At 38.2% G+C, this 121,896-nt stretch overlaps 6 protein-coding genes across 6 annotated transcripts; 2 read left to right on the top strand and 4 right to left on the bottom strand.

The window, feature by feature from the left end:
• Positions 1–1,259: 1,259 nt before the first annotated feature.
• On the top strand, positions 1,260–17,620 carry b4galt6 (UDP-Gal:betaGlcNAc beta 1,4- galactosyltransferase, polypeptide 6). The gene is made up of 9 exons (XM_058379409.1): positions 1,260–2,018; positions 10,235–10,351; positions 10,488–10,601; positions 11,006–11,127; positions 11,890–12,006; positions 12,906–13,093; positions 13,453–13,575; positions 13,668–13,769; positions 14,118–17,620. Exons 1-9 carry the CDS (start codon positions 1,904–1,906, stop codon positions 14,263–14,265), a joined length of 1,146 nt encoding a protein of 381 aa, XP_058235392.1. The 5' UTR covers positions 1,260–1,903; the 3' UTR covers positions 14,266–17,620.
• On the bottom strand, positions 17,504–20,498 carry ttr (transthyretin (prealbumin, amyloidosis type I)). The gene is made up of 4 exons (XM_058379410.1): positions 20,339–20,498; positions 19,820–19,959; positions 19,430–19,565; positions 17,504–18,333 (listed from the first exon to the last, which is right to left on the bottom strand). The coding sequence occupies exons 1-4, from the start codon at positions 20,432–20,434 to the stop codon at positions 18,226–18,228; spliced, it is 480 nt and encodes a 159-aa protein (XP_058235393.1). The 5' UTR covers positions 20,435–20,498; the 3' UTR covers positions 17,504–18,225.
• A 2,456-nt stretch (positions 20,499–22,954) lies between these two features.
• si:ch73-74h11.1 (desmoglein-2.1) lies at positions 22,955–38,075 on the bottom strand. The gene is made up of 14 exons (XM_058378461.1): positions 37,797–38,075; positions 36,209–36,316; positions 35,047–35,205; positions 34,780–34,918; positions 34,074–34,243; positions 33,826–33,960; positions 33,128–33,313; positions 32,384–32,982; positions 32,119–32,261; positions 30,028–30,249; positions 29,689–29,928; positions 29,422–29,540; positions 27,885–28,199; positions 22,955–26,096 (listed from the first exon to the last, which is right to left on the bottom strand). Exons 1-14 carry the CDS (start codon positions 37,851–37,853, stop codon positions 25,308–25,310), a joined length of 3,381 nt encoding a protein of 1,126 aa, XP_058234444.1. The 5' UTR covers positions 37,854–38,075; the 3' UTR covers positions 22,955–25,307.
• A 13,030-nt stretch (positions 38,076–51,105) lies between these two features.
• On the bottom strand, positions 51,106–61,350 carry dsg2.1 (desmoglein 2, tandem duplicate 1). Its single transcript, XM_058378713.1, has 14 exons — positions 61,170–61,350; positions 58,609–58,737; positions 58,348–58,509; positions 58,123–58,264; positions 57,868–58,031; positions 57,572–57,706; positions 57,225–57,410; positions 56,685–57,079; positions 56,338–56,480; positions 55,165–55,386; positions 54,397–54,621; positions 53,862–53,989; positions 53,279–53,545; positions 51,106–52,803 (listed from the first exon to the last, which is right to left on the bottom strand). Exons 1-14 carry the CDS (start codon positions 61,221–61,223, stop codon positions 51,631–51,633), a joined length of 3,525 nt encoding a protein of 1,174 aa, XP_058234696.1. The 5' UTR covers positions 61,224–61,350; the 3' UTR covers positions 51,106–51,630.
• A 10,341-nt stretch (positions 61,351–71,691) lies between these two features.
• Positions 71,692–85,301, top strand: dsc2l (desmocollin 2 like). Its single transcript, XM_058378711.1, has 16 exons — positions 71,692–71,849; positions 74,677–74,767; positions 74,916–75,112; positions 75,233–75,337; positions 75,562–75,717; positions 75,888–76,032; positions 76,270–76,424; positions 76,708–76,842; positions 77,415–77,600; positions 78,597–78,844; positions 79,445–79,587; positions 80,713–80,934; positions 81,133–81,357; positions 82,543–82,658; positions 83,352–83,618; positions 83,974–85,301. The coding sequence occupies exons 1-16, from the start codon at positions 71,808–71,810 to the stop codon at positions 84,187–84,189; spliced, it is 2,649 nt and encodes an 882-aa protein (XP_058234694.1). The 5' UTR covers positions 71,692–71,807; the 3' UTR covers positions 84,190–85,301.
• Positions 85,302–88,849: 3,548 nt separating this feature from the next.
• On the bottom strand, positions 88,850–90,499 carry si:dkey-5n18.1 (uncharacterized protein LOC570444 homolog). Its single transcript, XM_058378712.1, has 2 exons — positions 89,956–90,499; positions 88,850–89,170 (listed from the first exon to the last, which is right to left on the bottom strand). Exons 1-2 carry the CDS (start codon positions 90,421–90,423, stop codon positions 88,991–88,993), a joined length of 648 nt encoding a protein of 215 aa, XP_058234695.1. The 5' UTR covers positions 90,424–90,499; the 3' UTR covers positions 88,850–88,990.
• Between the last annotated feature and the right edge of the window lie 31,397 nt (positions 90,500–121,896).

Here is a 121,896-nt window from a genome sequence, read left to right as displayed (position 1 = left end):
AAAGGCCATCCCCCCTGCCTCAGCTATTAGCTAGTTTGTCAAGGTCACCTGCTCTGCCTCTAACAGAAGCTGTTCTGGGGATGCCACTTCCTTGGTCTCTGGTATGAGCCCTGCTTTCACCCTGCTGCGTGTCTTCAACCATCTAGTCTTGGTCGATACACACGTTCTAGCCCCTACTCAAGCACCCCTAAAATTTATTTTGATGGAGCCCTGCCTGGAGTTGGTCTAAGATCATCTTGAGCTGGTCTAGGATCATCTTGAGTGGGTTAATTTCTGCTATTAATTCTCCTGGATTTGCTTTTTGGCTGTTCAGTTGGTTGAAAGACAAGTTACAACCCTACATTACGCAGATCAGCCATAACATTATGACCACCTACCTAATATTGACTTGGTCCCCCTTTTGCTGCCATAACAGCCCTGACCTGTCAGTACAGGTGCTGTGGTATCTGGTACCAAGACCAGCAGCAGATCCTTTAAGACCTGTAAGTTGCGATGTGGGGACTGTATGGGCTCTGTATGGGCTCCACCTTGCAACTTATGGGACTTAAAGGATACTTACAGGACTTAAAGGATACTTTTGATAGATACTGACCACTGCAGGCCGGGAACACCCCACAAGAGCTGCAGTTTTGGAGATGCTCTGATCCAGTGGTCTAGCCATCACAATTTGGCCCTTGTCCAACTCGCTCAAATGCTTACACTTGCCCATTTTTCCTGCTTCTAACACATCAGACAAAATGTTCACTTGCTGCCTAAAATATCTCACCCACTAACAGGTGCCATGATGAGGAGATCATCAGCTGTACCAGTGGTTATAATGTTATGGCTGATCGGTGTATGTGGCTATAAAAGGATGTGAGGGTGCGTTGGGGGCGTGTCTATCGAATGACGGACCAATGAAAACAATAAACACACATTCTAGACCGATGTAGGAACATTTAAATGTATTTATTTATTTATTTGCTTGTTTGTTTAACTACTTAAAACACGTATTGATACAATGGCTTAATCTATTATTTGTTATCATTGCTATACACCTGATAGTACGAGTATGAAATGAAAAATATTGACTATTGCAACAGTTTTGCTATATATATTTACATTTTAAACTAATTAACTAATTTGTTTATTAATTTTCGGTAACAGAAAAACATAACAGGCAAAATCCTGCCTATAGTGCTGTAGTATTTAAGCAGTGAGATTTGCCTGCGGACTGGTGGTCACTGGTCACACCTTCCGGATATACTGCAGCGCCAGCAGAAACAACGCCTCCTTGTTTCATTCTTGATTTCAACCCCTTTTCACCACTGATATTTCATCAGTTTTAGCCACGGGAACATCTTCACAGACAGTATTTTCGGTTTGTGTGTTTGACTGGGTTCAGTGGGAGCGTGTTTGAGAGGGAGGAGGAGGAGGAGGAGAAGAAGAAGAAGTTCTCACCCACACCTACATCGTCATCTCATTTCCTCCTCCTTTTACCCACTTCATACGAAAACATGGTGCATAGGCAGGTGCGGATTTGACTTGACTTTATTCGCTGGTTTTCTGCTTCGCAGCTTCATCATGAGCCAAATACAGTCTGTGGACTGATTCAACATCTGGTTTATTTATTTTTTTATTATTTTTATATATTTTTTTTTATTTTGGTCAATCTGGAAATTCCTTGGTTTCAGCACTCCTCTTCCTTTGGCGCTTTAGCTTAGCTTTATCGCTGCATCCCAGTTCTAACCGGCCCCCCTCCCCTAAAAAAACCAGGCCACAACGATGCGGACTTTACTACAGCCTTGATTTCTCGGGAGAAGAAATAAACAACGTTTTCGCTTTGGTGAAGGAAAGGAGCTTTACATATTTTTTTTTATGGACCTGACGGATAGCTAGTAGCCGCTACTCAGAGCAAAGAAAAATGCTGAATACGAGGCGGCTGTTGCGGCTTTCCAACCGCTCCTTCTTGGCCTTCATTTTTTTCTTCTCCATGTCTACGACCTGCCTCTACTTCATCTATGTGGCCCCTGGAATAGGTGAGTGTTTTATTTATTTTAATGTAATATATTCTAGATCTGAAGGAACGTCGTACATAGCTAGCTACTTTAGGGTGTAATCTGGGCTATACCAATTAGCAGGCTAGCTGCTGGTACAGTTTGGTTAGCTAGCTAGCGACATAGCTCGATAGCTAGCTAATCGAATCGTATTAATTCCGATAGCTGGTGAAGCACTGCGTTCTGTGTAGCGCTCATACTGTGTGGCCATGCTATATATATGATTAAAATGATTATATTTTTTTTGAATCGTGATTATACATTTCCAGTTTTCTGTATAGAATAAACTAGACGTTAAATAATTTGCTCCGTGTATGTTTCGCATGATTAATCAGCTTTGGAAGCTAGTAAGAAGTCCGCTAGCACCCTTTAAACGAAGACTTTCTAATCCAGTGTTAAACCCTTACTAATAATTAGCTGCTTGGCTAGTTATGCTAAGCGGTTTAGCTAGTTAGGTGGATGCTTAGCAACCGGTCGACTCAGGGCAAGCTGGTACTGAAACGAGTGCAATTTCACTTGTCAGTATTTTTGTCTTCAATCGTCTAGTACAGCTTTCATTTCAAGTCTTGTACTCCTTCCTTGGTCCTGATACACAGATTAAGAGTGGACATGGAAGGGAAGCATACAAGGAGACAGTTCAGTTTAGTGTTTTGAGCCTCAGATAGTTTATTGTTTTTAATCGTGAGGTGTATTGTAGCACAGGTATTGAGTACACTTCTCCAAATGATCTCACACCTATTCATTCATTCATTCATTCATTCTTCAGTAATCACTTCTTCCTGGTCAGGAAGGAGGGATGGTCTGGGAAAACCCCCTGGATGGGTTGCCAGTCCATGGCAGGACATCATATATATATATATACACACACACACACACACACACACACACTTGCACTTCGGGACAATTTATTGTATCCAATACATCTACACACTTTTCTTTAAAATTTGGAGGAAACCTAAAAACGGTTAAAGTTTAGGATGTTGCAGTTCTTCGATACCTCACTGACCAAAAGTTTTGATAATATTTACCTCATACCAAGCACCTTTGCAATCTGTAGGCCTATCAGGATCGGGATATTTTATCCGTGGGATGTCTAATAATTTTCTTTTCCCCACGTCTCCTCGGCAATCATAAATCCTGCATCTGGAGAGCAATATAATGATGACGGTAGGAGCGAGTGTATTTTTAATTTTTTTTCTGTGAATTTTTGCTTCACATGGTGACTAACGGTCAAAAAAAAAGCAGTGGAGCACAGATGAGATGCTGGGGTCTTATTTCAGTCTGGGGATCCTGCAACAGTCTAAGGATCCTGCAACACTTGTGTCCAATACAATAAAACAGTAATCACACATCTCCCCCAAAAAAATCTTGGGCATCTGAACCGGAGTACAATGATCAGTCGACTGTGGAGTTTGGCAAAAAAAATAAAACGGTAGGTAATTCCGACCTGTAATTTTCGGTGAAAAACACCGCCGTGACCGATCTGGATGGAAATAAAATCACAAAGGAGCACTTCCTTTTAGCAATTCGCAAGTAAACAACACATATCGGTATGATCGCTTCATCCGTTCTACAAATTGGTTCATTCAACATATGCGAATGATCCGAAGGCCTTTCTGCTGTTAGGCTTTACTTAAAGAAAGCTCTTGGTTCCAGTGTTTCTTGAAACGCATGGCAAACATTCACATTATTGATTCTTAATGAACTAAGCCATTGTTTTATACTTAAATCAGCCTTTGCAGAGGAAACAAGGCAGCAGGTTTAGCGATGACTTCATACGAATCACAAACTACGAATGAGTCTGTTTGATTGGCTTTCTTGAACGTAACCCCAACAATCTTTGTCTCTATAAAAGTGCAAGTCAGCAAACCCAAAATGACACCAGGATCCACTCACCAGGGTGTTGACACTTTTTTAAAAGCCTTTTCACACAAATCTGGTGAATTTATTACACAGCACTGTGTGTTAAAACCTTTGTACACTGATATACAGGGTTTTTAGTGTGTGTTTTAACTCCCAAAAATGTCTGTTGCCCTGTCAGAGAAGCATCAAGATAATGTAGCGACCAGAGAGATTTGTACAGTAAAAAATGCGCTTCACTGATTACTAGCTCATGGTGGCGGAACACTACGTAATGTGTGACACACAACATGTGCCAGTTTCTACAGGTCACAAATAAATATGTACAAGCTGAGCCACCCGCAGTCTTCCCAGAATCATTTGTATTCCACACAATGACGATAATGTTAACGTTAACACCAAAATGAAGGTAACCTTTAACAATAAGTGGTTGAGTGAGGCTGAGGAAGTGGTTAAGTCACACCCACAGCATTATGGCTGTGCAGAAACTATAGATACAAGAACAAAGTTAGAAACAAAGTTAGCTACCTTGGCAAATCACCATATCAAGTGTAAAAATATTATCTGTATTGGCATAGAATGTTACAGTCTCAAAAATCCACAAAGTAATTCCTCTAAAATGGGCCATGGGGGGAAATATATATATATATAATATATATATATATATATATATATATATATATATATATATATATATATAATATATATAAATGTATGTTGTGTACATCTGACCATTTCACCCAGAGATATTCGTCTAGATATTTCTGATCAGCTACAAGAGTTGGATCAGACAGTGATGTAAGAGTGAGGAGGTCTGTGGTGCAGACGGTGTTCAGTGGGGTTGAGTCAGGAAGTTGACTTGATCATGGAGTTTGTATTATGCACAGCTGCATTGTTATGCAGGTTAATTCCAGTGACAGGAAATTGTAATGCTAGAGCATACAGAGACAATTGTGTAAATTAGACTTTCTGGCAACAGTTTAAGGAAGACTCCTATTTTTGGCTGTGTAGTGTATAGGTTCATTACCATTGATTCCGTTCATTTGTGTTAGGCAAGGACAATGTTGTTTGCGTTTACAGTCCTAGTGTTATGCTCTGACCTTAATGCGTGTGCGTAGTATTAGTGTCACTGTTTCGGGGGTTGGCGCACACACACCCATATCCGGAAATCGTCATGCATGACAACAGAGATATAATTTGTCGATCAGTTTTAGTACTTCCCTGAGTAATGTTTGGAGTATTTTAACGGTACTTTATTTAAAGGATAAAATTTCACAGCTCCAGAGTCACCTGTTCACTTTCTGGGCCTGGCCTAGTTTTTATTTTTGTCTAAATTTGAAACTCATTTGCTTAGTAATCAGTGACTATGTTTGTCATGTCATATGATCATTTACAACACATTGTGAATCTCATTTTTACATTGCGAAATTTCCTGTGTCCAGCAGTGACAACTTTTTCTCATTTTATATAACTGAGCAACTGAGGGTTTAAGGGTCTTGCTCAGGGGCCCAGCAGTGGACCTGGGATGCGATCTCGCAATCCTCCAATCAGTAATCCAACACTTTAACCACTAAGCTACAACATCCCCCAGTTTTCATGCCTGCATGTTTTCTCACCCAGAGTAAATGTGTGACTTCTCTAGCGAGCTGATGTTTAGTTTAAGCAGTTGATTTGTGAAAATCTATTCCATTTCTCATAGAGAATTAGTTTTTTGGAAATTTGTCATTCAACTTTCTTAACAGTAATTCCAAACCACTCATTCACGTATTCACTGCAAGAGTATACTGTAATGTATTGATGGTCGTTTCATAGCTTTTAGAATGGAAAATAATAACAAAAAATACATACATGTAATTTCTGAATAACTGGATCTTTTTTTTTTTTATTTGACCCTAAGTGAAAGCAATTTTGCAAGACCATTTTCTAGGGAAAAAAAGATGCAAGATGATGACGACAACATCCGCTCATCCAGGAAACGGGACGTATTTTAGATTAGATCCAACTTTCTTGTCAATGTGCAGAGTACAGGTACTGAGCTAATAGAATACAGTTTGGATGTTCAAGAGATTCAAGAAGCTTCGTCATTTCAACCACATATAGCTGACGCAGTACATAGTGAAATGAAACAACGTTTCTCCAGGACCTGGTGCTACATAAACATACAACAACAAAGTTCAACATAAAAACAACACCACAGAGCTAGGACAGAAGATTGTCTTAGCCACGTAAAGTGCACAGTGTGCAGCAAGGTGCAAACAGAGCATAGACAAGACAGTGCGAAAGACAACACAAAAGAACACAGAAGTGTAAAAAAAAAAAAAAGGCAGAATATAATGGAGTGTTATGTTGAAAGAGGCAAATGAGGTAAGAGTGCAGTACAGCAAATGGAAATGATGGAGTACAAATGTCATGCATGACGTATATTTCACTTTCATTTGTGTCGCCCAACACGAGTATCAGGCTTTGTGAATGTAGGTTTAGCTCTCATTAACTGGGGAGTGGTGTGAGATTTATGGCTATAAATCAGAAACGGCAAGGATTTGTAAAATCCCCTTTGTGCTAACACGGTTTAGGCTCAAGTTTTTTTTTTTTATTATTTCTTCCTTCCTTCCTTCCTTCCTTCCTGTCCAGTATCACTGTGTCCACTGTGCTTCAGTTTTCTGTTGTTATCTGACAGGAGTGGAGTGGAGTTGTAGCTCATCTGCTATTAGATTTGCAGTGTTTTGCATTCTGAGATGCTTTTCTGCTCACCGTGGTTTTAAAGAGTGCTTATTGGCAGTAGTGATAATAAGCACCACTGACCCCAACTTACTTAGCTGGGATTTTTTTTGAAGAAAACAATTCCTTTGTGCTGTAATATGTGTGGCAATAATAGTCGTCTTCTTCTTCTGCTTCTTCTTATTGGAGTTACTCAAGATTCAAGAAGCTTTATTGTCATTTCAACCACATATAGCTGACACAATACATAGTGAAATTGAACAACGTTTCTCCAGGACCTGGTGCTACATAAACATACAACAACGAAGAGTTCAACACAAAACAACACCACAGAGCTAGGACAGAAGTTTGTCTTAGCCACGTGAAGTGCACAGTGTGCAGCTAGGTGCAAACGGAGCATAGACAAGACAGTGCAAAAGACAATAAATAGAAGAAAGGCAACACAAAAGAACACAGGCCGAAAAAGAAAGAAAAGAACGTGTAATGGAATGCAAGTGAAATAAAATATGATAAAATGAAATGATGTAAAAAAGTATTGTGCGTATACATGAATACCACAGTCTTTGGCATCCATGCACTTTTTAATTTCGCGCTAAAACAAAAAGTAAGCACCATTTTGGTTCCGGAGTGGCTGCTGCGTGCTACTGCCGCGCCGCCATCTTGAAACTTACTGTAGCTTTCCTGTCACAAGCTAGTCTTGCCATTCTATACTGACCTCAATCCTCAACAAGGTGTTTCTGCCCTCAGAACTTCTCGCTACTTCTTTTCAGTTTTTTTTGCAACATTCTTTATTACTTAAAAGATTGCTGTCTGTGAAAATCCCAGAAGATCAGCAGTTTCTGAAATACTCATACCAGCATGGCTGACACCAACTATCATGCCGCAGTCCGTGTCATGGGGATTTTTTTCTTCCATTCTCATGTTTGATGTGAATATCAACTGAAGCTCTTGACCCTTTTTTTGGTCTCAGATCTTATTATTACTTTAATCCAGATTGTTGCAATAATCCAGAAGCTAGTGGAAAAATCCTGTTTTTTTTAAAATTTATTTATTTTTTGGTTAAGGGAACCATGGTGATCCTAACTTCTGGGTAGGGCTACAAAAATACCTCCTCCCTGCAGCGCTCTATAGGACTCACTTCAGCAAATGGAGAACATACTAAGCAGCAGGTCTAAAATGGTGATGTGGTGTGTTTGACTATATTTTTGGATTATGAAATCTAACGAGCACTTGAAAGCTTGCTTTTTGCATTAGAAGACAACTGGATCTCACAAGAGGACTTTTGCAATACTTTTGTAATGCTAATGTATGCAGGAGATCACATGGCTTTGTGGAAATTGGTTAAATTAGCCTTGCTCTCGATTCATTAAAAGGTCAGTGCTGCTTTCTAGTAGAAGTGAATTTTAACGAAACACAGTAACCTATATGAAAGTGCTGTTGTTTTCAGGAAACAGCAAGTCATACTTCCCTATTTAGAAAAGATCACACACACACCACACCTCTCTGGTTGATTGCCATCACCGTCTTTACAGCTGTCCGAGCCGAACATATAGCTGTTTGGCATTAGCCTGCTGCTTTTAGGCTTCATGTCATGTTCGTGCAAAATTAAAAACATTTAATGTTCACGTAAGGTAGCCTTGAGTCAAAACCTCACACTTGCATCTCCCATGGCCTTTTTGCATAACTAATTTGCAATATTCATGAGTGTTCAGTAGTGCAGCCCGCATAAATACATGTCTTAACTTCCCATTTGCTTCGTCCTCTCACTCACTATTATGTAATGGGATTCCAGGAAATTTTCCAAGGAAGTGTTCTGTGAGGTTTGAACTGATTGACAGTGATTATGATCTTGCTAAGCACTTGGAAGCTCAGTGTTGTACTTAGTTTCCATGTTGGGTTAATATTTAATTAAAGAAAGAGGAAAGGTTACATTATTCGTTTTCATCTTTTTATGTGGGGCTGAGCTTCAAGTACAGGCATCACCTACAGAATGCAGCACTATGGCTGTGCACCAGTAGAGCTTGAGCTTAGTAAAGATCTTGCCATACACAATGTGGCCAGAATAAATGGGGTTATTAGATCAACAATATACACTGTTACCAAAGGTTTTGGGACACCCTTCCAAAGCATTGAATTTGGGGGTTTGGCTTGGCCTCATAGATCCAGTGAAAGGAACATTTAATACTTAAGACATTTGGGACAATTCCATGCTCCCAACTTTGTGGGAACAGTTTGGTTGTGACCCCTTTCTGTTCTAACATGACTGCATTCTAATTCTGCTCTTAAATCATCCCAAAGGTGTTCTGTCAGGTTGAGGTCAGGGCTCTGTGCAGGCGACTCTCTCATCCATGTGTTTATGGACCTTGCTTTGTGTACTGGTGTGCAGTCATGCTGGAACAGGAAGGGGACATCCCCAAATGTTTCCCACAAAGTTGGGAGGATGGGATTGTCCAAAATGCCTTGGTATGCAGAAGCATTAAGAGTTCCTTTCACTGGAACTAAGGGCCTAACGCCTGAAAAACATCTGAATTCAATAATTTGGAGGGATGTATAATGTAGGTGTGATGGTCTGGAGTTCACATACTTTTATTTTTTTTCTATATATACCTCTTATCCACCATAATGGTAGTGCAATACATAAAAACATGCAGCTTCGGGTAACGTTCAGCAATAAGTTCAGCAATAAACAAATGATGTGAGTGCCTTATTACATGAGAGAGGTCAAGTGAGAATGGCCACAATGGTTCAAGCTAGCCAAAAGGCTAAACTAACTCAAATAACCACGCTGTACTATTGTAGTGAGCAGAAAAGCATCTCAAAATGCACAATACATCAAACTTTAAAGCACATGGGCAAATGAAGCGAGTGAGTGTTGAACATATGCATCAGTTAAGATTCATCTTCACGTGGATGCCCATGTCTGAATGAAAGTCTGGAAAGTGCTGCATTGCAGGAAGGTTTTATTCCCTTTTTAATGGGAGGAAAATGAAGACTTAAGCAGGTCACAAACTTTTCTTTACTGGAATTTCTTAGTTTCTTACGCTTGCCATGACTAGTGCTGTGCTGTTAGTAAATTAGTAACTTGTTCAAAGGCTAATTATTAATGGTTTATATGTGCTAGTGCTCTACATAGATCAACACATTCAGCTAGGAAACTAGTTTTGTGTTTCCATTACATAATCACTTGAATTCAACAAGTCACTAACTCACTGCCCACAGCTAATTCTCAGTATGAATATAGATGCTTGTACTAGAGACATACACTTGGTCACTAAGCCAAGATTGGGTATCTAATGAGCACTCAAATAGCCTTCGTAAAATATATTCTATGCTTTCTGTACGAGACTAATAAACCTTACTGCTGCCCTAAATATTTAGAATAAAAATGTATTTATTGTGACCTCTGCACAGGTAGCTTGATCAGGTTAGTGCTGGTTTCCAGAAACAATCCCTTCATAAGGAACCCATTGTGTGGAGGCAATTACTTCTACTAATTTTTTTACCAGGGTTATTTCTTTGCCAGCAGAAAGCTGTTTAACATTCTTTGTCTAACCTCATCAATCTTGAGCAAAATTTGATTATGATGCTTTTGTTCTTCTCTCCCTCCCCCCCTCCCCCAGCCAACACATACTTCTTCATGGTGCAGGCTCAGGGTATAATGATACGTGATAACGTGCGGACAATTGGCCAGATAATCAGATCATACACCAATAAGAACAGCACTCTGAATGGCACAGGTGAGAGAAAATGCGCACACACCCAGACTCGTACATGAACCATGCTGGTGTTTTTAATTCAGTTCTGGCATTAAGTGTTCTCATTTACAAGATATGTTTGTTAAAGTGATCACCTCATGCGTGACTGTCCTTTCAGATTATCCAGATGGGAACAACTCCAGCGAATATTTTGCTCAACCGACTACATACCTCCCTGAGAATTTCACCTATGCCCAGAATTTGCCCTGCCCGGAACGCTTACCTTCTATGAGTGAGTTTTTAAAATCCCAGCGCCTAATGTGTGAGAGTGATTTTGCGTCCTTGTTTGTAAAGGAAGTACAGCTTTGTTTTTGAGCATTGCGTATTAAAGACCATGCATTACAGACTATGGGAAAATTCACCATATAAATTCACTATAAAAGTTGTGTTTGTGATGATATAAGTATTAGGTTGTGGGGATTTATCAAAACTTTTTTGTTTTTTTTTAACTGTACCCAAGTCAAACCTAATCTAACCCTAATTATACTTTGTAGATTGTAAATCTTATAATTAATGTAGGATTTTCTTTTTCAGCTGCACTGAAACTACTTATGGTCGTTACTTATGTACTTATGTGTGATTAGTTGATGTGTTGGAGCTGAAACTGACATGTGCTGATGTGTTGTGCCTCTGCAGAGGGCCCTATAGAAGTAAATATGACTGAGGTTCCTATAGAGGAGATTGAATTGCAGCTTAGAAAGCTTGGCATTCAGTATGGGGGACACTGGAAGCCCAAGGACTGCAGACCACGCTGGAAGGTACCATTTTACTACTGTTTAGATGACCACAGGCCAAATAATGAAGTGCGTCTTACACAGCTTTCCGTCACTCGCATTGCGATACTAGACACAATAATTAATGAGCCAAATTAATTTATTAAAGTGTGCGCTCTGGCAATGTACTGGTAATTAATAGCAGGTAGCTATGAAATGTTGACAAGTAGCTCTGTAGAACATGTGATTTTCATTGTGCAGTACAGCACAGTGGGACTACGACTTCAATAAGCTGCTATTGGAGATGGCTTGCATTTATTTATTTTATTTGTTTCGCAGACTACTGTTAGGAGTGCCAGATAAAACATTTTTTGTATGTGTTGTTTCCTGCAGCAGAATCTCTTGATGGTTAAGTTAATCTTTTCACACATGCATCATGTTCGTATTAAGCAGGCCACTGGGCTTTTTAAGGAAGTGGTGTCTGTCGTATATACTGATGTGTGAATTCCTTTATGCAAATATGCTTGCTGCACGAGCAGAGTAGTTTAAAATGTGTGGGATATGTCAGCGTTCATTGCGTACAGCATATGTATGTGTGATGAATACATATTTTCAGGTACATACCGGCTGTTCTTATGCACCTAGATATATCATAGTATAGGATATATGTAATATGGATGACCTCGATACCTTACCCTTCTTTACATTTACACTGGGTTAATTATACAGGTTACAGGTTACATGACGAGGTGGTGATAAATTATAATAATAGTAGTACTGTACTAACTATCTCTCTCTGTCTCTCAGGTGGCTGTTCTGATCCCCTTTAGGAATCGTCATGAACATCTACCCATTCTGTTTCAGCACCTTGCTCCTATGCTTCAAAGACAGCGCTTACAGTTTGCATTTTATGTAATCGAGCAGGTATGTAAACAGATACTGTGGTGTTATTGTATGGAAGAAGTTAAGTGTTAAAAAAAAAAAAAAAAAAAAAAACCACACAGAGCTGTGTGAACATAAAGCTTGGTGTTTTCATGTCTTTGCTGTAAGGGTGTGGCACTAGAACTACGTACAAAAACCCTCCCACAGACTTTGTCTTGTGTGTGACAACAAAACATCACAGATATGCACTTTGCCATAATGCGATAAGCCAAAGGGGGGTTGGTTGTGCTGTAAAACTTGTATTTGAGCAATTAACACTGAGTACAAAATCGTTCGCCACAATACTTCCTGGTCTGCTAAAATTACTCTGGGGGTAGAACTGAAGAGGATATAGGAATTGCAACCCATTGTAGTGTGAATACACCGCTACTGTGTTTGAGAATCGTTAATAAATAATTCTCATTTGATCGTGCTGCCCTCAGCTGGTGTATTTGGGTATTACCCCTCAGTTGTCCTTTTAGGTTTCCACCTTTCCCTTACTAGGGAAGTAATGGGGTTTCCTCATTTTATGTGAATTTTACAGTTTACCTCATAAGTGCTTGTTGGTAAAGTAACAGAAATTGTGTTCATTTCATATGATGTACAATGTGTCTCAGTTTCAGTTGAAATCTAATGAGCTGTGGAAGATGTCTGATGTGCCTTGTGTTATTATTTTTGAATTATGTTCTGTTGACCCTTTGGACAAAATGTCCTATTGCATGGAGGTAGAATTGTCCCTTACAGTAGTCTTATTTTTTTGTTGCACAATTAAAGATTTTTTTTTTTTTTGCATTCAGACTTGATATCCATCTTGCATCAGGTTTATTTAATTTTACAGTAAATTGTTAGTGTGCACATTTCCCCGTTACTCCTTCAGTGGTTTGTTTTGTGTTTGTTTCCAGGCAGGTACTCAGCCTTTTAACCGAGCCATGCTGTTTAATGTGGGCTTCAAGGAGGCAATGAAGGATCTGGAGTGGGACTGTGTGGTTTTTCATGATGTCGATCATATCCCTGAAAATGACCGGAATTATTACGGCTGTGGGCAGATGCCTCGTCACTTTGCTACAAAACTTGATAAGTACATGTACATGTAAGTGATTTCCAGGATGTGAACATGAAAAACAAAAATTGCCATGCCATCTCACAAACTGCCTGATAGTCTGTAGTAAGTCTAGTACCACGATCAACGTATCACACTGTTACTAGAATTGGAATTGTATTTAGCAAGCACAATCTAGTGGAGTAATACAAAACTGTGCTGTTCTATTAAATAACAGTGCTTGTCCAATCAAATTAGTGGACCAGAAGTAATTGTTGTGTAAGTGGTGGTCAGTTTGTTTGTTTGTTGCACAGAAAAAAAACCCTCTTTTCTATTACCGAATTCCTCAGAAAATGTTGTCATTCCCAGATTTTGTGAAATATACCAAGAATTGTCATGTGTGTGTTCAGTCTACCCTACAGTGAGTTCTTTGGAGGAGTGAGTGGACTTACAGTAGAGCAGTTTCGCAAGATTAATGGTTTTCCCAATGCTTTCTGGGGCTGGGGAGGGGAGGATGATGACCTCTGGAACAGGTGGGTAGATGTGTGCATATGTAATTTAAACAATGCTCCAGTACTCAAACAGTGCACACGTTTTCAATGTCCATCCATGTGTGATGTCCCAGGGTGCACTTTGCTGGCTTTAATGTGACCCGGCCTGAAGGAGATATTGGCAAATACAAATCAATTCCTCATCACCACCGAGGAGAAGTGCAGTTCCTGGGAAGGTCAGTTTACTCTTTCTTATTTGCGTTTGCTCTTAAGACGCTTAACATGCATGAACAAAAAATAAACTTGAATCGGATTTTCAGTGAATAAGGTGGAACTATTTTTGGTTGTGGGTGCTTGGAAAAGGGAAAAGTAGTGGACAAGGAGTTCAGCAAAGATGTATTTGCTTTACGCATGCTTGCATCAAGTAGAGGTTAAACTAACAATGTGAATCTTCCCAAGTAACCTCCAGTGCAGTGACCCATTTCTGACGCACCTCATTTGCAGTAGTGCAAATCTCTTTACATTCAACTTATCCTGCGATTTGCTGAAAATGTGATTTTTCTCTCTCTCTCTCTCTCTCTCAGGTACAAGCTGCTAAGGTATTCTAAAGAAAGGCAATATTTGGATGGCCTAAACAATCTCCAGTATTCTCCAGAAATCTCTTTAAATAGTCTGTATAAGAACATCACTGTTAACCTGAGCCCTGAGCTTGCCCCCATAGTGGAGTACTGACACCCGTCTCTTCATCCACTCCACCTGGCTATCAGTACCTGAAGACGACCGACCCAGCATCATGGAGAAGAGCGCGGCCAGAACATCGCATCCGGCCACCAAGAAACCTTGAAACCAATAGACAAAAGGTTAAAGGCCTGAATACTACAATGATTGTGTGTGTGAAGTGTGTATGTGATGTCATACCTATGTTTCTGTGAGTGTGCGCGTCCCAATGCATGTCTCTATGTTTATGCGGCTTTAGCTACTCAAATCACACCATGCTACGGAGAGAGAAAAAGAAAAAAAAATTGGGGCGTGTCGGTGTCAACAATTCAAATGTTTACTGCGAAGCCTTAACTGATTTTCATAGGCTGTTATCACTCTGAGTGTCAGTTCTCATCCATGCCAACAATGTAGACCGCTCAGTTTTACAACTCGACAGCAAACTAAATGCCAATAGATATTTTATGGCACGTTTTGTATCATATAGTAGAATTTTAAGGCATATGACAATTTATGTATGTACTGTAAACGGTCTTTTATGGCCTTCCTTATTTATTATGATTTTTTTTTCTTTTTTCTTTTTCTTGAGATGTACTTTCGAGCACTCCAGTGGCGTGTGTAATGTGAGCGTCACATTTTTTTCTGTTCTTTTGCGGGCTGTGAGTGCACGAAGGATCACGACTGCTCACTCGATCCTGTAATGTCATGCGTCATTCCAGTGCACATATTCTTACTTTGGCAGCTAACTGGCTTTTCTTTAAACCCCCCCCCCATCCCCCCCGACCCTTACCTTTCCTTACACAAACGGACGCTTCAGTTTTAAGGACTAAAGAGAAATGGAATTGGGATGTGCGGTTTATTGAGCAAAACACCAATATCAATCAGCATGCCTTACTACTTTTGCCAGATATTTTTTTTTTTTGTATATCATTTAATGTTTTTGTTTGTTTTTTTTTCATTATGTGCACTGCAACAATGGAAGTGAAGAAAATATATCTTCTTTTTTTTTATATATATATATATATATATATATATATATATATATATATATATATATATATATATATGTATATATATATATATATATATATATATATATATATATATATATATATATATATATATATATATATATATATATAACGAGGGGAGAAAAATGTTGCTGGTCATTCACTCGAAGAATTGCTGAGCAGTCAGGTACACAGCTGCTAAATGCTAAAATACTATAATAATGGGGTGACTGAGAGTGTGTGTGAGACAGTGAGTGAGAATGTGTGTGAATAATCCTCCAGCTGTGTAAATGAAGTACCTTGCACTCGTCATAAAAATAAGTTGGGCCTGGATGAGAGAGTGATGCTAGTGTTACTCTTGAATGGCATAAGAATAGAGTTTTAGGGCAATGAAGACTTTATGCTGTTAAAGTTTTGAGCTGTTTGGTTGGTTGTGCTTTTCTTTGTACATGTTGATTGCCTTTGTATATATACAGCCTCATGTTGAAGATGATGTATCATAATTTTGTTTATTTTGTGGTGTTTGTTGTTTGTCTTCATTTCTTTTTTTTTTTTTTTGCTAGTGATTCTTTTTTTTTTTTTTTTTTTTTAAAATTTATATCTGTCTTAAATAGAAAACTTTGTGTTGGTATTTTTACACACCGTGTGTGTGTGTGTTTCCGTTTCCACTAAAGTCATATCAGCCGTGCTGTTTATGGCACTAGCTTTTCTTTCCCCTCCTAGCGCCGATCCTGAGGTGTTACTCTAATCCTGCAGCTCACTGACGCATGGGGTATCTCCCTGTTTCACAGCTTGCACAGGGTCATGTAGTGCACTCGGACCTTTCCAAGGTGTTCTTGTCGTGTGTTCAAGCAAAGGCCTTTTGTGCGTTTCTCCTCTCGGACCAGGCTGAGCCATTTGCTCTGAAAATATTAGCGTGCTGAACCATGCATGTGTACTCTGTAGACCTAAATTCTTCTTGTTTACAGATTTCTTCTCTTAAACTTTCAAGCTGAAGTCTGTGTTTGATCAGGCCTAGTTGCTATGGTTAGAGGTTAAATGAATACAGTGGGGTAAGGAATCTGAAGGTATAGTTTTTAGCAGCCTTCATGAAGTGAAGGTTAATGCTACAGTGAAGGAGATTAGAGGTGCCAAATATCCCATTGTACCCTTGTGTTGAAACTTTTCCTTCACTTCCTTTCCTTCACTCTTATTGCTTAAAGCTTCATATTTTCACCAGTGTTGTGGTCTTAGAATTGAGGTTGATCGAAACTTTAGGGATTTCTGTCTGAGAGTGATATTAGCTTCTTAACATAAATAAATAAATAAAAAGATTAGTTTTGCCCAAGTAAAAAATAAACATTACAACTTACTAAACATGAATCACTGAACCTAAACGCATCAAATTCAACCCATATTCATTGTAATGGATAAACTCTCACCCCCTTAAGCAGTTGAGGTGGAGAACTCAGTTTCATACAGGAAGAAATGAACATTTCATTCTAAGAACATTCTAAGGAAAATATTATGACATGTTCTATGTGATTGTCTGATTTTGAGACAGTATTGTGAGGTGGACGCTGGTCAGACAGTAAGCAACAGTATTTCAGATAAATCCAGGATATCCTGCATTCTCACGTTGCAACACAATGTGCGCAGCACTTCCATGAAAATGTTCATTTTCTCTCTTCATTTTCAGTCCTTTCATGCATAAATGTAGTAAACGTTTCACCTAGAGCACCAAAACTCAGTGTTAAAAGTAGGCACCTTTTATCAAGGTGCTGGCAATGTGCAGTGTGGAAATCTTTTTATTAAGTTACTAAGAATCTTTATAAAATTCATTACAGATGATTTATGGAATTCTTCATGTATTTAAAAAAAAAAAACAAACAATCTAAAAAAGATAAGGTTTCCCAACTCAGGAGGTGTTTAATGCCTTCTGTCTCAGCCTTGTGTCTCCTGATCTGGTTTTTGCTCGCAGTGTGTCGTGTCCAAAATTGTATTACTTGGAGTCTCTTCAGGGGCGAATCTTTGAACCTGTGATCCACTTTGAGTTATTTCACCAATAAAGTCGCACCCCATGCCTTGCTTATGTGTCTGAAACGATATTGATTTTGGAAATATGTATTCCATCATCACCAGTCGTTTCACAGAGTGTTACATTTTATTTTGCAGTATTCATATTTGTGCCTTTCCTTTTTACACATTCACATTCATGATTGAGAGTTGCAGTGAGGTGGCTGTTTTTAGAAATGAAAACGATGTAGAGTGCCCATTTTCTTTTTATTTTTCACAAGTTTTTCATTTTAATCTGGATTTTAAATGTACGGTCTTCTAAAACATCGTTAAAAAAAAAAATGAATAAATCGGAGCAGAAAGCCGGGGGCGACCCTTTCCTTCGTGTCTCGTACTGTTTTTCAGGGTCCATATTTTCTGCAGCTCTCTTTTTGGAAACTGGATGAGAAATATTGACGGCTTTCACTGATGTGTACAATCCTGATTATGTTTATTTCTTTTCTTTTCGTTTCTCCGGTTTCTTCACTGTGTTACCGGTTTGCTCACTGCGTTACACTCTGTAATGACCATTAAAAGAGTTTATAGTTGAAAACCTATTCAGAGAATAATGTCTTTCTTGTCTTGAATGTCTTTGTCGTGGTGACCTGTAGTGCTACCCTGCTGAAAAATGGAGCAAAACACAATAGAAATAATCTTGGAAATTCCAGTTCAAATACCATTAAACACTATTGGTCCAGTGATGTCGTATTGGTCCTGGTTGGTGCCCAGTGATCTGCAAGTTGCCGAAGGTGGTCCTTACTCTAGATATAACATGCCGTCCAGAGACCTACAGGGTTTCCATTAAAACCACTATGATTCCCATTCTAACCATTACAAATTCTATGAGGATTTCTATTAGTTTTCTTCAGCAGGGTGATTGTACTGGTGTGGGAAATGTGACTGGTGTGGGTCCTCGGCATGCTGTGCGTATTTAATCATGTCCTTTCCCCACTACAGCTGTTGTAGTGTAGGAGAAGGGGCTCAGTAACAGAGCCAGAGTGTAATGACGATGTCCTTCAGCATGAGCCTCAAACACCACCTGCAATCATACAGTAACACATCACACACGTTATCTGCTCTTATCCATAGTCATATAGTCCTTACATGCTTACAGCTGTATTCTATAACAAACAGATTGTCCTTCAATACTCTTATTAAGGGTTTGTTTTGTAAAACTGAAGCACTTGGTTGAAGTCCACGAGTGGATTCAGTTTGTCTTTCGACTCGAGTATTTACTGAATGTCAGAGTCCAGTTTACTTACACACTCGTGTGGAAATTCAGTCACTGGGGAAGGAGAAAATCTATTTTTCTTGTAAAATGCTGACAAATATTTTTTGGTTGCTGATTTTATTTTCTGTTAAGCTAACCTTTCCGAATCAGGAGCTGTTTTAAAGACTGATGGACAAAAGAAAAGAAAAAAAACCCCTCTCAAATAAGGAATGTTAATAGAGCCCAGTCTGAGCTTTACAGTTTATTTTTTTACTTTTTATTTTTTTGTTAAATGGCATAAATAGTAAAAATTATTATTATTATTATTATTGTTGTTGTTGTTGTTGTTATTATTATATTAATTTTTTTATTTATATTTAAATGAACACTTTAATGAAGAATGTTAATAGAGCCCAGTCTTTTTGTTTGTTTGTTTTTCGTCTTTAAATATATATATATATATATCAGGTATCAGTTTTAGTATTTTCAACTTAATCAAAAAATTCTAGATATTCACTAATTTTATTATTATTATTATTATTATTATTATTATTATTATTATTATTATTATTATTAATTACTTATTTATTTATTTAGTTATTTATTTATTTATTTTTTTAAAACTTTTTTTAGATTTTCAAGTGCTGTTTTAAAGACTGATGGGCAAAAAAACAAACAAAAAAAGGAAATATATATATATATATATATATATATATATATATAAATTTTAATATTAATATTAAAAAATAACCGCACACAAAAAAAATCTAAAAAGTCTGGGGAATATGTTGTTTTCTACTCCAAATCTACATTTTCAGATGAAAATCAGAATAAGTCATCTCTAGTTTCCTGGCTAATCCAAGAGAACTGTTGCTTGTAAATGAGCGCTCCTGGTAAATTCATTTTAGAGAGAATGTTTACTCACTTCAGCAGCTTCATGGAATGATGCACGACCTTCTCCTTTCCAGTAGGTTTTGGTGTCAAACACGACACGATACACACCAGGTTTGAAGTCCTGATCGGAGAGAAGTTCATGAACCTCACCAGCTATGTTTGTATTCCTGAAAAGAGGCGATAGTAAAGTTAGACACAATTCACATTCCCAGATTCAGAGTTTCAACTACTACAGTTAAAAATAATTTCAGATTTTTAAAAAAAATAATTTTAGATACTTTTACCTTCTGAAAAACCAAAAATTCAGAAACATTGTTTTTCTCTGCTTTATATTCCGTACATAAATTAAATTATCCACAACAATATCTAGCATAGTGCTAGATGTTACAAGATGGTATCTTCTTACTGGATGTCATCTTACCCACTGGTGATTTTTTCCCATGTTTGATCATCACCTTGGCGGAAGACAGTAAGTGCCACATTTCCAGCAGGTGCACCTTTTAATGCGTCCAGGATCTTTACATTTAGAGGACAATGGACATCTGAGCTGCCAGGACGATCCTAAAAAAAAAAAAAAGAAAAGAAAAATTAAAAAAATAAACAAACCATTACTAAAAATGTGTGCTTTGTTATTTTAGTTATTCTTAAACCTACAGAATTAATTTTAATGTTTTATTTTTTATTTTTTTTAATTTCTACTTCTAATTTATTATCTATTATAATTTATAACTCAAGAAAGCCAAAGTATAATTATAATAATAATTCTATACAACATTTTCATTCCCAGTACATCAGCTATTTGTCAGATTATATTTTACTCTATACAAAGTGATTAAAAGAGATTGAGACACATGTTTAAGTTAAAGGAATTTATCTTGATAGAGAATTTTTCTGAATTTTTAAGATGAACTCAAGTTTAAGATGGACCGCAGTAACTTACCACAGGAGCAGCCTGGCAGCAGAAAAGTGTTGAGGCAAGAAGGACAAAAGCGATAGCTCTGGCCATGGTGGAAGACGAAATGCAGACACTGAACATGTGCCTTAAATACTAGAGTCAGCTCCTTTTCTGTGTGCTCTGGTGACTCCAGGGGAAAGCTGGGGCGTTGCCTTAGCATAGTAAATAAGTAGATAATGTGTAACCTCAGACAAACCTAGCTCAGTGGCTATTTTATTTCATTCATTTGTTCCACAGAAATATTTTTTTGTTGCACTAGCCTTGAGTTTCATCCTGAAACAAAATACCTGGAAACATTTGCTTTTTGTGGTTTTTCAGATTATTTTTTTTTAAAAGCTGCATGTCACATTCACTTTGTTTATAAATGTCTGTCTTGTCAAAGAACCAGGACTTACTCTTACATCAGCGTATTGGGCAAGAGTCAGTAAACACAATCATTTTGTAAACTGATTATTTTGAGGAGCTTGTAAATTGTATCATCTTATGTGAACTTCTCAGACACAATGCTACGGACAAACAATCACCGTCCATTTTATTAGGAACACCTGTCTGTTACCAAATCAGCCAGTTATTTGGCAGCAGTGCAATAGATAAATAAATAAATAATAGATAAATAAATAAATAATAGATAAATGAATAAATGAATAAATAAATAAATAAATAAATAAATAAAAATAAATAAATAAATAAAAATAAATAAATAATAGACAAATAAAGAAAGAAAGAAAGAAAGAAAGAAAGAAAGAAAGAAAGAAAGAAAGAAAGAAAGATACAGGTCAAGTGCGTCAGTTAATATTTACACCAAATTTTTTCAAGACACATTTTTATTATGCATCTTTTATTTTCTGTGGCATAAGTGACTGAAACACATCTTCACACAAAACAGCAAGATTCTCTTCACACAGTGTGTCACCTAGACTGTAGACTCGTCCAAGGCAACAGAAAAGCAGCCACCTGGCACTGACCCCTAATTTGTGTCTCCTCTAACTGGTATTGATGGAAGGATCATGACGTGTTCTTGCTGACACTGGGATATCTTGTATTTCTGATTATTATTTTTTTTGTTTGTAAAGCACCCCTGCAAAGTTCCTTCATCCTTTTTCTCACTGCTGAATATCTCTCCGGATGGATATCTCAAGGCAAATTGCAGCATGGTGAATTTTGAAGACTCTCTTCACAGTTGATTATTTGTTAAACGACGCAATTACCTCGTTGCAAATGAGACAAACCGTAGGTGCAGCTCGCACCAATGCAAATTCGCCTTTTCTTTCGGACTGGAAAAATGATACCCGTCGTCGTTTTTTCTTTTAAAAGCCTTTTTTCTTTGTTAAATCACGAAAACAGATCTGGATATGTAGTTTGCAACTTATTTATAATTTGGAAATTTCCACTTTGCTTCACATTGTATAATAGTATAATAAGTAACAAGTATAATACATGATAATAGTATAATCAGGGGCGGACTTAACCAATAAGCGAGGTAAACAGCCGCTTAGGGCCCTGGGGAATTAGGGGGCCCCAACCAATACTAAGAAGCCTATATAAATCATATAGTACTTTTCTATCATATATTGTATGGTCTGTCTATAACTATTAAGATTTTAACATTATTATTACATCTTTTCAAATGCGGGCCCCCCCCCATGATTCATGAATAGTGGAATGTTCCTATCGTACTGCACATGTGCGAGATTCCCATACCTGGAATCGCTTAGGGCCCCCAAATCACTATGTCCGCCTCTGAGTATAACATAAGGGAAATGATCAATGATGATGAATTATGTCATATTTTAAAATATGTAATACGTTGATACTTAATTTTTTGATGTTTAATATTTTCCCACCTTCGAGCCAATCAGAGAAAAGAGCTATATAGGGCTCATGAGCGATAGTTTCCTGACCCCTGCAGTGGAGATTAAACTGTCTGGTGCGAAAAACAAAACACAAAACACAACTCATGCTCAAGCACACACTTAGAGGAAAGCACTTTCTGCCCTCTTCCATACACAAGCTTACAGACTGGCTAGTTTGCTATGATTAACAGGTGAGAGTGATATCAGCGAACATGGCTTATTTTGCTCTCTACAGCTACACAATTTGTGGTCACGTAATCACAGGGTGAATATTTTTCTGTTGTCCCAGTCAGGAGTTGGATATCTTCTTTTTCTTGTGTGCATACGTGCCAAATCTTGATGAAATCAAAGATTCAGGAGGGCAGAGTGCACAATCCCGAGGCTCCTGTCTTTCAGCAGAGTCCTCCTTATAACCTGATAAATGGTCATCCTTTCTTTTACTGTCAGATTCATTGACTGTGAGCCCAGCGTGATGAATAATCAATATCTCTGCTAGAGAATAGTCAGGAAAGACACAATCCTTAGAACTGTCTCACTTGTAGGTTGCAGTACAATTCTTAATGCTGTACTGATTATCAGGTTTAGCTAGCCTGATTTAACAGTAAAATTCAGCCAGCTGTACAGTATGTATGATGTTTTTGGCTCACTGACTAACTGGTAATGGTCAAGTTGCTGGTCAAGTGAGCTATTTGCACAGCTTTTTACTACCGATCCAAGGATTTTTTTTAATTTTTTTTATTAGAACCCAACAGACTTTATTGCAAAGTAAATCAACACAGTTTTAAATGTAAGCATTGCATCGACATAAGTGTGTAAAATTGTTTACTGACAAAGACAATATGTAAACCCCAAAACATTGGAAAAAAGTACTTATACACAATCGGTATAGAATGTGGAGACATAAAGGACCTCGTTTTTTTAAGACTTAAATGTAAGAATGCAATTACATTCACATTCGCAGCATGATTAATGACACTTATGACAACAGCAATATGGAACATTATATACACATACAGTATATCCAGTGGACATGTAAAAATCTAAATCTTAAATTTAAAGCAAAGAAAGTAAATGTTCTATATCTTGAATATTTAGTATTCCAGATTTGGCACTATTTCTAGATCATAAGAGATCATAGAGAACATAATAGAAAGCCCACGCACCTGAGCTCAGGATCGAACCAAGGACCCTGGAGCTGTGAGGCACCATCAATACACACTGTATCACCATGCTGCTTTAATCACTGTAGTCTTCAGCAAAGATTCTCAGAAGCACTCGCATCCTTAGAAATCTGCCCCCGGTTATGAGCATATATATACACCACATTGCCAGGTTATGAGGTATATCCATTTGTTTAACACTTAGTGTTGTGGTCTTTAGTGTCAGAATTGTTTTGTTTATTCAACCCTTTAGCTCTTTTCAGGCTGATTTACTTCACCTTACTCTTGTTAATGCTTACACTTGATACTCTTTACTCTTTAGACCTATGTCTAATTGACCTCTAAAGTCACCGCCAACACATAACCGACATATTTCTACTGTACAAATCACACAAGAACGGCAGATTTATTGGTTAAAATAAAGTATATTGCGCACTATAAAATCTACTTTGTCCCTTCGACCTGCAGTTACTGTTCACTGCACATATATTGTATTCACTATCTACGCACCTGTGGCGTATTAAGCCTTTTGTCTGCTGTGTTTGTGCTACTGTCTTTGTCTATTGTCTTGCATCATAGAAACATTATAATGACCCTTGTCAGTAGTATAAAGGAAATACATTTAAAGTGAAATCCAGCCATGCATTTTCTATAGCTGCTTTATTCCTAATTAGGGTCACAGGGGTCTGCTGGAGCCTATCCCAACACACATTGGGCAAAAGGCAGGGGTACACCCTGGACAGGTCACCAGTCCATCACGGGGCCACATATAGACAGACAACTGCACACACCTATTGGTAATTTAGAATTACCAATCAACCTGTGGGAGGAAACCAGAGTACCCGGAGTAAACCCACGCAGAGAACATGCAAACTCCACACAGAAAGGCCCCTGTCTGTTCGAACCCAGGATTTGAACCCAGGACCTTCTTAACCACTAAGCCACCATGGTGCCCATTTAAAGTGAAATGTTGTAACATATTTAAATGTTGCCGCAAATCCTACCTCATCCCCAAGATGGATGATGCTGTGGAGTTGAGCAGAGTGAGCATTTTTGCAGCACTAAAAAAATAAACATCTTGTTCATGGAATACTTTTGTGACTATAGACGTGCTGTAAGTGTCATGGATGTGTTCGTGATAAACTATAGCCGTACAGTAAAGAGATGTTCACCAGCTTCATGTTCAGATATGCAGTACCAGTCATACATTCTACACAGGCTTGCTCCAGAGGCTCTAAAATTGATCCTTCCATCACCACAATAACAGAAGCAATGACTAACCAGGCAATGTTTTCCCACTCCACTTGGGTCATCTAGCGTTCATCCAGAACTTTTGTTCATTAAGCACCTGACATGCTCGTCAGTCATGGTTGCCCAGTTGAGACAAGGTCTAATAAATGGTGCATTCTGAGAAGATATTTCACCTACTGTTTGGCACTTTTGTTTGTTGTCTGTTGTTTGTTTACTGTTGAATACTAGCGTGGGATGTAACATGTCCTTGAGCCATGGAAAAGTGCTATATAAACAATATGGAGGACTGTAATAATAATAATAATAATAATAATAATAATAATAATAATAATAATAATAATAATAATTTTTTAAATTCTTAAATACTCTGAAAATAATAATAAAAAAAACTTTTATTTATTTATTTATTTATTTATTTATTTTTGTTTATTTATTTTTATTTATTTATTTATTTATTTATTTTTCACAACCCATCTGAACCACAAACTGTTATACAACTGGTTGTTTCTTGATAAATGCCTGACGTAATTGTGCATGAATATTCCAGAATAACAGCTCAGGTTATTTATCCTCACATATCAATGATTTAAACCTGGCCTGCATCCCTGATATATAAATGCAGGGAATATGTGCAGTTGGTGTGAAAATAGAAGGTGTATCTAATAAACTGGCAAGTCAGTATACATATGTTCATTTCTTTGATTTGACCTGCAACTTTTCAGGCTTAGCATTCTTTACATTCCCTGAGCCTATAGCAGGTTTGCCCTCCTCTTTTGATACCCCTGGCTGTAGGTCTTGAGGTAGTTGTTGCCTGCCTTTCTCTCCCTGAACTAGCACAGGAGGGACAGCTAAACTACCTGCATTGATGAGATTTGGACAGTTGCCTAACACTATATTTCCCTGTAACATAGACATCCCATCAATCAGATACATTCCTTGTTGTTCTATGCCATTCTGTATTACATTACCACCCTGGAGAACTAGCCCCTGAGCTCCTGCAAGCCCGTTTATTAAGTACATTCCCTGTAAAGGCTCCTCAGCAAGAATCACAGCACTTGGTGCCTGATGTTCCACCAGGCAGTACAAAGGCTGCTGTTGCATGAGCAGTGTAGAACTACCCGATTTGTTGATAGCCTCAGTAACTGTAGTGTTTGTGCTCTGATAGTTGATCGTCTCTGTAACACTGGTGTTTGTGCTTTGCTGGGGTGGAGGCTGCTCAGATTTTACGACCTGAACTTCACTAGTGGCTACAGAAGTGGCCACTGACTTGACAGTTTGTTCTAATTTGGGAGGTGGAGGACTGCAAATAGTTGCTAAATTGAAAAATGTTGCGTTCAGGTCATTGAGGAAACTCAGGTCATTGTCAGCCTCAAGGATACTGTCGAAGTCTAAGGTGTCAGCAGGAGAGTATTCACCTTCATCGTTGTACACCAATAGACTGTCAGTCAGAGCAGAGCTGTCTGCCAGAAACCTAGATTTCTGTAATGAAAAATAAAAAATGATGCTCAGTATTTGTGTGATTATGTATTATGTATTGAACATGTAAAAATAGGCCTACGTGTTAGGGATATCCTGATCCGATTTTTAATATGATGCAAATATTACGTCTCTAAATACTGTTGATAACGGATTCAGTTCCAGTATCTGCTTAGTAACCAGGCAGATGTTGGTCAAGGACCCAGATACCCAGATGCCTGATGTGGCTATATTTTAACAATTTGTCCTTTGTGATAATGTACATAATTTATTTTGTGTCATTCAACATAACATATAGATATAGCACTGAATCAGACTGAAAATGATGAAAATCTAATTTTAGGCAGTCCAAGGTTTCACACTGGCATGTATAGTGGCGTAAACGTGCAAAACACATTAGCAAATCAGAAACCAAAAACACAACAGCAAATTTAGGACGCAAGAGCAAATCAGAAAAAGGAAGACTAAACCCAAAGAAGAAATTTGACGGCAAAACCCACAAACACAAGTGCATTAATTCTAAACTGGTCTTATCTCAGGCTGGTTTTAACTCAGCATGACCTGCTCGACTTACAGCACCACATTCTGAGGATTGTTGAAAATGAAGAGCTGGTAGATGCTTACAGGAAAGGAAATAAGGAAATAAGGAAATATACCTTAAATTAATCTACTGATGCTTTTATTCATGCTTACTTTTATCAAGGGCATTCATATGATGTTATTTCATATGTGCTGTTATTATAGTGCGTATACGAAAGCTACAAAGTGGTAGAGAAATACTTTGCACTATAGAAGGTGGTTGGACAAAATAATGTGAACACCCATTTCTATAGGGGTTAATATTATTCGTGTAGGTTACTGTGAAAAAAATGAGTTATTTACTTTTCGTTGCTATATACACCGATCAGGCATAACATTATGAGTAGTGAGAGGTGAAGTGAATAAGACTGATGATCTCCTCATCATGGCACCTGTTAGTGGGTGGGATATATTAGGCAGAAAGTGAACATTTTGTCCTCAAAGTTGATGTGTTAGAAGCAGGAAAAATGGGCAACTGTAAGGATTTGAGCGAGTTTGATGAAGGGCCAAATTGTGATGGCTAGACCACTGGATCAGAGCATCTCCAAAACTGCAGCTCTTGTGGGGTGTTCCCGGTCTGCAGTAGTCAGTATCTATCAAAAGTGGTCCAAGGAAGGAACAGTGGTGAACCAGCAATAGGGTCATGGGCAGCCAAGGCTCACTGATGCACATGAGGAGAGAAGGCTGGACCGTGTGATCCGATCCAACAGACGAGCTACTGTTGCTCAGATTGCTGAAGAAGTTAATGCTGGTTCTGATAGAAAGGTGTCAGAATACACAGTGTATGATGGGTCAGGGCTGTTTTGGCAGCAAAAGGGGGACCAACACAATATTAGGCAGGTAGTCATAATGTTCTGCCTGATCAGTATATTGTTTTGTTGCATGCCAGTATAAAACAAGTTGTGCTATTACTATCTAAGAGACCAAAAAATGACAATTTTGTTTTTGTAATGAAATTATTACAAAAAGTCCAGTTAATTTTCCTATTTTTGTGATATTTACTCGCTGTGTCCAAATTGCATCAAGCATGCAATGTTTATAAAGGACCCACTGCTTGAGCTCAGGTTTTTCTTCTTGCATTCTGATTTGCGTATTTGTTTTGTACTTGTGCTTTGCATTTCTTGGCCACTGTAGCATTAGCCCTGATGATATTTCAGCATCAGGATCAGGACATCCCCACTACATGTGAACGAGATGTATTTGATTTCTTACCTGAGAGAAATATCCCTGGAGATAGCTATCTGCCAGTGCTATCCCTTCATAAAAAGTATGGGCTTTTTGTCGAAACGATGCAGAGTGGAAAGTGTTTCTCTGGGCAGAGGCGAGGGAGTGCTGAGCTTGTAGTGTGTTGTGTTGATAGCCATACATTCCGTCAACCTCCATGACCCCTTGATTTATCTCCTTATTGAACAGCCTGGTGTCAAAAGCCTGTGCACTTTGCACCATGGCGGCGTTGTTGGAATCGCTACAAAGTGCTCCTACTGTTTGTTGTTCTACTGCAACTGGAGCAAACATCAGAGGCACCAACTGCAAAATATATCATGAGCAAAGAAGCATGAGATGTGTTTTATTTGTAAAATTACATAGATGTCTTTGACAGAAACCTCTAACTAGTCAGTCCTTCCTCAATAACTTTTAACCATATTCCAAAAAATTGGATTTCTGCCTGTTGTAGTGATGCCCATGTTCAGCACTGAGTGTCTTTGTCATGTCACACTCACATATGGTGATTAATATGAAGCTCATATGAAATAAGTATTTGTGTTTTTCCCTAAGCCTCTTTTTCTTCTTCTTCTTTTGGTTTTTAACTTCAGGGGTCACCACAGTGAATCATCTCTCTCCACCTATCCCTATCTTCTGCATCCTCAACACTTGCACCCACTAGCTTCATATCCTCATTTATTACATCCATATACCTCCTCTTTGGCCTTCCTCTTTGCCTCCTGCCTGGCAGCTGCATGTCCAACATTCTCCTACCAATATACTCCCTCTCCCTCCTCTGGACATGTCCAAACCATCTTAATCTGTGCTCCCTAACTTTGTCCCCCAAACGTCCAACATGAGCTGTCCCTCTGATGTACTCGTTCCTAATCCTGTCCAACCGTGTCACTCCCAAAGAGAACCTCAACATCTTCAGCTCTGCTACCTCCAGCTCTGACTCCTGCCTCTCCCTCAGTGACACTGCCTCTAAACCATACACCATGGCCGGTCTCACCACTGTCTTGCACACCTTCCCCTTGATTCTCGCTTATATTGTTCTATCACTGTTTTTCCCTAGCCTACACGGGGCAATATTTTCAGAAATATCCAAAAACTGTTAGCTGTTATTTTTTTCCCCCACATTTCTATCTTCAAAGCAAATGATGATATCAACCCAATTTCTGCTCTCTGAGATGCCCTTAGGGCTTGTCCATAAGCATCAAAAATTTTTAAGCGATTATCTTCAATTATTAAAATGCTGTGTAAGGTTATCTCAACAGAGTTAAAAACATCTCACACTAAAATCTAACAGTGTCCTGACTCATCTTATATCAGTCTTGCAGAGATAAAATAATTCATTTGTTTATACTGATTGAAAAAGTCCATTTTGAATGCCATTGTATTGGGATTATAAAAAGGATAAAGTGAAAAACATTGTCACTTTTCATATTAATCTTAGTTTTAGCAACCAAAACCCACACTGATTTTTATTGGAAATGTTGTAGCTGCATCATTAAAATGTAGGAAGTCATAACAGTTGTATTTGTACCTTGTCCTCCCCGTTGCCTTCAGTGTGGTATTCGATAAGATATTCTTTTGTATCAAAAGGCAGCTCTGAGAATTCCCCAAATGTCCCACACTGGCAGAATAACAGCAACAGCGGAATCACTGAAAACATCCCAAAAAGGCAAAACATGAATCAGTATAGGACAGAACACTGAATTCTGCTCATATTGTAACATATATTGATGATAAGTGGGGGTAAACTAAACCAGGACTAAACATGAAAACGTGTATGAATTTGATTTCGACTCACACATGAGCAGTATTAGTGCTGCAATAATGACCCCAATGGCAGGAAACCCCACTTTGGCTGAAGTATCACGTTGATGGCCTAGTCTGAGATCACACGTGGTGCTGCCTTCACACGTACACACCTCTAATTGAAGTTTTTGTTTGTCTTTACAGCCCAGACCCTGCTTGTCGAAAATCTCCAAACTGAGCTCGTAAAATCCTTGCCACAGAGCCTCCTTTGCATGGAAGCTCACGGTTGTGTCTTAAAACGTTAAGAATAGAATCAACAATATTTGACTGTTTATCATCCTCAGTATGTATAGGTATGTAAATATTACAGAACAATGAAGGCCTGCTTTACCATTTATAGGAACCATCTCCCATTTTCCTTGGGTCTCCTCCTCTATCAGAACAAATTTATAAGGCTCTCCATTGGGATAGGCATCCTCATCAAACGCAGTCACATTTACCACATTATTATCAGAACAGACACTCTGGTAAGTGCTGGTCAGTGTAGGGCAATGGTCATTTGAATCGTGCACCTTCAGAGCTATTGTTCCAGTAGCTGTCTTGGGTGGCACATCTAAGTAAAAGAAAAAAGCATTTAAACCGTTATAGTATTCACAGTATAATGAGAGGTACAGTACACTCTCAGGAGACCTGTTCTAATAACTGTAGTCCTGCTCATTCATGCAATTAGCCAATCGTTTGGCTGCATTGCAATGTATATAATCATGCAGATGCAGGTCAATAGCTCCAGTTACTGATTGTCTAATGCAGGGGTGTCCAATTTTATCCACAAAGGGCCGGTGTGTGCGCAGGTTTTCATTTCAACCAAAAGAAGCCACACTAGAGCCTATTAAAAGCCAAGGTCAGTTGATTAAACTGGTGGAATCAGGTGTGGCTCCTGCTTGATTGGAATGAAAACTGGCCCTTTGTGGATTAGATTGGACACCCCTGGTCTAATGAGTCTGGAGTTTACACAGAATGGAGCAAAAACCATCGAATTAGTTTTCGTATTGCAAATGGACACAGTCTTAACAAAACTGAAGTTTGGAAAAAAATCATCTTTTCAGTTGTGTTTGTTGCACAGTTACACAGAGTGGTACCGTGCAAAACTCCAACCATTTCCTTCCTTCCTTCCTTCCTTCCTTCCTTCCTTCCTTCCTTCCTTCCTTCCTTCTTGCTCTTTGAAACTATATTTATTTTATTTTATTCCTATTCGTAGATGCCAGTAGATGTCAGATATTTAAAGGTCAGTATGAGTAAGTGCTGAGTGTAATACATGACCGCCAATACAACAGACAAGACAAAACAATAGACAAGTCGAGACAAGACTGTAGACACAACATGGATATGATACAGATCAGAACAGTGGGTGGAGTGCGATGGGGAAGATGTGTGGCAGAGGTGTGGCTGAAATAATTAACATGTAAATCACCAACTTTCTGCAAACATTGTGTGTATGTTTGTGTTTATTCTTGTACCTGAGCTGTGGTTATGGTTATGTGGTTTGTCTGTAGGAAGTGTATTTTATAGTGCGAAGTGATTTCTTGGTGTATATAGGTGATGAAATTAGAGTTGGTGCCCAAATAGAGTGCAGTCTGATAGTTTTATTGTTGATTGAGTCAGAGAGTTTTTACATTATTATGCTTTTCCAATGTGTGATATCACAGCTACTCTTTGATTTACAGTTTGTTGCTTTTCCCTTTGTGATGTTGATCCCAGATGCATGTGTGATGGTGTGACATAGAAAATGAGATATTTCCTTGGTGATTTGTTTCCAGAAGTGTTTAACTGGTCTGCAGTCCCATATGCCATGTAATCGCCTGGTGTATTTTGTGTGCATTGTGTACAGACGTTGGATTCTCCACAGCCCATTTCATACATCTAACAACCTGTGTAGTGAATGGATGATTTTGTATTGTATAAGACGCAGACTAGTGTTATTAGCTATGTAGGACATAGCTTAAAAACCTTCTCTGGGTCTGGGTCTTCCAAATTATTTTTACATGGTATGGTAATTACAGAGCAGGATATGGACGTTATTATAGATATAATTGACAGGAATTTAGTTGCAGGTTAGATATTGAGTAATTCTATTCCTGATGATGGAGGTCTAATGACTTTTCTTGTAGATTTTTGGACATAAAATGGATCTGAAATTCAGTGAAATGTTTATATTATACTAGTCCATGCATCTTGGCTCCTCTGACTTGTTTCATTAACAATTCATTTCCGCCCACAGAACTATGGCTCATGGGATTTTGTTGTTGTTGTTGTTTTGCACAATTCTGTGTAAACTATATTTACCAGTGTATGTGAAAATCCCAGGTGATTTCTGCAGTTTCTGAAATACTCAAAAAGCTTGTCTGACACCAACATACTCGCCACAGTCAAACTCACATGCCTTCTTCGTTTTCTCAAAGAAAATCTTTTCTAAAATTCTTGCCTTGTGTCATGCAGAGGATCTTTGCAATGTAGGATCCATTAACCAGGGACTTTGACTCTCGATCTGGTATCTTCATCAGTTTAATTTCTGATGTCTCCTCATCAATGGCTAGCCAGTTGTCTGGATCATATCCTTTTGCATACCTGGGATACAATTTAATATATGTCAATAAAGGCCTAAAAACACCCCAAACTCTACATTCAGATGCTTGAAGCTCAACGTTTTTCTCACAACTGTAAGTAAGGGAAAAAATTTTGAAACTTGCCTGACATTTTCAGCAGGTTCTCCAGTATCAAGATCCAAGGCAGGAAAGGAACCAATAACCATGGGAACTTTTATTTCCTCTGGGTTCTCTGACACAGGCAACTCCTTCACTGATGGTGAAAAGCCTGGGCCTTCAGGCAAGTTGTTTACGCTGATTTTTATCGGATAGCTCTTTCCTCCAGGTGATGGCTTTTTGCCTGGTTTAGAACCAGGTTTAATTCCAGGTTTGGTGCTAGGATCGCTGTCAGGTTTAGCTCCAGGCTTGGTGTCAGGTTTTACACCAGGTTTAACTCCCACACCAGCACCTGCTCCTGCCTCCACATCTACACCAGCATCCACACCAACATCTACCCCTGTATTCACACCCACTCCAACCCCTAATCCTAACCCTGCATCTACATCTGCATCTACACCTACACCTACACCCACCCCTACTCCTACCTCTGCCCCAGCTCCTGCCCCAGCACTGATTCCAGGTCCTCCAGGTCTGTCCAAATCTAAACTGAGACCCAAGGACAGCGCTGTTCCATTTATAAAAGGAGCTACGTTTGAAATGGCCAAGTCAAGATCCAGCGATTTGACCTTTTCGTAATCCACAGGCTTCAGGCATCAAGTAAGACAGCAGAGATGAGGGGGGAAAAAAGAAAGTATGATTAGTATAATTAAAATTCAATAGAGTAAAAAATCAGCAACAAAATTTCCCAGCAATAATAACAGCAACAACAACAACATTAAACATGTATACCTTGACAAGCTTTAAAATGCCCTCATTTGTTTTAGGGTCTGTTTCTATAGTGAAGATTTCATCTTCGTTACCCTTGACAATGTCAAAGACAGCCAGCCAGTTATCAGTATTCTTCAAATCTTTATCCAGAGCTTTGATTCTCATCACAACCACATCAATGGCGCCTTCATCAATAGCACCAGAATACTAAACAAAGTAGGAGACAAAATCTTCATTATCACGTGTAGCTCAGTATAATTCTTTAATAGGAAATTACACAATCTTTAATTAGAAATGCGTCCTTTTTCCACATCAGCACTAGTCCCTGTTTGTTTAGCTGATGATTACAGTATATGCACTAGACCATTTCTTATGCATCAGTATTTAAGCATGCATCATACCTAATTCTATTTTTATTCATGAGCAATTCTACAAGCTACATTAATTGCTATATTTATCAGGTACGTCTGCCATACAGGTCTCAGACATGCGTTAATAGACAATAATAAGGGTTAATATCTAAAAGTACTAGCATCTTATGTCATTCTGTTATTGATCATGACCTGCATTATTAATCCAGATTATTTCCATTACCAGTGGCCGTTTTGTAAAGAAAAACTTGATGCTTAATGCTTAAGTGACTTATAACATGGCCGATGAGTATAGCGATGAAAGAGATGCATATATTGTGTTAAAATATCATGAAGCTAATTTGTTACCGCGTCTTTTTCAAGAGTGGGAACATTGTCATTGATGTCCAAAACTTTAATCTCCACTGTTCCAGTTCCTGTGTTACCACTGGGTGCTCCATCCAAATCTACACCTTGCACTATTAAAGTGTATTTATCAAGCACCTGTATAAGAAAAGACAATGTTAGCCAACAAATCTATGAAGGTAACATGGCGACACACAGGGGTTCATTATGTAGTTAGAAATGAGTCGAGAGATTATCTTAATACCGCATACCTCCCTGTCCAGGGTGTGTTGTTTAACATAGATCTTCCCAGTATCTCTGTCAATGGTGAACATGGTGCCAGATTTGTCTGGAATTTGCTTCAGTATCTTGTATGCAATCTTCGCATTGATTGTATCCTTCGCATCTGCATCCTCAGCGGTTATCTGCATGACAGGGGTTCCTACAGTGTTGTAAGGAATCAAATATAAGAGATTAAAGGAATGCAATGCAATACATTTGAACCATTTCAACCTGGCATTCGTTTCACCGGCGGAATGGAAATTGACTTATTGGACATTTTTATTCAGTACATCTGATATAAAGTGAGTCAGAACACTAGTGGCTTTCAGTTTGAGATGTTTTTACCTCTGTTGGGATAAGCTTACACAGAAGTTTAGTGGTTGCCAGAGTATTTAAGCACTTGGGGCATCTCAGAGAACAGAAATGGGTTTGATATCAACATATACAGTACTGTCAAGATAGAAACAGTAGGCTAGAAAAAACAGAAATACTTATGAAATACTATAGGTTTTTAAAGCCCTGATTGTCTTATTTTAACCTTCATTAACCTTCACCGGGGACTGTGACATGGCAAAGACATTCAATGTTGAACATGGACACAACAAAACAGGCACAAATTCCACTTTTTGGCCTCTGGAGTCTGTTTCATGAACAAGTGAATTTTAGTTAAGGGAAGGATTCATAATGCTTATGTACCTATTTTGCTGCATTCTCTTACAGCCCCTTTGAATAACTTGAACTTTGGAGGGTTGTCATTTTCATCTTCAACCTGGATTTTTAGCTGGATTTCTTCTTCAGCCAGTCTTCCATCTTTGTACTTAGCAATCCCTGTCAGCTACAAGCAAACGTTACACAGATATCACCCAATGCTTAACACTGAACATAACTGCTAATGGAAAATGTAAGCAAGCCTAAAAGACTAATCAGTGTTATATAATAAATTATGAAGGTCTTCCAACTTACATTGTACTGTGGTATCGACTCTCTATCCAGAATCCCTGTGATTCTCACATAGCCATTCATGGGGTTGACGACAAACAGGTTAAAAGGCTCTTTGTCAGCACCATGTCCTCGCAGGCTATACTCAAATGGTTTTCCTTCAGTGTCTTTATCGGATCTGATCTAAAAAAAAAAATAAATAAATAAAACAAACTGAATTTTTTTCTTCTATTCAGTTATCTGTCTATCCATGCATGCAATAAACTCCTAGCTCCTGGCTTCTGTGTCTTTCACTCAAGTCAAATTTAACACGAAGAAGATCCTCCACATGGTGGAGCACTGGACCGTAAACCAACCGGATAAACTCACATGTCTTTATGTTTAGATCCCCCCCCCCATTCTGTTTACATGCTCAAATGAGGTAAGAGCAGAAAAAGCAATTTTCCCATTTTTGAAAGAGACAGTACATCTTTTTGTTGATTGTCTGTCAATCTTCTTTAATCTCTAATGCTATGCCCCTCACTTTTCTTTTGTCTTTTACTCATTTTTATATATCTTCCTTTCTGCTGCTTAAAATCTGTCTTTGTTTCTTTAAATACATTTTTTTGTATTAAAACAATACCCTTTAGCACTCACACCAGAATAGTTTCTCATATTAATCCCCGAGCTGCTATTCACTCGGCTCTAAATCCAAAGCTTTAACATCTTCCTTCATGTTGTTGACTTACAAACAAGAGTAACAAGGATTACGTTAAGTGGAAATATTCAGGTGATCTGCCCCAATAATCCTTTCTGCTAAACCCAGTGTGTGAAAATAAGGCAAAAAAGTCTTTTGTTCTTGCAAAACATGACAGTTATTAAATTATTCACAAATCAGATCACAGTTCTGTTTCAAACTTTTGTGTAAAATAAGAACGTTTTGTCCTTGCACATGGAATGTACTTGAAAATGTCGCCTGATTTGTGTTAGCCGATGACATGTTTAGGTTCGAATAACCTGTAAGTCAAGTTCCTCTGATGTCTCAGGGGCATATGTCATGGGGCTGAGTCTTTCTGTGAACTCTAAAACTGATCTTAACATGTCAAAGTTATGTGAGAAAACTAATCTCACTGTCTTGTCCCCCCCCCCTTTCAAATACTTTCACAGGCCCAATTTTCACTTACAAGACTGAACAGTATAGGCTTACCTTTGAAATGAATTCTTGCTTTGTGTAGTCAACATTTTCTCTGAGTTTTGTTGGTGGGAGAATCCACTCCCGCTTCTTTCTCTTTAATCCAGTTGCACTTTGCGTTGCCTTGTTGAACATGAATATTTCAGTCATTTGTACGGTATAATACATTGTATATTATTATATTTGTGTGACTATATTCATTGGAGTTTTTAAGTATGTTGGCTGGCAAGTGTGTTGATTGGTTTTTAGTTTCAACCGGCTTTTCCAGAAAACAATTTGAATAGCGCAGTAATGATTAACTCAGTCTCCTATTCAGGGTGTATTCCTGCCTTACGCCCTGTTTTTCTGTCAAAGGCTGCAGATTCACAATCACCCTGATCTGGATGAATGAATGTAGTTCATACAGTTCGATAAGAAGACACCTGATTCAACTGACCACAAATCAAACCACCACATCGTGTTCACTGTGCTCTTAAATAATTGTTATTCAAATTAGCATACACTATATACAATAAAAATAACAAGTCAAGAATGGATTAAGCTGTTGATCATAAGAGCGGTTCTTTTTTATCTGCTTTTATGCAAATTATGGACTTTTTATTAGATACCTACATACACAGCCTGCTTTTACTGTTTACCATCAAACACACGAACACACCCTACACCCTGTGGGTGTCCTACTTCAGGAACATTTAGTCCTAAATAATAGAGAGATAATGTTAGAAAACATAAATGAATTCATTTAATCAGTCAGTGAGTCTTTTATTCATTTATCCTCTTTAGTATTTGTTTTATCCTGGCCAGGGTCACAGTGGATCCAGAGACATTGGGAGAGAGGAGAGGATACACCCTGGATAGGGTGTGTTAGAAAATGTTTTCTGCAAATCAAATGAAACCTTCTCCCAAATGTAAGTCTCACTGAGTCACTCACATTTCCCTACACATCTATTTATAACATAGATATAGCTACAACTATTTATCTGTGTCTCTACATGACATGCCAGTGCCACAGGAATGCTGATCTTTATGTTTGCCTCTGAAACAGCTGCATCTCTTTAACCAAGTTCGGTCATGTGATGATTTCAATGCCTTCCCAGTGGTTTTTCCTGTTGCTAAGCTTGCCTTAACAACAGGGAACATTAAACAATTTGCACCGATGATTGATTAAATTGGCTGATTACATATGCATATGAATTAAGCGAGACACACCATCACAATTGCTTGTGTAATTCTAACTAATGGTGTTTGCTCAGGAAGTATACAGAATATATATATGCAAGAAATTCTACAGGAAAATGCAAGCATATTTAAAACTTTAAAATGAATACACTACTGTGCTCTTAATAATTGTGCTGTAATGAATTCATTATTTAATATTCACATTTAATAGTTTTAATGGTGCTTTTACACTGCTGAATTAAATACATTTTTAAATACAAATCTTCCTTTTGACATTTTATTTGTTCACAAAATATATACTTTTAAATAACACACACCAGAACTGTTCTGAAAACATTCTGAATTGTGCGATTGTTCAGTACAGCTGACAAATGTAAAACTAATTTAAACACTAAATGAAAGTAAGTGGATTAATGAAACTCACCACGGTCATGCACATTAGCAGGAGCAAACAGAGTCTTCCAAGCTGGAGGAAAGCCATGATCACTGAGGGCCTGCAGTTAACAGCAAGCGCTTCTCTCGCTTCCCTCCCCTCAGTTGCCACTGGCTGCTAAGAACGGGTTGTTTGTCTGACAGTTAGAGTGGGGGAGATGCTAAGCTAAGATGCTGGACCTCTAAATTAAACACTCTTGGTTTAGACACACCTACAGGTACAGAAATGTTCATTTCTATAGGGTCCCTAAGCCACTCCCCCTCTCGGCAATTCCTATGATGTGTACCATATTCTTATACCTATACACTCTCACTCTCACTCTATCATTAGTTTGCTCTGTAGTGTTATCACGTTCTCTTTCGGTATGTCATTCAAAAAAATTCCAAAGCTGAATGCTATTTTCCAGAAGATAACCTTTAATTATATATGTACATTATTTCTTAACATGAGTCTCAACTGCATATGAGTTGACTCACCTGAAAAACGTCTAGTCACCTGCGTAGCATCTGAGAAGGAGCAAACTAGTGAAAGCTAGATGTTAAGATGGCGGAAGAATCACTTTCTTTCTTCACAGAGGAATATACAGGTTTACTTACAGCCCTGCATTTAGTAAACTGGTTGGTATCATCAACAAAGGAGTTAAAATACCCTCTGCAACTTTATTGAAATAAACAGTCAAATAACTCGTACGTTTCAGTGAAATGAGCACAGGCGTCATCTACTGAAAGCTGTTGATTTTTGCAGAGAAGCTCGGAGATGATGGAAGTAGTTCTCAAACACTTATTTTCATTGTATACATTATTAAATCACATTTGTCATTTGGTTATATACTGCTCAAAACAGTTGAAGGAACACTTTGAAAACACATCAGATCTCAATGGGAAAAAAAATATCATACTAAATATCTATACTGGTATGGACTGGGTAATGTGTTAGGAATGAAAGGATCCCACATCATTCGATGGAATTGAAAATTATCAACCTACAGAGAGCTGAATTCAAAGACACCCCAAAAATCAAAGTGAAAAACTGACGCAGAAGGCTAGTCCATTTTGCTGAAATTTCATTGCAGCAACTCAAAATGGTACTCAGTAATTTGTATGGCCTCAACATGCTTATATGGGGCATGCCCCATAATGAGACCACGGATGGCGTTCTAGAGTATTTCCCCCCAGATCTGGACCAGGGCATCATTGAGCTCCTGGACAGATGAACCGAAACATAATGTCCCAGAGGTGTTCTATTGGATTTAGGTCAAGCGAGTGTGGGGGCCATTCAATGGTATCAATTCCTTCGTCCTCCAGGAACTGCCTGCATACTTTTTGCCACATGAGGCCAGGCATTGTCGTGCAACAGGAGTCATTGCACCAGTGTAGGGTCTGATAATGGGTCAAAATATTTCATCCTGATACCTAATGGCAGTCAGGGTGCCTTTGTCTAGCCTGTAAAGGTCTGTGCGTCCCTCCATGGATATGCCTTCCCAGACCATCACTGACCCACCACCAAACCGGTCATGCTGAATGTTACAGGCAACATAACATTCTCCATGCCTTCTCCAGACCCTTTCACATCTGTCACATGTGCTCAGAGAACCTGCTCTCATCTGTGAAAAGCATAGGGTTCCACTGGCGGACATGCCAATACTGGTGTTCAATGGCAAATGCCAGTTGAGCTCCACAGTGCCGGGCAGTGAGCACAGGACCCAGTAGAGGACGTTGGGCCCTCAGTCCACCCTCATGAAGTATTTTTCTGATTGTTTGGTCAGAGACATTCACACCAGTGGCCTGCTGGAGGTCATTTTGTATGGCTCTGGCAGTGCTCATCCTGTTCCTCCTTGCACAAGGGAGCAGATATAGGTCCTGCTGATGGGTTAAGGACCTTCTACAGCCCTGTTCAGCTCTCCTAGAGTAACTGCCTGTCTCCTGGAATCTCCTCCATGCTCTTGAGATTGTGCTGGGAGACACAGAAAACCTTCTGGAAATGACACATATTGATGTACCAGCCTGGAGGAGTTGGACTGCCTGTGCAACCTCTGTAGGGTCCAGGTATTCACCTCATGCTACCAGTAGTGGCACTGACCCTAGCCAAATGCAAAACTAGTGAAAAACAGTCAGAAAAGATGAGTAGGGAAAAATTCAGTGGTCTCCACCTGTAACACCATTCCTGCTTTGGGGTCGTCTCATTGTTGCCCAACTAGTGGAAACTGATTAACAACCCTCTCTGCTTCATTATTGATCAGATCAATATCCCAGGAGCTTAATTGACTTGATGCTATACTCTGATTAAAAAGTGTTCCTTTCATTTTTTTGAGCATCGTTCAATGTATTTTGTTCTATTTAAGCGTTACAGCTGGAATTTTATATTTTGAATAATAACAGATCCTGATTAAATCCAAGATCTAAATCAGACAGAATATTAAATATTAATACAAACACTTAATGGGATAAAGTTATATTTAATCAATTGTGAATCTACTGTTTTAAACGACTCTATGTAATGTATGACTATGTAAAATAAAGCAGTGAAATAATACTACATTTGTTATTTAAGAGTTATTTAAACAAACAATGAGTGATTTATTATAAACTCATTGCAACAATAACAAATGATTGCTATTGTAGGCATGCCTTCAACTCATCCTCTTAAATCTAAAACTAACTCTGGTTAGTATTTTTATGTTGAAATCTGAATTTCCTTATTAAATAAGTAATGCGTCTTCATTTCTTCTGTAATCACAAAAAACAGTTTGTAATCAGCTTGTTGTTGTCACAGTTTTCCCTGAATTCAACCTTGCCTGAAATCCCAGTCCAGAGCTCTAATATTGTACGTAAAAGGTGCCACTAAAAAGAAAAAAACTCCTACAAATGCCACTAAGAACAAACTTTGAGAGGAACCAAGTGAAGTCTATCCTCCTCTTGGCAAAACTACATCACAAAGCTAATACTGTATATTGCACTTTCAGCTGCTTTTATAAAATAAAACAGAAAAATTGTCATTCTGAAGAAGGAGTAAAACACCTTCATATAAAATTGTAATTCTAAAGAAGGAGTAAAACAGCGTCATATAAAACTGTAGTTCTAAAGAAGGAGTAAAACAGCGTCATATAAAACTGTAGTTCTAAAGAAGGAGTAAAACAGCGTCATATAAAATTGTAATTCTAAAGAAGGAGTTAAACCGTCTCATATAAATATATATTAATAGTGGGTGTTTCTGTAGAATTGTAAGTCTTCTTAAATAGGCGATTGTAATATCAAACCTACTGGGTGTGGCTGAAACGTTGAAGCTCATTTTTACAACCATGCTTGAGGCCTGTCTGTACATTCATTTCTTTCAACACTATTATAGTCTTTAGAGAAAGAAAAGTTCATTTATTGAGCTGTATATCTGTGACTAGAAATCCTATCTAGGGAAAATCACATAGCAAATGGATTTTCTTTTTCGTGAGTAGATTAAAAATTAAGTCAACACTTAAATGGAAGAAGTTTGAGTTTCAAGACAAGCAATACACCAAACAGATACACTATAAACAAAGACTTGTTATAGACAATTATTATTCAAACTATTATGCTCCAAAGTTAAAAGAAACACACTGCTAGTTTTGCTAGTAAAATGAACTATAAAAAAAAACAAGTTTCAAAAGTAAAAAAAATAGTTGCTGCCATATCTCCAGCTGCTAGCAGAGCTCATTTTATTGTGTTGGGAATCTTCAAAACATGCGCCAAGAGAGGAGCTGAGGCCTCGGGATAATAGGACAAGTTGACACTTGCAGTAGTTCCATTACAATCATGAGAAATGGGAGCTTATAAAACTAATCTCCACCCCTTTGTCTCCAGTATGACACGTCTTCTAATCTCAGTCCTGCTTTAGATTTAAACTCTGATGTTTACTAAAGTTACATAATTTTTATACATTGCTTGGCCTTTCTATTGTTTCATTTATCATCTTCACACCAAAGAAGATTTGCAAACAAAGAGGTGTAGATACTGTACATAGGAAATATTATATATATATATATATATATATATATATATATATATATATATATATATATATATATATATAGTCAAGGTTAAAAAATCTGTCCAAAGTCTACTCTATCAAGCATAGAACCTTACACCATGAGGAGATAAACTCAAAAAAAAAGCATCCTAATGAGTTGGAGGCAGCAAATTTGATGTATGTGTGATTGCTAGTCTGTGCTTTGTGAATACTAAAAGCTTCATGTTCATAAAATTGTTTATGAAAACATACCAGTTTATTACTTCAATGGTGACTTGTCAGAACCCAGACTGCATATTTTCCTGCAGCATTACGGTTCCATTGGTACTGGAATCCCTGATAATAAATGTCTAATGATCCAATCCTGGCACATACTTAATCTGGCCCACAATTAATTTTATTATTTTTTATATCTTCTACTTTAGCTAGAACTGCCTCCTAAGTGCCGAGACTCAGTGACTCAATCCTGGATGACTTTGCTTTCATCATTTTACAGCCTTGTTTATTTGGAGGTCATATTGACGGATTAAATATGAAGCACTTTACAACGCGCTATAACTGTACAAATAATTTAAGCATAAGTCATAACCATGAAATTTGTGGTCAATAATTCAGAAACAAATCTACTTTTAACTATCGTTTATCTCTTGCAAGTTTCACGTCTTAGACACGATTACATACCGGAGCATGAATAGACTATATGAATAGAATATTCAGCTACAGCTACATTAGAAGATATGAATGACACAAAAATAGGCATATCATAGTATCAGTTTGTGGAAGTGATGATCATAACCACATTTCACACATCACAAACACCGATTCACACATTTAGCATATGGACTGTACCCAGGGCCACGTATCTCGTTATACACGTTAACCTTTGGAGAGAATGTTGCACTTGACAATGTCGCTTTAATGCCCTAAACTGTGTACTGTATTTAGACGTGCAGCTCCACCTGCTTCTCCTGCTCCACCTCCCGAAAGCTCCTCGGCCCGGCAGAAGCCCTGTAGGCATTTCCCACCCCTCCTGCAATGACTTGCTTTAACAACCACACCCAAATGTAGGGCGAGGTTAATCCCAAGCAACAGAAGAAAATGAGACGCAATAGTTCAGTATTTTCAAATGTAAACATATTCAAAGACAGATTGTTAAAGTAAATCGAAATTAAAAATGAAGATAGTTTAGCGTGGCCTTGAAATCTGTTACGCTTCTCTGATTTGAAGTCTTACAAAGATCTTACAGGCAGATCTCCCACAAACTATAGAACTGCCATTATGGATGTTCACATCTGGATGATCAGTTTAGCCGGCTCTTTTAAAAAAAGTGCCTATATATAAGTGCTATATGGTTTGCAGTTGCTTTTGAAACATTTTAAGCCAGCATAATGAAATCAGAATACTCTTTAAATCAAGTATAAATAAAAGAGCAGGTTACGTAAGCTCTTTCATGCATTCTGAATATCACAAGTGTCTGTATTCATTAAACCCTTTAAAAGAAACCCACACCAATGCCTGTCTGAACTATTTTAAACTCTCCACACCCATTTTGTGCAATAAACTGCAGCTGTAAGCCATGACAGGGTCAGATACAGATTTTTTTTTTTTTTTTACAAATTTGCTTCATGGAATTGAAAACAACTTTTATTCCATTTCCTAGTAATCATTCACTATCTCTGTGTAAAGATTACACTGATGTATTTACTGTACCATTCAGAAGCATAAGATAAATAAAATGCTGACCAGTGTAAAAGATCAGTGAAAAATGATTACATTATATGTAGTTACAATCCAAATTGTTTTGCTGTGTGTGTGTGTGTGTGTGTGTGTGTGTGTTATGTATTACAGAGGTGGCAGGTCCTAGTTGGACTAGTATCCTGATTGTTACCTGCTTCTGATTAGTGCTGCATTTTTCAGAAGACCTTTATAAGATTTCCACCCTCACTCCCCAGAAGAAAGAATGCTTGTGCCCCTCTTTTGTGTTTTCTTTTCACATTTTTCGTATTGTTTTTCTTGGTATAGTTTTTGCTTTGTGTTTGATATTAGTTTTATAATGATTTGGACTAGGTTGTTTGTAATATATGTACATAAATGTCATTTACTTTTGTTGTTATTTTCTATGCCTTTGTTCAGATTGGTGAGGTAGTCAGGGAAGATAATTTTCTATATTTTTTGATCTGGTTTGATTAGTTAGAAAAAGGGATGGGTTATTAAAGTATTTCTTTATTATTTTGCTCTTGTCTGAGCCTTTCACCCACTTCTTTTATAATGAAATTGAACATAATTCTTTCCCTGTATGTGTTTTTTTAAGGCAAAATTCATTCTTACCTTTCCAAATGTTACTTACTATCTTACAGTATACACTAAGGTGTATCCAGTGTTCATCCATCAATACTTAGCGTGTACTGTACTGGTCAAACTTGCTAAACAGTCCCTGACTTGGAGAGCAGGGTTTTAAGTTTTCATCTTGTCTCACAACGTCTCACAAAGATTGTTTCACAACTTTTCCAACTCTGCTCAGGTCCCTTCTCAGCTGTATCTGTTTGTCGTTTGTTTTTCCGCTATTGGGGTTTATGATTATGGACCTACATGTACTTCCTGCTGGTTAATCTTGTCTCTGCTTGTGCAAACCCTTTCTTGTGTATACACAGTTATAGAACAGTTGAATAATATTCCAAGTCAGTGTAGTTGTGTTATCCAGAAAATAGTCATTGATTTTGTATTTTCCATGTTTTGATGTTTAATGAAAAGATGTGAATGGGTGTGAAAAGCTTTCGATATCAAGTATTCAGATAATGACTTTCCACTGAATGGAAACCAAATGAAAGCAAACAGAGATAAAAATCTGCTATCAGTTGTTTATGTGGTAAAGTAAAATGAGGTGCATTAAAGCATGAAATCAGCATAAGGTAAAATAATAACAATGATATTGCAAGCATGACCACATTTTAAAGAGCAAAGGTTTACCTGAACGCCTAAAGCCTGAATGCATTACTTCGGCTATTTTTTTCCTCTGTTCTTACAAGATGGATGTCATATTAGTGGGTCCAGACTTGTATTTCTTACTTACTCAGCTATAACTTTCCTATTAGTTTGACTATTAGTTCATATTATTTCTAAATAATGTACTTTAAGATAACTATGAGTTTATGGCCATGAGTTTTTAAGTCTTTAAAAACAAGTCTGTGCCTTGTCTTAAGAACAACCATTGCTGCCCTTAAGCGTAATGATGAGTACATAGACACAAAGAGGAGAGCAATGCAAAGCATGCACATAAACGAAACGACTTACACAAGCTACACAGACAGGTAAAAACCAGCACACATATACACACGTACGCCATTTTGTGTTCTTGCAACAGAAAATACGAAAACTTAGAGTTATGGACATTACATGATAAACACTACTTTATGTAAATGTGTTAAAGAATAAAGAGTGATTTGCTCTGTACTTTTGTCGGGTCACGATTCTTCGGTTGATCGTGTAAACCACGCATCCTTGAACTTCCATTCAGCGTCTCTTTAAACAACAAAATAGTTTGTTTTAATCAACAATTAGCAATTATTCAAATGTGGCTCATTATTAACAGTAAATGTGTATCATTTGTATATTTGTGTATTTTGGCTATGTATTGGCTATCCTGATTCATTTGTTCCTGTATTTGACCAAACATTGTGGGTCCAAGTGAACTTTTTTCTCATGCCTTAGTGATTCAGTTAGTCCGTGTAATAAACCCATATTGTATCCAAAAACATAAAACCACAGCTGTACAGCACACTGCAGACTTAAATGTGCACCTCAACTCCAAAACTGTTCATCAGGATCTCTACAGGGTGAAAATTTATGGTTGAGCTGCTAAAGCCAAATCACTGGTCACTTGTGCCAGTGCCAAACATCGTTTTCAGTGGTGCCAGGAGAGGCTGTGGACAATGCCCAAACCTGGGGGAGTTATACTGTGGAGAAGATTGACACGACAAGATTGACTGTGATGGAGTCTTCCTCTATATCTGTGTATGTGTGTATAAAACTTATGATTATTGTGGAATAATAAGTACTCAGCATACAGCATAAACAGATGTGTCACTAGTTTAATTTTCATGAACACATTAACAGTAACAGATACCTGGGGGGATTCGGCTGAGTTGTTAGAGCCTGCAAAAAACACTGTTACTTTCCAAAACATTACTGACATTGTAGAAGGAGAGACAGAACCTGGACCTCAAATACCCTTTCATCGATTGACATGAAACCATTTTTCCTGCTTCTTACTCCTTCCCATTTGCTACAAAACTAATTTCATCCATGACAACTCATCGAGTGAATTTAATGAGCTTTTATTGATGGGAATGGAATGTAGGTAGGTTTGGTTTTGACAGGATTAGATCTGCTCTGCTGCTACTGCTGCTCAGAGAGACTTGCCTGTTGAACCTGCACAAACAGAGATATTAAGAACATGTTGCTGATGCAAGGTAAGGCAGGAGGACCCCCCCTGTAGCAGAACTAAGCTGGTGGTACTGGGGAAGAGGAGGATAAGGAGGATAATCACTTCCCACATGCTGAGACCAAGCCTGGGAGTTTAGTCAGGATAATAAAGGGTTATGTAGATGGTATCAGGAGAACCATTTAGTGCAAGGGTAGAGTTTCATGGCTGCACTAGATATTTATAAAGTAGGGCTTCATTTGCCTACGATGCAAAATGGCCATACCTAATTTGCCTCACAAATCCCGACCAAAATGTGTATTATAATCATGACCCCAACTGTTCACTTGTGACACGCACATTTCTGTTGGATCATGAACTTAAATGAAGTGGCGCTGGCTAGGGGTTATCCCCTCTGCAGAGACACATCCTTTTTCCCTGTAGAATCAGGAGACCACATAAGAAATGCTGAAAGTGAATTAGAAAACAAAAGCAGTGTTGGGGACATCGCTGCAAGTTCTGTACAGAAACAGGTTGGAGGTTGGACATCTAGATTTGTGCTCTGACCAACCCTGTACACATAAAGCTAAACAAGTAAAGTACTCCTTGCTGTCAATATCGACGAAAACAAAAGTACTGCACTAGGCAGGGCACAACTTTTACAAAGCGCATCCAGGAAAGACAAAGTTTCTAAATAACAGCAACGTAATTCCCCTAAATAAACCATTATGTTTAGGAGAACGTGGCAGGTACGTGATAAACATGCATGAATCACATGTGAAAAATGTTTAACTGCCTAGTAAACTAGTATATCAACTTCTGAAGCGCTGAAAAAAACATCTCTGGAGAATTGGTGACTTGGCATTCAGTATTACCTATTGAGGAGATCGTTAAAGTTTATTAGAGTTCATTAGAGTTCATTAAAATGAACTTGCTCATTCATTAACATTCTCAATACAGTCTTCAAGTGCAACGTCTCACTATAATTCCCAGAATCTATATTCGCATACAAACATGACCAACCAGGACTACACAACCCGACACACACACACACACACACACACACTGCCACATTTAAGATCACCAGATTTCTGATGAGCCTGGTGTGGCCATGCTTGTAGCAGACTATGAGCTGTGGAGAAACTGAATCCATAACATATCGTGGATGTGACACACATATAATAATACATAACATCTACTAAACCAAATATAGAAATGTAAACACAGTATCAAGTAAATCCAGGGCAAAAAAAAGTGTAAGTTATATACAGTGGTACCTCGGTCCTCGACCACACCTGTGTTCGAATTTGCGGTATTTGATTGGAATTTCCGAGTCAATTTGACCTCGGTGTATGAAAGTGTTTTCGGTGTACGACTCGACCGGTGTACGACCCGACCTGAAAAGAGCTATTTTGACCGCACGCGCTTTCCATGCGGCGTAACGTAGCGTAGACAATAGAGATGAAGCGGTTTACGCAGGTCATCTGTTCTGAAAGCTCCACGCCATCAATTGTGGTATAATTTCAGTAGCCATGTCTGCGAAAAAGGGGAAATCAGGCATCAATGTTGCCAAGAGGAAAGTTGTGAGATCAACCATTGCGTTGAAACAGATCAATTGGTTTTACATTATTTCCTATAGGGAAAAATAATTCAGTATTCGACCAGACTTTTGGAACAGATTAAGGTCGAACACTGAGGTACCACTGTACTAAATAATCGTCTTCACTGCTCTCAGCTATAAAAAAATAACTGCTCATCAAATTACACTGAAGGAGCATTCTCAAGACCAGACTAAATCATCTTTTGCTATATTTGGCTATAGTATTATACCAAATCCAAGTAAGTGAATGCTTTATTTTCCCATTAGGGATGGATGAGGTGTTGTGTTTAAAATGCCTACAGAATCCTAGACTAGTCCTTTGTGTGGAGGAAGCATCTCGATATCTTTTGCAATGCTGAAGTGGCATGTCTGATCACGCACAAAACAGAACTTGCCAAACTTTGCTCAAATTCAGTTCAGCTCTTACAACATGTTTCTCTATTAGTCACCAGTCTTATGTTTTCCCACCAGAATGTTAAAAGCAGCAGCTGAAATGTTCGACACCCGCTACTCTACCCATTGCCTGTGGCCTGACTGATTCATTTTCTTACCAGTAAAATCATCTAATGCCACCTGTGATTTCACCTCTGTTTTGTTTTGCGGAAGGCATCGAAACAGAACGAGATCCCGACTAGCTGTTATGCTCCTGATCAGCATCAGATGTTTATTGTTTTGAAAAGCCTCTCTGCAAGTATTTCAGTCAACTCTCCCTCTTTCCCTGTCTCTCCCCCTGTGAAAACTGTCAGTCACGCAGTTCTCATTATCCGGTCCCATTACAGAATAAAAAGCTTTGTCTCTAACCCTTTCATCTGCTCTGTTTTGTTTCCATCGCTTGCTGCTGACAAAAAGGCCACTGTCACAGATGCAGCACAGGAAACATGCATCTGCTTCATATAGCTGCCGGCTGTATCGTTCTATCTGTTTATCTTTCTCATAATCCAGTTTAAAAATGTGCAAAACTTCCGTTCCTGGAAGCTTCTCGAACCGGATTCTTGGAGACTAATTTGGCTAATGTGTAGTGAGCCATTAAAAGATTTGTTTTAGTATCATCCCTCGATCATTTCGGAAATAATCATCCCTAGCAGATGTTAGCATTCTGACTATTTTGTCACTGGATCAGTTGTCTGGAGCCGTATTTGTTCTGCTTGTTGTCAGGAAAAGGGGTTGGGAAGCCGTCTGTCGGAGCTGGGATTTAGCAGCTCCGGTTTGGGATCCACAGATGAGCCGAGCAAATTGTGATATTTGTAAGAGACTTTAAATTACATGACTGTGTTTTTGGGAAATTAGGGAGGGAAGAAAAGAAGTATCGGCCTTCCCCATGTTATATTTATATCAGAAGGGGATCATGTACTTTGTACGACCTAATGTTCTGAGAACTGCTGATAAGATCCACAAAAACACGATTACCTTTTTTGGTGGAACACCAAATGTGTGTGAAAAAGTTTGAAAGCATGTTTGTGTGATTGAGGGTTTGATAATGTTTAAGTGCGTTTGACAGTATGAGAAAATATAATTGTGTGTGTGTGTGCATGTGTGTGTCTGATTGAGGGTTTGATAGTGTGAGACAGTATGTGTGGGAGAGTATGGTACTGTCAAGTCCACCTTTATATATAGAGAACATTTAACAAACAACATACATGTCATACACAACATATATGTATGAGTGTATATGAAAGAATATGGTGTGTATCGGGGGGGGTGAGAGAATTTGATAGTATGTGTGAGAGAGTGTTTTTGATATTGTGTATGAGGAGGTATGATAGTGTGTGTGAGAGAGTTGTATGGTAATGTATGAGAGGGATTGATAGTGTGTGTTAAAGAGTATGATAGTGTGTGTGTGTGTGTGTGAGAGAGAGAGAGAATAACAGAGTGAGAGTATGACAGTGTATATGAGATGAATTACTTCTTTAACTGCCTCTATTATCAAACCTTTGACTCACTCTCATAACATTGTTGGTGTAATTGATAGCTCATGTGAAAAAGATAATGATGTTGATACTGAAATGGTTCAACATTGTGTGTGTTTGAGAGTATGACTGTGTGTATGGGTGTGTGTGTGTGTGTGAGAGAGAGAGAGACATTGTGTATAAAAAGTATGATTCCTTTCACTCATATGTAAGGGTGTGTGTGTGTGTGTGTGTGTTTGAGAGTATGATTGTGTGTGTGTGTGTGAGAGAGAGAGAAATATTGTGAATCAGAAGTATGAGTCCTTTCACTCATATGAAAGTATTTGTGTGTGTGTGTGTGTGTGTGTGTGAATGACAGAAAGAGGTGTCAATTTGAATTATAGCTTAAACGACTTACTCTCACAACATCCATTGTGCAACACAGCAACCAAAACAATTATATCACACAAACAATGAATAATTTATAGTCCAGAACTATATTGCGAGCTTGTTTTTGATTGTGCAAAAGGTTTACGATAATGATATTAAATAAGACACCAAAATAACAAATATTTCTCAAAACATTGTTTATTGTATTAATAGGCAATAAATGAGATCCAAGTTCGAAATCCAAGTGGTTCCAGTTTAAAACCCACATATCAAACCTAAAGCCGTCTCTTCGATACTAAATGGCAGTTTATTTCCAAGCACATTCATATTGCTGATGCAAATCTTGAAAATCTTAACATACAAAAATAACAAAAAGTCCCATTTTTGAGATACAGTTCCCTTAAAACATATAACAGCAACTACTATGTCAGCTCAAGAGAACATTACATGTGCATGTCCAAATATTAATCCAGTTCCCGATATCACTTCATCTCTTATGAAAACGTTACAAAGTCGAACCCAGTAGAAAAGAAAGACTTGTGACTCCCCCATAGTTCGTAGCAGAAAAGGGAAGATACAAAACTACAAGCATTTTACGATTCAAAAGTCTCTTTACATTCTGATATAAAGAACATGACACATCAAACTAACATTATGCAAGGTTAGAGGAGCTAAATCGATATGATTGATGCTTATGAAAAGCGTAAGGTCACAGTAATGTAACCTCACCGTTCCTTTCTGTTAGAAATGCGACTGTGAGTATTTCGTAGATTTAGAGTAGTTAAGCCCTTGTCTCCGTAATTCGTGAATGCTTGCATTAATGCAAAACCTGCAATTGTTTTTTTTTTGTATATATATCAGTAAAAACATTTTAAAGAAAGTGTGTTAGGTGCCTTAATTTATTTATTTACAGTTCTTAAAATTTTGAGCAAATGTACCATTTTTTTTTTGGAAAACACTTCAAACCTAGTACGCATTTTTCATACCGTGGACTGATCACCAGTCTTTTGCTTTTTCTCTTTCTTATTTTAAGGGTTTTTCTTTAAAGGGCTTGGATATCAGTAAAAGAAACCTTCAAGCAAGATGAACTCCTCCCAGCATGTTTTTTTTTTTTTGTCTATTTTCTTTCCTATAAATGTGCAAGTTTTTTTTTTCCTGAAATATGCTCTGACAATACAAAATGATAAAACTATTTTTTCTTTTTCTTATATGTATATATAGATTGAAACACTGACTTTGCATAGTGTGTAACCTTTAAGTAGTGTTACCTCTGATATAAAATTTAATAGCATAGAGAAGCTTAGTAATACCACACAAAAACACAGTAACCCAAAAAAAAGAGCTTTAAATTTAAGAAAAGAAAACACAACAATGACCCAGTACTCAGGTAAATTGGTATACAGTGTATGCATTAATGAATTTAAGAGCCTCTGAGTATGAAAATGCTTGTGTTTTTTCCAAATTAAAGCATTGAGGACATTACCTCAGGCTCCTGGTGTTGTGTTCAGTGTTAGGAAAGCGTATCCATCGTTACAGGTTGGTTTTCACAACCTTCTTCTCTTGGACGACAACCTTCCTTGAGCTGGGAAGTCCATGTATAGTGCTTGTGTTTAATCCTATAGTCCCACTCTGGGACATGGCAGTGGATTTTACCCCTCCCTGCAGAGATCCTTGGGTGATTCCTGAAGTCCCTCCCTGCCTCTCCACAACATGCACCATACTCTGAGAAACTCCGGCTACAGGAACACTTTTTTGGAGGGATCCGTGAACTGTGGGCGCTCCTTGCCCTTCCATCACCAGTATGCCCTGAGAGCCAGAGATGCCCCCTCTCTGCAGCGTTCCTTGACCTTCCACCAACATTAAGCCCTGAGAGCCAGAGATGCCCCCTCTCTGCAGCGTTCCTTGACCATCCACCAACATTAAGCCCTGAGAGCCAGAGATGCCCCCTCTCTGCAGCGTTCCTTGACCATCCACCAACATTAAGCCCTGAGAGCCAGCGATGCCCCCTCTCTGCAGTGTGCCTTGGAGGACCTGACCGCCTTGTGCACCTGTATCAACCAGCAACAGCTGCGATCCAGACAGATGAGCTGACTGGAGCAGGCCTGTGGTCTGTGCGGTGGTGGATCCTCCATGCGTTTCCAACAACACCATTCTGTCGCCTCCAGCAATTGTGGCTTGCGCTGGCATAGCACCCTGGACCAGGACTCTTTCGGTCACTGGAGCGCTGTTCAGCACATACATCCCCTGGGTCAGTCCCATGGCGGGTCTCTCGGCCAATAGCATAGTGTTAGAGACCTGCGGCTCCACCATGTAGTACATTGGCTGCTGCTGCACCATCAGGGTTTGGACCGGCTGCACATCAGACACTACTTGGGTGTTTCTGATTAGCACATTTTCCTCCATGTGCGAGTTTGTTGCAACATTGACTGGGTTGACAGTGTTGGTGTGCATGGAAATTGATTCAGAGTGATCCACGATGGGTTTTGGAGGAGGTGGAAGTCTGGGAGCAACCTCTGTGAACTTTGTACCTCCACATATCTCAGCTAGAGTAGTGAACTTTGGCCCCAAGTTATTAAGGAACCCCAAATCTTCATCCTCTCCCAAGATGCTGCAGCACCCTACAGAACCAGCAGGTGAGCCCTTGCCCTCAAACCCAAATGGCACCAAATTGTCTTCGCTTTCGTGATAAAGATGATGACTTTTCTGCAACAGACAAATAGGCATGTTAAAGCTCTTAACCTCATATGATGCCTTACAAGAATTGACCTGCTTTACTGCATATAAAACTGTATCAGACTACAAGCACAGACTAAAGCCACTATTAACACCAACGAGCTTGATGGTTGCTGACCAATTATGGATATACTTCTTGTTACACATTCACAACAGTTGTAATAATGTCTTAATGACCTTGTTGTAATATTCTTGATTAGTCTGTACCTCTGTGTACAGAATAGAAAATGATTTGTGAAACATAATTTACAAAATTGCATTTGATTTTCTCAAATAATGAAGACTAAAGAATACATACAGTTTCAGACTTTTCTACTCTACTCTATTATAAAAGAGGCAAATTTATGTAGTGCTTTGCCCCTGCAGCACTGGTACTAGTGCTTATACGGTGTGTGAGATCAATTTCTGTTTTTTTGTGTGTGCTTTCAAATATGTTTCCACTTACATTTGAGTAGTAATTATCCAAGAAGTCTTCGCCAATAGCCATTCCACTGTCCATTGTGGAAAACCCATCCCTCATCCCAAACTGTCTGCTCATCGCTTGATCCATAGAAGACATCTCCATATGATTATAGAAGTGACCTCCGCCGTTCATCCTGTAGCCACCAGATCCAAAACCTCCTGTTCCAAAACCTCCCTTCATGGTCCCACCGCCACCATTCATGCTCATTTTTCCAGCACCATCAGTTTCAGTCAGGATTAAGGGCACATCCTGTCAAAGTCAGAATAAAAATGATTGGAACAACAGAGGTTACATGAAAGTTTTGTACTGCAGGTGGATTTTAACCACTCCGTTAATCACATCATTATCAGTCTAGGATAAATGATAACAATTTATTTTTAATAAAACTATCAACAAACCTATAGAGTATATAGTGTGTCAACATACTGTAAGATTTTCATAAAACAGCTCCTTAATTAATATTAAAAAACGTCAGTCGTTTAGGGATTGTGGTATTTAACTGATTTTAATAGAATCTACCAGAACAACCGAAAGTTTGAACGAGAATCTGAGTTATCTCTCTTACCCGGTCTTCTCCCTGTCCTTCTGTATGGTAGGAAATCAGATGCTCTTTCGTGTCAAAAGGTATGTCGGCGAAGGCTCCGCTCATGCCGGCTGCGCCGCACTGACAGAGCAGCAGTAGGAGTGGAATAACTGTAAAGACAGGCGGATTGATCACTCTATGCTAAAACATAGTTACCTACTGCTTAGTTTTTTGTTCTACAGGGTGTATCATTACAGAGATTGAGTGCTGATGCAGGCTTCTTTAACACTCTTTTATTTTCTTGTAAGAAGGTCTACTGGTTATCATAGACACAGTAAATTAATATTAGCTTGAAGCCATTTCTGTCCTTGAGAATGCATCGTTATAACCTTGGGTATAAATATTAATGCCCATACTTTTCCTAAAGGATTTCCTTGATAAAGAGGCCAAACATTCATAATCTGTCTATTTTTGCAACGTGTCTTATTAAAGACGTTGGAGGGATATCATTAAGAAATCATTTCAAACTTCATATGCTTGATGTAGCTAATTTAACAGACATAAAAATTATGCTCACGTAATAGCAAGAGGAGTCCCAGGAAAAGCAAACCAAGTCCGGCACTGCCAAGTTTCGAGCCCTTCTTAGCAGAGGTACATGTTGCTGATTTATCACATGTGCATACATCCACCTTAAGCACTTGCTTGTCTGGACACGAGACTCCCTGCTGGTCTTGAATTTCCAGAGTCACTTGAAGAGGACCTGGCCACAATGAGCCTTCGGGCTTCAAAATGGCTGCTGTTTCTACAATAACAAGATTAAATCAACATCACTGCCTTACATCATGTCAGGAACAAATATTACAGATTGTCCACAGTCGTTTTCCATAATCAATCAATTTATTCTTGCATTAATATATTTTGCAATAATAGACAAAAAACAAAAAAGCTAGCATGAGGACAGCCTTATTCATTTTAACTAAATCCAAATCTCTTGAAGGAACTATCCACCCATCCATCCATTGTCTATACCCGCTTATTCCTAATTAGGGTCACGGGGGTCTGCTGGAGCCTATCCCAGCGCACATAGGGCAAAAGGCAGGGGTACACCCTGGACAGGTCACCAGCCTATCGCAGGGCCACATATAGACAGACAACCGCACACACTCACACTCACTCCTATGGGCAATTTAGAATTACCAATCAACCTGATGTACATGTTTTTGGACTGTGGGAGGAAACCTGGAGTTTGAAGGAACTAATGATCATTTAATGCTTTTATGGTCATTTGTGCCATGAAGTATGACACATTGCCTGAATGTCAGGGAAGATCACTAAAAATACATACCGCTGTAATGCTCCACGGACCATTTTCCATCTGTCCCTTCAGGGAGGACGATGAATTTGAAGGGTGCTCCATTGGGAAAAGAATCACTGTCCTCTGCAGTGACATACAAAACTTCCTGAGTGGTGCACATAGTCTGTGTTTTATTTATCAGATTAGGGCAGTGGTCATTAAAGTCCTCCACCTGGATGGCGACAGTGCCCGTGGCCGTCTTAGAAGGCATGTCTATAATGACAGATGAAGAGTATTACATTGTGAACAGCATTATTAAAGCCCTATTGTAGTATAGTTAGTTTTTTTTCTAAAGGATATATCAAGATCAAAAAGGCAAACTGAACAACAATATCTTAAACAAAGCTGGAAGAGACACTATTATCAATGTGTGATATATATTTATACATGTCTTTTATGGCTCCGTCTGTAGAACACGTAGTGCCATAATGCACATATGCTCTACTAGTCATTATATAACTGTCCTGTCTGGTCTTCCTGAAATCTACAAATGTTGTGTAGAGTCAAATTGTACTAATAATTAATCAAACTTGCTTTCTTCCTATGCGAACAGAAGAAACACAGTTAAATAGTTAGCTTTATTTGCTATTTCCTTTTTATGCTATTCACAAATTGCTCCTGCTACCTGACACTTTAATTGTCTGCTATCAGCTTATTGCGCTTTAGCAGTGTATATAGGGACTATAGCTCCCCCTAGTGAAGCATAGCATTAAAGCAATAATGCACACCCAGATCTTTCTAAAAATCTGGAGTGTTCCATACTGGAGAGGATCAATATAAAAATAATAAACAGAAAGTTAAAAAAAAAAGAAAAGGAAAACTACAACATCTTGACTATTCGGCATTATTTCTAGGTCTCTGTTTAAATGTAAGCAAAAGTTCTGACCATGTTGCTTTGGCTAGATTAACCACAATGGGGATGTACCAAATACAAAGAAATTGAGAAATTGTTTGAAAAGTTTCTACTTCCCCTAAAAGTGTTGCTGATAATGTCCTTCGTAATGCAAACATTTGTGCTAAAGTAATGCGGAAAGCATTTTCTCTAGTGCTCTCAGACTTTTACACCGCACTGTATATGTTCCTTGTCCTTGTGTTCCTTCAATATTGCAGATTGAAGACACACTAAAAGATCATTTAAGCAGATAATTTAACTGAGTTATGAACCTTGACTGATACAGAGGATTTCTGCCATGTAAGTCCCGTTGACCAGATATGGAGACTCTCGATCTGGGATTTTGTTCAATTTGATTTTACCGGTATTCTCGTCAATGGATAGCCAGTTGTCTCGGTCGGAGCCTTTCACATATCTGGAGAGGAAAACCAGAAGTATACATTCACATACAGAAATTGGTGAAAAAAAAAACAAAACAGAAAAACTTTAGTGCAGAAACATAATGAGTGCAGATATTTTCAGACAGATACTGCCATTAGTTAAGCTTACCATGGCTTTGTATTGTTACCTACATGCATGTAATTCAAGAAACTTTTTATGTAATAAGTAGAGGACTCACTTGACTCCTTTAGCAGCCAATCCTGTGTCTGAATCGGTAGCAACATACGTTGTGATGACTTTTGATATATCAACCATCTTGCCATTTTCAGAAATTGGAATTGCCTTCACTTTGGGAATGAAGCGCGGGCCTTCAGGCTGGTTCTTTACATTAACATGCATATTGTAGATTTTATTTGAACCTCCACCGCCTGCCATTCCTGTAGGTCCACCTACTCCTCCTGCCCATGCTCCTCCACCTCCTCCTCCACCTCCTCCTCCTCCACCTCCTCCTCCTCCTCCTCCTCCTCCTCCTACTACTATTGTCGAAACAGACCCAGATCCAGCATAGGCTGGAGCCACGTTGTTCACAGTGATGCCCAGATTCATGTCTTTTACTTCCTCGTAATCTACAGCCTGAAAGCAATGTAGACTGGTTACTTCTTCTGCACAGTGCAAGCAGTATAATAGTATCACTAAGGCAAACTAACAATATAAGAGGCATATTTGTCCTCATTTATATCAATATAAGCGTAATACCGGAAAATAAAACATTTACAACCTTGACAAGCATCAGAACTCCCTCATTGGTCTTTGGATCAGTGACAATCTTGAAATGCCCACCCCCGTTGCCTGACACAATACTGTATTCCGCCTGCCAGTTTTCAGTGTTTTGCAAGTCCAGATCAGTGGTTTTAAATCTCATCACCTCCAGGTTATCGGTGTTCTCCTCAATACTGGCTTCAAACTGTACACAGAAGGAGAAAGAAATAGGTACAACTATCTCATTGGCTAATCTATAGTGGTACATTTCTGTGTCTTGTATATTACATATTTTAGAGAAGCACTGTCTAATTTCACTACACTAGAACAAGTAGGAACACAAGGATTAAACAAGTGCTGCCTTACAGAGTCCTTCTCCAGTACTGGGGGGTTGTCGTTGACATCCTCAATGTTGATATTGAATGTTGTGATCTTTGAGTTGCAACCTGGACCTCCATTGAGGTCTGAGGCTTTTACAGTCAGTTGATACTGGTCAATGCTCTGCAGATTATAGTGAGACATGGATCATCATAAGGAGTATGTTACAATAAAGACAAAATGTCTGTTGTTGTACAGTGGGTTTACTTGTAATAAAATTTATAAGGAATAGTCGTTTTAATGTATTGGTTATAACACATTTGTTTATATGTGTGGTGCCTCACCTCTCGGTCCAAGTTAGGACTGTTAACGATCACTTCTCCATTCTGATTGATGCTAAACATCATCTCTCCTGCAGGCTTCTGATCGACTATCTCATAGCGGATCAAAGAGTTGATATTCCCGGGTTCATCAGCATCCGTCGCTGTTATTTTCATTACAGTTGTACCTAAATATTTCATTAGCAGTGTCATCACCATCGTTCTCATCACATCCAAATTAGTAAAAAAAAAAAAAAAAGATAATTTGTATGGACTTGCCTACAGGGCTGAGCTCTTTCACAGATCCTGCAGTGATGGGCAAGAAGACTGGCGAATTGTCATTCTGATCTTTCACCTTTACCCTCAGCTGAATATCATTCTCTGCCACTGTGCCATCAGGGTACGTGGCAACTCCAGAAAGCTGTGAAGCCCATCATCATTAGTAAGGGATCATTATCATAATTCCATCATCATTGTGTTTACAGTATATGATTCTTAACTTACATTGTACTGGGCAATGACCTCTCGGTCTAGAATCCCAGTTATTCGAACATTGCCAGTGTTAGCATCCACAACGAACAAGTTATAGGGTTCCTGGTCTGCTCCAACGCCCTTTAAGGCATATTTTATTGGACCCTTACTTGGATCTTCCTTATCTGAACGAATCTAAAAAGAAACATATTCATAACAGAAAGATCATCAATTAAAGAATAAAGTGCAAAAAAACAAAACAATAATTTGAAACAAAAAAGAGCGCATTCTCACCCGAGCAATAAAGGCCTGTTTAGTGTAGTCTACATTTTCCTCCAAAATCTGTGGAGGGACGATCCATTCTCTCTTGTTCCTTTGGAGAGATATGGAATGGTCTGTTTTGGCTCCAGCTTCAAACACACACTGGGGGGGAGACAGAGAGGTATTTGCAAAATAGCTCATTTTTTTTGCATGGTTGCCCAAAGCCTTTATTTATAGTGAAGTTAGTGTCAGTCTTCTCTGTTCATACAGCAGCATGATTGCTTTTCTTTCATCACTATGATGTCAACTGCTGTGAAACCTGTGGACTTAAACTTGTTTATACTGTGCTGAAAATGTAGACTATGTTGAGGCGACATTACGTGGCTTGTTTGCCCCGAAACAGAAGACACAAAATGGCGGACATTTTCAGAACAGCTACACTTCTGTGTAAACAAGCATCTGCTTGACTGGATATTTGTCTTTACAACACGGTGTTCATCTCATCCAAATATCCCTCACAGCAAATCCCACACAGTACACAGACAAGCCAGACTAGTGCTTAGAGCCCTATTCAGATCTTCTAAACTGAATGACACACCAGCACAGCAGAAAATGAGCTCCATTAACGCAGAGTATGATACGTATAAACAATCCACATATAGGATGACATTAATATGCCATGGTGTTTGTATTCCAATTGCAAGGCCTAGGTTTTGAGGTAAATAGAACATAGCTTGTGAAAAGAAAAATTGAAAACCTGCAGTTTTCAAAAGACCAGCAATATACAGAACGGTCAAAAAAGTCTGAGACCCTGAAAATCTGAGATAAACAGAAGGTTTGAAATGTCTTACATAAAATGGGAGCTTTGATTATTTAATATTCAAGATTTAAATCTAAGCCAGGATCTGATATTGACCACATTACTTTCAATTACTTTGAACAAAAGATCAGATTATCTGCGAATCTAATCCTTTCACTGAAGTTATGCGACAACACTTGTGGAGTCGGTGTCAGCTCAAGCACACACTGTCATTAAAGCAAGATTAAGAGTCTACTATTTACTGAAGCAGAATAAAAGCATTTTCACTACTGGTCTAAGACTTTTCGACTGACTGAATTAATATTACAATTATTTCCAGATTAACCTATTTGATATTTGGTGTAATGCTTAACTGTCAGAGGCAAATGAGGCAAGCCCTACGGTATTATATAATGCTAAAAACATTAATTGTGCTTTTTTGAGGGGGGTTATAAATGAAGTCAGACAACATCATGTAATGAACGGTTACATAAAGCGGTACTACATCTCTATATATTCCACCTAAAATCAACGCTTCCTTTGACCAAAATAGACAATGGAGAAAATATAATGGCTATACACAATTAATTACTATAAAATATACTAGAGGTCGATTATATAGATCCTAATGAATCTTTATGAATATTGGGAATATATTAAAACGTATGAATTAAACAGCAATATGGGCTTCCCTGATTTTGTAAAGTGATATCATAAAAATGAATTTCATCTAATTCTAAACAGGAATTGTGATGGGAAAACGATGTGTAATGATGTGGGATTCTTTTCACCAATCCAGTCCACTTAAAAACAAATACATACAAAAATATATACGTTATGTTTCCTTGTTCCTACGAGACTTAAAGGAAACAAATATAGACTGTATAAAGACAGTCGTGTATAAAGACTGTCATGCAAAGTGATCTAACATCTCGTGGGTACACTGGAATAACCGCTTGAACTGGGTCAACAGAAAGCAGGTTTAGAATTCTGGTCAATTTAACCAGCAAGCTGTATTCTATTTATCGACTTGTGATAGATATGGTAATGTTAAAACTTGTGGTTCAGTCTAGTTTTATCTCTATTCATTGTACTCGGCTCTGCTCACAGTACTCGGCTCAGCCCATCGAGAAGACCAGGGACTTTCTCTTTGAAAACTTTTTGATTTCCCCCAAAACCAGGGTGTGCTTATCTTTGCATATTAATTGTAAATCTCATTGTGATGATCAAAAATAGTACTGCATTTCGTCTCTTATTTTTAATACATGCAAAACAGCAAGGTGCTACATACAGTATTTGCATTGATCACTAATAAACCTAAGGCAAGGGTTTCTTTACTGATATTATTATGTTGTGTGTGTGTGTGTGTGTGTGTGTGTGTGTGTGTAAGCTCAACTTCCTGACATTTGCCTACTCATTACCTTACACTACCTATTAAAACAACGTAACAGTCTTATTCTTGCTGAAACTGGCTCTACATCGTTATGTTGTGCCAAACAAGACGATCAAAGTCAACATTATATTTGTACCTTATAATATTGATTCGTTTTCACCGAGTTTTGTCTTATCTTGTCTTTGAACAAAAGCGAGTCCGCTTCCGACGTTCACCTAAAGGAGTCGGTTCAAAGAGCCGACTCTTTTTCAAATAGTTCTATGTAATATCGGTAAAGTAATTATGTCATGGTTAAATTCAACACGGGCAAGGCACTACTGGAAACATTTCTAGACGTATCTAAGCTATATATACAGGGACGACATGCTTAAAAGAAAACACATAAAATGAGTCTAAACTTACCAAAACGAAACAAAACAGCCAGAGAAGCGGCGCCGAACGCCATAACCGGGCCATATCCGGAGCGCGAGCCCGACTCAAATCCAACTCTCCGGTGTACAATACTGTTCTTTAGTTCTGGGTAGTTCAACACGTCCACTACAGGTGCTGCGCGATTACATGTGATGTAAGGAAGTCAGCACTTTCACACACCTTTTTGAGTTGAGAGGAGGATCTCTCTCTCTCTCTCTCTCTCACTCTCTCTCTCTCTCTCTCTCTCTCTCTCTGTCTCCCTCATTTGTTTGTTGTGTGCGCGTGCGTATCCATGGCACAATTCCTTTTACAGCCTATTACCCAGTCCCATTACATTATCCAACGTTATCCAGTCAGTATCAGTTTCTGTAACGTTCAAACTGATTAAGAGAAAGCCAATGGTCAGTGTATTAAATCAAAAGAATCCCCCCCCCATCCATTCTTTCACTTCCCTGCTTGTGGTCAGGCTGAAAAGATCGGCCCAGACATTTCCATCCTCCACCACAGATTCAGGTTCCTCTTAGGGATCCACAGACAACTGTGAGCTCATAATGTATGAGATATGATCTTGTGTACTGTTCAGACAAACAAACATAAACATTTGGCATGGGTTCGTCCATCAGCAAACATTGCATCTGATTCCTATCCTTCATCTTGGCCAAATGTTTGGTCTGTTGCTAGTTCAGAATGAGCCTGACTGGGTAAAGTGGGCGACCTGGTCACTGGGTGCTTGTCTGGGGACACCGACCCCAGTGTGTTCTGTTAACCCTAATCTGGACATTGTACATGTAGTGGTTTTCACTGGGGTCTTTAGTATGCTCTCTCAGATTCACTGAAATATACAAGCCCCTTCACAACAACGAGGTCTTGATCTGCAAAGGAAGGTCGTTTTATGTGGGTGGTTTAAGTTAACAATGTTATATAATATAGATCCAACTATATCTGATACATATAATTTATTTAATTGATATAGTCTCAAAGCAGTGCCCAATATTATCAGTTTTACTTAAGGTAGTAGTAGTAGTACATATTATGAGATGGAATTCATTTATATGATTCAATTCCAGTATAAAGTATTTCCAACTGGTCTGAATCGTAGTCTAAAATGTGTGTTTTCAATTTACTTCCAATTTATATCATAAAACTGTCTAAGAAGTGGAACAAATGTTGGATTAATGTGTTCATGGCATGGACTTTGGATATGGTGTGTGATTACAGATCACTGTGGCCTATACATCTACAAGCTTTCAAGAAAGAAAAATTCCTTCCCACCTGAGCTTGTGTTGTAACTGATTACCCTTGGCATAAACAAGCAATTGGTAAACAACTGGGGAATCAGGCTGTACAACCACAAGTCTGTAATGTAATCCAACCATGGATTATCTCTCAGAAGATCTCCCACTAAGTCCATTTCTGCATCCCTATGATGAGGGATGATTATTAAAAGGGCATGTCAAGCAGCAATGTATAATTTGATCTCATGCTTTTCGAGGAAGCTTGGCTTCGTCAGGCCAGGCGTTGTGAGCCCACCCGCACAGTACTATGCAAATATTTTTACCTGTGAATGTCTGGCGAGAAGGAGAGCGTATATTCTAGCACCTGTTCTTGTGTTCCATACTGTATAAAAACAGAGACATTCACATAAATAAACCAAAGCTTTAGTTAGTGATTTCTTTTACTTTACTGTTTCAGTTTCATTTAAGCTTGTCAGGGGATTTTTAAAAAAATTCCACACATAAAATCAGTGTCAACGCACAACATCAGAATCAAGTTAACTACAAGGAAGAACATACTGTGCTTAAAAGATAATTTTTCATCATACAAGTATGTTTTCTGTATTGTTTATTTCCTTCACGAGCTTTTGTAGTAAAGACCTAATGATGTGTAACAAAATTTGAGAAAGCAGTTAAGTATAGAAACACAATTTTATGAGTTCACAGTTTTATGAGTGACTACGTCTTGAACTTTATGGTGCTTCTGGTTTGTGCGGCATGTGTGCAGAGGTTTTATTTTAGAGCTCTTCAGGTAATATCAGGACAGAAACCCCCACAGGCAATACATACTGTCTTAAGCTTACCGACATGCACTCACTTACCCACTCAATCTTTCTGTCTCTCAGACATATAGACATGCTTAATGCTTATTGAAGATATACTTTAAAAATCGCATTACTTTTTAACTGCCTTCTGTCTTAAAGAGTTTCAGTGCTCACACAGAAACTCGACACACTACGATCATTAAAAAGTTATTTTTTATTTTGTTTTTATAGTGACACACTCTCACGTCATCAGAAAAATTATAATTAATATTTGCGACTTGGTGTTTTGAAAAGACAGAAAGGGTGTGTGTGTATGAAAGAGAGAGAGAGAGAGAGAGAGATAGAAAGAGAGATAGATATTCTAACAAAGAGATTGTGTGTGTGTGAGAGGGAAAGGGCGCGACTCTAGGCGTGTCCTGATGCATTTAGGTGGTGCATGCTTGCTTAAGGGACTTGGCTGGGAAGTGAGAAAAGCGGGACAGATAAGGTGGAGAAAAGAGTGAAAGACACGAAAGAAGGCTCCCACTTCGCCAGCCCTGCCTTTTAGGCATGCTGAGACAGACAATTTTTACTTTCTGCATTCTCTTCCTCCCTTTTCTCTCTCTCTTTTTTTTTCCATTGCACAGACACACATATATTATTTGCTTGTTTCACCCTGCCCACTGTGGCCATAAGAATAAGGTCTTATTCAAAGTGCATTTTATGAGGACTGCACCTCAGCAGCTAAGGGAGGACAAAGTGAACAAGAGCTGCATGCTAACTAGGGTCGATCCTCCATAAATCGGTTCCTAAGAGTTCGTTTCTGGACAGGGAAAAGAAAGACAGTTCGCACAGATAAAACTAAGCAGACAAAGACACCAGTGGAGAAAACCAGTCTATCGGGAAACTCCCTTGTTGGAGCGGTAAACAGCTACAAATACAGTCTGGCCTGTCGTTGCCGTCAGCATACAGACATGCCTTTTACTTGTTCAGAATGTTGGGATGACTCACAGATTACAGCTAGGAAGAACAAAAAAATAGAAATAGAGAATGGGTGTGGCAGGAGACTTTCAACTGGGTGTGTGTCCAAGGGTGTTGCTATAATAGCATACTGGACAGTGTCCCATGTCACTCACTATGATTCATATTTTGATGGTTACTGTACCTTTCTACACAGATGAATGTATTCATGTATTATGGGCTAAAGGTGCTTTAAATGTTTCTGGCCTACATACAGCTCTCCAAAATCAACAAAAGCAATTTGCCAACACCAGAGACTTGCCTAAACAAGCAATCTGGCAACGCTGGATCTTTGGTGATATCATTTGTGGTGTAGGACTCATACCTGTAGTTTAGTCATTTATTTAACTTGTGTTTAACTTGCGAAAACATATGACATAAAATATATTTTGAAACCTTCCTAGAACCTTTCCTAATGTGTTTTGTTGTGTGCAGTTACACCCAGGCTCATTGTGAACACTGGGGCGCTTTAATGCCAGTCATGTTGCCCTAGTGAGTTTTGCTCGAAATCTTTTCACACATAATCACGTATTGTCTGGGCGCCATGCAGTCAGTGAGACAAGTCACATCAAGTAATTCAGGGAAATTCTTATAATTGTTTTCCCAAGTTTGGTGCAAAGTGTAATTTATCAAGATCGGAAAACATTACAGGTTCCAGACAAAGACTGGCTAAATTAAAAAAAAGTTTGAGCGAGCTAAGTAGATACATACACTATATTGCCAAAAGTATTCGCTCACCTGCCTTGACTCGCATATGAACTTAAGTGACATCCCATTCCTAATCTATAGGGTTCAATATGATGTCGGTCCACCCTTTGCAGCTATAACAGCTTCAACTCTTCTGGGAAGGCTGTCCACAAGGTTTAGGAGTGTGTTTATGGGAATTATTGACCATTCTTCCAGAAGTGCATTTGTGAGGTCACACAGTGATGTTGGACGAGAAGGCCTGGCTCTCAGTCTCCGCTCTAATTCATCCCAAAGGTGTTCTATCGGGTTGAGGTCAGGACTCTGTGCAGGCCAGTCAAGTTCATCCACACCAGACTCAGTCATCCATGTCTTTATGGACCTTGCTTTGGTCACTGGTGCACAGTCATGTTGGAAGAGGAAGGGGCCAGCTCCAAACTGTTCCCACAAAGTTGGGAGCATGGAATTGTCCAAAATGTCTTGGTATGCTGAAGCATTCAGAGTTCCTTTCACTGGAACTAAGGGGCCAAGCCCAGCTCCTGAAAAACAACCCCACACCATAATCCCCCCTCCACCAAACTTTACACTTGGCACAATGCAGTCAGACAAGTACCGTTCTCCTGGCAACCGCCAAACCCAGACTCGTCCATCAGATTGCCAGATGGAGAAGTGCGATTCGTCACTCCAGAGAACGCGTCTCCACTGCTCTAGAGTCCAGTGGTGATGTGCTTTACACCACTGCATCCGACGCTTTGCATTGCACTTGGTGATGTATGGCTTGGATGCAGCTGCTCGGCCATGGAAACCCATTCCATGAAGCTCTCTGCGCACTGTTCTTGAGCTAATCTGAAGGCCACATGAAGTTTGGAGGTCTGTAGTGATTGACTCTGCAGAAAGTTGGCGACCTCTTCGCACTATGTGCCTCAGCATCCGCTGACCCCGCTCCGTCAGTTTACGTGGCCTACCACTTCGTGGCTGAGTTGCTGTCGTTCCCAAACACTTCCACGTTCTTATAATACAGCTGACAGTTGACTATGGAATATTTAGGAGCGAGGAAATTTCACGACTGGATTTGTTGCACAGGTGGCATCCTATCACAGTTCCACGCTGGAATTCACTGAGCTCCTGAGAGCGACCCATTCTTTCACAAATGTTTGTAAAAACAGTCTGCATGCCTAGGTGCTTGATTTTATACACCTGTGGCCATGGAAGTGATTGGAACACCTGATTCTGATTATTTGGATGGGTGAGCGAATACTTTTGGCAACATAGTGTAGATAGATAGATAGATAGATAGATAGATAGATAGATAGATAGATAGATAGATAGATAGATAGACAGACATTAGTAATAATGTAAAGTATATAAAATAAGGTACACAATGCACTACAGAAGGGTCTTGTCGATGTGACTAATACAACTTTTTTAATTAGCCATAAAACTGCAGCATATAAATGTGCAAAAGTTGACTCTGTCTTGGTGTTGTATTGAAGCTGTTAAATAATGTATGGGCTTCAGCGTATCTATGTGTGCATGTTGGTTTATGACTCTCTCTGGCTCCTTTAGTAACACCCACAATGGAACACTGTCTTTTGACTCCTTTTTTCCCCTCTGTAGTTGGTCTCTCACTCACCCTTTCCAGTTCTAGGTAATTTAAGGTCAGGGAAAGATTATAGTAAGTAGTGAATGCTAGAACTAGGGCAGAACTGTGATCTGACTTTTTAAAGGAGTGGTGAAAGAGTAGATTTAGGAATGTATGGTATTACAACGGCCTATTTCGTAATTGGTACCCGAAACAGGAAAAGGCATTTTGAAAACACAATGCGAACATTCAGCCAGTTATAATGATGACAGTAAATTATTTGGCATTTAACCAAAAGTTCTAGATACAGACTTTTCCATTTGAAGGATTGAATAATTACACGATCTGTCATTAAAACACAAACTCTATGTCTCATTTCTACCCACATATATCCTCTTTCCTTTTCACTTCTTTTTCCTTTCCTGTGCATGTGCGTGTGTGTGTGTGTGTGTGTGTGCGTGTCACTTTAACAGCACCATTCAACACAAAACAACCCCAGCTCTCCATAGCAACAACCGGGAGTGAAACTTGAGCAGAAGATAAGGAAGTGAGAGAGAGAGAGAGAGGGAGAGACGGAGAGAGAGAGAGGGAGGGAGGGAAACAATGGGCATGAGAGAGAGAGAGAGAGAGAGAGAAACAGCGTGAGGGGGAGAGAGAGAGAGTAAGAGAGAAAAATAGAGGGGAGGACAGTGTGAGAGTGAGAGAAAGAGAGTGAGGGAAGGGGGGTGCATGTGTGTGTGTGTGTGAGAGAGAGAGAGAGAGAGAGAGAGAGGGAGAGAGAGAGAGTGAGGGAGGGGGGGTGCATGTGTGTGTGTGTGTGTGTGTGTGAGAGAGAGAGAGAGTGAGGGAGGGGGGGTGCATGTGTGTGTGTGTGTGTGTGTGTGTGTGTGAGAGAGAGAGAGAGAGAGAGAGAGAGGGAGAGAGAGAAAGCCGAATTTTTCTGTTGCGTCCCCTGAATCCACAGAGAAAACAGTATATAAAACATAAAATATAAAAAAGTATATCAAAGTTAAATCAATAGATATCATTACTGAACAGTTCTGCTCCATGTTTCTTGTCTCTGAGAGCTCAAATGTGTTTAAAAGACAACTTTATTCCTTTGTAAAAACGGCTTATAAGATTAAAACGTGTAAGTAATCTGTAAAAGCCACATTTCCTTACGTGTGAAACTTATCCTCGAGTTTATTCATAAAACACAACGTAAACACAGTAACAGATGCCCGATATGCTGCACAGTGAGCTTACATTTAATAAAAGGGAAAATAAAATTAAGACTGCTGTGTACTATAAAGGGCAGTTAACATAAAAGCTTGTAAAATGATACAAAAGGATGCTATAAATACCCTGCTAAACAATTGGGAATGGTGATACAGAATCCTTTGGCATTCAGTTTGAATGGTAAAGTAAACAGGATCGTAGGGAACCTATCCCAGGGTGGAAGACAGCCAGAACAGGGTTCCGACTCGTCGCAGGGCACAATCACACACACTCCGACACCAGGGGCAATTTAGAAATACCACATAATGAAGGTCAACAACGCATATCATATCTTCGGACCAGAGGAAACCCACAAAATCCAGGGAGAACATCCACACACACAGACGGGAATTGAACCCCTGACTCCGGAGGTGTGAGATAAAATGTAGAAATGAAGGATATACAAATGATACACTTTACTGACTATAATTTCCATTGCCTTGGGATTATTTGCTAAATGGTTGGTTGAGTAGATTTTATTTGTTCTGAGTGAGTACTGTGTTCATACTCACCTTACATAAAACTACTGCAAAAAGAAAAATGAAGGAGAAGAAGAAGATGAAGATGATGAAGAAGAAGAACAAAGAAACCCAACAGACCAGGTGCATTTTTTAAAAATCACAGTTGTGATCTGACACAAACCGACAGTGTCTCATAGGATGATGCAGAAGACAGCTCGACAGTGATTCATCACTCTAATGACAGAAAGTGTGAGTCACAGAAAATGTTTACCTGGTGTTTGTGATTGTGAGAGTATTTTCATGATCACATCATGATCAGATGACCAATATCAGATAATGTGTTTTGTCATAAACCTGTCAGGCACCTGTCTGTGATCACACCTGTTCCTGCCCTGACACACACACCCACACCCACCGACCCACACACACACACACACACACACACACACACAAACATACATACATGTTGCTACACCCAAAGCAACATATTGCGCAAAGTATGTATTTTTTTGACGTGTGCTGACATCGCATTTGTTAAATACATTCCAAAACGCCAGTGAAATGGAGCCAGTGAAAATATGTTGAGCAAAAACCACAAAAACATGAGAAAATGCTCATAGGCAAACATGAAGAAAATATGCTGTAAATAATACAAATAAACAAGTATATTTACTTTTACTCTGACCTTTGGGAATTTACACGAATATAAGAAATATAGAATATAATTCTCACCGGGGTCTAAATAAATACTTCAGTTAAGCATAAAACCATAAAATTCAGCGCACAGTTCATGGTGCTGATTAAACTGAGACTTTGCACTGAGTAGAATGTTTCTGACATCTTAGCTGAGCTGAGGCTTTTAATTCTGGAGAAAATTTTAACAGTCCTACATAAGTGTGTAATTTAAAACCCCTTATCTCAGCACTTTTGACCAACAGAACCTATTTACAGGCCCTCGTTCTAGCATGCTCTTTTCAGGCTGACCAAGTGAGGTGGAAGACTGAAGCACACACTACATCTGAATCGGTTCTGACTTCGTGCCCTGTCCACTCATACAACACAATGAGCAGGAGAGAGAGGAATAGAAAGGGGCATTAATCAAGCCGGTGATGCGAGCTACTAGTTACCTGAGCTCCGAAAAAGGGGGGCTGTGAGAGAGACTGTGTAAATAGAGAGTGCGGTGAGGTCTTGGCTCTAGAATTACCAGCACACCTCAGTGCTTGAGCAGTTGAAAACCACAGAGTGTAAAACCCTATTATGATACAACTCACTTACAACGTCTCTATTAACCTTTCGTAGCACATAAGGCAAGTCGGTGTGGTTTAAAAGGAACAATGCAACATTTATTTATTTTTATTCAGTAATAAATCCGATTAAATTCTTTCCTGTACATTTGAGAAGACAGCATGAAAAACAACATAACTGTGAAACATATTGTGTATTGTGCAATACGTCCTCTCTCACTCTCACTTTTCCACATACGCAGACACACACATATTGTCGCCTAGAGATGCCAACCTGGCTCAACGTAGTAACCATGGGACATTGTGTATAAGGGCGTAACCAGGTGTGCCTGAAGCCTAGCTAGACACACCCAGACCTGTATTTCAGTGTCACTTGCTGTCCCTGGTTCATTTAGTACATTATGCTGTGTTTGAGCCATTTTCAAATGATAATAAATATCATATAATGGGTTTATTCATGCATATTCGCATGCAACCATCAGTATTATGTTATTATAGAATTTTGTAGGTATACAGGAGAAATATGATAACACAGGACAAACACAGAAACTTTCATCCATTTATGTAAACAGGAAATTGTGAATAGTGATTTAATTTACCTTGATTAACAGGTGACGATGGATTTTGTGTTTGTCTACACTAATTTACAGCTCTTCATCCTTTATACTTTTTCACCAAGTGTGCCGGAGCTCTGAATAAGGGTGTGTTACTCACAGCAACATGCCAAATTCCACAGGTTCACCGTCAGGGCCCATTCCAGTTCACTACCCAGATGTGATACTGCGTCAAATGCCCACCATATTTCAACACACGCTGCTCTGGCAAACACTGATATGCAATAAATATTCTCGTAAACTGTTTATTAATACAATAATGATTGCATTGATTGATTCCTCTTGTTGAGGGTACTGGAGACTTCATCACAGCACTCAACTGTATATAAACCTTTTTTTGTTAAACATTAAAGCACCGTTGATCCTTCTGTTCCTGTATCCTGAAGATAAGAATGAAATCACAAATATCAGTAAATGAGCAGTGTTAAAAATGCAATCATAATGAAAACTTCAAAAGATTCTAAAAAGTTCTGCCCTATTTTGGAAATGATGATGATGTTGACTCAGTGTCTAACCAGATCAGTCCTCATCACACACAGACAGATATTTGATATGGCCTGTATATCGTAAAATCTGAACACTCCCGGCTTTTTCACCCCTCCATGACTTTTTCCAAAAGACACAGCATTTATCTTTTCATTGATCTTGATGAGATTCCTATCACTGGCGGAAATGTATGCCTAGACCAAAACAGAACCACAGACATGTAGTCACACAGCCTAATTAAATTATTACATGGGCAAAGGTATGCAGACTCCTGATCATATGTGCTTTTTTCTTTTTCTTTTATTAAATTACCATTTCAGATATAAAGATGTAACCCACAATTTTCTAGGAAGGCTTTCCACTAGATTTTAGATTTTCAGCCACTAGAGGAGGGGTTTTTCACTCTTTCCCACGATGGGCCAGTGTGGGAGCAGGCTTTCAATTCAAACAAGCAGGAGCCACACCTTATTTTACTTGTTCAAACTGTTTAACGTAGTCTTCCATCAACAAGCCTGCAGCCACACCATCCCTTTGCAGATAAATCTGAAGTTAGTGAGGTCAGGCACTGATAATGGAAGCAGAGAACAGTCCCATAGTCAGCATTCCGGTTTTTAAGGTATTCAGTGGGGTTGAGGTCAGGGCTGGACACTCAAGTTCTTCCACTCACATTGCACAGTGTCATTCTGTAACAGCTTCATACCCCTTCTCTCCAGTGAAGGGTATTTGTAGTGCTACAGCCTGTAGCCACATCATCCCTTTGCAGATAAAAATCGAAGCATTAGTGAGGTCAGGCAACGGTGTTGGGCGTGAAGAACTGGCACATAGTCAACATTCCTTATCTGCTCAAAAGTGTTGAGGTCAGGGCTCTGTGCTGGACTGCTCTGACCTCACATTGCATTGTAGCAGTGTCAGGCTGGAACAGGTTCGCTCCAGTGAAGGCATCCTACAGAAGTTTGTACCACATACAGATAGATAAGGTCAGGCGTCCACAAACTTCTGGCCAAGTAGAATACAAGTCAGCCATTTTCAAAGCCAGCCATCACCAGTGTATTTTCTATGCAAACGGTACCCACGTGCACGCGCGAGTCTACTCTATTACAGCGCCAACGCCCGACTCTTCTACACTCTTTTTACACGGCCCGCTGACCACGCCCACTCCACTCCACTCCACTCTTCCCTCCTCACCGCCCAGAGAGAGGACATTTCACCTCGCCTTTCACTGCGCCATTCTTTTCCGGTCTACAGAAACTACTCGGTGTTCAACATGTCCCGGGTCGGCGTTTTCTGTCATGTCCTGTTTCTTTTGGTGAGTTTACTTCTAAAAGTCTTTGCTTTGTTACAGTTAGTTGCCGAAAAGCCTTTGTAAAGTTTGCCATTGCGTACAATGTTACCTGCGGGCGATGAATGACGTGCGGTTCACTTTAAATACGTACACAGAAACATGGAGTACTATAGACTTTCACGTTTAAATGTTAAAAAGTGTGTTTAAAATGTATATATATATATATATATATATATATATATATATATATATATATATATATATATATATATATATATATGTGTGTGTGTTTGTGTCAGAGGAACAGTGAAAACCCCTTTCAGAGCAGATTTACTCCTTGCAGCGTTGATGCGTTGATACATTGAGCTGAATAGTCTTTTAGGTCTCTTTTCTGTTTACCAGTCTGTTCATTCTCATCTTTCAGAGCTTTTTTTTTTTGAGGATCTTTGAGCCATTTTGAGGATTTCTTTATCTCCATAAACTTATCTGGTCACTCCCTCCCTCCTTTATGGTTTAATAAATAACCAGGGGAAATGCCTGTTGAAAAATACACACACAAGACCTTTTTAGTGAGTTCTGGTTAGATATCTTGTCTTGACAAAGGTCAGGAGTATTGTGTTTGTAAGTGAAAATGAATCAAGTTGGATAGTCATACACAGTTACATCCTATTTTCCAGTAAACTGAAAGCACATTCTTTTTGAGGTTATTTTGAGGTTAAAACATTCTGAGTTTATTTATCATAATGTACCAGATTGTATCTGGTTGAGGTGTCGGCATGTTGAGTCATGCTGTACTGGTTTTGATAGAGATACACCGAACTGATACTGAGTACTTATGCCATAAAAGTTGAAACTAACCAAAACACTAGCATATTTTATGGCGTTAGCAATGCTGGCGTGAGGTAAATCACTCGTGTGAACCATGAAAGAGTCGGCTTGGTTGCTCAGATGTCAGTCTTGAACCAGTTCCAGGTATCAGACTGTGCGTCGAAAAATGAAAAGGGATGTGATGCGTAGCGAAACATTAATAATGCCACACTGTGTAATGTCCAGAATATATTTAAGCAACTAACTGTGTACTGAATATCATTGTGTCACTTTTATACAACAGATTTGAACGTATGCAAATGACGTGTCAGACACAATAGACCCAAATAATTATTTGCCTGGTGTCTGTGAAGATAGTTCCCAAAACTGTTTTGAGCATGCTTGCTTGTTGCCATGACAACACACAGAGACTGACAGACCGTAGTAAATGTAGTATCGGTTTCAGTGTAACAGACTACAACGGGAATGTTGTTTACACCGAAAAGTGAATGTGATATAAGCAGTGAAATTTCCTCCATGCTGTTACGCTAAATATCGGTGCTATCAGAACATCGCTCGTCCTATCAAATTCGTGCACTACCCTGACATACAGTTTAGAACTTGATTGATGCCTTTGGTGTACAGCTAAAGATATAAGCTGTGTCACTCAGTACCTTTGGAACAAAATTCACAGACGAGACATGTTAATGTCACAGTGTCTCTTTGTTTGCCTTCTTTGTTAAGCTTTGGCAGATTTATGACTATAGTACAGCCAAGTAGATAAATTACCCATCATAATCAGTCAGTGTTGAAGCTTAGCATGTAGCCAAACGTCTGCTGTTATACTAGCACTTAAACATCTGTATGCCGTTAGATACAAATATGTTTCGAATGTTATTAAAACAAGGTCATTGTTAGATATTTACAAAAACATAACCTTGTAAAAAAATATGAAAATAAAATGCTTTAATTTAGTTATTATTACAATCAATTTCTTTACAAGAGTAAATATCATATAACTATATTTCACTTCCATCCATCCATCCATCCATCCATTGTCTATACCTGCTTATTCCTAATTAGGGTCACGGGGGTCTGCTGGACTTTATTTCACTTCCAATACAACAACAGATTCGACATGAAACTAGAATCCTCATATAAATCACTTCATTCATGAAATGGAGTATCCGGTGATGCTCCCTATCTTGATTTCATTGATAATGTTACTTAGCCACTCCAAAAACGAACCATCTGCCATCGTTACAGAATCTATTCAAAATGTGATGGCATTACATAATGCTGCCAAGCCCTAAAAAGCGTCTCTGAACATCATTTGAATGATTATTGTATGTAATATGTTATAACCATTTTATTCAGTTATTAGCTATTGTGTTATAGTAAGTCATTTTGAAAAATTCTGGACTGATGGTTTCGGAAGTATGTTTCAAATCTGATTCAGGATTAAAACATTTCTGCTTGGGTGGAGTTGGAGGATGACTTTTCTTGTTGCAAAATACAAAGAGGTGTGGGGTTTTTTGTTTTGTAATAGTGGTTCAGATGTCCTTTGATATATGTTGTTCAGATGAAAATTACTAATGCATTGCTTTGTGAACTGGAAATGTGTAATTTCTTGCATCTTTTAAGCCAAACAGCAGCTTGCATGCAGGGTACATGTAAATTGTATGGTGCAATCAGCATGTGCTGATAATGCCGGGAAATGATTTAAAAATAATTCAATAAAAAAAAACACTGACAGAGAACATTTCTATTCAAGCTACGGCATTAACTAAAGATCCACAATTAGAACAAAAATTTGATAAATAAGTAAATCAGTCCTTTACATGAAAAACACTTCAGCTTTTGATAATAGTTTATTTTTTTTTTATTTATTTATTTATTTTACAAAGTATTAGTACGAGCAGTAAGTACCTGTTTACTAGTTGCTTGGTTAAATGTTTTTTTTGGATACAGTTTGTGCTCCAGTTTATAGTGGGAAGCTGGATTAAAGGCAAAGTCTGAGTCAACGCTTTTCTCTTTTTCTCAGCTGATGTATTATTGCGTGGAGTCATGTGTCCAGAAGCATATCCAAGCACAGGTTCCTGTGAGGCTGATACCTGGTTATGTTGTTTCTCATGGTACGGTGTTTTCTAATCACTTTTCTTGTACATCACGTTAAATGTCATTGGCCATAACACTTTTTATTTTTTATTCAGTAATCCATGTGATGTGTTCTAGTTACAGTTCTATCCTTTAACTCATCATAACGTTGTTCTCTTTCTGTAGTGAATTTGGAAGGTTGTGGCGACGGGCCTCTGGGTTTGACTGCCAGTGACCCAGCTTTCAGAGTAGAAATGGATGGCACCATCCAAACTGTCCTTGCAACTGTGGTACCAGAGGATGGCTTGTTTTTCTGGATAACTGTCCAGGACCGCAACGATCACAGGTGGTTCGTGGATGTCAGCCTCACCTCCACTGGTCAGGTAATGCACAGTATTACATAAGTATGCTTATTAATTAAGGTTTAATTAATCACCCGGACCCACTTGCCCACACAGATGGAATGTAGTCAGCAATATTTTCACTGTTGATTGTGATTGTAGGTGTCTAACAACGCAGTTCTTAAACGCACCAAAAGAAGATGGAGTCCTCCACCTTTCAGCATCAAGGAGAACGGCAAAGGTCCTTTCCCCAAGGAAATGGAAATGGTAAGGCTCTCAATTTTGCACCCTGATAGCTGTGTAGTATAAATCTGTGTAAGAAATGCATTGCTCTAATTATTATTTTGCTGGACATTTTGTTGAACCTGACCCTTTCTGTTGTCTTTTCTGTATCCAGCATCGCATTATTTTCTGTTGTTTTCTGATACATTTCTGGCAGTGTACTGTATTTGGATACATTTCTAATGTTTCTAATCTCTTTTTCTTGTTAGATTGCATCAGACACATCAGTAAATTACTCACTTTATTACGAAATAAAGGGACCTGGTGTTACTCTTCCTCCCGTTGGTCTGTTTTCAATTATCCCAAACACTGGCATGTTAAAAGTCCACGGCCCTATTGACCGTGAACAGTACCCTCAGATTAAAGTAAGTAAAACATATCTTTCTCCCAAACTGTTCTTTTCACAATACAGAAAAAGTCAGATTTATAAGTCTTAGCATCTTAATGACTTTAATGATAAGTACTCCAAGTCCTCTGATGAGACTTTGAAATGTCTGCTGTATGAAGTGTCTTAGACGCTTGTCTTCTACCTTAGTTTACAGCCTATGCCTACAACACCATGAGCAGGGTACAGACTGACGATCCTCTTCCAATCACTGTGAACATAGAGGATGAGAATGACAATGCTCCACAGTTCACTGGTCCTATGGACTTTACTGTTCAGGAACAATGCCCCATGAGTAAGTAAGGGATGTAATAGTTGCAAAAGGTCAAGCAAAATTTTTCACAATTTGAATGAAAGTGTTCATAAGTACCAACAAGTCTTGGTATGACACTAGGACCCACTGTCAGCTTGTGTGTACCATGACAGCTTTTTACATGAAGAGCACAGAAAGCTTAACTAGGATTATGAAGCTGGTGTATTGTATGGTCTGTATCAAGTTCAAGAATTCATTTTTTTTATGTTCCGTCTTAAGGCACTGTTGTAGGTAAAGTGATTGCAACAGATAAGGACGAACCAGACACTATGCACACCAAGATCAAGTACACTCTGAAGACAGGCACGGACCTGTTCCGTATAGACCCCTACTCTGGGGTTATTTCTGCCGCTACCAACACATTGGACAGAGAGGTATTGCCTGCCTATAAATACCCATTATATATAGGTGTATGTAAATATGATCTAGGTGTGAATGTACACCTGTCCTTTTGTGTGTGAAGACGTTGTGTAGTGGAATGTTAAGAAGCTGATGTGAAGATGACCTATGAGAGTTATCAAATATGTTACACATGGATGTCGAGGCTACATATGAATTATGTGCTATGATATCGCTAGAATAAAATGTCTCTCTAAATGTAGTCTTTTTGAATGACAACCACATTATAAATGATTACAACTGTGGACTTTCCTTCAGACTCAAGAGAAGCACTTTATTTTAATGGAGATCAGAGACATGGGTGGATCACCTGACGGTCTCTTCAACACAGGAACGGCTACAGTGACTCTGACTGATATCAATGATAATCCACCCACCTTTATTCAACCCCTGGTAAGTTCTTTGCGGTCAGCCTTGGCTTTAAAATCAGTTTATTTCATGTTAAATGTACAGCTGCTTTAAATGAACCCAAAGGGTTGGCATTGTACTCTTCTCTTGTTTATAATTTTCCATTCAAATTTCACTGTTTTCGCTCAACATTTGTGTGGTTTATTGTGCCTTTATCATAGAATAACACCTTTTTTTTTAACATTCATGCCTTATTCTGAAATATTCAATACGATTTGTATATTATATATTATGCTTTGGGACCTAACAAGCTCTACTATATAATCATACCATATAATTATTGTGTATCTGTGACTTTGAATTTGTCATTAGTGTACAATATGTAACATAACAGTCTACTTGCATGTAATAGTCATTTCCTCAGGTCCAACTAAAACAAAGGGTTTTTGTAGAGCAAAGGTTAGTCTATTGTGTAAGTGTTCCGAGTTCAGCCTGATATCTTAGATAAACTCACCAAAGACGAGGTCTTCTAACTTTTTCTGTGTTGCCATATGTCCTGAAGACTACACTCAATATTAAAGATGGTTCTATTGTTAATTACTGTGTTTGTGCAATAGTACAAAGGCAATGTTCAAGAGAACAAAGTAGATGTGCTGGTCGCTCGGATCGGTGTCGATGACAAGGATTTGAAGGGCACCCCCAACTGGAAAGCAGTGTACGAAATCACCAAGGGCAACGAGAGCGGCAACTTCATGATTAAAACGGATCCGGTCACAAACGAAGGGCTGATCTATGTCACAAAGGTAAGGGTAGAATAGAGATAATAGGCTTGGACTGTATTTCTGAAGGCAGAGGGCAGTCAAACTTTCCCAGAAATTTTGGTCGAAAGTTAGTACTCTCCCCCAATACTCAGGCAAGGGAGATGAAAATGATGAGCCTGATGTTGGCACTATAGCAAAGCATCGTCTTCTTATTCCGTCACAAACATTGTGTCAAAGTACTCATTGGTCAGATGTCAATAATTATTAAAAACACGGGTGCTGACAATAATGCCATCGCTTGCCAATATAGCCTAGCATGTCAGAGCTTAGTTTACATGTTCAGTATAATATCTGATTCTTTTCATATAGGTGCCAAGTTTGGGGGTGTGGTCATCCAAAGAGTTATTTCTCAGGATCTGTAGCTCAAATAATGCTGGGAGTGTGGTTTTGCACCTTTGTAATATGTATTGGATTTCTAATTACATCTTGAATGAAAAGAACCCTTCCTCAACCCAGCTTAGGAATGCATTAAGCTGTAGTTTGTTTGCATTTTCCTGAAACTCCAATCTACTACAGTGCAGTGACTTTTGTAAGGCTCTGTTTGAATTAATTATAGTTGATTTACCGTGATTTATGGCTGCAGTTGGTAAGCAGGGTGTGAGAGAGATTGCCCTGTCAGACATGTTTGTGTGTTTCTTAGGCTCAGCCACACCCTGCTTTCATACCAGCAAGCTAGTACATGCTGGGTTCCCTCAGAGCACATAAAACAACTGATTTATTTATTTATTTTATCTCCTTATCGTATAATTACTAATATGTCTTTATTAAGTATTAACAAAGGCATATAAACTCAAAATATATCTAAAACAAAAGCAAAACTGCATATATTTTGTAGAAATCACAAATAAATTAGAAAATACAGATAAACTTTTGTGATATTGTTTTATTATACATGCTTCATTATACATCCCATAGTATGTTCTATTCTAAATTTTACTTTCTCATCTCTTCTGTTCTCCAATTTTCTTTGGTAATCAGCCTCTGGATTATGAGAAACAGCAGACAGTGAACCTGGAGGTAATGGCACGTAACGAGGCTCCTCTTGTAGGATCAAGCTTGAACTGGCAGAAAGTGCCTGTAGAGATCAAGGTGGAAGATGTGGACGAAGGACCAGAATTCTCTGCACCTATACTCCAGCTCAAAGTTAAAGAGAACATACCAAACGGGACTGTAATTGGAACCTACACAGCCACCGATCCGGAGACCAAAAGCAGCAAGGACATAACGTGAGGGCAATTGTGTGATGCACTTCTCAGTTTCTTAGGGTGCTTTCACGTATGCAGTGTTCATTTGAATCAAATCCTTGTACATTTTCCCCCATTGATACAGTTCATGTGTGCAGATGAGAACACAGATATGTGCTGGGCAAAATACCCAATCCAACCTGAGTCTCACTCTGGTTTAAAGTATTAAATTAATTCAGTAATTTATCGAGTGCCTGTTCTTTGCTCACCATTCCTGAGATTTCTGTGCACATTTGGCAAAGATTCATTAACTTTTATTGTACCTTGAATGAAATATGATGGTTGAAACAGCTCATAGACCTTTGCCATTTGTTTGCCGTTCGCTTGATTAAATTATATGCAGTGTGAAAACAAAACAAACCAAGTAGTAAACAAACCCAAAGAATCAATTTCTCCCTGATCTTGATTAATGGATGAATAGGTGTGAAAGCACCCTTCCTGATATATGATTGTTGGTTTGTTGGTTCAGGGACTGTGCAATTATTTTTTGCCATGCCAATGACGTTATGAACCATTGTGCAGTCAAGGAAGTGAACATAAAAAGGAAAAAAAATATAATCCTAAACTGTCTTCCTCCGACAGATACTATAAATTGACTGACCCAGGTTCCTGGATCAGTGTGATGAGCAACACTGGTGAGCTGAAGACAGCAATGACCATCGACAGAGAATCACCACTTGTAACTAATAATATGTATAACATCACTGTCAAAGCAGTGGATAAGAGTGAGTATATCTGTTACAGAATTATTGATGCTTGGTCAAACACAACTATATTCTATTGTAGATATTGTGTAGTGTCTGGAGTCAGGGCATTCACAATTATAGAGTCTGAAAGTGTTTGGCGCAGCCCTGGTTTTTACGAAATACTCTCACTGAGCACTTTCTTAGAAACACTATAATAATCCTGCTAGGACCTGCCTTTGCCTTTGGGATTATGGACCAGAGGTCATGATTGCATCATGCAATCCCTGCAAATTTTTGGAACCTGACAAGGTCCTCTGCTGTTGTAGCCCATGAACATGAGCAAGGTTCAACTTGAGACCCTTTTCTTCTCACCATGACTGTACAGAGTGGTTACTGTAGCCTTTCTCTCGGCTCACATCAACAAGCCATTGCAGAACCGCTGCTCACTGCATGCTTATTATTTATTGCGCTATTCTGAGTAAACTCTAGAGATTGTTGTGTGTGAAATCCCAGATTAGCAGTTATTAATACTCAAACCAGCCTGTCTGGTGCCAGAAATCTCAAGTCACATTTTCCACACTCTGATGGTTTATATGAACATTACCCCGAAACTGCTGGCCTGTATCGACACGATTTTATGCACCTCCACATGATTGGCTGATTAGATGATTGACTGAATGTGTAGTTTCTAATAAAGTGCTCAGTGACTGTAGGTCTTAACTGCTCAAATGAACAATATTAGGCGTGATTGGTTCTGAAAGGGTTTTTTATATGACCTACACTGCTGTTGGGTAATAGATTAGAAATTCAGATGTTCTACTGGTTTAGATCACTTTGAGGACAAGACACACACATAAGGATAACTTTTTATTCATGTTTATTTCCCCTTAGAATAGCAGTATTAATTAAAACAACAACAATGACAGGAAAATAACCTATATGAGACTGTATTTCCACAGGATTAGATGACCATTAGTATGTCCATATTTATGTGTATGAAACTACAGTATATAGGTTTTAGCATTTTGCTCCTAGTCCCCCATCAAAATGCCTTTATAAGCCATACATGAACAGCCAAAAGTTTGGTCATAATAGTTTATGATGGTAATCAAACCTATGCTATGACACAACACACTAAATACTCCTTTCCTGCTCCACTCCTAGGTCAGAAGTCTGGTACCGGTACGGTGATGATCCTCATTGAGGATGTGAATGATAATACCCCAGAGATAAATAAAACAGACCTGGTCGTGTGCGACAAAGGTACTAAACAAGACCCTGTACTCATTAATGCTATAGACCGTGACGAGAAGCCATACTCCGATCCATTTACATTTGAACTGGTGAAACCGAATGATGGGAAATGGAGGCTAAGGGATCAAAAAGGTATGTCAAGAGGACAAGGAGACCTCTTTAGGGGCTTATTGTCTTCATTTTAGATATCCTAAAATTGTAATAGTTGTAAATAGAACTCTATTTGTGTAGTGAAAGATTTTTGGGGGAAGCCACTTAAAACACAATGAAAGTCAGCCCAAAAATGGTTTATTGTGCACTTTTATAAGGCTGCACCTCTTTGTTCTTTAGCTACCTCAGTACTGCTGGAGTCAACTGAGGATCTGCCCAACGATATCTACAAAGTCCCAATACTAGTGAAGGACCTTCAGGGTTTTGGAAAAGAGCAAACTCTGTCCGTGCGAGTATGTGAGTGTATGAGAGGGGGAGAGTGTGTAGCTCAAAAGTTGTCCACCACATTAGGAGTGTGGGGTGTCCTCGCCATGCTGCTGGGCCTGCTGCTACTGCTACTGCTTTGTAAGTTTGTATTGCTACCCATATTATGGGTTACAAACAATCCAGCACATTCCAGCACACTGTTTTACTGACATTATTCAAATTAAAGCCCTCTTTTTTGTATAGGCATCATTAGATATGTATTATCTAGACGTGTTTTCCTGCTTTACAATCCTACATCTTCATCCATCTTTTTCCTATACACCATGATGCTTTGCACGAATTATGAGAGTAACATCCGTTAAGATTCATAGCAAGATGTGGAGCCACACTCTGACAGCTTATAAAAGATATCAGCATACCTGCCCCTTCCTTAATAGAGGAATGAGAGGGAGATTAAAAAAAAGTGGCTGTGGATGTTTAGCTATTTTGTTAATTCAGTCGCTTGTTACAGTAAGGCAATTAGGATTTTGAAGATCTCGGAGTGCCTTCACAGTAATAAAATTGCTTGTGTGGTCCTTAAGGATGTGAGAAGTGATTTTGTGTACTTAAAAGTGAAAGCCTGAACATGTCAATCCATAAAGTTCTTGTAAACACATAGCTTCCGTACTGGGAAGGTCACTAAATAATGATGATATTATTATTATTAGTAGTAGTAGTGGTAGTAGAAGTAGTAGTAGTGGTAGTAGCATTAGGCTAGTAATAGTAGCTTTTATAACTACAGCTCTAAGGAAATAAATTAATAAAAAGTTTTTTCTTCAGTTTTGCATAGTTATTTTATTTCTTCAGTTTTGTTTCATTATATCTTGGCGACTTATATCTTTATCTTGGAAAACTGTACAAATCCTCGCAAAATTGTAGTTGCTGAACAAACCACCTTAACATTAGGCCTATGTGTTAGTTTTTAACGGACGTGAATCACAATGTCAAAGCCAGTCAACGCTGCACTGCTACTTCCGCTGGAAATTATTTATCATTGTTTTCACAGCAGTGCCTACAGGAAAAAGCTGGATATACATAAATACCTTTCTTGCCTGTCACTTGATATACCATTGTCTCGAGCAAGGCATTTTGCATGTTAAAGTGCAGACTGGAGTGTCTTATTTAAGTTTATTTTTTCATAGATGTTTTGTTTGCTCACGTTCACGTTGATTCCACGGATTATGAACAAAATATATGAAAGCTCTAAAAATAATGTGCATGGACTGGCATGATATTATTAATTATTAATGTGGTAATTATAAATGGCCTTTCTCTGTGGGACAGGTCTGCTGTGCTTGTTTGTGTGTAGCACCAAGGGAGAGAAGCTGCCTATGGCTGATGATGATGTACCTGGTGGGATGTTGCTCAAATCCAACTTGGAAGCTCCTGGGGAGGAAGTGGTGAGAACACATTTTAAACCTCTGTCCTACTGGCGGGAGATAGACATGTTATAAATGTGTTGATAAGCCTAAATACAGCCCGATACAAGAGTTTTACAAGAAAACCCTTAACAGTACTGTATGGCACTGTATGGCCAAAAATAAGTGGACACCTGACAATCACATCCTCATGTCTTCCTTACTCAACACTGGAAGCATAGAACATTGTACAGGGTTACTTTGTACTACAGTTTCCCTTCACTGGAAGAGTGCAAACATGTTTTGGCACGATAATGCCCCTGTGCACAAAGCAAGGCTCCACAAGACATGGTTTGCCAAAATTGGTGTTAAAGTACTCAAGTGCCTTGACCTCAACCCCGCTGAACACCTTTGGGATGAAGTAGAAGACTGACTGCACCCTAGACCTCCTCAACTAACATCAGTGTCTGATCTCACTAATGTTCTTGTAGCTAAATGATCACAAATCCCCACAGAAACACTCCAACATGTAGTGGAAAGCCTTCCCTGAAGAGTGCAGGGGGGAAAGGGGGAATAAATCTACATTGGGAATTTTCAACAAGCACTATATAAGTGTGATGGCTAGGTGTCTACAAACTTTTAGCCATATAGTGGATGTAATGGTTTAAAGATTGTTTCTGAATAATGTAACGTATAATTCTATTCTAATAATCTAAAATTGCATGCCATGAACAGAAAGACGCACTGATTCTGATGCCTTCAAATGGGGCTGATTTTATCGACGGCTCTAAAGGAGGAGGCTACATAGATCATGGCTTTGGACAGAAGCACACTTTTGGAGAAGGCATATACCATAACAACATGCAGGGCTTCATGACACACAACACAATATCCTCTGGACAGTTCAGCACAAACATGTACGGCAATTCCTTAAAGAAACACTCAACACATGGCATGTCAACAATGGATGTGTGGCAGGAAAATGGGAAGATGCTCAGTAATGTAAGTGGACCTGGTCACTTTGTGTCATCTTACAAACGCTTTAATACACATAGATAACCACTATCACTTATATATCTTCTTTAGCTCTTAAACTGTTTATTGCTGGGATCTAATGGTGCTCTAGGCTTGCTTTAGGTAAATTAATTAATTAGTTAAGCACATAGCAGACATTATGCCCTGATGCACTGGGTACCACCTTGCAGGTTTTGCATTATTTTATCTTTTCACTGAACACTCTGCTATCTTTTAAAAGTTTTCTGGTGCTTAAAGAACAGCTTTGTCCTATACTGTATAAGTGACGCTTTTGTCTGATTTCATTTCACTTCATTCCGCCTACTCCATTTCTCTGTGGCAGAAACTGGTACACTTTCGAGAGGAGGCAGATGCGCGATTTGCAGACGATATCCTGAGGCCTTATGGGTTTGAGGGAGTGGGCTCTCCTGCAGGGTCTGTTGGGTGCTGTAGTATCCTCGGTGAAGAGGAGTCACTGGATTTCCTCAATTCGCTTGGACCCAAGTTCAAAACGCTTGCTGATGTATGCACAGTCAAATCTCACAGGGGAGGGAAGTGAAGTGGGTGGAGCTAAAGATAAGAAACTAGGAGAAATGACCTGATATCATTTGGAGTAGGATATTAGAACTGATCTGTCTTCCCCAAGACAAAGAGGACAGTAAGGAAAAATGCAGATACTGTATCCTGGATTGTGTGAACACTAGCTAATGAAATTTGTCACCAAACACTTACACCTTACGTATTACTACCTGGAGTCTACGCCAGAAAATGGACTGCTCCTTTCAGATTATGTGTGCGGAGTATGTGAGTATGTGTGCATGTGTGTTTTTATATTTGATTGCTCTGCCGTTTTTCTGTGTCTTCTACTGTAAGCTGGATCTCACTGTCAAAGCACTGCAAAGCCAATGCATTTTTATAAATGATTATTTCTCTGTTGTGTAATAAAACAATTTTCTGTGGGGACTCCCAGGCCCTAACGTGCACCAGCACATTTTTGATGGCCTACAAGCAATGTCAAGCTTTATTTAGTTTCTACTACAGCGTACATGCTTTTAATTATCCTCTTTGGATGAATGTAATGGGTGTAAAGCTTTCAGAGACAAGTCTTTCCGTTTTGTTTTTACAGATCGTCTCTGTAGGGGATGTGCCGGTATTTTTCCTCGCATCTAATAGAACCCTCACATTTTGTGGTGATTCTGAGTATTACCAAAACATCTATGGGTTTTTCATACCATATGATTTCATATTTTATCAAAATACGGGGAGTTGTTTTTTTTGCCTCAAGAATGAAGTATCTGAGCTTTCATCAAACCAAACTCATTCCACTGTTCTTTATAAACTGCTGTTGTCAAATGCTTTGTTACTATGCTTTTGTGTGAAATGGCTGTAACTTTTATTATTTTTTTTCTACTAAAACTTTACTACAATCATAAAATAAAATATGTTTGGGTGAGATAAAGAAAAAAGAATAGATCAAAAGAATAGTTCTCATTCTAAGAATGTTCTGAAGGTATTAAAAGAAAAGTAACAGGGCATGCTGTAGGAAATATTAGTACCAGGAGGTGGTGGGATGCAGCCTTGAAGCATCTTCTTCTTCTTCTTATGCCACAGCAATTTGTAATACAACAATTACATTTTCTAATTTATTAATAAATGACTTGCTGTGCTTTTTATCAGTTTTTGGTTGCATTTAATGTCGTGGAACTGGTTAGTTCCTGTTATCACTCGTGTTATAGCAACTATATAAACTGATGCGTCTACATCCGCCTCTTTCTTTCTCTCTGGTGAAGTGAATAAATGCAGATTGTCATCTAACCAAGAAATAGAAAAAAGTAAAGTCTACAAAGAACATGAATGATTTTCTTTGTTTTTCTTCTCATTTCTAAAGTTGTAGGTTGTGCAGATCAGTGGTCTTTAACCTGTTTGAGCACAAGATCACTTGTAAAAGTCGCAATTTGACCCAAGATCTACTGTTGGCAAAAGAAACGCCATCAAGAGTAACGCCGTTTTACTTTACCAACAGTAAAATAGTTCATGTAGAAGTACAGGATTCAATAATTACAGTGACACAGTTTATAGTTAATGTGATGGTTGTGCTTGAGCTTCCTCTGTCAATGCCTTATAATTTGAAGCACAGCTTGAGACCTTCAGCCTCACGCAATCGCTCAGGTGTCAGATGTGTGTGCTACTTGAACTTCGATGATTTCCATGTGTGAAAAGAAAAAAAGCATTTATAAATCCTTGGAAATCTGATCCGAAAAGTCCTCGGATAACTCCGCTCTTCTCATTACCGTTAATTGCCGTTTTAATGTCTTAATGTCTGTGAATAATGTGTCGTCGGTGATAGTCATCACTTCTATTAAAAACTCACCGTCAGTGAGGGGGCTTCTTAAGCCTGGTCAGGAAATAGCTAACGCTGAATAAAGCCTCGTTAGCAACTCTGTGTGGATTTTGTGAAAAAGTGCTTGCTGTGGCTTTTAAAAACATTTTGAACTTTTCCCTCGTTTGTGGGAATGACTCCTTCAGTTTCCAGTGGTAAGTGGTGTCACAGTGTTCCTAATTACCACCTTTTCGACAGCACTAAAGCCTGGTGACATAACGAGCAGGCACCGCTTTAAATCAAATTTGTTTTCCCATTAGGCATGAATATGATATATTTTCACCTTGGCTGGGCCGTAGTTGTCCTTGTGCATTGACGGTGCAATAGAATGAAGATAACCTTAGCTAGCTACACTACCAGTCAAAAGTTTGGACACACCTTTTAATTCAGTGTTTTTTGTTTAGGGATTTATTTTCTACATTCTAGAACAATGCTGGAGATTTCAAAACTATGCAATAACACACATGGACTTAAGTAATCCATATGTAATGACAACAAAAAACAGTCAGTTGTTATTTTAAGACACGAAGGTCAGGTGTTCTGGAATAGTTCTTGCAAGAACAGTATTGTCAAGTGCATTTGCAAAACCCATCAAGCACCATGATGAAACTGGCTCACATGAAGACCATCCCAGGAAAACAAGACCACAACTTACCTCTGCTGCAGAGGAGAAGTTCATTTAGAGTGACCAGCCTCAGAAATCACCAATTAACAGCACCTCAGATTAGAGCCGTGATGAAGGCTTTACAGAGCATCAGTAGCAGACATATCTCAATATCAACCGTTCAAAGGACATTATTGTGTATTTCGGCCGCCTTCAGCATTGTTTTACAATGTAGAAAGAAATAAACATCAGGAAAGACCATGGAATTAGAAGGTGTGTCCAAACTTTTGACTGGTAGTGTGCATAGCTTCTCAGCGGTTGTTGTAACACAACCAGAAACATTTATCTAAAAAGGTAACCGAGTATCACTGTAATTGGTCTGAATGAATGTTTTTCTCAGGCTATTCCATGCCTATAAAGTTGCACACCACTAATTAAATAGGTAAACAAAAAGCAAAAACATTTCATTTTAAAACGTGTTTTAGTCATTTCCAGTACACGGATGCATGCAATTTATTGAAACGCCTGAATGAAACAGGCTGACGACCTGCCATATAACATTATGAGCACTGAGAGGTGAAGTCAATAACACTGATGATCGCCTCATCATGGCACCTGTTAGTGGGTGGGATATATTAGGCAGCAAGTCAACATTTAATCCTCAAAGTTGATGTGTTAGAAGCAGGAAAAATGGACAAGTGTAAGGATTTGAGCAAGTTTGATGATGGCCCAAATTGTGATGGCTAGACCACTGGATCAGAGCATCTCCAAAACTGCAGCTCTTGTGGGGTGTTCCCGGTCTGCAGTGGTCAGTATGTATGTATGTAAGTTACAAGGTGGGGCCCACTTAAAGGGTCTGCAGCCAACCTTCAGGATCACCTTCAGGCATCTAAATCCATGAAGTCCATGCCTTGACAGGTCAGGGCTGTTTTGGCAGCAAAAGGGGGACCAACACAATATAGGAAAGATGGTCATAATGTTATGCCTGATTGGTGTACACATCTTTGTTAGAATGAGTTACAAGAGAAACAATAACGTATTAAAATGAGCGCATTAATAATTGAAAATTAAACTGCGCTGATGAAAGTTTGTGTATTATATACAGTCTAAAAGCAACAACCTGTAAGCCATATTCCCTTCTCAGTTTTTATACACCATGTTATTGTTTTTCCAGCTGTTCAGGGGCCGCCGCATTTGTATTTATATTTGTAGTTCACCGACACCATAAATATGTTGATTTGAATAAGTATAATGTATTACCATAATACCATACCAATAATGTATTACCATATTACCATAATCTTAATACCATTTTTCATATTTATTATACATATTTTCCGCTTTCATATTTTATTGTTTTCTTTTTTTATTCCAAATGACTTTTTTCATGTCTCATCATCAAAATAACAAGAAACGGAAACGTGACATTGGTATTTGTTTAGCTTTTTAAAAGATCCAGTGTTGCATTCAGAAATTATTGCTATGCTAATATTCTTCAGGTGTTTAGCCGAGCCTGCTGTGCGCTAAAAAAAGGCAAATAGCTGTGACAGTTACAGTATATGCATTTTGTAGATGAACAAAATAATTCTAAATGAAAAACTCCCTTTCAGTAAACAAAGTCCTGGCCACTGTTGGCAAGTTCATGCTCTGAGAGAGATTTTTAATACATTATGTCCAGAATTAGTCGAGAGCTCAGAGTGAAATGACTGAGTATGGTATGCTAGATAACAGCCATGGGTCACGGGGTGGGAGAATATCAGGAATAAGCTTTTTCCATTAACACAGGTTCAAGCCCTATTTTAGTGTGAAGCCATGAATCTCAGAGGAGCTCATTACGGCAGAGAAGAGCACACACATACTTAACTGCTGTTATCTATAAAGACTGATGACACTATTAAGAGGCAATCTATATGTAGAGCTCTGTGGAGCAGAATTCAGCAGAAGCTGTGGTGTGTATTGCTTCCTCTCTGAGCACATAGCGGCGATGAAGTCATGGCTCGTCTTTTATCGTCGTATGAATGAATTTTTCAGCGTGTGCTTCATGCATTTCATGCAAGATTCGTGTGCTTTAGGATTGATCAATAGCTTGGCCTTGAAACTTTTAGAAGCCATTGCATATGTGTAGGTATGTGAATTTTCTGTTCCTGTCCTGTGAAAAGTCTCGCCAAGGTCGAAGCCTTGTAGCTTAATCTCAAAACTGATTCTACCATGGCAACAAAAAGACTTGGAACACGATAACAGAGCATTTCTTTTATTTACTAGAAAAAAATCTGGCATGAATAGAAAGCTTCTCGGTACAAAAGCAGAGGTAATTGGGTAAAGGAGTGGAATGTGCTTCAGATTCAGAGATCAAGCTGGTACAGGTGAAGCTGTGTCTCACAGCACGTAGAGCAAGTGGCCTGAAAAGGTGCTGAAGAGGTTCTGCGTGTCCTTAAACGTTCTGTCGCTATTGTTCAGGCGAACAAACACCCGATCGCCAGCTTTCAGCTCCAACACTGCACTGTTACTAGCCGTGTCGGTGTGGAGGGCGTCTACTGCCACGGCACTCGCCACAATCTACACACACACACACACACACAAAGTTAGTCATTGACGATACATTACATTTCCATTAATTTCTCTTTAGCTGCGTCCCAAATGACATACTATGCACTACACACTTACACTAAGCACTATGTACTCTACTATCAAGTGTATGAATTGTAAAATGCTACTATTTGTTTTAAATTTTTGTTAATAACCAAGGCTCATCAGTAATGAGGGTATATGATAGCAAACACTAACTAGCTTGAGCAGAATCCAGTGAATTTTTGGGTTGAAAATTGTTGAAAAAAAATGTTGAAAAATAAATCACACTACATGTGCTAATTCATGAGAGATTTATAAGATGTCTTGTTCAACAGATTGATGTCAGCCATCTTAAAAAAATGTTTTCTCATTCAGCATCAGAGCCTGGTAGCTCCGCCCTTCTTCTTCTATATAAGTACTTGAAGTGAACAAACTGCTCACAAAATTTCTACTACAAATGGTGTAGATTAGTGCATAAACATGTGATTTGGGAGGTGCGGTTTGTTAGTCATTGTAGATTAAAAGACATGTATCTTGTGTTCACAAGAAATGTGTATTTTTATGTAAAACAAAATAAGTTCCATTTATTATTCCTACTTGAATGGGTTATTGGATATGCTTAGTCATATTAATATATTACTCTAAAAATTATATTATTAAAAAAAATAATATTATTTGAATAAGTCTATGAAGATATTCATAGAGCTATATGAGGAATTTAAAAAAAATAAATAAAATCATAGCATGATATACATAATAAGAAGGTTAGCTACCTGATCATTGAGTACCAGGTCGGCTCTCAGGCTAAGTCCGTTCTTCACTATGTGGTAGCTGAAGTAATACAAACCAGCTGACTTGCAGGTGAACGTGCCAGTCAAGGCATTATAACCGCGACCCAGGTTTGTCTTCACCAAACTGAACTTCAGAATCTCTTCATTCCCGAAGTCTTCCTTCAGTGCTGCGTAAAAGGCTACTGGTCCGTTTCTGAAACATCCATCTCCTTTCGGTCCAGGCAGACCAGGAGGTCCTGCTTTTCCTGGTGGCCCTGCAGGACCTGCAGGTCCCTGTCCAGAAGAAGACAGAGGGATGACCAGACCATTAGCCCCCAGCTCTTGTGTTCCGCTCTGGCCTTGGAAAGGGTCACACACAAGCCTGCAGGATCCAGTCTGGCTCGTCCCTTCCAAGGTCCTAAAAGTCAGTATGAGTACTGTTAGCAGTGCTGACGACCTGAACCCTGCCATGCTGGTCCTACTACATAAGAAAAATGAAAAATATCAAACCCTTCACCCTTGGATAAAGCTGCAGCTTGGACTAAGCGATTGGAGGATTGACACTGTTACGTGATATGATATTTTTGGATTTTTCATATCAGCAAAAGTGGTGTTGAGAAACTTCCTCATAAATCACATGCTGGTTTATGTTGCAATGACAAATTTTCCAAAAAGCAATATTTCAGTTCAAACTTTACTCAGAGTTGTACTCTAGGTTAATTCTGATCTTAAAGATGAGTAACACTGAGGGTCAGATGCATATGGAGAGTTGGCTTGGGAACATTTCAGAACAATAAAATTCTTAAAAAGTACATAGAGTAGATATAAAGCTTAAATAGGATGCTCCAGAATGTCATAGAAAATGTGCTTGAAATCAAATATCCTACACATATAGACACACACACTGATGCACAGCAACCTAAAAATTCTTGCGATATTGCACACTTATGCATAAGATCACACGTGATGTCAGAGTTCTCGCGCAAGACTGGAAATGTTACCCCACAAAAAGTTCACGAGCCAAATGCTCAGTGTGTGAAACAAGGGTTGTGTGTTATGTATAATTGAACAAATGAATAATTTGCAATGTGCTGCTGCTGATGCGGCTGGTCAAGCAAATGTTTCTGCTTTATTTCTGTTTGATGTAATTGTAAAGCTTATTTATTCTGATATAACTATATTTGAGACATTTTTGTCTGATAAAAACCTATATAAACTCTATTAAACTATAATACTGTGCTCCAACCAAAGCTGTGCTTGCTGATATTGTGGTCTATTACTCCTCCCTGAACTGTTTCTCGCTCTCTCATTGGCCGTAGGTCTTCGGCGTGGTATGTTTCAGTCAGAGTTCCTTTCACACTGCATGACTTTGAGTCGCAGAATCATTGGTGACTAGGTCAGACCGAGTTTTTGGTCATTCACACGGCGTGATTGATCACTCGCATGCATACGCTCTACAAAAGTCATGCAGTGTTAACTTGGCATTAGGGGCAGCATGGTGGCTTAGTAGTTAGCACTGTTGCCTCACAACAAGAAGGTCCCGGGTCCGAATCCCGGGTTTGAACAGGCAGGGGTCTTTCTGTGTGAAGTTGGCATGTTCTCAGTTTCCTCCCACAGTCCATAAACATGTACATTAGGTGGATTGGTAATTCTAAATCGCCCACAGGAGTGAGTGTACGGTATGTTTGTGTGGTTGTCTGTCTATATGTGGCACTGAATTGAGGGTTAAGGGCCTTGCTCAGGGGCCCAGTAGTGGCAGCTTGTTGGACCTGGGATTAGTAGTCAGATGACCTCCTTGGTGGACCTGGGATTAATAGTCAGATGACCTCCTTGGTGGACCTGGGATCCCAAATGACATACACACACACACACACACACTTCTGCTTTAAGCACTATGTACTTGTTGTTTAAAGATATGTTTTACCCAAACATATAACACTGCACAATGTTCCAGCACTGTATGGATATTAGAGGAGAGCTTTCAATGAAATATGTGGCAAAGAATTGCAAACTGCACAAAATATTTGTCTCGGTTTCACCTCTGTAATTAATGGCTACCAGGTTAGCCACTAATGAAACGAATTTAAAGGTTATGTAGTGAACGCTTCCTTCTTCTAAACAGTGTTCTGAAGGAGCACTATTCCAGAATATAGTACTACAGGCCAACTGCTTTAAATGAATGGATTTTGCCTGAAGAGAAGCTGCTCTCGCTGCATCAAATCTCCCACAGGGGCTCATTAAGAAACTTAAAGAAATCAGTTTTAACCCAAGCACACACAGACACATAGAATTAGAACCCATAGAGAAGTGGAAAACTGTGTAATTGTCTGTTGTTGTAGATGAGATGGCAGTCAGACATTACTCACACATCAAATGACCACTCCGAATCCAACCTGGCTTGCTTACATGCGAACAAACATAGAACAAAAAAAAAGGGGGGGGGGAAGCTACGTCTAATTCATGTTTTTGTTTGAGTTTTAATTCTGTTTCTATTTTGAAGTATTTCTGTTACATACAGAAGATGTTCTCACTCTTGTAGAAAAATACCATTGTGCTAGATGTTCATGTTATAATTCCACTCAGTCAGATACGGTCTTGGACAACAATAGGTTCTGAGTGCGCCTGTGTTTACACATAAGAACACAAACTAATGTAAAGCTTCAAATAATAATATTTATAATGTGTATGTCATTTTAATGTATGCATTATGCTGTAAATTTTGGATATAGACAAATTTATTAAAAATTTTGCTTTGCATCAATGGTAAGAAAGAAAGAAAGAAAGACAGAAAGACAGAAAGAAAGAAAGAAAATGAATGAAATAAGAATGCAAGAAAGAAAGAATGAACGTATATTTTAGTTACACAAAAATATGTTAAAAATATTGCTTTGTATTAATGGTAATAAAGGAATATTATGAAAGAAAGAAAGAAAGAAAGAGAGAGAGAGAGAGAGAGAAAGAAAGAAAGAAAGAAAGAAAGAAAGAAAGAAAGAAAGAAAGAAAGAAAGAAAGAAAGAAAGAAAGAAAGAAAGAAAGAAAGAAAGAAAGAAAGAGTAAAGATTTTTATTTTTCTTGCAAGAATTAAAAAATGCAAGAAGAAAGAAAGAAAGAGAGAAAGAAAGAAAGAAAGAAAGAAAGAAAGAAAGAAAGAAATGGAAGAAAGAAAGAAACGGAAGAAATAAAGAAAAAAATAAAGAAAAAAGAATGCAATAAATAATTATTAATGGTAATAAAGGAATATTAATGGTAATAAAGGAAAGAAAGAAAGAAAGAAAGAAAGAAAGAAAGAAATGGAAGAAAGAAAGAAAGAAAGAAAGAAAGAAAGAAAGAAAGAAAGAAAGAAAGAAAGAAAGAAAGAAAGAAAAAGAAAGAATGCAAGAAAGAAAGAATGAATGAAAAAAAGAAAGAAAAAAGAAAGAAAGAAAAAAAGAAAAAATGAATGAAAGAAAGAAAGAAAGAAAGAAAGAAAGAAAGAAAGAAAGAAAGAAAGAAAGAAAGAAAGAAATGGAAGAAATGGAAGAAAGAAAGAATAAAATAAAGAAAAAAGAATGCAATAAATAATTATTAATGGTAATAAAGGAATATTAATGGTAATAAAGGAAAGAAAGAAAGAAAGAAAGAAAGAAAGAATGCAAGAAAGAAAGAATGAATGAAAAAAAGAAAGAAAGAAAGAAAGAAAGAAAGAAAGAAATGGAAGAAAGAAAGAAATGGAAGAAAGAAAGAATAAAATAAAGAAAAAAGAATGCAATAAATAATTATTAATGGTAATAAAGGAATATTAAGAAAGAAAGAAAGAAAGAAATAAAGAATGAATGAAAAAAAGAAAGAAAAAAGAAAGAAAGAAAAAAAGAAAAAAATGAAAGAAAGAAAGTAAGAAAGAAAGAAAGAAAGAAAGAAAGATTTTTATTTTTCTTGCAAGAATTAAATATGCAAGAAGAAAAAGAAAGAAAGAGATAGAGAAAGAAAGAAAGAAAGAAAGAAAGAAAGAAAGAAAGAAAGAAAGCCAACTTATTTTTTTTAAGGCAAGAAAAAGTAGTTTAAAATAAATTTAAAAAATAAAGCCGTATCTGTGTATAAATGGAGGATAAACAGATCTCTCCAGTTAATCTGTATCATATGTGGCTTGTTTACATGTAAAGCGAAACGGGAAAAGAAAGAAAAGAGTTTGTTTTCCAGCCTCTACCTCATGTTATTGTTTAGAACTTTAACATTGTTTCTACCTGGAAGACATTTCTGTTGCATACAGTCAGATATTACTTATTTCACACTTCCTGTTAGTTCAGTGTTATTGTGAGCGACACATGGAAGAAGATTTCCTAACATGGCGTATTGTGCTCTCTCCTCCTCCACAGGGATTAATCAGTAGGCTGTAAGAATTAGACTTCGGAATGTAACGTCATGACACTGTGACTTATTCATGATCCAATATTTTGTCAGTGTTAATCAGGCGAATAGCCAGCCTGAGAGTTTTCATACAACTTGAGAAGTTCTGATTGTTCCGGTCATTTCAGAGTCTGAAACATTCTTACAGCTGAAACCATGACAGAAAAAAAGAACGGTCATTTTAATGATTTCCTGTGTAGTGTCCACACTAGAGAGCTACAGAGTCTTCTTATAGTGATTAAATATACACATATATCCTTACATGTGTGCTTATTTTTAAATGTCAATTAGACTGTAGTGCAAACAGGAAGTAAATTGCTGTGGAGAACTTTAACCTGAGCTGGTTAGAGATAGAGTGAACCATCAGTGTGAACGACTGTATTATCATATTTTGGCTTCTTGTACCCATTTATTTAACTCTATATGGGTTTTATGTGACTCATATTTTTTAATTACTAAAAAAAGAAAAGATTCTCACCAACACACTGGGTGTCTGGAAATGGCAGAGGAGCTGGCAGTTTTTTGCAGGAATAGCAACCTTGCTCTTTAGCAATTATGAAATAATAAAAGAACAACCTATCTGTCTCACTCTCTCTCTCTCTGCCCGTCTCTCTCTCTGTCTGTCTGTCTGTCTGTCTGTCTCTCTCTCTCTCTCTGTCTCTCTCTCTCTCTCTCCGTCTCTCTCTCTGTCTGTCTGTCTCTCTCTCTTTCTCTCACTCTCTGTCTGTCTGTCTCTCTCTCTCTCTCTCTGCCCGTCTCTCTCTCTGTCTGTCTGTCTCTCTCTCTCCCCATCTCTCTCTCTCTCTCCGTCTCTCTGTCTGTCTCTCTCTCTCTCTCTCTCTATCTGTCTGTCTCTCTCTCTGTCTCACTCTCTGTCTGTCTGTCTGTCTCTCTCTCTCGCTCTCTCTGTCTGTCTGTCTGTCTCTCTCTCTCTCTGCCCGTCTCTTTCTCTGTCTGTCTCTCTCTCTCCCCCTGTCTCTCTCTCTCTCTGTCTGTCTGTCTCTCTCTGTCTCTCTCCCTCTGTCTGTCTCTCTCTCTCTCGCTCTCTCTGTCTGTCTGTCTGTCTCTCTATCTCTCTCTCTCTGTCTGTCTGTCTGTCTCTCTCTCTCTCTCTGTCTGTCTCTCTCTCTGTCTCTCTCTCTCACCATCTCTCTCTCTGTCTGTCTGTCTGTCTGTCTCTCTCTCTGTCTGTCTCTCTATCTCTCTCTCTCTCTCTCTCTGTCTATTAAAATGGCAGAACAACCACTGATTCTCAAGGCTCGCACTCAAGGACAAAGGCTTCTCTATGTTATGAGCTATTCATGTGGATCAGCATGTCTTTGAGGCTGATTATTACTGGTTCAAAGACTATTTTTTTCCCCCACACTGGTTTCATACTGGGGGGGCGTCTTAGTGATCATAGATTTTTTTATTTTTTTTAATCTCCTGACAACATTTTTTTAGCCAAAATGACTTTAAGTGTGTTTAAAAAAAAAAAAATGTATGGTCATCTATAAGGGGAAATCTACTCAGTCAGGCACTTTCCGTTGTTTCATGGGAAAGCGGTGAGAAAAAAAATAATCAAAAATCGTTGCGTATAATTTTTTGCTTCTTATAAGCAGTTTCACAGTGGCTAAGGGACTTATTAAAATAGAAACACGACCAGCCATTTTTATTGCTTTGAGACTATGAGAGAAATGTTTGCTCATGTTTGTGCATGTAAGGAGAGGGAGATCATTTCATACATCTCTCCAACACCATGCAATAGAGACTTAATGTAAGGATAATGTAATAAGACAGGGGAAAAGAGAGAGAGAGAGAGAGAGAGAGACAGACAGAGAGAGAGAGAAGATAGAGGTGAGGAAATAGAGAATACAATGTAATTAAAAGAAGAAAGATGAGGAGAACTTAAGTTATTCCCACACTTAACCCTTCATGCTTTACCTTTAGCAAGATCCTTCCTTTATATGTTATATAACTTTACAACATCAAATCTCTGCCAGAATTTTAGCCATTTCTGCAAAACTTTAAATGTTTAAAGGTTCAGAGCTTCATGCTTTGCATTAGAACAAATTAAGCCTGTCTTATATGACTTCTAAACTGTCTAATTACTCATGAAGCAGTAGATGTTCTTTATTTTTCTCTTTATGGATTATTCATTAGGAGTAGAAAGAAAGTGCATTTCAAAATGTATTTCATATACCGTAAAACATCACTTCCTGTTTGACTATTATGACATCTAGAGGTCACATGATGTGAAAACCCTTGGGTGCTTGGGTGTTTGGTGTCTTAACCGTTGAGTTAGTTTGTGAGTTATAGGCACACCTTAAAATAACGATTAACTAATTTAACAGCTCTTGTCAGGTTGTGTCAGATTATTACAGATGATTTTCAAGTTTCGTGAAGATAGAATGGAGAGTTGGAGTAGTAATGAAAAAGCTACATTATTTAACGTAGCCTGAATTTTAAAAAAATGTGTTATGTTAAATAATCCAACAATACAGCAAGGAAGCGCTTGAATTTGTCTTGCTCTAAAGTGTGAAGTGTAATAATAATTGCATGTTATAATTCCACTGAGTCAGATATGCCCTTTGCCAACAATGGGCCTCATTTATCAAGCTGGATACAGACAAATTTATTCGTAAATTGTTCGTAGGAGCAATAAGTCAATTTGGTTTTCATGAAAATCTTGAAAATTCAGAAAAACATGCATATTTTACTCATGCTAATAAGTGTATCTACACACAAAATTTGTATAATTTATTTAATTAATTTTATAATAAATGTATATATATATATATACACTATATTGCCAAAAGTATTCGCTCACCTGCCTTGACTCGCATATGAACTTAAGTGACATCCCATTCCTAATCCATAGGGTTCAATATGATGTCGGTCCACCCTTTGCAGCTATAACAGCTTCAACTCTTCTGGGAAGGCTGTCCACAAGGTTTAGGAGTGTGTTTATGGGAATTTTTGACCATTCTTCCAGAAGCGCATTTGTGAGGTCACACACTGATGTTGGACGAGAAGGCCTGGCTCTCAGTCTCCGCTCTAATTCATCCCAAAGGTCTTCTATCGGGTTGAGGTCAGGACTCTGTGCAGGCCAGTCAAGTTCATCCACACCAGACTCTGTCATCCATGTCTTTATGGACCTTGCTTTGTGCACTGGTGCACAGTCATGTTGGAAGAGGAAGGGGCCAGCTCCAAACTGTTCCCACAAAGTTGGGAGCATGGAATTGTCCAAAATGTCTTGGTATGCTGAAGCATTCAGAGTTCCTTTCACTGGAACTAAGGGGCCAAGCCCAGCTCCTGAAAAACAACCCCACACCATAATCCCCCCTCCACCAAACTTTACACTTGGCATAATGCAGTCAGACAAGTACCGTTCTCCTGGCAACCGCCAAACCCAGACTCGTCCATCAGATTGCCAGATGGAGAAGCGCGATTCGTCACTCCAGAGAACGCGTCTCCACTGCTCTAGAGTCCAGTGGCGGCATGCTTTACACCACTGCATCCGACGCTTTGCATTGCACTTGGTGATGTATGGCTTGGATGCAGCTGCTCGGCCATGGAAACCCATTCCATGAAGCTCTCTGCGCACTGTTCTTGAGCTAATCTGAAGGCCACATGAAGTTTGGAGGTCTGTAGCGATTGACTCTGCAGAAAGTTGGCGACCTCTTCGCACTATGCGCCTCAGCATCCGCTGACCCCGCTCCGTCAGTTTACGTGGCCTACCACTTCGTGGCTGAGTTGCTGTCGTTCCCAAACACTTCCACGTTCTTATAATACAGCTGACAGTTGACTGTGGAATATTTAGGAGCGAGGAAATTTCACGACTGGATTTGTTGCACAGGTGGCATCCTATCACAGTTCCACGCTGGAATTCACTGAGCTCCTGAGAGCGACCCATTCTTTCACAAATGTTTGTAAAAACAGTCTGCATGCCTAGGTGCTTGATTTTATACACCTGTGGCCATGGAAGTGATTGGAACACCTGATTCTGATTATTTGGATGGGTGAGCGAATACTTTTGGCAATATAGTGTATATATATATATATATATATATATATATATATATATACACATATACTACCGCTCAAAAGTTTGGGATCACTCAAAAATGTTATTGTTTTCCAAGGAAACACACACCAAATTAGTCTGAATACAAAATATAGCAAAAGAACAGGACATGCTGACATGTCAGAGTTAGAAATGATGATTTTGATGGAAATGATGAATGTTTTCTTCAAAGTTTGCCTTCATGAAAAACACACCTTTTGTAGCAATTACAGCCTGGGCATTCTAGCGGTCAATTTTTCAATCTGATGAGATTTCACCCCATGCTTCCTGGAGCATCTCCCACAAGATGGATTGTGATGGAATCTTCCTCTGTAGCTGAAATCAAGCTGAAATATGCAAGTGATCCCAAACTTTTGAGCGGTAGTGTATATATATATCTCACATATTTATTTTAGTTACATGCAAAATTTATTTTTAAGAAAGAAGACAACCCAAATTCTTTTACTTTTAAGACAAAATAGAAAGGAATGCCGTTGTATTAAAGGAGATGGAAGCCACAAGCTGATGTGATTACTGGAAGACTCAGTACATACTGTCCCTAGGATAGAACGGATATTAACAAATATTTTACAGATATTTGTGTGGAAATTCTTAGTTCAGTTTGACTTACACAAACATTTACATACAACATTACCAACAACTTTAAGAAAAAGGTTTTATGCCAGGTTGAGATTTGGCTTTACTTGTCTTTAAAATGAATACTTCAGCAATCAGTACTGAAGGATATGTAATAACATGATGAGCAAGTGACGAGAATTTGAACCGTTCAGTGTTTTTGATTCAATTTGATCATTTTGTGGAATATTTGTTGCATCCATAGTTACCAATAAGTTCCTTCAACAATAAGTTCTTAGAGAATAATACCGTCCACACCCATATAGAGTAGACAATGTACCTGACCGCCACTCCTCATCTGAGCTGTCTTAGTGTTTATGTTATGTGATATTGTTCAAAGTCTTTCCTCATAGCTTGCGTGTTATGGCACCAAAAGAAAGAATGTTCTGTTAAATATTTCATTACTCACTGCTACAATTATTCAAGAGTGGTTTAATGTAGACCAGAATGAAGACACATGTGCTCTCCATTCACTGTAATGAAATATAACTGAACATTTATGCGAAATTCTGAAATGTCAGGGTCTTCCAGGAAAATATGCTTCATCCATCAGAGTTTCTTTTGAATAGTCCATTCAGCAAAACATGATTCATTACTGTTTGGAGAAAAAAAACGCTCGTCTTACACTTTAACAGTGGATATTTAACAGTGGTAGAGGATTTCTTTATTTTGTTAACCTCCATTCAAGGTTTTAAATCTCTAAAATACCTGATCCAGCTCTTCAGCTAATTAATATATCCGTCATGAAATGTTGTTGGGGCAGGGATCTGTGAAGACAATGGATCCACTGGACTAAATCCACTGTTTAACCAATCAGACACCACTTAAGATTAAGCATGAATCTCAGACTTTGTCAGATGTTCAGTCTGGGTTAAAGTGGGATCATTTTTAGCAGGGATGCTAAGGTTGAAAGGCTCCTGGAATCAAATCCCTTGGTCTAAAAGGATCAGCATAAATATGTGCATAGGAAGCACATACTGGTCCACTGGATGGCAGTATTGTCTTTGTCTTTTATTTTAAAAAAATCCTTTTAACTTCTTTATACCTTATGAAACCTTTCCTTATGGTTCTGTTTCAGAATGGTAATATTTTGTACTTTACGTAAGAGCTGTAGCTCTGAATAACCTTCTATAGGCACAAAAATTTCACCATTCATAGAGACACACAGAGCGATCTGTGTTAACAAAAGGCCTTAACTTGACCCTTCTTTACTGAATTCACCACTATTCGAGAAAGTTTGGTCATTTGAGGCTTTATACTCATTTTAATAAGTATAGCCAAAATAGATAATCTACATTTTCTGAAATGAGAAGTGAATCAAAATTAATCACACTAAATTTTCATGGACACCTTCACCATGCAAATTACGGGCACTGGATTTATCTCTCAATTCCTGCAAAAAAAAAAAAAAATTAGCAAAATAACTTTTTTGCTAATAAAACTAAACTTTTTTGCACTAAAACTGGACAAGTTTGAAAAGACATGAGGTTTTTGTTCTCTGCAGTCAGTATAGTTCACTAACCCCAGGGTTTGATGTGTTGTGCATTCTAAGATACTTTTCTGCTGCCCACAGTTGTAAAGAGTGCTTGTTGGAGTTACTGTATCCTTCTTGTCAGCGTGAACCCAGCCTCTCCATTCTCCTCTGACCTCTCTCATCTTTCTCATCAACAAGGCATTTGTGTCAGCAGAACTTTCACTGACTCAAGGGAGGATTTTTGTTTTGTTTTTGGTGTGTTTTTTTTTTTTTTTTTTTTTGCACAATATCGATCCCTGGAGATCAGAAGCTTCTGATATACTCAAACCAGGCTTTCAGATATATCATGCTCCAAGTTACTGAGATCAGGATTTTCCTATTCTGATGTTCCATGTGAATACTAGTGAAAGCTCATGACCTGTATATACGTGATTTTATGCATTGTGCTGCGGTTACGCGATTGATTATTTATTGATTTTGACAAATTTAACTTCTCATATGAAGAAATTTACATTTATAGCACTTCTTGACCAACAGTGTAGCTGACAGACGAACAAACAAACAAACAACAACAACAAACTAAAAATCTATGGCTATGGGTATCCTAGCTGAATGTGTCACTTTCCTATACATAACTCTAGGTATATGAAGGGTTTCTCTGCAGGATATTGGGTGGTGACATACAAGGCACAAGTAGTAAAATACTACTCAAAATTCGGACTGAAATGAAACTAGGCGCTCATTTGGTATTAATATGTGCATTGTGCTGCTGCATTTCTCCCTTAAGGAGATGTAGCTTGTTTGGCAGCCATGTAAACCTAAACAGCTTGTCTGGAATGTATCTGATGAATGGTGTGACATAGCCAGATCATTACTCCACCATTACTGCAAACTAGAAACTAATTATATCCATATACGTTTGCTCGGCATCTCTCTGGAGTTTTATTTCCCCCACAGTACCACCCCTTCTCATTTGATTTGCATTTAACCAATGACAATTGTAAAAAAAAAAAAAAAAACCAAGAGTAAAACAGATCTCTCTTTATGCTTTTACAATGTGCATAACAGTAGCATGTAAATAAGAAAACTAACTCTACCACAATGACAGAATGATCCCCAAACACAGCCTGGCATGATGATGATTCCAAACCCTATAAATTAAGGTTTAGTGGAACTAAACTGAAGCCACTTTCACTTAATGGCTGCTCATAGACCCAAATACAACCAAGAGTGCCAATTCTTTAGTAAAAATACAGAGGATTATGAGCGCTACCAGATAATGTTAGAAACACAAATAGTCAGGCATTTCATGGGGCTGAATCTCGGATGCCTTACTGCGGGCGAATCAATAAAAACAAATCTTTAAAAGGCTGCTTAAATTACTTAAATTGCTGACCTCTGGAATCCAGAAATCAAACGAAAACTTGAAAAGAGAAAGGAACTTAAAACCAGCAGGTGTATCTTTTCAAACTCCAGCGTCCTTAATCAGCATGCTAGCATATACAAATGATAAGAAAAGGCATTATAATGAAAGGCCTTGTTTATCTGTGACCAAGCTGAGGCTATGAAAAAAAAAAAAAAGAAGAGAAAGAGCCTCACCAGCCACCTGCTGTCCTCGCCTCCTCTCCTGTATGACAATAGGCTGCTAAACTGATTGCGTTGTAAACAAGAAAACTTAATGAAAAATCTCTTATCAGGGCCAATGCACTTGCCGGTGGGGACTAGACGACCTTAATATACCAATTAAATTTTTGCAAATGAATTATACCAAGCAATATTTTCTTCCATTAACATGGTGCTACATCCAATTTATGTGTCTTTGATAGCAAAGATGTTGAGCAATACTGTGGTGACTCTGGAGTGGTGTCTAGTTGAACTCACACACACACACACACACACACACACGACTGCATCAGTCCAAGAATAATTAGTGAAGCACGCTCCCATTCTCTGAATATGATTGAGAATTCAACTGACTATTACAATTGATTATAATACTATTAATGACTTTTCAAAGACTAAATTGTCCAATCCGCATCACCCGTTGCTGTATTATGATCCTCCAACCCTCCTTCGGTCAAAAGGAGCAGGCTGTTTATCCGTGTCTAGAATAATGTTTAAGGTGAAATCCTATTGGTTTTTGTTAAATAGCTTTTTTTCACTTAAGATGCGGCTACATATCTCAGGGGCTCATGGACATAGAGAGTTTTGGTAAACCGGCATGCATTTATTTCCCCAGCTCTCATGCCTGTGTCACCTTCTGGGTCTCTGTTTAACTTATGCTGTCATAGCTAGACCTGCCTGATCTCCCTTTCAGGATGCCCTTTACTCTTGACTCCCTTTACCCTTTTGAATCCTGATGCATTACTTTGGCTACTGCTGTATACATTTGGATACACTAAGGACAGTCCCTTTAGTCCCACAGTAGACGGCACTTGCCAAAACCAATTTATGCTCACTACTCATGCAATCTATTCAGTATCTATATCTATATCTACACCTTCTACTAATGCTGTACATCTTTACTATACAGTATTGTTTGACTATATACAGTGGCATACAGTTATGGATAAGTGAGTAATAATAAATATCCCCACTATTCTATTTTCACCCAGATAAGGATATGTTCCCTTTTGAGTTCAGTTTCTCTCAAAGTTTCTTCCTTATGTTGTCTCAGGGAGTTTTTCTTTGACACTATTGCATCAGGCTTGCTCATTAAGTATCTAAATCTACATCTGGATTTCTCTAAAGCTGCCTGTGAAATAAATATAAATATATAAATAAAACCGAGGAAATATATTCCTGGAATCTTGGTTATTTTCTGGGGTTCACGTTGCCAGTTACATACATAGTTGATCATCCTGACCTCCAGTGGTAGTGTGAAGCACCTGAATAACATTCTGTTTGGAATGAAAAGCAGGTCTCACCTAATGACTACACTGAAAGGTGAATAGAGATTGACTTAGAATCTGGAGAAAGTGCATTGTGACACCAATTAGCAGCAGTGTGGACCTCCTGCTGCAGCATACCATTAAAGGCCAATGAAGAAGAGACACTACTTATAGAGAGGCTGTCATAGATGATCTATAGACTAAGGTGTGAAGAAGTCACCCAGTGGACCAGCTTCTGCATAGAAAAGAGACTGCTGTGTCTTACCTCCATAATAAAAATAGTTGATTTGAGCAGCTGTTGCTGTCTGTCAAAAATAACAACATAAAGAAAGAACTGGACACATCCCAGGCCTAGCAAGGCATGCATAGCTAGCTATCCCTTATTGAAAGCTGCAACATCAGTAGACTGATTCACAGAGTGAGCAAGACCTCATTTAGATGAAATGGTCAATAGCAAAGAGAGAATGTTCAGAGACACTAATTTTAGTCACCATCCTGAACTCTTGAAAGCTTTCAGTAAAGTCCTTGGATTGTGGCAAGGAAATCTCATAAGAATGCCATATGAAAGAGTGCTCTCAGTGTTAAGTCGTACTGCACTACACCTAATTTGGGACTCCACCATCTTTAGAAGGGCTGCCATGGCTATTTTAGAAAACTGACAGGGCGAGAACCACACCATTCCCCAGATGCTCCTGAGACCAGAGTTGAAAGTGGCAACTTAATTGGTAAGTTATTATCAGCCATGGAAGAACCCCCCCAGATGTTGTTGTAGACATCCTCATGATTCTCTGACTGGTCATGTTGCTATAAGGAATGATCTGTTGAGACCTACAAGCCTTGAATCCTTGATTTCACCTGGGCCATGCTTGCTGTCAAGTAATTGATTTGTCTAGAGTAACTGAGACTGATCTGTGTGCCATTTGTTAGACCACACAATCAGTTCAGTGGAAGCCCAGGTGAGACACAGCAGTTATGATATGGTCCTTTCCAAACTATAGCACTGCTAAATTCCAAAGGGGAGAATGATGTGAGTGTAGTAAATGAACTGAAATTTCAGGACCAGTCTCATGATATTTGTCTGTAATGACTTGTATTTGCATTTGTACTTGGACTAGCCACAACTCAAAATGACTATATACGACTGTAGAAATGAGATTATTCCTTATCACACTCTCCATTGTTTATGGTAATTCACACTTTCCAGCATCACCCAATTGACGATGGGTTTCCTTTCGAGTCTGGTTCTTCTCAAGTTTCTCAAGTTTTTTATTGCTGCAGTCACCCCAGGCTTGCTCAGCAGGGATAAATACAAATAAATTTTAATAATAGGCTTGAACTTTTTGTTCTATATTTCTTATGTTCTGTAAAGCTGCTTTGAGACAATGCCCACTGTTAAAAGCGCTATACAAATAAAATTGAATTGAATTGAATTGAACTTGTGTTGGTCCTGGGCATTAGTCTTGCTAAAAATGATCTTGGTTTCAAAAGAGAGTTTGTAAATATAATGTTCATCATGTTTTTTTCTTTTTGCATGCACAAAGTTATTCCTTATTAGAAAACATTCATGAGCTGTGGATTCGTTCAGCTCTATATGCTATATTATACATTAGATTGCACTCCCTTTGATTTCGCATGAACAAAAATACTCGAACATAAATTTCCTCATATAAAACACAATCAACACAATATACTGTACATACATGTGACATGTTCTTACATTTTGTCCTATGTGAAGTTTCCCATGTTCTCATGATCTTCATGTGGATTATCTCTAAACATGAAACAACCTCCTGATGTGTAAGTGTGTGAATGTGTGTGGTTTGTGCTCTTTAATGAACTGGGATTCTCCCACATTTCACATTTTTCGGCAAGCACCATGACACTTATCGGGATAAAATGTGGTGAGAGCATGAGTGAGAGAATTGAATGATTATTCAGATACAGAAATTCAAGACTAAGTTAGACTTTACAGAACTGTTCAACAATTCTTAAGTAACTATGCTGGAACAAAGCAGGAACAAATGATTAATTCTTGCTTTTATTATTGTGTAAAATACTAAAAATCCCTATTTAATTATTCGGTATGTTAGTATGTTAGTAAGAATTTGCTATTAACTATGCACTACTTAAATCAAACTTAAGCCGTAATTACCGAGTCTTGTATTTCTCTTGCCGAACTATTACATTTACATGCATGGCCTTATCCAGAGCCATCTATAGAAGTACTTTAAAGTCTCTATCAATAAGTACATCCTGATCCTGGTTCATTAGGTCATGGACTAAGAATACTATCAGTCTGAAAAACTTGGCGGTAATATAGTAAGAAAACCACACAGTGAACACTATTTTTTAAATTAAAGTGCTAAGATAATTACTTCAGGGAAAACTAGATAATGTTTTACATGTTATATATAATATCTTTGTCATAATATTTTATAATTACCTATCACACTGACATTAATTCACAAGAATCATCCTTTGCTACCTCAAACAATTCCAATACCTCATAGTATAAAATGTGAATATTTATGTGTTATTATAGTGTACTGTCGGTCTCTTCAGAGGAGAACGGGGCTGGAGTGTTGTGTTTATTAAACCAAAGGCTTTAAAGAGAGAAAATGATTACAAAGACCTACAAAATACAAGGCAGTAATGCAGTAATCCAGAACAAATTTCACTTTCAAATGTGTTGGTAAATATCTTTCTTTGAAATAAAGTAAACTAGAATTTTTAACAAATTATCATGTTAACAAATAATTATGAATTGCTGGAGAACAACACAGTAATACTTTACTAATTAATAGTGAGTTTTCAAGTGCTTCATTTTACAATACTGTTTCACATCTTCATGGACTGCCACAGTAACACTTGAGGCATTACTAATGAGGTTCATTTTATCGTTTTAAACTCACATGATAAAATTCTGTACATACAAACAAAATGTGCATGAAGACAAAAGTGATTCATGCAACTTAGAGCTGTTACAGTACAAAACAGAGCTGAAAATGTAATGTAAATGTTACATTCATATGACTTACTAATAAACAACAACAATAATAATAATAATAATAATTATCAAAAATTTTCAATAATTTTTCAGTTCATTTCATTGTCTGTACCGCTTATCCAATCTATCCTCGGGTCACGGGGAGCCCACTTTTACTCCAGTCTTGCCAATCTGTTTTTATTTTTTCCAAAATAACGTCCTCTTATAACTCACTATTTTAGAGTATATTATAATGGTTTTGTAGAACCCATTTAATGAGGACACAAGGATATGATTTATAATTCATCCACAGTAAAGGAATGACTCTAAGTGCCTGAACAAAATGAAAGATTTATATGTAATCAGTTTTAGGATAATAGAGTAATATTAGATATATTTTAATACATATGCATCTAAAACAAAGATTAATTATGTATTACTATACATTTTGAGGTTCTACAGTGTCATACATTAAAACCTACATTATATACTGAGACTTGCTATTAAAAAAGATTTTGCGATTCTGAAAACAAAACCATTGTGGGGCTTTACACAGATTGGAGTATAGGAAACATTGCTGTAAGTAAATAAAAATAGAGAAATTAATATAAATATTAAATGATAAAATTATGACAATAACTACTCATTCATTTTCTTTCTTTAAGTAAAAACAATCACTTTTATTTACCGTCTGTTTTATGTAATACAAGCAAATGGCTAGCTAATGTTAATGATCAGTTTATTACTATCATTTATTTGATTTGGTTTAAGTAATACGAATGCAACTTTTTAAGTTGATTGATCAGCCCTGTTTGGTGCCATAACAGCTCTAAAGTTGTATAAATCACTTCAGAATGCTGTTGCACCTATATGGATTAAAACAATAAAATGAAACTCATTAGCGATGCCTGAAATGTTACTGTGCTGTTCTTCAGTTGTTAATGAAGATGTGGAACAGTTGAAGCAATGGTGATTCATTATTCATTATTCATTATTTTTATTGTTTATTTTTTCTTTTAATGAACAAAGTTAAAAGTATGTAGAATATCTGTTACTGATTGCTAGTTTGCTGTGTTGTACTTGTGACCTTGACTAGCTTCATAAAACACTCCAAGACACCAGGCTTGTTCTCCTCCTCCTGCAATAACAAGACATAAATATTTACATTGGTTGAGGTATGTTAGGTAGTAGATCTCCATGAGAAAGGTAAAGGCTTTGCTATTGTGAATTGATGAATAATCAGTAGTTATTATAAAAGAGCAAATGTTAGCTAGTAGCTCTGCAGGAGAAATGTAAGACTCAGTAATTGCTGCTTAAGACTCAGTTAATTACTACATAATTAATGGTGATCTCTTATTAACACACTGACAGAGTAATGAACTAGTAGTTCTTAGGACTACGAAGGGTGTTAATGAAGAAGTACTCATTTGTACTTCCTGTATAGTTAGCTACGAGTTAAATGGGTGTTAAATTATTGTCTGCTGCTTCAGAAAACAGGAAACAGATTGCATTTAAACCATGAGAACCAAACCCTCCTCTACTTTTATACAGACTTCAATTTAGACTCAGCTGCTTCGGAGGCAGAACACCTGTCTAACAATTTCAGATTATTTTTGAAAAACTATACAAGAGGTGGAAAAGAAAGCAAAGACAATTATAGGCACTGATTTGAAGTGCATGGGAATAATATGGAAGTGGCAGAATTTCAATACCCTGTGAAACATGGGGTTACAACCATGTGCTGCACAAATTGCCAGCATTTTCCCCCCAAAAATCTTATCTGACACTTAGATTTCAAATCAGTGAGCTCAGCATGGAAAGTTGAGATGCAAGACGGCAGCACTGTTCTCATGTTTAGCTCAGCTAAATGAGGATCTACTTCTTTTTTTTATGCTGTATTCATTCCTTTTGAATGCCAGACTTTCACTAGAATCTGGTCAAAAGTTCAATTCTAACAGTTTCTGGCAAAGCAGATGACATTTTTCTTCTGACTATAAGGAAGTGAAGGATAAGCCCACATCCGTTTTAATTATTTTCTCTCTTTTCACATAAATTGCTCTTCTCCGTTCTTCATCTATGACTTCACAGTGGTTTCTATCGCCATTAACTTTGTATAAAGTGCTATCTATCAGTATGGTAACTTTGCTTTTCAGCACACTGCATGATTCAGTCGTAGAAAATATTGAACATAGAAGTAACAGATGTATTGATGGGAGTAAATAAATAAACGCAAACCTTTAAAACCAAGTGCATGCAGAAGCTATAGGCGCTTCATGTTCTTACCTGTCTCGCTATTCTAAACTTTGTGTTATCTCACCATGATACATAAGCTTTGAGAAAAAAAGTGAGAAAAATGAGAAAATCTGTAGGTAGGAAAAATATCGTAATAGAGTCTCTTTCTTTTTTTTTTTTTTACTAACAAAAGTTTTTGCACATTTAACATTTACTATTTTTGCTCCACTCCTTTTTTCCCCACCAATATTTTATCACAAAATATATCGCAAACTTATTTGTTTGTAATTGCTTCATCAGAGAATGATTTTATTCCAATCTACTAATGATCTAACTTGATTTATTTGGCTAGCTTGAGAACTTTAGGAGCAGAGTCACACATGATTTAGCAAGTGAGATGTTCTGCTGTTATATAACGGTTATAAAAAAGTTAGTTTGTACTGTGCGAAACTTCAGGCTCTGCTCAAGGCCAGTTCAGCGATGAGGTCAGCAACAAGGTCGTCTGTCAGAGCTTCCTGGAACCCTTCCTCACACTGATTTGCATAAGGGGTCAGGAGGTCACAGATCTCTCTGTGTTGTGATGCCGTACATGGGGGTGTCAGAGACACACCCCAGAGATGCAGCACACAATTACGCATACATACACATTAAAATAAAAGGAGCTGCGGGGAGAATCAGAGAGCAAGGCACCCGTGAATGTTACTTTTCTCTTTCTGGATACGCAAAGGGTACAGAATTAAGTTTAAGTACTAAAGTATAAAAGTATAAAGTAAAAGGTTTGAGTACTTTTAGAAGTTTTGAAAAGTGAGGAAACACAGAGGTGTCAGACATCAGTCTAGGAGGGCTTGACATAAGTCTGCCCACACACTGGATTCCAGTCACTTAATTAGCAAGGCCTTTAGCTGAATTGAATGAGTTTGCCTTTCATGATCTGCGTTGGATGCATGTACAGTAAAAGCTCTAAGCTGATGGCACAGTAGATATCTTAACCTGTTGCCCTGGCAGGAACAAAAAGAACATTTCTAAGGCTCTTGTCATAAAGTCTACAATATATCAAGGCAAAGAAGTCTATTGGAGGACATTGCTTATAATCCACATATATGTGCTGCCTTTTTATCCCTGATTAAAACTTAACCAGCTAACAATTTAAAGCTAGCAGAATGCTGGGTTCTGAGACGATTATACATCATATTATACATTATAGATATATATTAAGGTACTTGATTAATCCCCAGGGGTAAATTTGGGCTACAAAAGCAACAGGGAGTAACATGGAGGACTAAGACTTAATACAAGTGCAGCACAAGACTTAAAATGTGCAATAAACTAATATATATATATATATATATATATATATATATATATATATATAGATAGATAGATAGATAGATAGATAGATAGATAGATAGATAGATAGATAGATAGATATAGATAAAATCTCCAAGTTATTTACAGGACAGACTACAGCTGAGATTTTTTGTATGAAAAATATCTCAGCTTGGCAGGTTTAAAAGTATGTTATATATGTGATAAGCTGTTGAGGTAGTCTGTGTATAAATAATGTACAATGGTCATGATTAAAGTCATAAATAAAGTGGCTGTGTGAGTGTGTGTGTGTGTGTGTGTGTGTAAGAAAAGTATGTGCTGTGACATTGGATATACAAAATCAGACGGCATGTCGATACCTGAGATGTTATTATTTGCACAATATGTAATATTGTACTATCATTGTAATATGTATTTATTACAATATTTGTAAATCTTGTACAACTGCATTTTTATTTCTTAAACCATTTATATCAAACTTTCAAGATGATGTTCCTGGTTAGCTACTTATCTGATTGATTTACAGTTAAAATCTATGATTGCTAACCATAATATCAAATCGTAAGCTGTATCCCTGCTGACATGACTTGCTTTAATTATCTTATAATATTTTTTGCTTTAAATTATGTAGTGCTACTTAGCTGAAAATGACAGTAACACAGCAGGCTTATAATCAGGAGATCAGGGGGTAAATCAGTCATTATCTTTAGCTCTATAGAACCTCTTGTACTATCTGGTTTATACAGTATATATATATATATATATATATATATATATATATCCTTTCTCTGTTCTCTGGTGTGCTGTTCACAGTGCTTTTTTGTCTGTAGCTGAGAATTGTAGCCTTGAGAAGGAAAGGAGCATTTAAACATGAAACATGCCAGAACTAACCGAATCCAAGCTCTAAACAATACACCTTCTGTTCTCTGTGTTTGCTTTAGATCACATATCCTCTTACCGTTTTGTTTTTTTTTGGAACAATGTGTGTCCTAGCATGCATGCAAATGTTCCTTCGAGGTATGAACTACCTCTTAGTTTATCTGCTAGACTGGGATAACTCTCTTTATTGTGAAAGCAGAGACAAGCACATTTAGTTTTAGATAAAGACGTATATATCACTGACGTATCCATTGTAGCATGCTGATTATATGCGTGGACTAGGATAGCGTTGCTTTGTAGTTAAAATAAGACATCTCAGCAAGTACATGCACAGAAATTATACTAATGCATGATGTTTTCCTTTAACATTAAATTCAGAGTTTACTCATTTCTTTACTTGTGTATTGGCATGTAGTCAGCTTTTGTCTGTCGAATGCCACTGCAGCACTGCAGACTTCTGTTCACAGACCTTAACCTTCCAGACCTTCTTTATTATATTCAAGATATGAGCGAGTATTAAACCAAAATTCTTCTCTCTGTAATTGCTGTGGCCTTCTCTTTGCTCAATATTATACATCCTTGCTAGTCAGCACCACAAAAATAAAAAGTACATCATAACAATAAAAGTGTCCAAATACTTTTCTCCTAATCAGTTTTAAAACATTTTTTTTTTTTCCATGATTATGGATATATACTTGTTTCCTTTATATTTCTATGCAGAACATCAAAAAAGAACATGATGATATGTTTGTAAATTTGATGAGTATATAAAGTAAGCCCAGGAAACATATTAAATAGCAACAACAAAAGGCTAAATACTTATTTCCCCTCTCTGTAGATTTCATTTGGTTTAATAATGCTATATTCCTGGTTAGAGGCTAGTTTAGATTTAGTAGTGCTGGAAAACAAAATTGTCTCAAAATGAACTTCTAGCAAAAGAAACCTCCTTCGAAATGATCTCTATTAAACTGCAAGTAATTATTATAATTAACAGAATGCATTGCTAATACTTATTATTGCCAGTATCAGTGGCTATTTATGTTTACACACCATTTCCTGACGCATTAATTCATCATGATGAAAACAGTTAATATGTTAATGTATGCTCTTTGTGGACCTGAAAAAATGTCCATTCTCACAGTAAACATGAACAGCCATTTATCCTTTTCTGTTTCAGAATATATTTTTCTTGATGATATCTGGTCATTTGGGACACTCATGTTTTGGAACGAGGAAATTCTATATTTGTTTAAGTTATGCAGGTCGGTGCTTTTGTCCCAAAACTAATGTGAGAGCACATACTCCATCCATCCATTCATTGTCTGTAGTCTGTACAGGGTTGCGGGGAAACTGGAGTCTATCCCAGGGGACACACTTATACACCCATTCACACACTAAAGACAATTTAGAGAGCCTACAACACATATCTATGGACTGGGGAGGATATCACAGTTCTCAGAAGAGAACCCACACACACACACACACACAGGGCAGAGGCAGGAATCCCCAGAGGTGTAAGACAAACATACTAAGCCACTACGCCCTCTAGAGTGCACACATATGCTGTATTAATCCTTCTTTGAATTTCTGATTTAAGGTTACAAAACCTAAATCACTTTCTGTAGCAGGCTTCATTCTGAATTGATGAAGACTATGCTTCAGAGGTCGTCTGTTCACAGCACTGTTGTTTCCAACTGAAATTATATATATTGACTATACACTGACCAGGCATTATGACCACCGGGGCACCCTGACTGGTCTGCGGCTATGCAGCCCCACACGCAACAAACTGTGATCCACTGTGCAGCTTTGTATCAGAACCAGCATTAACCTCTTCAGCAATTTGAATAACAGTAGCTCGTCTGGATGCATCGGATCACGCGGTCTAGCCTTCATTCTCCACGTGCATCAATGAGCCTTGGCTGCCCATGAATCACCAGTTCACCACTGTTGGACCACTTTTTGATAGATATTGACCACTGCAGACCGGGAACACCCCACAAGAGCTGCAGTTTTGGAGATGCTCTGATCCAGTCGTCTAGCCATCACAATTTGGCCCCATGTCAAACTCGCTCAAATCCTTACGCTTATCCATTTTCCCTGCTTCTAACACATCAACTTTGAGGACAAAATGGTCACTTGCTGCCTAATATATCCCACCCACTAACAGGTGCCATGATGAGGAGATCATCAGTGTTATTCACTTCACCTCTCAGTGCTCTTATGCCTGATTGGTGTATCTCGGCACACTCTGCCCTGGGCTGACTGTATGATGCTATTAGTTTATGACCTCATCTTATGACCGTGATATACTTTGTTTTGCCCTTGAAATTCTTTTTGTTTTGATGAACGTGTGCATTTACTGACAGTTTCTTCTTCTGTAATTTAGATACCCATTTTCATAATAAACTCGGCAAACCGCCAGTGAACACGTCAACCACCACAACCATAACTTTTTAAAGAAACCGACACACACTTCACTCTTAAAATTCTTTGTTCTGTTAAATAAAATAAAAGATGTGCAACAACCAGGAAGTTCATAGTGCCTATAAATATAGATCAAGTTTTATGTAGTAGTGAACTGTAACTAAAAAAAAAACCCGGCAGCCGAAAGCTCTCTGGTATGTGCTAAGTGTTATTAATGGCTACCTTGGGTAACATACTTTGTAAAGAAGGTTAATTTACATACGCGGTTTAGTAGTAATGGCACGGGTATATGTTTGCTCTTTAGTCCATGAATTCATGAATAAAGTTGGGATTATTTGGTCATACTGACATACAGTAAGTATCTTTGTATGAAGGTAGAAAACGTTTGGCTTCAGCTTCATTAAAGTGATGTTGAATATGACACCCACTCTAAAGAACAGTTGCAATGCAATGCTTCAGAGTTCTCAGTGTCAATGGAGTGGCCTATACAGAACTCAGGGCATGCTGATGTTCTGTAATAGCATTGTTGACTTGTTCTTCATAAAAAGAAATAAACACAACAGCAATCCCATCTTAGCCGAATTCACCCGGTGCAGTTTTCTAACATCATGCTCATGCTGGGGAAAAAAAAAAACGTATTGTAAAAACCTTCAATGTCTTCCTGTTTAATTTACTCTGCAATTTTATAGCCACAGTCAGTGCTTCCAGAGCTTCTCTCTCCGTCTGACAGGATGTTCTCACTCCTCTGTTCTGGTTTCAATTATTCACGGATAATTGATCTCCTTGGCACTTTGTTTGGTGATAGATTTGAGTGTTAGACACAGCCCTCAGACTTCTCTATGTCTTTTTAATACATCGCCTCAACTTTACTTTAATGCAGTTCACATTTCAGTAAAAAATGTTTCCAGACAGTTTTATTGATCTTGATTTTTTTTTTGTAGTAAAATATGAGTTTACAATAACCTATTAAACTATATCAAGCCATATAAAGATATTTAGAATCATTTTCTAAATGCATTCAGGGATGTTTTTAGTCATTTACACCAAATAACATGGAATCCTTTAGATCTGTATGTGTTGGATATAGCTGGTTTTATAAGAGATGGTATAAAGCGTAAATGTTAGCAAACAAGAACATTACTGATGTTATTTTTTTTTTTTTGCTTTATGTGCTGTTGTGCTGCATGTATTCAGAAGCACAGTTTTAAGTGCTTACCCATTCTTTTCCCCGGTTGCTTGACATTTGACTTGCATAAATCTGTAACAAATACAGTGACTGAATATCGAGTTGAGTTTAATCAAACATTTTGCATAAGCATTTTTTCCCTCAACAGAACTCTCCTGCTTCTTGTTGAAAGCGCCACACTTTTCCCACACTTTAGTATTACTGTCAGTTTACTATCCAGCTACATGCTTACTATCCATCTGCTCTCATGTAAATTTGTCAGCCTTTTTACGCTTCCATCTACGGTAAAGGTTTATATGGTTGGTTGGTCAGTCTTCGTAGTGCTTATACATGCTCTGTAAAAAGCCTGATTATGTGAAATGGTTTCTTTGTTTTAGCTGTAATTATTATGACAAGCTTTGTATATTGAACTCAAGTTTGCAGAGATTAAAGTGATCCATTGTTGTGATTACATGTGTGGTGAAACATAGCTTATCTTCAGTTTACTCACATTTTTCAGGCAGCAGGTAAACCTTCCTTGAAATGTTTTACAGTGTCTGTGTCGACTCCGGTTTAAGTCTGTCATCCACGAAAGCGTCTGAGGAGTTTTCAAACACTCTGTTTACTTACTAGCCACTTTATTAGACAGTTCCTGTACTGCTTCTGCTATAAAGCCTGTTCTATATAACACACATACATTTAAATAATACATACTAAGTGTGTAATCCATCCGGTGTAATGGTTGTCAGAACGATTCATGCAGTGAAATGCAGTCTAATTATCTTTATTTAATTTAATTAATTTATTTATTTATTAATTTTTTTTTTAACATCGCCAATGCGTCTTTACTTCAAGAAACTGGGATTAAAGTTGTGCGTAAAACATTATAAAATTTTAATTTTGCCTGCAAGGCATATTTTCTTAACCACTGCAGTCAGGATGCTGAAGATTAATTCTATCATTATCAGATACTGGAGCCAGTGTAATAGCTTGTGAAAAAGAAGGAGTGCTATGTTTTTTTGACAGTGAGCAGTACAAAAGTTAAAAAAAAAAACATATATAGTGGGGAAGAAGGGACAATGTCCTTGTTAGATTTGGAGTTACTTCTATAGATGAAAAGCCGGGTGGTGGAGGGTTTATTTATTTATTTGTTTTTATCTACAGAGCTTTTCACAGCATGAATTATCTATACCTCCGACAGACAACTTGGAACCGACGTGTCAAAATGTTTAGAGATCTTAGTGATATTTAGTAAAGAATTAAAGTGTGTCACCAGTCATGGTATAATGCTTAGAGGCACATGATGAATTCAGATTCATATCAATCCTCTTTTATATGAAACTAATTACCGAGACTACTCTACGATAAAAGCTACAATCTTAATGATTATTGCTGCATACATGAATAATAAATAGCAATGAATATGTGAGCGCACAGCTGACTAAATTGTTGATTAACTAACAATAATAGGAAACAATAAATAGGTAAATAAATTAGTCATTGAATTTTATAGTGAAATAGGTGCTACTCCATTTTCTTCCTATACTTAAGATTTCTTTCAAAAGTGGTGGAGGATGACCATGATTTTTCCTTGCAGCATATAGCCTGTATGTCATCTTTACCATTCTTACAATATTGAGTTAATTCTTGCATTCGACTTGTTACTATTCTCCCCTTGTATACTCGACCAGACTCATGGCCTATTGTTTGTTTTGGTGTGTACTGTGGATGCAGAGTAACAAATGTCAAAATATTATAAATTCATAACTTGTGAATTGTTGAACTTTCCCAACCTTTTGCATTTAAGGGCAGGATGGTAAGCTGGATGGACTGCCAAACCTCAATGAAGCTGGAAGATAGACAATCAAATCCCAGATTGTTTGGGACCAGAATATGTTTGAGTTGAAACCAGTAAAAACCAGTAGTAATGTGAAGCTAAAAACCAAAAGTAATGTGAAAATCACGGGCTGTATAAATACTTCAATACCTCTGACACTGTCTTCACATGACTCTCTATGAAACATATCTAATCATCACACTATTCTCATGAAGCTGGGCTGAGAAACTGCGGAAAAGTGGATAGATGGAGTCATGCAGAATACAGCACTGTTTCAGGCACATATAATGGTTTGTGTCAGATCAGGGCATGACCATGCTTCACAGGCAATTGCACAGGCCCAGGCTACACAGGAAGACAGGCGTCCACCTAACATTTCATTAAATCGCAGCACAGAAATGTTTACCAAAGTGTCTATATTATTCATCAGTCTTGGTGGAAATCAATTTTTTTAGAGAATTAAACGAATCAAGTATCTCACCACAATATCCCACTGTTTGTTCATTTAACTCAAACCCTTTCTGGTGAACAGAGCAGACTGCGTGAAAATATCCTTTGAAGACCCCGATACAGAGCTAACAGACATTCCCGGAAGACCTTGCTTCTCTTGATGTTGAATGTTCATGTACACACTGATTTAATGGGATGAATGCTTATTGGATAACAGGCTTTAAACACACCATTGTGAGCCATGCCTCACTGATTAATTGGACATTTCACACAGCTTCTCCTTGCGTCCAATGATTGGTATACTTCTCAAAGGGAACCTTGGAACCAACTGCAATAATCTATCAGTAAATCAATCAGTAAATTAACATGACTGACTAAAATCTAAAATGATCTGAATGGCTTAGATCCTGCTGTAATGGTGTAATTTGTAAATGTTGTAAATAAACTGCAAGGAAAATATCTGTTTATTTACAAGTATAATATCGGATTTTTTTTTTTTTGCATGCATTTCTGAATTTTGTTGTTTATAAGACTAGACAGCTAGCTTTCACTTCCTTCTTCAGCAAGCAGTCTTTTTGATGCCAGTGTTTATGAGAAGAGATTGAAAATGAAATGAAAAGGCAGATCAATGGCCAAGATTTTAATTGAAATGTCAGGGATCAAAAAAGGTCTTTTCAGCTCTATCGACACAGTAAAATTGATTATGGCTTATGAGGAGCTTCTTCCCTATATGTCCCGCTGAATGAGCTGTTACTATATGTTAAGTGTGTATAGAGTAATATTTGTATAATACTATAAGTAATAGAAGTAATAATGTGTTGGAGGTTGAGTGAAGCTAAGGCATGACTCATTGCATGAGATAGATTTAGTATGTCATGGCTTCATTAAATTGTGCACAGAAGTATCTGTCAGAGCATGATATAAAAGTAAAAAGCAGAATAATATTATATGATGGATCAAGTGATATTTTATAACTTTTTGAATAATGAGGTTGGACGGTCGGTGTTACATTAAACCACATTTTTTGTGAGAAATGTGATGGTTACTACTTGGACTATAAATGCAGCCAATATTCTAGCCTCCTATTAATGCTTGCCAGTTTCCCAATCATATACAGGGGATTTAAAAAGTCTTCATACCCCTGTTAACATTGCAAGCTTTCGTGATGATTGATCAGATCTTTCCCCACCTTTAATCTGTTATAGCAATCAATAAAATTCAAATAAAAAAAACAAAACAAATAAAAACATTTAAGAAGTTTGCATAAGTGTGCACACCCCCTAACTAATACTTTGCTTATAATACAGCACCAGGCCTTTTGGGTAAGAATGTTCCAAGCTGTCAGCACATCTTGATGCTGTCATGCTGTCAGCACATCTTGATTTTACCATTTTATTTCACTCTCTTTTGCAAAAACATTCCAGATCTATCAAATCTGACATGGCATCTCCTGTATACAAGCCTCCCACATCAAGTCATTTCACAGTTTGTTGATAGATCTGGTATCTGACTGAGCCATTCAAAATGATTTGTTCTTTGGATTGTTATTGTGCCGGAAGTTTTCTTTTTTTCCCCCAATAAATAGTTTGGTATTTGTAAGGGAACAGCTAACTTCTGTCTTCACTAGGGGGAGGCAGAGTGCATCCAGAAATATTGCAATATCATTTTCTGCCATTAGTAGGAGCCATAGAGCACTGTCATAAGTTTAATCAGTGGCTATCAGCTCCACCTGTGCCTGGGTCTATTTAAGGAGCTCTCTCCACACACTTGAGGTCTTGAGGCACTCTTGCTATGTGTCTGTTCTTGAGTCTCAGCTGGTAAACACCAGTAAGTCTGCTGGGTATCTCCTGGCATTTTCTTTGGAGTCTCTGGCCAACTCTTGTGCTCCCTAATCTCTCAGTGTAAGTTTGTATAGTAAACAATGAGTTGAGTTTTCACCTCTGATTCCTGTAGACCAGGGTTCCAATCCCACGCAAGCTGACCTCACTGTTTTATCACTACATTATTTGGTCCTATCCATGATTTTCTCTATCATTAGAGAAGCAGCTTCTTTAATAGAGCCCCAATTTCAGACGAAGAGAAGCAGCCTTATAACATGATGCAGCTCCCATCATGTTTACATGTGTGTTTGGTTTTTATTGGTTTTTTCACCAAACATATTTTTTTAGAATTATGCCCAGAAATCTTTACCATTGTCTCATTGGGGACATCTTGGCCTCACTCCTTACCTAGAGAGATTTGCAATTGTAACAGAGAAGTGTGGACTTTTATTTTTATGTTATCCTCCTATTTTTTTTTTTTTAAATTCAGTTGTCTCTTGCTTTTATGTTACCTCATATTGCACTGGACAACAAACGAAAAATAAAGTTTTTTCAGTTAGACTTCAAGTCATCAGCTGTGAATATAGCATAGAGTTTGCAAGATGTCTGATAGCCCATGTAATTGCAAGGTCTGTGCACATGCTTTTATATGGATAATTGGCTTCTGGTCGCCAGCCCCAACAGCAGGTGATGAGCCAAACAAATGATCAGATCTCGCTAGGACTAAAAGTCAATCATGAAAAGACTCGGTTGACTCCTTCCCAGAATGTTTGGCTACACTGAGGCTGTTCCGTTGGCAAGAGTCTTGGCATAAGGCATGTACCATGTGAGCCTTATTAATAGAAGACTGAGCCTCGATGATGGATACTGTCAGGAGTTTGTGGTTGGCCACACATCACCCATATGCAGACTGTCTACATCACTCTGGGATGCTCTTATGCCCCTGTTCACACCTGGTTTTAACATCTGTCTCAAATGATAGAATCACAGTTGGACAGCTGAGGCACATAGCTGTTCACACCTTGCATTAAAAAGTGTTTCATGGTGACCAGTTGCGTTCAGATTTTATGGAAAAAGTGTCTCGCACATTTACCACGTCAGCTTTCTGCTGCATTTACTTTCAGGTAGAAAAATCCAGCAAATCTTGTTTTAATCTACCTTTTATGGACTGTTCCAAACTCTTAACACTTACTAATCACGTGTTCTGCTAGCAAGACTTATAAGTAAATGGCAGATAAGGTAGCCCAAGAAGCTGCAAACATCATCTGCTTTTATCAGTGCTGTTAAAGCATCATCTTTAGTCGCTAGCATAGCAGCAGACATCACTACTGTTCGGTGTAATTTCCACAAAGTCTTGCAATGATTAGCTATCTTATGTTGTCTAGGACACATTGAGACACCATCATGTCTACTTAATAAATGTGACGTGACCATATGTGTTCCACAGAACGTAAGCTAGTTGCAGTCTCCGCAGTGTAAACTGATAACCCTGCTGTACAGACTGTTTGCTGAATGCTGATTCAGTGTTTGCTGAAAGATGATTTTTCACATCACCATATTAAGTTTCTTGAATGAAAGCTGTAAGACTAGGACAGTAGATCACATACTTCTGTTTTACATCAACCATTAGAGGTGCAGAAAATCACAATTAATGTTAGTGGGCAAGCAAGCTCTGGAAATACAGTAGGTGCATACAGTACATATCAGACTGATCTTTGTCTTGTAGCCTTCTTGTGGCTGGGAATGGGCAACCTTAGAAGGATATAATTCATGTGATGTGGAAAACATGACAGGAGCACTCTGAAAGAGTTTCACAAAAACTTGAGAGACAGAGAGTGATGCATCAGAAACTGAGAGCATGCTGTAAACAAATCCAATTATATATATATATATATATATATATATATATATATATATATATATATATAAATACACTGTATTGAGTATTTTTGTATTTCATCCAGCCTATCCCAACACACATTGGGTGAAAGGCAGGGGTACACCCTGGACAGGTTGCCAGTCCACCACAGGGCCACACATATAGACAGACAACCACACACACTCCTATGGGCAATTTAGAATCAACTTAATGTACATGTTTTTAGACTGTGGGAGGAAACCGGAATAAACCCATATAAGCATAGGGAGCTCCACACAGAAAGGCCCTAGGCCCCTGCCAGTTCGAACCCAGGACCTTCTTGCTGTGAGGCGACAGGACTAACCACTAAGCCACCATGCTACCCCATTTGTAGTTCAGTAATTTTCAATTATTTTATTTTGATTATTTTATTACAATTATTTTATGCCTTGAAAGTTATAACAAACATCATACAATACCCAAAACGCAACATATTGTCCGTTCACCTGCATTTCGTTATCAGCACTCCACACTGTTCATCAGAAGATGGATTCACTCTCACTGAATTATCATTATCCAGGTTTACAGAACCCCACTATAGGGCAAACTTTAATTCAGTCTGTGACAGAGTAGTAACACTCGCGAGGTTTACATTGCGAGAGCCACTTTTATTATAATTTGGAAGTGACCCCATTATAGAAAATTGCATGCCCTAGGGATCGCTTGACCTTGATCTCAGCAGCTGCAAGTATGTAATTTACATAAATTTTTCCTCATAATCTGTGGAAAAAATAATGCTTCAAATAACGTGTGCATCCATCAGGATAGGGGAATATGTAATTTACACATTCTTTGTGCTGAAATAAGTGTTGAAATGAGAAAAAAAACAGCTTTGATCTTTGTGCAAAACAATCTAGCACTGGACTTGATGCTATAGAAGTCTCTAAAACTTGTCTGCCTGTAAAGCTAGATTAATCTATAAATCGCAAGCATTATCAGTTAGCACACAGGGTTTCAAACATATGCTGTGGCTGAATCCAGCATTCCTGCCAAATCTATTGGCACTTCAGCATTTGAATAAAACTGATCAATTGATCTGCTCGTTTGGAGATGAGAGCCAGCTTTGTGTCTAGCAATAGCTCTTGATAGCTGGTCATTGACTCACTAGCTGACTCTCACTCCCAAATAGCCATCAGTGTACACCATAAAGGGGCTCAGGCATTAAAGACAGGTCGGCCTATTGGGGAAACAAAACGATGGTGCAGGTATACTCAAACACAGGTCAAGTGCTGCCTTCTACCATAAGAAAATGGACAGACGACTGAAAATGGGTGATATGAAGCAGTAATTATTTGTGCTGATGCATATTATGAGACTTACCAGGCAATATAAGTATTGTTACAAATGGTGGAGAAATTGGAAGTGTGGTTGATTTTTACATGTAGTAAACTTTGTGCAGTTAGCAGTGGTCATTTTGGTGTGTGGATTTGTTGACCTCCCAAAACCAAGTTTAAATCAGCACCATGTGTTTTGCT

This window comes from Hemibagrus wyckioides, linkage group LG25 (genome assembly GCF_019097595.1).
Source record: "Hemibagrus wyckioides isolate EC202008001 linkage group LG25, SWU_Hwy_1.0, whole genome shotgun sequence".
Taxonomy (NCBI): domain Eukaryota; kingdom Metazoa; phylum Chordata; class Actinopteri; order Siluriformes; family Bagridae; genus Hemibagrus; species Hemibagrus wyckioides.
The sequence above is the reverse complement of the archived record's forward strand: the minus strand, read 5'-3'. Positions and strand labels throughout refer to the sequence as shown.

Bases quoted from the DNA above. Each gene is read 5' to 3' on its own strand.
- si:dkey-5n18.1 (XM_058378712.1), bottom strand. From the start codon at position 90,423: ATGGCAGGGTTCAGGTCGTCAGCACTGCTAACAGTACTCATACTGACT. The intron at 89,171-89,955 runs GTAGCTAACCTT...GTGTGTGTGTAG, and splicing joins ACCTGGTACTCAATGATCAG to ATTGTGGCGAGTGCCGTGGC.
- ttr (XM_058379410.1), bottom strand. From the start codon at position 20,434: ATGTTCAGTGTCTGCATTTCGTCTTCCACCATGGCCAGAGCTATCGCT. The intron at 19,566-19,819 runs GTAAGATGACAT...GCCTCTTTTCAG, and splicing joins TGGGAAAAAATCACCAGTGG to GAATACAAACATAGCTGGTG. The intron at 18,334-19,429 runs GTGAGTAAACAT...GTATGATTGCAG, and splicing joins CATTCCATGAAGCTGCTGAA to GTGGTGTTTGAGGCTCATGC.
- si:ch73-74h11.1 (XM_058378461.1), bottom strand. From the start codon at position 37,853: ATGGCTTTCCTCCAGCTTGGAAGACTCTGTTTGCTCCTGCTAATGTGC. The intron at 32,983-33,127 runs GTATACATGTTT...TGATGCCTGAAG, and splicing joins GCATTTTAAAGCTTGTCAAG to CCTGTGGATTACGAAAAGGT. The intron at 26,097-27,884 runs GTAAGAAATCAA...TTTTCATTACAG, and splicing joins TCCAGGGATATTTCTCTCAG to AAATCTAGGTTTCTGGCAGA.
- b4galt6 (XM_058379409.1), top strand. From the start codon at position 1,904: ATGCTGAATACGAGGCGGCTGTTGCGGCTTTCCAACCGCTCCTTCTTG. The intron at 2,019-10,234 runs GTGAGTGTTTTA...CCCCTCCCCCAG, and splicing joins CTATGTGGCCCCTGGAATAG to CCAACACATACTTCTTCATG. The intron at 13,094-13,452 runs GTAAGTGATTTC...GTGTGTGTTCAG, and splicing joins CTTGATAAGTACATGTACAT to TCTACCCTACAGTGAGTTCT.
- dsg2.1 (XM_058378713.1), bottom strand. From the start codon at position 61,223: ATGGCCCGGTTATGGCGTTCGGCGCCGCTTCTCTGGCTGTTTTGTTTC. The intron at 57,411-57,571 runs GTAAGGCAGCAC...TTCTGTGTACAG, and splicing joins CAGTACTGGAGAAGGACTCT to TTTGAAGCCAGTATTGAGGA. The intron at 56,481-56,684 runs GTGAGTCCTCTA...TTTCCTCTCCAG, and splicing joins TTGGCTGCTAAAGGAGTCAA to ATATGTGAAAGGCTCCGACC.
- dsc2l (XM_058378711.1), top strand. From the start codon at position 71,808: ATGTCCCGGGTCGGCGTTTTCTGTCATGTCCTGTTTCTTTTG. The intron at 76,425-76,707 runs GTATTGCCTGCC...ACTTTCCTTCAG, and splicing joins CCAACACATTGGACAGAGAG to ACTCAAGAGAAGCACTTTAT. The intron at 78,845-79,444 runs GTGAGGGCAATT...TTCCTCCGACAG, and splicing joins AAAAGCAGCAAGGACATAAC to ATACTATAAATTGACTGACC.